The sequence below is a fragment of the Coregonus lavaretus genome (assembly GCF_964263955.1).
Source record: "Coregonus lavaretus genome assembly, chromosome: 31".
In the NCBI taxonomy this organism is placed as follows: Eukaryota; Metazoa; Chordata; class Actinopteri; order Salmoniformes; family Salmonidae; genus Coregonus; species Coregonus lavaretus.
The window spans coordinates 12,117,528-12,261,706 of record NC_140018.1 but is presented as its reverse complement, the minus strand read 5'-3'; the positions used below and the strand labels follow the sequence as shown (position 1 = coordinate 12,261,706).

The 144,179-nt window shown below is 43.7% G+C and overlaps 3 protein-coding genes across 6 annotated transcripts; 1 reads left to right on the top strand and 2 right to left on the bottom strand.

The window, feature by feature from the left end:
- The first annotated feature begins 52,852 nt into the window (after positions 1-52,852).
- On the top strand, positions 52,853-80,850 carry gzf1 (GDNF-inducible zinc finger protein 1). Its single transcript, XM_084149225.1, has 9 exons — positions 52,853-53,727; positions 53,826-54,076; positions 54,443-54,626; positions 54,879-55,143; positions 55,305-55,472; positions 55,665-55,822; positions 73,194-73,253; positions 79,424-79,662; positions 80,259-80,850. Exons 1-8 carry the CDS (start codon positions 52,921-52,923, stop codon positions 79,427-79,429), a joined length of 1,899 nt encoding a protein of 632 aa, XP_084005351.1. The 5' UTR covers positions 52,853-52,920; the 3' UTR covers positions 79,430-79,662; positions 80,259-80,850.
- LOC311106853 (beta-soluble NSF attachment protein-like) lies at positions 76,500-85,554 on the bottom strand. 3 transcript variants are annotated; one of them, XM_084149227.1, is made up of 10 exons: positions 85,370-85,554; positions 82,951-83,030; positions 82,423-82,539; positions 80,015-80,061; positions 79,406-79,483; positions 79,038-79,178; positions 78,796-78,900; positions 78,632-78,700; positions 78,051-78,101; positions 76,500-77,843 (listed from the first exon to the last, which is right to left on the bottom strand). In XM_084149227.1, exons 1-10 carry the CDS (start codon positions 85,465-85,467, stop codon positions 77,742-77,744), a joined length of 888 nt encoding a protein of 295 aa, XP_084005353.1. In that variant the 5' UTR covers positions 85,468-85,554; the 3' UTR covers positions 76,500-77,741. The 3 variants fall into 3 exon arrangements, with proteins under 3 accessions (XP_084005353.1, XP_084005352.1, XP_084005354.1); XM_084149226.1 differs by lacking the exons at positions 82,951-83,030; positions 85,370-85,554 and having other exon boundaries at positions 82,423-82,767; XM_084149228.1 differs by lacking the exons at positions 80,015-80,061; positions 82,951-83,030; positions 85,370-85,554 and having other exon boundaries at positions 82,423-82,614.
- A 10,571-nt stretch (positions 85,555-96,125) lies between these two features.
- On the bottom strand, positions 96,126-131,783 carry LOC311106970 (glycerophosphocholine phosphodiesterase GPCPD1-like). 2 transcript variants are annotated; one of them, XM_084149386.1, is made up of 21 exons: positions 131,675-131,783; positions 131,148-131,283; positions 130,747-130,839; positions 130,331-130,421; positions 130,139-130,223; positions 127,839-127,914; positions 125,592-125,633; positions 124,661-124,784; positions 120,364-120,607; positions 120,045-120,207; positions 116,698-116,830; positions 116,171-116,225; positions 115,987-116,079; positions 115,803-115,880; positions 115,567-115,606; positions 107,153-107,208; positions 106,949-107,014; positions 106,583-106,719; positions 101,634-101,769; positions 101,384-101,544; positions 96,126-98,771 (listed from the first exon to the last, which is right to left on the bottom strand). In XM_084149386.1, the coding sequence occupies exons 3-21, from the start codon at positions 130,793-130,795 to the stop codon at positions 98,537-98,539; spliced, it is 2,064 nt and encodes a 687-aa protein (XP_084005512.1). In that variant the 5' UTR covers positions 130,796-130,839; positions 131,148-131,283; positions 131,675-131,783; the 3' UTR covers positions 96,126-98,536. The 2 variants fall into 2 exon arrangements, with proteins under 2 accessions (XP_084005512.1, XP_084005513.1); XM_084149387.1 differs by having other exon boundaries at positions 130,747-130,854; positions 131,675-131,764.
- Between the last annotated feature and the right edge of the window lie 12,396 nt (positions 131,784-144,179).

Below are 144,179 nucleotides of genomic sequence, written 5' to 3'. Positions count from 1 at the left end.
AGACACGAGACGTATGTGGCAGGGTCTACAGACAATCACGGACTACAAAAAGAAATACAGCCACGTCGCCGACACCGACGTCTCGCTTCCAGACAAGCTAAACACCTTCTTCGCCCGCTTTGAGGATAACACAGTGCCATTGACGAGGCCCACTACCAAGGACTGTGGCCTCTCCTTCTCCATGGCCGACATGATTAAGACATTTAAGCATGTTAACCCCTGCAAGGCTGCCGGCCCAGACGGCATCCCTAGCCACGTCCTCAGAGCATGCGCAGACCAGCTGGCTGGTGTGTTCATGGACATATTCAATCTCTCCCTTTCCCAGTCTGCTGTTCCCAAATGCTTCAAGATGGCCACCATTGTTCCTGTACCCAAGAAAGCAAAGGTAACTGAACTAAATGACTATCGCCATGTAGCACTCACCTCTGTCATCATGAAGTGCTTTGAGAGACTAGTCAAGGATCATATCACCTCTACCTTACCTGTCACCCTAGACCCACTTCAATTTGCTTACCGCCCCAATAGATCCACAGACGATGTAATTGCCATCACACTGCACACTGCCCTATCCCATCTGGACAAGAGGAATACCTATGTAAGAATGCTGCTCATTGACTATAGCTCAGCATTCAACACCATAGTACCCTCCAAGCTCATCATTAAGCTTGAGGCCCTGGGTCTGAACCCCGCCCTGTGCAACTGGGTCCTGGACTTCCTGACGGGCCGCCCCCCTGGTGGTGAAGGTAGGAAACAACATCTCCACTTCGCTGATCCTCAACACTGGGGCCCCACAAGGGTGCGTGCTCAGCCCCCTCCTGTGCTCCCTGTTCACCCATGACTGCGTGGCCAAGCACGCCTCCAACTCAATCATCAAGTTTGCAGACGACACAACAGTAGTAGGCTTGATTACAAACAATGACGAGACCGCCTACAGGGAGGAGGTGAGGGCTCTGAGAGTGTGGTGCCAGGAAAACCTCTCACTCAACATCAACAAAACAAAGGAGATGATCGTGGACTTCAGGAAACAGCAGAGGGTGCACCCCCCTATCCACATCGACGGGACCGCAGTGGAGAAGGAAAAAAAGCTTCAAGTTCCTTGGCGTACACATCACTGACAAACTGAAATGGTCCACCCACGCAGACAGTGTGGTGAAGAAAGCGCAACAGAGCCTCTTCAACCTCAGGAGGCTGAAGAAATTTGGCTTATCACCTAAAACCCTCACAAACATTTACAGATGCACAATTGAGAGCATCCTGTCGGGCTGTATCACCGCCTGGTACGGCAACTGCACCTCCCACAACCGCAGGGCTCTCCAGAGGGTGGTGCGGTCTGCCGAACGCATTACCGGGGGCAAACTACCCGCCCTACAGGACACATACAGCACCCGATGTCACAGGAAGGCCAAATAGATCATCAAGGACATCAACCACCCGAGCCATCCAGAAGGCGAGGTCAGTACAGGTGCATCAAAGCTGGGACAGAGAGAATGAAAAACAGCTTCTATCTCGTGTAGCTCAGTTGGTAGAGCATGGCGTTTGCAACACCAGGGTTGTGGGTTCAATTCCCACGGGGGGCCGGTATGAAAAATGTAATACAAATGTATGCACTCACTAACTGTAAGTCGCTCTGGATAAGAGCGTCTACTCAATGACTAAAAATGTAAAAAATCTCAAGGTCATCAGACTGTTAAATAGCCATCATTAGCACATTAGAGGCTGCTGCTGCTTATTGAAATCACTGGCCACTTTAAGAAATGGAACACTAGTCACTTTAATAATGTTTACATATCTTGCATGTACATCTCATATGTACAGTGGGGAGAACAAGTATTTGATACACTGTCGATTTTGCAGGATTTCCTACTTACAAAGCATGTAGAGGTCTGTAATTTTTATCATAGGTACACTTCAACTGTGAGAGACGGAATCAAAAATCCAGAAGATCACATTGTATGATTTTTAAGTAATTAATTTGCATTTTATTGCATGACATAAGTATTTGATACATCAGAAAAGCAGAACTTAATATTTGGTACAGAAACCTTTGTTTGCAATTACAGAGATCATACGTTTCCTGTAGGTCTTGACCAGGTTTGCACACACTGCAGCAGGGATTTTGGCCCACTCCTCCATACAGAGCTTCTCCAGATCCTTCAGGTTTCGGGGCTGTCGCTGGGCAATACACACTTTCAGCTCCCTCCAAAGATTTTCTATTGGGTTCAGGTCTGGAGACTGGCTAGGCCACTCCAGGACCTTGCGATGCTTCTTACGGAGCCACTCCTTAGTTGCCCTGGCTGTGTGTTTCGGGTCGTTGTCATGCTGGAAGACCCAGCCACGACCCATCTTCAATGCTCTTACTGAGGGAAGGAGGTTGTTGGCCAAGATCTCGCGATACATGGCCCCATCCATCCTCCCCTCAATACGGTGCAGTCGTCCTGTCCCCTTTGCAGAAAAGCATCCCCAAAGAATGATGTTTCCACCTCCATGCTTCACGGTTGGGGTTGTACTCATCCTTCTTCTTCCTCCAAACACGGCGAGTGGAGTTTAGACCAAAAAGCTCTATTTTTGTCTCATCAGACCACATGACCTTCTCCCATTGGCAAACTTCAGACAGGCCTGGACATGCGCTGGCTTGAGCAGGGGGACCTTGTGTGCGCTGCAGGATTTTAATCCATGCCGGCGTAGTGTGTTACTAATGGTTTTCTTTGAGACTGTGGTCCCAGCTCTCTTCAGGTCATTGACCAGGTCCTGCCGTGTAGTTCTGGGCTGATCTGATCCCTCACCTTCCTCATGATCATTGATGCCCCACGAGGTGAGATCTTGCATGGAGCCCCAGACTGAGGGTGATTGACCGTCATCTTGAACTTCTTCTGTTTTCTAATAATTGCGCCAACAGTTGTTGCCTTCTCACCAAGCTGCTTGCCTATTGTCCTGTAGCCCATCCCAGCCTTGTGCAGGTCTACAATTTTATCCCTGATGTCCTTACACAGCTCTCTGGTCTTGGCCATTGTGGAGAGGTTGGAGTCTGTTTGATTGAGTGTGTGGACAGGTGTCTTTTATACAGGTAACGAGTTCAAACAGGTGCAGTTAATACAGGTAATGAGTGGAGAACAGGAGGGCTTCTTAAAGAAAAACTAACAGGTCTGTGAGAGCCGGAATTCTTACTGGTTGGTAGGTGATGAAATACTTATGTCAAGAAATAAAATGCAAATTAATTACTTAAAATCATACAATGTGATTTTCTGGATTTTTGTTTTAGACTCCGTCTCTCACAGTTGAAGTGTACCTATGATAAAAATTACAGGCCTCTACATGCTTTGTAAGTAGGAAAACCTGCAAAATCGGCAGTGTATCAAATACTTGTTCTCCCCACTGTATATACTGCATTCTATTCTATAATATTCTTCTGTATCTTAGTCCATGCCGCTCTGTCATTGCTTGTCCATATATGTATATATTCTTAAATCCCATTCCTTACTTTTTTGTGTGTATTGGGTATATGTTGTGTAATTGTTAGATATTACTGCACTGTCGGAGCTAGAAGCACAAGCATTTCGCTACACCCGCTATAACATCTGCTAAACACGTGTATGTGACAAATACAATTTGATTTGATTTGATTTGATGTAATGTCCTGTTGTTCCACAATACAGACAGCTCTTGGTGCTCCGTTTGCGTAAGCGTTCAGCAGGAGACAATTTAGCCCTGCCTAGTTGCATGGGCTCCGGAGGAGGCGAGTCGACAGCCCTCTGTGATTCCAGAGGGAACTTGGGTGACATCGGATTCTCCCGGTAATGTAGACGCCGGGGACTTCCGGGATTCCGCTGAGGCGAGGTTTGAACCATGGATGAGCGAGTGTGACCGGGAACAGACCTCTTCTCACTCCTACGTTCCTGTAGCCGCCCATCGATCCGTATGGTCAAGGCTATGAGAGAGTTGAGGTCCAGGGGCAGGTCCTGGGCTGTGAGCTCATCTTTAACCACCTCCGATAATCCATGAAGGAACATGTCGAACAGGGATTCCGGGTTCCAGGCACTTTCGGTGGCCAAAGTGCGAAAATCTACCGCGTAGTCTGCCACACTACGGGAGTCTTGACGCATTTGAAGTAGCTTCCGAGCCGCCTCTCTCCCGGACAACAGAGAATCGAACACCTTTCTTACCTCCGCCACAAACTCCTCCAGAATGAGGCAAACGGCGGATTGTTGCTCCCACACCGCCGTAGCCCAGGCAAGTGCCCTCCCGGACATCAGTGTTATCAGGTACGCTATCTTCGAGCGATCTGAAGGAAACGAAGAGGGCTGCAGCTCGAAGATGAGGGAGCACTGGGAGAGAAACGCCCAGCAGGTTCCTGGATCTACAGCGTAGCGCTCTGGAGGAGGGAAGCGGGGTTCTCGGGATGCCAGGGTAGGCTGTGGAGAAGCGTCGCTGGTAGCAGGGTTACTGAGAGTCTGGGAGGTTACCGTTGTGGCTTGCTGCCTAGTAGATAATCTGCGGAATTGCTCCAGCAATGTATTGAAAGCGTGATCATGGCGTTCCGCCAAGTTCTGGAGTCCTTCCATGAGGTTGTGAAGTAACTCCTTGTGTCTTCCAATGGCGGCTCCTTGGAAGGAGACAGCGTTGCGAAGCTGGTCTGTGTCTGCTGGGTCAGTCATGGCCAGTTTGTGCTATCCTGGCTCAGGATAAGACCCAGATGCAGACACAGGAGGCACATAGTTCGAATCTCCAATATTTATCATAACACAGGGGACAGGCAAAGGGCAGGTCGAGGGCAGGCAGAGGTTTGTAATCCAGTTCAGAGTCAGGCAGGTACAGGACGGCAGGCAGGCTCAGGGTTATAACAGGCAGAAAGGTCAGAACCGGGAAAACTAGAAACAAAACTTGAGAACAAGAAAACGGGAAACAAGCTGGTATGACCTGACAAGACAAGACAAACTGGCAACAGACAAACAGAAAACGCAGATATACAGTGGGGGAAAAAAGTATTTAGTCAGCCACCAATTGTGCAAGTTCTCCCACTTAAAAAGATGAGAGAGGCCTGTAATTTTCATCATAGGTACACGTCAACTATGACAGACAAATTGAGAGAAAAAAATCCAGAAAATCACATTGTAGGATTTTTAATGAATTTATTTGCAAATTATGGTGGAAAATAAGTATTTGGTCACCTACAAACAAGCAAGATTTCTGGCTCTCACAGACCTGTAACTTCTTCTTTAAGAGGCTCCTCTGTCCTCCACTCGTTACCTGTATTAATGGCACCAGTTTGAACTTGTTATCAGTATAAAAGACACCTGTCCACAACCTCAAACAGTCACACTCCAAACTCCACTATGGCCAAGACCAAAGAGCTGTCAAAGGACACCAGAAACAAAATTGTAGACCTGCACCAGGCTGGGAAGACTGAATCTGCAATAGGTAAGCAGCTTGGTTTGAAGAAATCAACTGTGGGAGCAATTATTAGGAAATGGAAGACATACAAGACCACTGATAATCTCCCTCGATCTGGGGCTCCACGCAAGATCTCACCCCGTGGGGTCAAAATGATCACAAGAACGGTGAGCGAAAATCCCAGAACCACACGGGGGGACCTAGTGAATGACCTGCAGAGAGCTGGGACCAAAGTAACAAAGCCTACCATCAGTAACACACTACGCCACCAGGGACTCAAATCCTGCAGTGCCAGACGTGTCCCCCTGCTTAAGCCAGTACATGTCCAGGCCCGTCTGAAGTTTGCTAGAGTGCATTTGGATGATCCAGAAGAGGATTGGGAGAATGTCATATGGTCAGATGAAACCAAAATAGAATTTTTTTGTAAAAACTCAACTCGTCGTGTTTGGAGGACAAAGAATGCTGAGTTGCATCCAAAGAACACCATACCTACTGTGAAGCATGGGGGTGGAAACATCATGCTTTGGGGCTGTTTTTCTGCAAAGGGACCAGGACGACTGATCCGTGTAAAGGAAAGAGTGAATGGGGCCATGTATCGTGAGATTTTGAGTGAAAACCTCCTTCCATCAGCAAGGGCATTGAAGATGAAACATGGCTGGGTCTTTCAGCATGACAATAATCCCAAACACACCGCCTGGGCAACGAAGGAGTGGCTTCGTAAGAAGCATTTCAAGGTCCTGGAGTGGCCTAGCCAGTCTCCAGATCTCAACCCCATAGAAAATCTTTGGAGGGAGTTGAAAGTCCGTGTTGCCCAGCGACAGCCCCAAAACATCACTGCTCTAGAGGAGATCTGCATGGAGGAATGGGCCAAAATACCAGCAACAGTGTGTGAAAACCTTGTGAAGACTTACAGAAAACGTTTGACCTGTGTCATTGCCAACAAAGGGTATATAACAAAGTATTGAGAAACTTTTGTTATTGACCAAATACTTATTTTCCACCACAATTTGGAAATAAATTCATTAAAAATCCTACAATGTGATTTTCTGGATTTTTTTTCTCTCATTGTGTCTGTCATAGTTGACGTGTACCTATGATGAAAATTACAGGCTTCTCTCATCTTTTTAAGTGGGAGAACTTGCACAATTGGTGGCTGACTAAATACTTTTTTTCCCCACTGTAAATACACAGGGGATAATGGGAAAAAATCTGAGAGACTTGGTGGGGGGTGGAGACAAGCACAAGACAGGTGAAACAGATCAGGGTGTGACAGTTACAGTTCATATAAGGAAATCAGTCAATTTAAATAAATTCATTAGGCCCTAATCTATGGATTTCACATGACTGGGAATACAGATATGCATCTGGTCACAGATAAGGTAGGGGCGTGGATCAGAAAACCAGTCAGTATCTGGTGTGACCACCATTAGCTTCATGCAGCGTGACACATCTCCTTCGCATATTTGATCAGGCTGTTGATTGTGGCATGTGGAATGTTGTCCCACTCCTCTTCAATGGCTGTGCTTAGTTGCTGGATATTGGTGGGAACTGGAACACGCTGTCGTACACATCGATCCAGAGCATCCCAAACATACTCAATGGGTGACATGTCTGGTGAGTATGCAGGCCATGGAAGAACTAGGACATTTTCAGCTTCCAGGAATTGTGTACAGATCTTTGCGACATGGCATTATTATGCTGAAACATGAGGTGATGGCGGCGGATGAATGGCAAGACAATGGGCCTCAGGATCTAGTAACGGTATCTCTGTGCATTCAAATTGCAATCTATAAAATGCAATTGTATTCGTTGTCCATAGGTTATTCCTGCCCATACCATAACCCCACCGCCACCATGGGGCACTCTGTTCATAACGTTGACATCAGCAAACCGCTCGCCCACACGATGCCATAAACGCTGTCTGCCATTTGCCTGGTACAGTTGAAATCGGGATTCATCCGTGAAGAGCACAATTTGCCAGCGTGCCAGTGGCCATCGAAGGTGAGCATTTGCCAACTGAAGTCGGTGACGACGCCGAACTGCAGTCAGGTCAAGACCCTGGTGAGGACAACGAGCACGCAGATGAGCTTCCCTGAGATGATTTCTGAAATTCTTCACTTGTGCAAACCCACAGTTTTATCAGCTGTCCGGGTGGCTGGTCTCAGACGATCCAGCAGGTGAAGAAGCCGGATATGGAGGTCCTGGGCTGGCGTAGTTACACGTAGTCTGCAGTTGTGAGGCTGGTTGGACGTACTGCCAAATTCTCTATAACGACGTTGGATGCGGCTTATGGTAGAGAAATTAACATTCAATTCTCTGGCAACAGCTCTGGTGGACATTCCTGCAGTCGGCATTTCAATTGCACGCTCCCTCACATCTGTGGCATTGTGTTGTGTGACAAAACTGCACATTTTAGAGTGGCCTTTTATTGTCCCCAGCACAAGGTGCACCTGTGTAATTTTATTTCATCTTATGAAACATGGGACCAACACTTTGCATTTATATTTTTGTTCAGTTTAGTTAAGCTCGCTAACTAGCCAGCTAGGCTAATTGAGGCTGCATGCGCTTTCTCGTCCTACAGTTACAAATAACAACAACTCCATTCAGAATATTAAGTAGCAGCCTACCTGTTGGCTCTCGGTCGTTGTAGCCTATCCTTCTCCTTTAACTTTTAATTCCATAATTTTAATTCCATCTTCCATTGATTAGATATCTCCTAACTTTTGCTCCACACGGAGGCTCTAAGACTGTAGCCTATTGCCGCTTTGATGACTTATGATTGGCCAACAACAACAAGCTACATGTGCCACTCTCGTGAAAAGCAAAGAGCAGCAGCAAAAATGATAACATTTCTCTCTCTCTAACTGCAACAGTCGCGTTTGGATCTATATGGGTCCTTCTGGACAAGTCAGTTAAAATTACACATATCCGAGACCCATGAAAATCACATCAGATCCTACCCAGACCCTTTACATTATTTTGGGTACAGGTGGATCCGTGAAGACCAATAGTTCCAACTCAGTGTGTAAGATGTATTCCCAGTGAGTGACAGCAATGAAGTGTTGCTACTATAACCAGCTAACAGAAGACAACATGTTGTACAGAACATGCCTGTGGTGGACAGTATAGGTCATGAGGTCCCAGCTGTTAGAATTCTTTCACAGCTCAAATGACTGGAACGTTAGCTACTGCAGGCAAGCCAACATGAATGGAAACCATTAAAGAAGTATGTCTGTGTGTCTCTGTCTCAGTTCTCCATGAATAGCAAATCATGGTTTATAGGAATGGAGATGGCTGTTGTGGCTATAGTGGAGAACACATATCCTGTATATGGGGTCACAGGCAATGTTCCCTCTAAACTGCGCGAGTGTGCGCGTGCGCAGCAGCCCCGAGACTGCCACGCAGCTCCCCCTGGACTTCAGCACAGAAATATCAGCCCACAGAGAGAAGCAAGAGATTGAACTTCTCAACTTTCTAGAGCAGTGGTCACCAACCGGTCGATCGAGATCCAAGGCATTCCTAGTCGATCGCCAAACCTTTCTTTAAAAAACCTAACGATAAAGCCTTGTGTTCCTAAAAAAAAAATATTCGTCTCAGGCTGTTGGTGGTAGGTGCATCCGATTCAGCTGCCCTGTGCGCCGGGTGGGCGAACTGTGGACATTTTGATCCATTTCATGTGTCTGAAGGTACAAACTCTGCCTTCCCGGCGGGCCCAGAGAGCAAATCAAGTGCACTATAGGCCTACTGCTGGCCAATCGGATGGCTCAGATTACTGTGTCTGCAGTAATGTAGCAGGCATAAAAGAAAGCTACAACAAAGTTGATACTGTGAGATTTCAAAACGTTTAAAACCATGACTGTCAACACTTTGTATTCAACACTTTTATAAGCCAGAAAATACGCATTCTTCCTATTTCCACTCAGCGCTACAACAAGCAGAGCAGCAGTAATGAATGAGTAGGAAAGTGTATCTAGACTTGCGTTGTTGTTATTATTAGCGGCTTGGATCTTTTTTAATATCGAGGAATATTGAAGTTTCTCTGTTCATAGGAGTAACAACATGAATTTGTGCATGAGGCAGAAATAATGCAGTGCGACTCGAGTTTCCCCATCAGCTGGAAGATGGTGTCCCTTTTTGGTCAGTGTCAGTGGAGGAAAGGGAGAGCGGAGGGACGTTGAGAGGCGGACCCTCAGTCTGCTGCTCTCTCCCTCCGCTGAGACTGACCATCAGATGCAGGCACCATCAGCCCAGTAAAATAAAAAGCAAATTATTTAAATGTATGCTCACTCAGCTGTGCCTCACAAGTAATACAACAACGGATCTATTACCGGTGTGATCATATAGACTACCTCAATTTTTGTTATACAACAATGCATTGACAGGGCAATTCAAGCAAAGCCAATATGCTGTGATAATGTATTGGGCCTATAGCTTACTGCACAAACCTCATTACAGTAATGTTTTTAATTGGTTAATGTTGCATAGGCTTACGTCTTTTTAAGTCATGTTAAAAACAAATCTGAGCGGTAGATCTCGGCTTGCATTTTGACTCAGAAAGTGATCTTGACTCAGAAAAGGTTGGTGACCACCGTTCTAGAGTTTTCCCTGTTAACACTATCAACGTTTCCCTTTACTGTGGCAATTGTGATCGAATCAACGCAATATTAGCCACTTTCAATGCAACATACCGAAACAAAACGAACTATGCAAGAGATTTTGTTGTAGGCAGAAAGCTTCGGAGTAGGATTCTATTGCATTGACACGCAGGAATCAGCCCATACTCTACACAGAACGGTGCGGCATAACCAATCAGAGCTGCAGTAGGCCTATATGCAAATAGACCATTGCCATATACAGATCTGTGCCATTTACTTTGAACTGGACTGTGTTCACAGCATGAGCGGTCGTGAGTTGATGCGCTTGTTTTGAGATCAAAGCGAGAGCTGCTTGTAGCTACGTGTGCACATTTTGTTCATATCCTTTGCTAGTTAGTGAGTTATTAGCCCAGTTATAGATCATTTGTAGTCAGCAATAGGGGAGTGATTGCTTCTTACAAGAGCACAAAATGTGTACATTTCTAGGTATCTTTGAAAAGCGAGTCAGGTAAAGAGCAGTGTTGTATTTTGAGACATGCTTGAATAAGCTAAGTAGCCAATAGGCAGAGGGTAGCATAATGTGTCTGATTCTCTGTAATAATGGTATGGGAATAATAATGCATTTTATTTTGTAAAGTGGTTTCTTGCATCAAACAACACAACAACATTTTCAGTCACCTTCCTGGCCGGAGGACAAGTGAATAAAAAGGTTAATGTCAAGCCCTGCATGTTTTTTTTCAAAGGTCTCATGGAATGTAGGCCTACATTGAAAACCACACATTGGCTGCTACTGTAGGCTGAACGATAGAACAGCTGTTTCCATGTTAAAATGTTATGGGATGTATTTTCTCCATTGTATTTGATGGTAGGCCACTCAAATAGCCACAGTAGCCTACATGGCCCCTGTTAAAACTGTAACTTAAAGCGGGTACAGCCTCAGTGTTGACAGTAAACGCGCGCTGGAAGTTGCACTGAATTTTCACAACTTTCAAGTTTGTGCTCAGCAGACCGGAAATTTGCTCAGTGCCAAAATGTTTTGAAGGAAACATTGGTCACAGGGCAACACAGTGGGATAATGTGTGTGTGTGTTAAAATTAACTGAGTTCAGCAGGACATGGCTGTTACTGACCCAATATCAGATAAAATGTGGCTGTAACAGTCTTTGATCTGATAGTTTATTGTTTTTGATAGGCATTATCTATGTTTTAAGTGAGAAGTAGACATTGGTCTGAAGCCTAAAATTAAAAGAAAGTCAGGATCACCACAATGCCTACTTCACCCATGCTCTACCAAGGTTTTCCAGCGCACAGCTTTGACCTACTACAGTAGCTATATTGGTCTATTGTACTTCAACTAATGTGTAGGCTGGTTGCTTAGGATTCAAACCTTCTCAAACAGCCTAATTCATCACAATAATGTGATTTGTGCTGCATACAAGGGAAATTATTGGATTCTTCACACACCACACTAAGACATTTTCCCATTCCACTACCTTTTCAAGCTTTTATTATTATATGAAAGCAAGCTTTGCTTTTATACTTACAAGACCATCAGGCTTGATTGAGTGGGTTGTCTTGTCTTGTAGTAATGTGGTGCCTGCTTGTATTTCCTTAAATCTTTATTTTAGCAATACATGTCAAAATATATATATTTTTGGTCAGTAGGTGCCCAACATAATAACAGGTGGTGGTGTGTTGGACATAGTCACTCATATAGATATAGTGATCTATAAAGCCTGTCTGCATACATGATTTCTGTAACCGTTAGCTTACCTGTGTAATTTTGACGTAAGCTCAGAACCACTTGTTTTGCAAACAATTTCCTGTTTTATCAATTGCTGTGCTGATCAATGGACAGTTCATTACCTCTGTCAAATGAATATTTAGTCTAAAGTTATGTTTGTATTTGTATTTATTTTTGCAATAATACAAATCTACACTAGGCCTATATCTAAAAATACATACAGCCTAATGATATACACTCAGTTGCCAGTTTATTAGGTACACCACCCCATTCACAGTGAGTCACGTGGCCTTGGCTTGCTATATAAAGCAGGCAGACAGGCACGAGGCATTCAGTTACTGTCCAATTGAATGTTAGAATGGGCAAAACGAGTGACCTAAGCGACTTTGAGCGTGGTCTGATTGTCGGTGCCAGGTATGCTGGTTCCGGTATCTCAGAAACATCTGGCCTCCTGGGCTTTTCATGCACGACAGTGTCTAAGGTTTACCAAGAATGGTGCGACAAACAAAAAACATCCAGTCAGCGGCAGTCCTGTGGGCGAAAACAGCTAATTGATGAGAGGTTGAAGGAGAATGGCAAGAATTGTGCAAGCAAACAGGCGGGCCACAAACAGGTAAATAACGGCGCAGCACAACAGTAGTGTGCGGAATGGCATCTCAGAACGCACAACTCGTCGGTCCTTGTCACGAATGGGCTATTGCAGAAGACGACAACACCGGGTTCCACTCCTATCAGCTAAAAACAAGAAGAAACGGCTCCAGTGGGCACAAGATCACCAACACTGGACAAATGAGGAGTGGAAAAACATCACCTGGTCCGATGAATCAGGATTTGGCATAACCAGCATGAGTCCATGGCCCCATCCTGCCTAGTATCAACGGTACAGGCTGGTGGCGGTGGTTCGATTCCCACGGGGTGCCAGTATGAAAAATGTATGCACTCACTAAACTGTAAGTCGCTCTGGATAAGAGCGTCTGCTAAATGACTAAAATGTGTAATGGTGTGGGGAATGTTTTCCTGGCACACGTTAGGTCCCTTGATACCAATTGAGAAACGTTTCCATGCCCTGAAGAATTCAGGCTGTTCTGGAGGCAAAGGAGGGTCCGATCCAGTACTAGATGGGTGTACCCAATAAACTGGCCACAGAGTGCATATATATACATTATTTTAATAGCAGGACACTGTAATGTCCATTATGCTGCTGAAGTGTATGAATTAAGCTGTTTGAGAATGTTTGAATCCTAAGCAACCTGCCTACACATTGTTTAAGTACAATAGACCAATATAGCTACTGTAGTAGGTCAAAGCTGTTAGCTGTAAAACCTTGGTAGACCATGGGTGAAGTAGGCATTGTGGTGCTCAAGTCAAAATCTTTTAATTAAAAAAATAAAAATGTCTCCATGGTTTTTATACCGGAAGGTGATTTTCTGTGGATTATACAACATTTCCACATGCAAGGTCAGATTTTTTTGAGCAACCAAAAGGCTGTCATTGGCAGTCCTATAGTAACCTGTAATGCAGCCTCTGACAAAAGGTCTGGACCTTAATGGCACAGGTTGTGTGTTTGCATAACTGCAAGCGTTGCTGGTCTGCTGGCTGTTGCCCTCAAATAGCTCAAATCTGTTTTGGACTAACTATTAAAGTACTGTATGAGTAGAATTTACCATGGATAGTCAAAAGTACTTGTCTGCAGTTTTCAGTTTTCAGATGGTGAATAGCTCAATTGATTGTGACAGTCTTACATTGTAAAATATTACTAAATTCCCATTGAAAGATAAGTAAAAGAAAACGGGTTTATGTCATTGACTTTTGAAGGTCGTATAACAGCCATAGAGACAAAACAAAGATATATCCCCATGCACACTAGAGCCACGTCTTTCTTGTGCCTTTTACAGCTTTTTTCTAGCCTAAAACGATGCAGAGTTATGCATCCTATACATTTATATCATCCTGGTTTGGGGGGGGAGAGAAATTTGAGCCGCACGACTGGAATGGCTGTGCAAGGCAGGGTTGTTGACAAATATCCACATGGCAGAGTTATTAGTTTGCCACTATTGATCAGCACACATCATTTGTAAGTCGCTCTGGATAAGAGCGTCTGCTAAATGACGTAAATGTAAATATGGGTTAAAATGTCAAGAAGACAGGAGTAGAGCGTATTGGAAGGTATTATGGATGTTAGAAACTGGTGAGTTTTTCTGACCCTAGCAAGCATGCATTTGCACACTGCAGTCAGTGCACAACTGAGGCACTGTTTACATGTAACGCTAGCTAGCTATTTGTTTTCTCAGCAGTTTGAGTTGTGTCCTGTCTGACAGTGAAATGTGGCTAGCTCTTACCGTAGCTTGGACTATGGAATAGACCCCCAGAAATTTTTTAGGGGGGGGCTCACGCCGTGGACGACGGGGCAGCAGGAGGCCGCGATAGAGCGGTCCAGCGGGTTTGCAGAGGAGGCCGCCAGGTTAAGGGGGCCACTGGTCACAGAGGGGAGGGAAAGTGTAGAGGCACGGCGAGAGGTACTGGGGTGTGTTACCAGTCCGGTCCGGCCCGTTCCTGATCCCCGCGTAGGGCCAGTGGTGTGTGTCCCCAGTACGGTCCGGCCTGTTCCTGTTCCTCGCATCGAGCCTGTGGTGCGCGTCGTCAGCCCGGTCCGGCCCGTTCCTGCTCCCCGCACCAAGCCTGTGGTGCGCGTCGTCAGCCCGGTTCGGCCCATTCCTGCTCCCCGCACCAAGTCTGTGGTGCGCGTCGCCAGCCCGGCCCGGCCTGTTCCTGCTCCCCGCACCAAGCCTGTGGTGCGAGTCGTCAGCCCAGTCCGGCCCGTCCCTGCTCCCCGCACCAAGCCTGTGGTGCGCTTCGTCAGCCCGGTCCGGCCCGTTCCTGCTCCCCGCACCAAGCCTGTGGTGCGCTTCGTCAGCCCGGTCCGGCCCGTCCCTGCTCCCCGCACCAAGCCTGTGGTGCGCTTCGTCAGCCCGGTCCGGCCCGTTCCTGCTCCCCGCACCAAGCCTGTGGTGCGCTTCGTCAGCCCGGTCCGGCCCGTTCCTGCTCCCCGCACCAAGTCAGTGGTGCGCTTCGTCAGCCCGGTCCGGCCTGTTCCTGCTCCCCACACCAAGCCAGTGGTGTGCGTCGTCAGTCCGGCACAGCCCGTGCCTGTTCCACTGGTGCCTGGTCCGGCACCGGTCAGCTGCTCCACGCCGGAGCTAGAGCAATCCGCTCCACCGGTGTTCAGTCCAGCTCCGGCCAGCAGGGCCAGACCGGACCAGGGGTACTTTGGGGGGCTAGAGAGGGAGTGGGAATCATGCCCGGAGCCGGATCCGCCGCCAAGGCGGAGTGCCCACCCGGTCCCTCCCCTGTGGTATTTGTTTGGCGCGGTCGGTGTCCGCGCCTTTGGGGGGGGGACTGTCACGCCCTGGCTCTGGGGACGCTTGTATGTTGAGCCAGGGTGTGAGTGTTCTTTGTTTATTCTAGTTCATGTATATCTATGTTGGCCAGAGTGGTTCTCAATCAGAGGCAACAAGTGTCAGCTGTTGCTGGTTGTCACTGATTGGGAACCATATTTAGACAGGCTGTTTTCCCACAGTGTTTGTGGGATCTTGTTCCTGTGTAGGTTTGTGTTTTGCACCTTTGGACGTCACGTATCGATTTGTTGTTTTGTTCGTGTAATCATTTAAATAAATAAGTATGTTCACCTTCCACGCTGCGGCTTGGTCCTCCTCTCTTCCCGACAATCGTGACAACAATAACACACCCACGAACACAGAACACAATACCGGGTCGTTACAATATATTAGCATTGTCAGAAATGCTACAAAAAGGTAGCACATAATTGGTTCTCTATTGGCACCTGAGAGTGATAAATTATAAATATAATCACTACTGATGCCCCTACAAACTTATTCAATCCGAAATGTATCAAGTCTAATGGCCACTTTATGGAAGCTGTAGTCTCCTTCTTATCCGATGCCTAGATTTTGAGCTAGGTCGGGACAATACATTTAATTTTTTCCTAATGCTAACGACCCTGTCCAAATCTGGTATGTGGTTCTCGGTAACAGGCTGACGGCTCATGACGAGAGGCAGGGAGTGTGTTGTGTACCTCCAATCAAGGTGATTCGTGAATTTTCACCGACATTGGTGTCATATTGGCTTAGATATGATGGTAGAGAGATTTGAATTTAACGTTGAGCTTCAACCAAAGCCCACTATTGGTTGGTGCGACAACAATAACTTATTTGAGGTCAGGAGAGTCTCGTTGTAGAAGATCAGAGAGAAAAAGCTAGCTGAGTGTGTATGGTACATTTGACTGTAGGTAGAGAGGTTTGTATGATCTGAGCTTTATGATAAGAAGAACTCGACTACTGTAAGTCTGCTGCATGCACGTTTCTATAAATCAGATGTTTGTAAGATCCCTGCTCTGTGATAAGAACTCAGTGATTGTGTCTTTCATGTTTTGTCCTGTGAGTAGGGCACCCCCAGAGCACTCCACAGACAGTTGTGAAGACATACAGAGATGAGACAAGGCTGAGAATACCCTGTATTGTATGTTGTTATGGTCTCAACCAACCATTTCTGCTGACTTGTACAACATCCTGTGTGGTTGGGGGACAGCTGAAGTTGTTGTCCTGTAATGCCATGACTGAGCTGTGTGTATATAGTCAACAATCCTGTCGTGTATGTGTGTGTGTGTGTGTGTGTGATTGTGTTTGCGTGCATGCGTGTGTGGGTGTGTGTGTGGGTGTGTGTGTGTGATCATGCGTGTGTGTCACCTGTCATCTGCTGTGCTGTCAGGTAATGTCACGCAGCTGGTCTCCCCTCTCTCACCTCCCCATTCCACTTCTCTCTTTTAAAATGGATGGTGCCAGGTTCAGTCCAAATTGTACCACCATGAAATGATTTCAACAGACCTTGTTCTTGTTCACTTTTGTCAACGGATTCATAGTCATTTATGAAAAACGCAAACTTCAAAAGACAAGTTCTTATTACTGATTCAACTTCTCTGGAGACACAATCCCTTTAAAAAAAAATAAAACGGCATAAATCACACCGATTATGTAATAATTTTTGCACAAAGAATAATTATGTTTCCTGGAGAGGCAGAGAAACAGCTTGTAAATGAGGTAGTTGTGATGTGATTAACACCAGTAGTTAACAGAGAGAAGCAGAGAGGAATCACATCTCCCAGGAGCTCTGAATGCGTCTAATACAGGAAGAGGAATATTTCACCTTGTGTTCTGTTCTTTTCTAATAGGCCTGGTCACGCGTATATAAATGTCTCAGGTGTGACTGATTGCCTTGTTAACTCTCCAGACATTTCATTGGTTCATTTAGTAATTGTATGTTCACCTGACTTGTATAAAACACCTGTATCGTTCTGTTTGAAATGCGGTTGCCCACAGGACGTGATGCAGGCTGGAGGCATTATGGAGTGCTTGTTCAGAGTGCTTGTGTTTGGTGAGAGCACATGGCTACTACAGGTTGTGAGATGGACTGTCTGAGAAAATGAATGCCTGCCTCCTGGGCTGTCAGTGGTATGCCAGCCAGGAAAATAAGTAGCGTGCCCTTGAGCAAGGCACTTAACCCTAATTGCTCCTGTAAGTCGCTCTGGTTAAGAGCGTCTGCTAAATGACTAAAATGTAATGTAAATGTATCTCCTTCAGTGTTCAGCAGCAGACTAAACAGACATGGCCAGTGCACATTCCACAGCCGCTACTTACCTCACCTGGCAATTGGACTACTGAAGGAACACTGCACAAAGAGACAGTAGGATTCTAACCAACGACAGTACCCTGGGTAACACTTTAACTGTAGATTCCCATGGAATCTAATAACCACTGAACCAAGTCTGGAACTTGGCTGAACAGCGCATCCCAAAGACTTAGCCTGTTTTATGACAAGGAGACACTGGGAACTGCAAAGATGTATCTTGTAATGGAATAAACCTTTAGCGTCTGCTATAGGTTAGCCATTGGTTTCCCTTGTGTGTGAGATATTTGCTGTGTACAGTAAAACACATTGGGGCTGTAGTGTGGAGGACCTATATTCTGTGTTATTACTTTGTGAAGTATTATTACTTATTATTAATTATTTTGTCTTTGATTGAAATACTAAATACCATATGCTGTATAGTAGCCTATAATTTGAGTTTCCTCACTTTTTTAAACATCCCTTTTAATACTAACGTTTTCCTGCCAACTTTATCATACCGCCAACTTTTTTCCGCCTTGTCTTTATATCTGAAAGGTATTGGCGGCATCAAAGCCGAAATGTTTAGCCTATTTCCGCCAAATGACCAAGTAATCATTTCGGTAAAGTTCTGACTACGGCTTAGTATGAAATGCAGCCTTAATGCTGAGGCAGCATTGGCACGAACTATGCTCTTAAACTAGGCAGCGCCTGTTAACCATCCTCTTGCCAGTTCTAAACTTTGCAAGGCGTGTCACTTCGCCCATCTCTTGGCATAGTCTACCACTAAGCATGCACTGTTTTCTTAACCACAACTGGATGGATCCAGAAAAAATTACTGTGGGAATAAATATCACTGAATGATGAAAATATTGGAATAAAGTACGATAATGCAATTGAAGGCATGTATCAAATTGTTGCTTACTGAAACTCCCAAAGTCATCCAATCCTAGCCTATACATTTGAAGCAATAGCCTACCCGTGTGTGGTCAACTAGATGATCATCTCAGCACCATTTTGATTGGGACAGCGCCATTGAGACAAGCTTGGGGACTCGTCTTGATAGATCAATAAATGTCAGATTTTTGTTTTTCCTGAATCTCCGTTAGGATAGCCTACAATTAGGCTGGAAAATGTTAGTGAAGTTGAAGTGAGTGCTGCTCATGATCATCTGGCCCAATCATGTTTGTACCATGTTTCGTGCTGCTACCATGTTGTGTTGCTACCATATTGTTGTCATGTCGTGTTGCTGCCATGCTATGTTGTTGTCTTAGGTCTCTCTTTATGTAGTATTGTTGTCTCTCTTGTTGTGATGTGTGTTTTGTCCTATATTTTTATGTTTAATCCCAGCCCCGTCCCCGCAGGGGGCCTTTTTGTAGGCAGTCATTGTAAATAAGAATTAGTTCTTAACTGACTTGCCTAGTTAAATAAAAAAGATTGTCTAGTTGGCTCATTTATTACACATCCATGTTATGTACAGTAGTTTAACAAGTGGATTATTCTGGTCTTCACTCAGTCACTTAGTAGCCTAGGCCTACCTTCTAAGCCTAGGCCTAGGCCTACTCCCTAAGCCTAGGCCTACTCCCGACAAATAGCATGTGACTTCACTGACTTGCATGATAATCAATCACTGAATCTGTTTTACTGGGAAAATAAGTGGATGTGGTATAGCTCATCTATTCGTTTGCTCATCAATCACTGATCAGAAAAATGTAGCATGCTATAATGTAGCCTAAATCAAGTGTAGGCCTATAATTTTGCTCAATCGCATATAGGCAACTCCAAAAGCCCACGGAGGTTGTGAAATATGAACTAGATTCACATGCTTTTGAAAATAGGATTGCTATTATTTTCTATCAGTATCATGATTAAGGTAAGACCCTACGCCTGCTCCCTAACAAACAAAGCGGAATGAGGGTAGGAAAGAGATGAAACTTGGATTTAAAAAGCATGGGCTTGGACTCTGTTTAAAAATATCACTTTTTTTATATGACAGCAGTTCCACACGTTCCCATGACACAAGTTGTGGGGAAAATATTTGTTGTATTTTATTCTGTTATATTCCATTATATTCTTACTATAAAATACAGCGCGTTCGGAAAGTATTCAGAACCCTTGACCATTTCCACATTTTATGTTACAGCCTTATTCTAAAATGGATTAAATAGTTTTTTTTTCTCCCATATCAATCTACACACAATACCTCATAATGACAAAGCAAAAATAGTTTTGTAGAAATGTTTGCAAATGTATAAAAAAACGGAACATTTTCATAAGTATTCAGACCCTTTACTCAGTACTTTGTTGACGTACCTTTGGCAGCGATTACAGCCTCAAGTCTTCTTGGGTATGACGCTACACGCTTGGCACACCTGTATTTGGGAGTTTCTCCCATTCTTCTCTGCAGATCCTCTCAAGCTCTGTCAGGTTGGATGGGGAGCGACGCTGCACAGCTATTTTCAGGTCTCTCCAGAGATGTTCAATCGGGTTCAAGTCCGGGCTCTGGCTGGGCCACTCAAGGACATTCAGAGACTTGTCCGGACGTCACTCCTGCATTGTCTTGGCTGTGTGCTTAGGGTCGTTGTCCTGTTGGAAGTTGAACTTTCGCCCCAGTCTGAGGTCCTGAGCACTCTGGAGCAGGTTTTCATCAAGGATCTCTCTCTGTACTTTGCTCCGTTCATCTTTCCCTCAATCCTGACTAGTCTCCCAGTCCCTGCCGCAGAAAAACATCCCCAGACACAGCTTGATGCTGCCACCACCATGGTTCACCATAGGGATGATGCCAGGTTTCCTCCAGACGTGACGCTTGGCATTCATGCCGAAGAGTTCAATATTGGTTTCATCAGACCAGAGAATCTTCTTTCTCATGTTCTGAGAAGCCTTTAGGTGCCTTTTGGCAAACTCCAAGCAGGCTGTCATGCGTTTTTACTGAGGAGTGGCTTCCATCTGGCCTGATTGGTGGAATGCTGCAGAGATGGTTGTCCTTCTTGAAGGTTCTCCCATCTCCACAGAGGAACTTTGGAGCTCTGTCAGTGACCATTGGGTTCTTGGTCACCTTCCTTACCAAGGCCATGCTCCCCCGAGGGAGAACCACCAAGACTCTTCCAGTTCTCGGAAGAGTCTTGGTGGTTCCAAACTTCTTCCATTTAAGAATGATGGAGGCCACTGTGTTCTTGGGGACCTTCAATGTTGCAGAAATGTTTTGGTACCCTTCCCCAGATCTGTGCCTCGACACAATCCTGTCTCTGAGCTCTACGGACAGTTCCTTCGACCTCATGGCTTGGTTTTTGCTCTGACATGCAGTGTAAACTGTGGGACCATATACAGACAGGTGTGCCTTTCCAAATCATGTCCAATCAATTGAATTTACCACAGGTGAACTACAATCAAGCTGTAGAAACATCTCAAGGATGATCAATGGAAACAGGATGCACCTGAGCTCAATTTTGAGTCTCGTAGCAAAGGGTCTGAATACTTATGTAAATAAGGTATTTCTGTTTTTATTTGTAAGAAATTTGCAAACATTTCTAAAAACGTGTTTTTTCGCTTTGTCATTATGTGGTATTGTTTTTGTAGATTGAGGATTTTTATTTTATTTAATCCATTTTAGAATAAGGCTGTAAAGTAACAAAATGTGGAAAAAGGCAAGGGGTCTCAATACTTTCCGAATGTGTGTTGACTGTGGTCAGGTAGGTGTCTCTTGTCTCTGTAATGAACAAAAGAACAAACTATTGATTTCATTGCACAGACCCGTAACATAGGCCTAATTAAAATGTAAATTAAATGAAAATACATTTTATTAGTCCTATAATGTTTCTTGGGACCTGCCTAAATTAATTAATAATGGATTTATTTTTGGTGTATATTCTCAATGGATTCATTAAAATAGAGCCCACCTACATCTGCACACCATTACTACCACTCAGCCCCAGCATGCGCGTGCACGGGAGGTATAAAAGGTGTATGCAGGCAAGAATGTGGTAAAAATGGGCCTGTTTGTAAGGGGGTCATATAAACATTGGCCCCCCAAAAATTGTACAGGCTAAATTCCTTATATCCTATGTGAAAGCAGTATTTGATTAGAGGATCTGCTGAAAACGCTTGCAGTAGCAGCAAACCGGCTATGAGGATAGCCAACAGATGACACACTCACACTGTCAAAGTAGAGATCCCCTTAATTATTTTGCCCTTTTAATATGACAGAATACTGGTGAAACAGTTTTATGATGTTTATAGTGTACACGTTGTTTTGTGCATATTGAACCTATTGCATATGATTATGCAAGAATGCTGTATGTACCATGCTACACAATGTTTCATCATGTGTCTCCATGAACAAATAAAATACATTCCAGCACTCTGATCATATTCTTAAAACCCAGCAGGTATAGCCAGTTTAATAGGCCTCCACCCCTCTCTACTATAACAGTGACTCACTCAGTTTTCCAGTCTTCTATCAGAATGAATGGCATTCTGCCTGTTATGTATAGCCTACTGAGAAAGCCTATTCACCTGGCCCTGCGCCAAGCCTCTAATTTAAACTCAGGCCTGCTGGAGGCTGCAAAGCAGGGGAGAGGGGGAGAGGAGGGGAAGCCCAACCCTGGCAAGAGGGATGTGTGTGGAGGAGAGGAGAGCTCTGGGCTGCTAGAGACTGCATGGCGGCAGAGAGGGGGAGGGGAGAGGAGAGGAGGCCCAGCCCAGTCAGAAGGGCTGTGTTGGGGAGACGAAAGCTCTGTGCTGCCTGGGTCTGGTTCCCCGAGTTTGAATGGATGGCTGTGCTGCTCATCAATGGAGGGTGAGTCATCTGAGGCAGCCAGCATCTCCATTCTAACAGTTCTGTTCTGTTAAAGTGGATGTGAGCCAAGGCACTGACTCTGGCTGGCAGGCTGGCTAGCTGCTGCTGGTTCTATTCACAATAGAGGAATTCAAAGGAAATACATTCTAGCAAACTGTTGGCGCTGTATGATATGGGTGCATTTCATAATACAGCACAATATGGATGTATTTCCTAGTTTCGTAATGGATTTCAGATATTATATATTGCAGCAATGTTAGGGCTAGATATGGCATATAATTTACTGTAGCAATAAGTGTGAATAAGCGTGCACTGGAAGTGTTTTTAAAATACAGTAGTATCCATCAAAATGTTAATGACCTAATACAAATGAATCTGTCACAGAGTGCTGTGTAGCAACCTGAGCCTTTACCCGAGCAAGCAGAGGCATGATCTCATTATTACCAGAATAATGATAATGACAATCCCAGCTTTGATATCAGTTAGAATCCCTAAAGGTCAGATGGTGTTTGTGAGAGTGCAGTAGGCTGACTGTGGTTGACTGTGCACTCATCTGACTAGTAGGGCTGGTTTCAGTCTCTCTATGTACCTCTGTCTGTCTTTCTGTCGTCCTATCTACCCCACCTGTCTGTCTGTCTCTGTCTCCCCCACCTACCTGTCTGTCTGTCTCAGACTCACTCCTACTCCTGTCAGAACAGTCACACCACATCACAAGCTAAACTTAAAATAGATATACTCTACAGAATCTGTAAAAAACGGGTAGTATGACTGTTTTCAGCCCAACCTGCCATTGGTGACTGGTGCGTACTGCTATTTTGTAAAACTCCTGCTGTTAGCATGCTGTCAAAGTCTCCCTGATAATATCTGAAGTGCCATATTACAGAGAAACACTGCCAGGACCAGAGATATATACAATATATAGAGTAATATACAGCTCCTTATCTCAACTGTCACGGTTTCGGCCGAGGCTGCTCCTCCTCCTTGTTCGGGCAGGCTTCGGCGGTCGTCGTCTCCGGAGTACTAGCTGCCACCGTTCTATGTTTCGATGTTTGTTTGGTTTTGTCTGTTTTGTTACACCTGTTCCTTGTTAGTGTTAATTATGCGTCCTATAAGTTCTCTTGGGTTTTGTCATGTGTTGTGTGTAATTGTTCGTTGTCACATTGATGTGCTAGTTCGTTTATGTTCTCTCTGTGTTGTAGAGAGTTCCGCACTTGTTGTGCCTTTGTTTTTTGCACTTTACCAAGTTGCGTAAAGTTCGCTTGCCTGCCTGGTTGCATGTAGCCGTGTTTGGCTTGTTCTTTTTGTCTTCACTAAAGACGTCAGTACGAAGCCTCTGTGTGTCCTGCGCTTGATTCCACACCACATCTACACTCAACCTTGACATCAACATGGTTTCACATTCATTTATATGTAGAGCTAGGGTACTGCTTATCACGCCATTGCAACCACACACACATCTCAACACTAGACCATTGTGTCCTGTGTGTGCATGTGCACACGTGTGTGTGTGTGTCAACACACCAGGATTGCTTGAAAGGTGTTATCTGTATGGAAAATGTGAGTCGACCAACACCAGTGACATATTCATGGAGATAAACCAAGCAGCAGGTATGTTTATCTTTTGTGAGGAATGTTTTCTGTATATCTGACAAGGTCCGTGGCACTAATTTAGTCATATACGGTGGGGGAAAAAGTATTTAGTCAGCCACCAATTGTGCAAGTTCTCCCACTTAAAAAGATGAGGAGAGGCCTGTAATTTTCATCATAGGTACACGTCAACTATGACAGACAAATTGAGAAAAAATAATCCAGAAAATCACATTGTAGGATTTTTAATGAATTGATTTGCAAATTATGGTGGATAATAAGTATTTGGTCACCTACAAACAAGCAAGATTTCTGGCTCTCACAGACCTGTAACTTCTTCTTTAAGAGGCTCCTCTGTCCTCCACTTGTTACCTGTATTAATGGCACCTGTTTGAACTTGTTATCAGTATAAAAGACACCTGTCCACAACCTCAAACAGTCACACTCCAAACTCCACTATGGCCAAGACCAAAGAGCTGTCAAAGGACACCAGAAACAAAATTGTAGACCTGCACCAGGCTGGGAAGACTGAATCTGCAATAGGTAAGCAGCTTGGTTTGAAGAAATCAACTGTGGGAGCAATTATTAGGAAATAGAAGACATACAAGACCACTGATAATCTCCCTCGATCTGGGGCTCCACGCAAGATCTCACCCCGTGGGGTCAAAATGATCACAAGTACGGTGAGCAAAAATCCCAGAACCACACGGGGGGACCTAGTGAATGACCTGCAGAGAGCTGGGACCAAAGTAACAAAGCCTACCATCAGTAACACACTACGCCGCCAGGGACTCAAATCCTGCAGTGCCAGACGTGTCCCCCTGCTTAAGCCAGTACATGTCCAGGCCCGTCTGAAGTTTGCTAGAGTGCATTTGGATGATCCAGAAGAGGATTGGGAGAATGTCATATGGTCAGATGAAACCAAAATAGAACTTTTTGGTAAAAACTCAACTCGTCGTGTTTGGAGGACAAAGAATGCTGAGTTGCATCCAAAGAACACCATACCTACTGTGAAGCATGGGGGTGGAAACATCATGCTTTGGGGCTGTTTTTCTGCAAAGGGACCAGGACGACTGATCCGTGTAAAGGAAAGAATGAATGGGGCCATGTATCGTGAGATTTTGAGTGACAACCTCCTTCCATCAGCAAGGGCATTGAAGATGAAACGTGGCTGGGTCTTTCAGCATGACAATGATCCCAAACACACCGCCCGGGCAACGAAGGAGTGGCTTCGTAAGAAGCATTTCAAGGTCCTGGAGTGGCCTAGCCAGTCTCCAGATCTCAACCCCATAGAAAATCTTTGGAGGGAGTTGAAAGTCCGTGTTGCCCAGCGACAGCCCCAAAACATCACTGCTCTAGAGGAGATCTGCATGGAGGAATGGGCCAAAATACCAGCAACAGTGTGTGAAAACCTTGTGAAGACTTACAGAAAACGTTTGACCTGTGTCATTGCCAACAAAGGGTATATAACAAAGTATTGAGAAACTTTTGTTATTGACCAAATACTTATTTTCCACCATAATATGCTAATAAATTCATAAAAAATCCTACAATGTGATTTTCTGGAGAAAAAAAATCTCATTTTGTCTGTCATAGTTGACGTGTACCTATGATGAAAATTACAGGCCTCTCTCATCTTTTTAAGTGGGAGAACTTGCACAATTGGTGGCTGACTAAATACTTTTTTCCCCCACTGTAACTGTTACAATAGTGTAACAGCAAGAGGCAGGCAGAACTACTTCCTTTTTCAAGGAACAAGAGCATTAGTGCTATAGTGGCAACATTTTGCTGCATCATTAATGAACGAGGGGTGTGTTTGCATAGAAATTAATGAAAGACAGGGTTTATTTCACCTTTAAATTAGTGAATCAAGGGGCTACCTCTGCCTCACAGTCTCTGCTGTGGCTTCTCTGTTTGAGAGAAGAAATCCCCCAAGCTTCTATTTCCAGCTTCCCTGGCTGCCCACTGCCTTAACTTTGAGACGGCCTGCTGCCCACACCTCAGACTGGGTAGTCTCATTTAACTCTTCTCTTCTCTTCATCTCATTAAGTCTTCTCTCCTCCCAGTAAGGACAGACAGAGCAAAGGGGAAGAGAGGAAAGAACAGATGAATAATCCAGCCTCCCACACGACAGTAGCAGCACTATGGGAGGGAGGGGGAGAGAGAGAGACTATGGTTTCTATTCTACCTCCTCATAGAGAGAGGATTTCCTCTCCACACTTTGCCTGCCCTATACATAACTGTGGGGTAAATGTCATGTATGACACACTGGCTGGAAGGCTGGTATGCACATATAGGTATACATCACAGGAGGCTGGTGAGAGGAGGGACGGCTCATAATAACTGCCGGAATGGAGGAAATGGAATGGAATGGTATCAAACACATGGAAACCATGTGCTTGTGTTTGATACCAGTCCATTTATTCCGTTCCAGCCATTACTATGAGCCTGTCCTCCCTAATTAAGGTGCCACCAGCCACCTGTGGTATACATGCACAAACACACGTACACACACATACAAGCATACAAACCCATCAAGCAGGTGAGCACACACATGCTCTTACTAATGGAAACATTTTGTTACAATATGCATGCACACACTTACGCAAAGGCACACGCACAAGCACACACATTCACGCGCACACAGGAAGCCCTGAGGGGACTCAGTGCTAAATGTATTTAGGTTCAGAGTGGCAGCAGAGAGCATATGACTCACAGCTTCCATTGTTACCTCGTGGCTCCCAGGCTGTGTGTGTAGTGACAGATTAACAGAGAAAGTTGTGGCTGCTGCTGTTTGGAAGACCGCAATCCATGCTCTGGGGCTTCTCCACCTCAGATGTATATAATCTCTCTCACTCTCTCTCTCTCTCTGTCTCTCTTTGTGTTTGTACGTTAGTTTCTTTGTGTGGGGCTGTGGGGTGTTTGGGTACAGACATCAGAGACAAGACAGCGTTAAAGAGGCAGGGGTAGGGCTGTGGCGGTCATTACATTTTGTCAGCTGGTGATTGTCAAGCAAATAACTGCCGGTCTCACAGTAATTCACCGTTATTAACATAAACACATTTAGCATCTCCTGGCTTCTACAAGCCACTGATAGAGACCTTTGGAACATCTACATTTTAAAAAGTCTAAAAAATCCATGTAATATAGCCTACACCATCACAATAAATCCATTATTTATTTTAGACAGGTCTAAAGAAACATGATATGAAGAAAATGTAGTCTATTTCCGAAGAACAGAATAGCATACTCTGAGTTGTCCTTATGTAAGGCCCTGATCTTGCTATGCCATATGGCTGTGGGCTACACTAGTTCATTTAGCAGACAGGATTTGCTTAGAATTCCGTGGCATTATTTTATAGTATGAAGAATACAATTGAACATAGCTGAATAGAATAGAAAGGATATTTTCTCCAAACGATTTGAGGGAGTGCGCACATGCAGCTATTCTGTGTTTAACAGATAACAAAGAAACAGGTCCTCCTATATGCTTAATTTAGAGTTATTTATGCAACTTTAGTTGTGATACAAACGTTGGGCTATATGTTTAGATTTGTAATACATTCTAAGGCTGCATGATGCGACTCTAATGATGATATGAAAAAAGTTGCATGAAAGGCATGAGCTCTGCTTAGTTTTTTGCGCAGGCTGCACACTTCATCAGTCTCTCATTCACAATTTGACAAGCATTTGATAATGCCTCGAATTTCCCGGCGGCAACCTCTTTGTGTGGCCGTAATGCCCCCTAAAAAAATCCATGCCTTTTGTGGCCGTTAATTAGAATTCCCTTCTCCCCGCTGCGTGCTCCAAAGCACCTCACTCACATGGCTCTCTCAGATAGCTCAATTCTTATTAGCCAATGCCCATCACGTGATCAAGTCTTTCTAACAGGCTACAAGTGAAGACGGACACATCGGGGACGCAACTGCGCGCATCCTTATCCAATTCCGAGGCGCATATTGAAGATATTGGAAGAACTGTCCACATTTTCTTTTCGTCAGCCAACAAGATGAGTAGGCCTCAGGGGCAGGGAAAAAAATACATGTAATCTATGCACTTAAATAGCGAACGGAGGACGCTTTTCCCGTGGTTCATTTTCATGCCAGCCAGGTAGGCTGTACTCCTGTTGTAAAGAGAAGCAATGTGCTTAATATTAGGAAAGTTGATAAATACATATAGTAGGCCTAGCCTATAGAAAGATGATGGGATCCTCCTCTTTTCTCACGCAATTACATAGCCTATAGAAATGTTGCGCAACATGAGCTCATGGGCTCTCATAACGTGTTTGATTAGATTTTCGATCACATTTGCATTGATGTCAGAGTGTTTAGAGGGACAATAGAGTGCTGAGTACCAGGCAGTTAGCAAGTTGGTAGGCTACTAATGACCATCAGCAGCATCAGAGCTTGGAGGAGCCTAATTACCGTGACTAAACGGTCATGTGGAATTTGAATGCTGTCATGACTCGTGATCGCCAGTGTGGCGGTAATACGGTCACAGTAACAGCCCTAGGCAAGGGTATGAAAGAAAACATATATCTATGCTATGAGTCCCAGGGTTTAAAGCCCAAACTGCATGAGGTTTTTATTTTTTATTTTATTTTATTTCACCATTATTTAACCAGGTAAGCCAGTTGAGAACAAGTTCTCATTTACAACTGCGACCTGGCCAAGATAAAGCAAAGCAGTGCGATAAAAACAACAACACAGAGTTACATATGGGGTAAACAAAACATATAGTCAAAAATACAACAGAAAATATATATACAGTGTGTGCGAATGTAGTAAATTATGGAGGTAAGGCAATAAATAGGCCATAGTGCAAAATAGTTACAATTTCGTATTAACACTGGAATGATAGATGTGCAAAAGATGATGTGCAAATAGAGATACTGGGGTGCAAATTAGCAAAATAAATAACAATATGGGGATGAGGTAGTTGGATGGGCTAATTACAGCTGGGCTGTGTACAGGTGCAGTGATCGGTAAACTGGTTACTGATGCATACAGTCAGATGCATACATTCTCATACTATCTGATGAATTCAAATACTGTAAAATAAATGTTTGTATGCGCGCACATGTGTGTGAGCTTGAGCGCTTGTTCGTGTGTATGTGTGTGTGTGTGTGTGTGTGAGCACGTTAGTGTCACATGGTTTCCTACCAGCCAGGTCACGCGGTATTGGCTGCTTCTTACCGGAACACAGGACGCACCAGTCTGGTCTGGGCCGGGCGTCTCACATGGCTGACCTGCCTCTGAAAATGAACATGCTTCATTCATAATGCATTAATGGACAGGGCCATGGGAAATCCTGTCCGTCTGGGGAGAGAGGATATGATAGGATAGGAGCACTCCCCTCCACCAGGCCTGGACTCTCCTCTCTCGATGTTATAATATACTTTATGTAATAATGTTATTATTATATCTTATATTGGAAGCTAAGCCATCTCAGATCTGTGATAGATTGATCCGAGGCACTTGAGCAACAAAGCAGGTTAGCACTGCAGCCACTTGTTCTTTCCTTGCTGTTGTTCTTGTTGTGATTGTTGTACTAATCAAGACATGATGCAAGTCCAGGCTCTAAATGAGAAATCGCTTTAAACAGCCTGGCTGAACTCCAAATCAATCTGTAATCACCATCACCTTCCTTCCTGTGGATATGAAAGGAATCTACCACACACCTGTGCCTGTATCCACAAAGCGTCTCACAGTAGGAGTGATGATCTAGGATCAGGTCCTGCCTGTCTATGTAATCTTATTCATTATGATCTAAAAGGGATAAACTGATCCTAGATCAGCACTCCTACTCTGAGAGGCTTTGTGGATACGGGCCCTGGTGTAGGGATTCCTCACACCTAATTCAATCACGATGGAGGTTGGCACTTGTCGGAGGGGGATGTTGTGGTTCTGCATTAACACATCAGAGTGATGATGATGGGTTTTACATCAGTTTCACATGTTGCCATTAACATTGTCTCTTGTCATCTCACAAAATCAATGACCATCATCACTGGCTTTTCCTGTAATAAAACTATGAAAGTGCACATTCATGGTAGTATGGTCAAGCCACGCTTGTGTGTGTGCCTGTATGTTTCCCTCATAAATATATACTGAACAAAAATATAAATGCAACATGTAAAGTGTTGGTCCCATGTTTCATGAGCTGAAATACACGATCCCAGAAATGTTCCATACGCACAAAAAGCTTATTTCTTTCAAATGAGCCTCAGTGTGAGGCAAAAGTTAGGAGATATCTAATCAATGGAAGATGGAATTAAAATTATGGAATTAAAAGTTAAAGGAGAAGGATAGGCTACAACGACCGAGAGCCAACAGGTAGGCTGCTACTTAATATTCTGAATGGAGTTGTTGTTGTTTGTAACTGTAGGACGAGAAAGCGCATGCAGCCTCAATTAGCCTAGCTGGCTAGTTAGCGAGCTTAACTAAACTGAACAAAAATATAAATGCAACATGTAAAGTGTTGGTCCCATGTTTCATAAGATGAAATAAAAGATCCCAGAAGTGTTCCATTCGCACAAAAGTGTATTTCTCTCAAATTTTGTGCATACATGTGTTTACATCTGTGTTAGTGAGCATTTCTCCTTTGCCAAGATAATCCATCCACCTGACAGGTGTGGCATATCAAGAAGTTGATTAAAGAGCATGATCGTTACACAGGTGCACCTTGTGCTGGGGACAAAAGGCCACTCTAAAATGTGCAGTTTTGTCACACAACACAATACCACAGATGTCTCAAGTTTTGAAGGAGATTGCAATTGGCATGCTGACTGCAGGAATGTCCACCAGAGCTGTTGCCAGAGAATTTAATGTTCATTTCTCTACCATAAGCCGCCTCCAACGTCGTTTTAGAGAATTTTGCAGTATGTCCAACCGGCCTCACAACCGCAGACCATGTGTAACCACACCAGCACCTCCACATCTGGCTTCTTCACCTGCAGGATGGTCTGAGATGAGCCACCCGGACAGCTGATGAAACTGTGGGTTTGCACAACTGAAGAATTTCTGCACAAACTGTCATAACTGTCTCAGGGAAGAGGAGTGGGAGACTATGTGAAGGAGATGTCACGCTGCATGAGGCAAATTGTGGTCACACCAGAAACTGACTGGTTTTCTGATCCACACCCCTACCTTTAAAAAAAAAAAGGTATCTGTGACTAACAGATGCATATCGTATTTCCAGTCATGTGAAATCCATAGATTAGGGCCTAATGATGACTGATTTCCTTATATGAACTGTAACTCAGTAAAATCTTTGAAATTGTTGCGTTTATATTTTTGTTCAGTTTAGTTTCAAAATGCAAACAATAACATACACTATGAATGATTAATCATTTTCCATTTGTTTGGTCATCTCTGTAAGGAACATATGAAACAGAACTCGCACAAAGGCAACCACTGTAGACCATTGACTTGCAGTGGCATGAATCTCCTTTCTAAAAACACCTGCTTTGCAAATCAGAGAAAGAGAGAGAGAGAGAGAGAGAGAGAGAGAGAGAGAGAGAGAGCGAGCTGGGTTGGACAGCTAGCGACATGCAATCTGTCCTCTCTAACGAGATAGTCGTCAACTCAACCCAGAATCCTCCTCTGTCTGAGGATGTTCTCCATTTCACCAAGCCCCAACGGAGGAATAATATAACTTTCATTACAAGGATGCCTTTATGAATATTTCATTAAAATGTCATAGAATAATTCTTAAATGTTAAGATGTTTTAGATTGATGTAGATTACATTGAGAGTCTTCTTTGTGGCTTTTCTTGTAGTACATAGACAGTAAGAGGGGCTTGATTCTTGACTCTGCCTTTTGTGTCTACAGTATGTATTACAGGATTATCCTTCAATGTCAAACGATGCAAATGTATGTTAAACTGCATGCAAACTGGTCTGAGGTGACACACACATGCCACCTGTTAATGTGTCCCTTACCTCCCCAATCCAACACGACATGTGACAGATACAGAGAGATATTCTAACCAATGCACTTTGTTATACGGTAGACATTTTGCAGATCGTGCAACTAGATTTCCTCTCTCTCTCTCTCTGTTCTCTCTGTTCCCTCTGTGATGTTCTCGGTCTCCTGATCTTAAAGATAGCAGCGTGTGTTTGTGTGGGTAATTACCCGGCCTGGGTTACCTTGGCCATGTTTTGTTCTGTCGGTGGAACACGATCTCTCTGTTGCTAAGAGAAGAGTTTAGAACACCCACTGACTCTCTCACCCACCACATCACACCACACACAGAGAAAATGCCTGTTTATTCCCTCTCTCTCTGTTCCTCTCTCTCTTTCTCTCTCTCGTCCCTTTCCCTGTCTCTCTCTCTTCGAGTGATTGTGTGTGCGTGGTGAGTTCAGGGGCAGGCAATGTTTTGTTGCATTTATGGTGTTCATGGAACTGCAGGGAACAGAACAGCCTGTATGCCTGTCTATCAAGCAGGGATGACTCATCAGACTCAGAGAGAGGGAGAGGGAGACGGAGAGAGATGGAGAGACAGGAAGGGAACGAGACAAAAGGAGACATACCATACACTGAGAGATAGAAAGCAGGAGAAAGAGTGAAGTAGAATGAGGCAATCAATCACTTGTTATTCAACATGATGATACCTACAGAGAGCCGTTGTCACCTATGGAGAGGACGAGTCGAGAGCTGCTACTACTGCTGCAGCATCATAGATCCAAGAGATGATTTATGACAAAATTAGAACATTGAAATAGACTCTCAGTATCGGCCCCATCAGCACCCTTCATCATTGCCATTATCTTATCAGCAGAACGTAAGAGCTAACATCTGAGTTTGGAGCTGGAGAGGGTATTTTACATGATGCTCTAGGAGTAAAGATCCAGATTTCAGGCTTGGAGATGGTGTTTTGCATATGGCCTGCATGTTTTGCATGTGGGCCACATTATTGTCACCTCACTGAATCACATTAAAGAGACTGAGGAGTGGAGAGAGCCAGAGAGCCTTTCACTGAATCACATTAAAGAGACTGAGGAGTGGAGAGAGCCAGAGAGTCTTTCACTGAATCACATTAAAGAGACTGAGGAGTGGAGAGAGCCAGAGAGTCTTTCACTGAATCACATTAAAGAGACTGAGGAGTGGAGAGAGCCAGAGAGTCTTTCACTGAATCACATTAAAGAGACTGAGGGGTGGAGAGAGCCAGAGAGTCTTTCACTGAATCACATTACAGAGACTGAGGAGTGGAGAGAGCCAGAGAGTCTTTCACTGAATCACATTAAAGAGACTGAGGAGTGGAGAGAGCCAGAGAGTCTTTCACTGAATCACATTAAAGAGACTGAGGAGTGAAGAGAGCCAGAGAGTCTTTCACTGAATCCCAAATCAACTCCTGGTCTCTCTGAGAGGATTGGATAGGCCTAAGCAGTATTGGTGGTAGCTGCATGGGCCAGCTGGAATTGTTGTATTATTGCTGACACCGATCCAATCCTTGTGGATCAAGGTGACACAATCTGGACGTGCACGTGAGAGATGTTTATGCACTCTGGGAGGACAATGGAAGTGGAATAGAACATGTATTTTCTTAATGATGGAAAACTACGTGTTTAGGCAGTATAGCTTTCCTCAGGATGAGGAGAACTAGGCTGAGGTTAGCTGCGTTCGCATTCCCAGCCACGTTCGCATTCCCAGCCACGTTCACATTCCCAGCCACGTTCACATTCCCAGCCACGTTCACATTCCAAGCCGAGTGCTCTATTCTCTATTTTCTAACATTAAAAAATCTAGATCCACTCCGAGTCTGGAGAATTCTCCTAAGCTGGCCCAGGTTGAAGTATTAGGGCGGCAGGTAGCTTAGTGGTTAAGAGCGTAGTGCCAGTAACCGAAAGGTCGCTGGTTCTAATCCCCGAGCCGACTAGGTGAAAAATCTGTCGATGTGCCCTTGAGCAAGGCACTTAACCCTAATTGCTCCTGTAAGTCGCTCTGGATAAGAGCGTCTGCTAAATGACAAAAAAAAAAAAAAAAAAAAAAAAAAAGTATTAAAGGTCTTTCACAACAACGACCATTTGCTGAAGAAGCCATGTTTTCCCAATGGAGGGGGAGCTGCAGAGGCACACCACAAGGCTTGGGGTACACAATGTTGCATTAGAAGTGGAATATGCTTAGAAATGTGTAATGTTCCAGTAGCATACCTCGCAGTAATGAAAGAGCGTTGCTCATAGGGTATCTGCACGAATGGGCATCAGCGTGTGTGTGTCTCTCAGGTCACGTGCCACGACTTCAGAAGGGTCCGTCGGAGCGGAAGAGGCCACATATGCTGCCGCAGATTGTCACCGTGGAAACATCTGCGAGGGTGGATATCCTGAAACTCGGCAACCATAGGCTGGTCCTGTCGCTATGGAGAGGCAGGTGTGGGTAGAGGACTAACAGAGAGTTATATAACAGGCTATAACACACTATAACAGAGAGTTATATAACAGGCTATAACACACTATAACAGAGTGTTATATAACATGCTATAACACACTATAACAGTGTGTTATATAACAGGCTATAACACACTATAACAGAGAGTTATATAACAGGCTATAACACACTATAACAGAGTGTTATATAACAGGCTGTAACACACTATAACAGTGAGTCACTGACAGATAGGTAACTATCTCACTCAGATATAAACATCTCTCTTGTCAACAAAAACACAATTTCAGAGGTCCATTTCTTTAGAAACAACACATTGTGACCCTATGATTGGAGAAAGGGCAAAAGTGTGATCGGTCCAAACCCACAAATTTCGCCAGAAATAGGACTTAAGTGCCCAAACTTACAAATTACAAATACAAATTCTATAGATACTCTGTAAAATCCATACTCCTGTACTGAAAACAACATCAGTGCAGTAGACACTGCAACCCACAAGTGACAGCCAATCGTTAGCCCCCGTGAGGGGGAAACATTGGAACAGAAGTGGCACTGGTGACATTAAATGAATGTACCCTCACACAGCCTGTACAGTAGAGAGAGTTGAAAGGGGCAGCTCCAGCTTCAAACAGACTGTGGAATACTGTGTTTGCGCACACACATGCACACACACACGTACACACACGTACACACACACACACATACACACACACATACACACTTGAGCTGCGGTAAACAGTCTCAGTTGGAGTTATTGATGTTTAATTGACTTTGGAACAGCCGCTATTCCATTTGGTGGTGATTATATACCACTAATGTGAACGTGGCAGAGAAGAGTGGAGATGCTCTGTGGACTGTGGTGGTGACATATGGAGAATATTCTACTTGCCAGTTGATGCAGCCAATATTACTTGCTGTTGTGTGCTTGTCTGTACCCAGTGTTGGAATTCAATGTGTTTGTAAGTTGGAAGTGCATATTCCAGGAGAAACTGAGCCATGTGTTGTCTTTCGGTTGAGTTAATGCAATTGGGTGCCAATAACAGTACACGTGACACAAGGTGCAAATATCTTGGTGACACAATCACTGCTTTCAGATGGGAACTATCAGGTACTATTAGGTACCAGTTGTAGTGAGTGTAAGCATCCCAAAGGGCTTGGATGAAACATATAGTTGATTTTTAAGTATACAGAATATATACAAACAAACATGTAAAAAGGAACCACTACTCATGGCCAAGGACATAGCTAGTCATAACAGCCTTGGCTCTGTGTGAAGTGTTGAATTATGAATACAGAGCACAAACAAGGCAGCAGAGATAATGTGTGGCGCTTTTTGAGCAGAGAGCACACACACACACACACACACACACACACACACACAGGGCCCCAGAGGCTAGTGTTTGCGTTTCCTGTAATCTGAGCTTCCGTTCTCTAAAGGATGATGTAACTAGATGCCATCCTTAAACGATGCACAGTTAGAGCCACTGGAACATCTATCTGTACTGTGTGTGTGTGTGTGTGCATCTGTGTGCAACTGTGTGTGTGTGTGTGTGTGTGTGTGTGTGTGTGTGTGTGTGTGTATGCACATGTGTCTGTCTCTGCGTGCGTGTGTGCAGTCCTTTCTCTCATACATCGGTGGCTATACATTTCACATGGGGCTAAATGTAATGGGGGAGTGTCTGTCTCTTTGCTAACTACGGATGTGTCTAGAATAAACATGAGCTTTTATTGTATCATGCTCCCCTGCAGATAGCTTTACAAGGTCACCAAGACATGGCATTCTACCAAGACACATAACTCCTTACCCCTAAATCTCTGACTGTTCAACATACACCAAGGACATTGTGTGAGTGAGGCAACAGACAGGTTCCAAGAATGTGCCATGCTGAATTCCTCGAGAAAGGACACAATCACCAAGATAAAGCCTGATAGTCTGACCTAAGTCTTTATTCACTTTTTGGTTTCCCTCTCCTCTCCTCTCCGCCCAACCCACCCCCCCCCCCCCCCCCCCTCCTCTCCTCCATTACAACAGCATGCTCTTGTGAAGTAGATTTGATTTGATTTTAACCTGGATAAATAAAGCTTGACCAAGATTCTGAACAGCCAGGGAAATACTATAGTGTGGTTATTGTAGGTTCTCTGTGTCTGTGAGTTACTGTAAGAAGGTTTCTTCTTACTTCCTTGGCCGTGGATCAACGGTGAACATAGCCAGACCACAGCAGGTCTATATCTTGGCCCGCCAGATGACTATCCTCCTTCCCAAGTGCCAAAACTGTTCCAGGCACTTGGAGGAATTATAAAGACAACTGCTGCGTTTGTGTGTATTTGTTCATGTGTGTGTGTGTGTTTTATGTATGTGTGTGTGTGTACCTGTGTGTGTGTGTGGATGTGTGTGCGTGCGCAAGCTTGCATGTCGTGAGTGCTTTGTGTGTGTGTGTGTGTGTGTGGGTGGGTGGGTGGGTGCGTGCGTGCATGTGTGTATCTGTGTGCTGATGACTCATTGAGAAGGGGTTATTCTGGAACAGGAGTGGAAACCCACAGGGATGTGCTCCATTAAGCAGGAAGGAACTTCACAGAGATGAATATAAACATTCTAAACGTTCTACATGTTACTCCAGACACTTAACCTTTCTCTTTGCTTCCTGGATGTATTTTCTATATTCTCTGTTCTGTTCCGGCGTCCATTTTAGATATTAATTATACATGTCTTAAAAGGGAAATTATCCAAACTTTAAATGGGGACTTCTATAAACCGAGAGAAGAGTGAGTGTCTTGTGTTCTGGCAATGGGATGTAGGTGTTCAGTGTTCCTTGTCTGGTGGATTGGTGGCCATCTGGCTTGGGACAGTAAACCAACCCTGAAGAAAGGAATTGCAAATAAGATATCATCCACAGGAAGCTGCTGAGGGGATGACGGCTCATAATAATGGCTGGAATGGATTAAATGGAAGGGTATCAAACACATGGAAACTATGTGTTTGATACCATTCCATTTACTCCATTGCAGCCATTTCTATGAGCCCATCCTCCCCAATTAAGGTGCGACCAGACGCCTGTGATATCATCATATGATTAATGTTGTTTTGGGGGATTGTACAGTTTAGTAGATTCCCATGGGATTTCCATGCTGTGCTGTCATGGTAATACTATGCTCTTACCATAGGCATTGAGTATGTATGTTGTGCTACCCTGTGTGTGTGTGTGTGTGTGTGTGTGTGTCTCCCAGATTGAGTGTGTGTGCCGTTCTCCATGTGACCTATTTGTCTATCGAACAGAGTGTTCCCTGGCTCAGCTGGAGTTTCCATGCCAACGCAGCCAGTGGCGAGTCGCTAGAAGAGTAACCAGCTCTCTCCCGAGCATTACACAAGAGACAGCAGTGTGTGTGTGTGTGTGTGTGTGTGTGTGTGTGTGTGTGTGTGTGTGTGTGTGTGTGTGTGTGTGTGTGTGTGTTTGTGTGCATGCACAGTTGCACACGTGTGCACACGTGGATGTGCATCTCTCCAACAAGCTCTATGTGACAGATGTAATCAAAGGATTCTAGGGATTGAGGAGGGAGATATTCTTGGATTGTGGTGGTAATGGCAAAATAGAGACATCATTCATTACTAATCACTGTATGCTGTTGGGTCAACTGACTGAGTGAGACAGACAGACACACTGATATACATACAGTATTCATATTGTGGTTGTGTTACAAGTGAATGTATCAAGGCAACAAAGACAAGACAGTCTGTACACCCTTACAAGAAAGGGTTCAAAAAGGGTTATGCGGCTGTCCCCATAGGAGAACCCTTTTTGATTCCAGGTAGAACTCTCTGTGTAAAGGGTTCTACATGGAACCCAAAAGGGTTCGACGTGGACCAAAAGGGGTTCTTCGAAGGGTTCTCCTATGAAGACAGCCGAAGAACCCTTTTTGGTTCTAGATATCACCTTTTTTCTAAGAGTTTAGTAGACATTTGCAGTGTATTATTACTGCAGCTGGTAGTGTACAATCAGTAATCCCTTCTATACATCCAATATAATCTCTCTTTGACTGTTATGTAGAAACCGTGTCTCACACACTCATTGAAGCAGACCATTAGACTCATTCATGGCAGTGAAAAGCTGAAGTCATCCATTCATATGAGCTGTGGGGTAAGTCATGCATTTGGGAGCAGGGAAGTATAAGAATAACTGGTGGTTAAAAGCAGAACTGGGCAGCTGTGCATGGTGATATGGTAATACAACTTTCCACTGAGAGAGAGAGAGACAGAGAGAGAGAGAGGTCGGGAGAGAGAGAGAGAGAGAGAGAGAGAGGGGGGGGAGTGGTCGGGAGAGAGAGAGAGAGGTAGAGAGAGAGAGGTAGAGAGAGAGAGAGGTAGAGGTAGAGAGAGAGAGAGAGAGCGATGGGTGAGAGAGAGAGAGGGGGAGGGTAGGGAGGGAGGTTGGAAGAGAGAGAGAGAGAAGGGGGGAGGGTAGGGAGGGAGGCAGGAAGAGAGAGAGAGAGGGGGGGAGGGAGGTTGGAAGAGAGAGAGAGGGGGAGGGTAGGGAGGGAGGTAGGAAGAGAGAGAGAGAGAGGGGGAGGGAGGTTGGGAGAGAGAGAGAGTGGGGGGATGGAGGATTGGAAGAGAGAGAGAGGGGGGAGGGTAGGGAGGGAGGTAGGGAGAGAGAGAGAGAGAGAGAGGTCGGGAGAGAGAGAGCTAGAGGGGTCGGGAGAGAGAGAGAGGGGTAGAGAGAGAGAGAGAGGTAGAGAGAGAGAGAGAGAGAGAGAGAGAGAGAGGTAGAGAGGGAGAGAGAGAGGTAGAGAGAGAGAGAGAGAGAGAGGTAGAGGTAGAGAGAGAGAGAGGGGGAGGGTAGGGAGGGAGGTTGGAAGAGAGAGAGAGAGAAGGGGGGAGGGTAGGGAGGGAGGCAGGAAGAGAGAGAGAGGGGGGAGGGAGGTTGGAAGAGAGAGAGAGAGGGGGAGGGGAGGGAGGGAGGGAGGTAGGAAGAGAGAGAGACAGGGGGAGGGAGGTTGGGAGAGAGCGAGAGTGGGGGATGGAGGATTGGAAGAGAGAGAGAGAGGGGGAGGGTAGGGAGGGAGGTAGGGAGAGAGAGAGAGAGAGGTCGGGAGAGAGAGAGCGAGAGGGGTCGGGAGAGAGAGAGAGAGGGGTCGAGAGAGAGAGAGAGAGAGAGAGAGAGAGAGAGAGAGAGAGAGAGAGAGAGAGAGAGAGAGAGAGAGAGAGAGAGAGAGAGAGAGAGAGAGAGAGAGAGAGAGAGAGAGAGAGAGAGAGAGAGAGCAAGAGATGGGTGAGGGAGGTTGGAAGAGAGAGAGAGAAAGGGAGGTTGTAGAATCCCAAACAGATGCTGTGTGTGTGTGACTAATTTGGCAGCATTGAGATTTCTATCAGACCACAACCAATTTGTGCGGCTCAATGTGACCCATGGGATCTCAGACCTGAGTGTGAGTGTGTGTATGTCTATGTCAGTGTTTGTGTGTGTGGGTGTATGAACGCGTGTGTGCATTCGTTTGTTCGTAAGTGTGTTTATGTAAGTCTCAAATCTCAGTTGCCGATATACCCAGAAGCCTGTGGGATGTGTTTAACTGGGTGGCTTTCTGCTTGGTTAAACCAATATGGAGGATGCCTATGGGGAATTTGTTTTCATCAGGTTTCAGTTGATTTGGAAAAGAGAGGAGAGAAGGAGAGGATGCTACTTTAGACTATTGAGATGCAGCTAAGGTGTATGCCTCTATCATACACAGCACGCACCACTCACTCACACACACACACACACACGTTATAATCACAGTGGTGATGAATGGCGTTCTATAGTTCTCCCCCAACACAGCGAGGTGGCACTCTGATCAATCACAAACAACAGGCTGACACACACCAGGCTGACACACATATCACACTGGTGAGGAAATAGACCCTGGCTGCTTCTATTTCACATATAGTGCACTACTTTTGAATAGAGCCAGATCCAGGGCTTGCAATGACAACTCATCAGACTCTAGGCCAGGGCAGGTTCTTACTAAGCAGAAGCTAACTTTGCTAATAAAGTGAAACCTCTGCAGAACAAAGGGCATGCAGGATTTTAATATGCTCTGTTACTCTTTTTTATCAGGCTCCAGTAGAATCTCTAATAACCTCTAACATCTTTAATATGTCTCTTCTTTCTGCTGAGGAACCTTGTACTCACCAAGTCTCCAGTCTTGCAGGGTAATCACTATGGCAATGCTAGAGGACTCTTTAGGCTCCTTTGTTACTTTTCAGAGCCCACTCCATTCATAATGGTGGTCCTCTGTAGCTCAGCTGGTAGAGCATGGCGCTTGTAACGCCAAGGTAGTGGGTTCGATCCCCGGGACCACCCATACACAAAAATGTATGCACGCATGACTGTAAGTCGCTTTGGATAAAAGCGTCTGCTAAATGGCATATTATATTATTATTATTTAATGTTGATAAGGAGCAATTTCTAATGGATTTTGATAGACATTAGGTTTAATGGTGTCAACCAATGTCCCAAGCATTCCTTTGATCCCACACATACACGTGCGCTCACGCACATGCACATGCACATGCACACACACACACACACACACACACACACACACCTATGTCTTACTATACTTGTGAGGCAGTGGAGGCTGTTGAGGGGAGGATGGCTCATAATAATGGCTGGAACAGAGCAAATGGAATGGCATCAACATGTGTTAGGTGTACAGTTTTTGATACCATTCCACCTATTCCACTCCAGCCATTACCACGAGTCCGTCCTCCCCAATTAAGTTGCCACTGACCTCCTGTGTTGAGGACTTTTTGGGGACCAACAATTGATTCCTTTCAAATTCCTATTTTCCGTAACCCTGAACTTAAATCTAAACCTAATCCTAACCTTAAACTTAACCTGAACCCTAACCCCTAAGCCTAAAATAGCCTTTTTAGAAGTAAGGACTGGCAAAATGTCCTTGCGTCTCTAATTTATGTTAGTTTACTATTCTTGTGAGGACTTCTGGTACTCACAAGTATAGTAAAACATGTACACACACACACACACACACTCTCTGCAGCAGGGTGAATCACCACCTCACCCTCCTTGGGGTCTCCTCAGGGATGAGTCATTCTCTTCAAATGGCAACACTCGAGGAACCAGCCCCAGACACACACACACAACCTTGTTCCCGCACATATGCAGACACACACACACACACACACAGTGTGTAATGAGGCTTGTCAGACAATGCTTGGCTCTCAATGTCCGACGCATGTATGGTGGGAGAAGCCCACTGCCGTGGGTGTGTGTATGTGCATGCGTGCGTGTGTGTTTGTGTGTGTGTGTGCGCATGTGCTCGTGTGAATGGAATAGACATGTGATGGGGTAGGATGACTCATAGCCAGCCCGGTCTGTCAGGGAGTGACTTTAAATATGATTATTATTAGGGCATCCAGATTCAGCCAGTATGGGGACTTCCAGGCAAGAGATGTACTGACACATCTACAATAATAAGAGTCTGTTGCAGGTGTATTGGAAAACGAATACAAATGCAAATTAGTTCAGAAAACACGTTTCAGTCTACTGACCTTCATCAGAGAAGCAGTTTATAGGAATCCTTTATGCAGTAGTCTGCTTACATTCACCTTTCTAACGTGTTAACTAATATGTTTGGCGTTCACTGTGGTGTAAAATGGCTGCCGTTCATCATCCAGACTTCTCCTGTCATGGGAGGTGTGGACGACGTCTAATCAGATATTTAACCAGCCTCTTTCACACATCACTGACTCATTTCATCACTGATTCATTCAGCAGAGTGGATGTGAGGTAGGGACTATAGGGAGAGGAGAGTGTCAGGATGGGGAGACTAGCCTTATGATTCCTTATGATTACAGATGAAGGAAATAATCACTAAAAATATCTGGTTCACTCTGGTTTCAATAAAGAAAATAGAAATGTGTGTGACCTGCATGACTTGACTCCTGGGATGAGTGTGTGTGTATGAGTGTTTGGAGCCCCAAGGGAGACAGGAGAAGAAGAGTGCTGGCTGGATGAAAGTGGGCCAATGGGTAGGGGGTCTGCCCTAAGAGAATGAAAGCCTGGAGATTATTAAAGGGATAGGGCAAGATTCCACTTATCCAGAGTCAGATTAACATTTTTATATCTCTGCGTCCAGTATGAAGGAAGTTAGAGGTAGTTTCCCTAACCAATGCTAACTAGCGTTAGCATAATGACTGGAAGTATACCAGAACAGCTAGCATGCCAACGCTAGTTAGCAATTGCTCAAGAAACAACCTCTAACTTCTTTCATACTGGACGCAGAGACATACAAATGGCATCCACAAGTTCATCTGACTCTGGGTAAGTAGAAAAGGGCCAATATCTTACACTGTCCCTTTAAAGAGCTCTGGTGGGAGGAGGTCTGAGACACTCTCATATTAAGATGATAGACCTTGAATCACTGCATGTCATTCTTGTCTGGAATGGAAACCCAGGTGGCCACTGCACTGCATGACAACAAGACAGAACATGGTGCACCTCAGGATTGCTCAATCTTTTCTCAACCTCAAGGATAATTTCTGATTGGACACGGTAAGGCAGGAATGCTGCTGAATACTGTTCTTTGTTTAGTCCAGTCCAGTGGCGGTCAGTGCCGTTTGTGATGAGGGAGGCCGATTTTGTTTTTCAAGAGCATGATCTATTTTTATTACAGCATGTTGGATGACTGTCATTCATATTCCATTCACCGTTCAATGTAACATTGATAGGTTTAGCCTACTAAATGTTCCCTATACCCATCATGAGGTTGCTACAACCTAACCTATGAAGGAAAGTTTACAACGTAGGTGCACACAGGTCGAGAGAAACATTTGAGATGACAGACAGTGACAGATTCAATACCGCCTTGCACTCTTGCCTGCATCTAGCTTATCTAGGGTGTAATCATTAGTCCAACAGTTGCAAACAAGAGTTTCTATTGGACAAATTCAGGTATTTGTATCCCCGTTTTGTTTGCTTCCGTTTAAGAAACGTTGTTCAACAGAATCGGCGGAATGAATACACCCCTGATCATGCATAAACACAGTTCACTTTCATATGTAGCAGCCACGTTGAATTCATTCCAGCCTCTATGCACTCTCCTCCTCTCACCTTTTCCCTTCGTTTGGGGACTTCAATGAACAACACATCAGCTGTATGTGACCAGGCGAAAAAAACTTTCCAAACCGTGTCATAACCGCTACACACAGTCTACATCGTTGTCCCCATATTAGTTAAAGTAACATCCTAGTCAACATAGCTAATAGAACTAATGCGTTAGTAAACCTGCTACAATCATGCAGTAATGTTACAGTGTATAGTCAGTAAGCAGTTAGACCAGCGGGCCCCCGTAGCAATAAATTAATGAAATCAAAAGCTTACCTTGACTTGGAAGAGTTCCAGTGTTGTGTTGGATAGTCATAGCCAGCTAGCTAACATAGAATCCCTCTGTTTGAGCCTGGTGTTGTCATAATTACCGGAAGTTGTCATAATTACTGTGTAAGTCTATGGAAGGGGGTGAGAACCAAGAGCCTCCTAGGTTTTGTATTGAAGTCAATGTACCAAGACGAGGACGGAAGCTAGCTGTCCTCCGGCTACACCATGGTGCTACCCTACAGAGTGCTGTTAAAGCTACTGTAGACCTTCATTGCAAAACAGTGTGTTTTAATCAATTATTTGGTGACGTGAATATATTTAGTATAGTTTTATCTAAAAAGGATAACTTTTTAAATGTTTTACTATTTTTATTTTTATGAAATTCACTGAGGAGGTTGGTTCTCCCCTTCCTCCTCTGAGGAGCCTCCACTGGTCCAGTCATTCTCTGGTCTCTGTGAGGTTTCTTACCCCCTTGGTCTGACCTTGACTGACCTTGTAACCTGGTTACCAATGTGTTTGTGTTTATTTTTGCATCCATAGCAACATCATTTTAAATTAGAAGTTGTTGTTAATTGACCTACCCAGTTAAATATTGTAAACAGTTTGACATGTCACGCCATAGCAGACACAGATGTTGACCAGTGGATGCTTTTCTTTAACCATCTGCCTCCATAAGGCTACATGTGCACACACACACACACACACACAGAGTGCTGGACATCTGGTGTGTGAGATAAGCAGGAAACAGTAGTAAAGGGTCAGAGATCTACATGAGAAGAAGAGTCATGATTAAAAAACATAATCTAGTTGACCTCTGATGACAGGGAACTACAGACACCAAAAGTCTACCTAGAGATAAAGCTCCCTTCATGTAGGCTAGACAGTACATTCAAATAAAACATAATCTATTTCCATGCTGCTGGTTACTATAGCAGCAAAGATATTCAACAGATAAGGAGTGGGCAGATGGCATCAAACACATCAAAGACAATATTATAAGGGTGCGAGTCATGTCAGTCAACCCTCCCATATACTGTAGATGTGGTTTGCAGTGACAGACAACAGTTCTGTTTCTCTGTGTGACTCTTTCCTGGGCTGTGTTTAAGAAATAAGAGGTATCTTAGCTGAATGGCAGGAGTGTGTGTCTTTGTGTGTGTGTGTGTGTGTTTGTGTGTGTGTTTAAGGTGTTTGTCTTCTCAGAGCTGCAGGGAAGTGTGTGTGTGTCATCCCTGCGTAGCATCACAATGACCTGTGTCTTTGTGCTGAAGAGAGACAGACAAACACACACACAGACGCACACAGATGCACACATACACACAAGGACGAACGTATGCACTCAAGAACACACGGAATCCCACTGAAAACAACCGTGACAATATAGAAATGTCACCATGGCAACTCGGCTCTGGCTGGAACCAGAGGGAACATAGGGCTTTTCCTTAATGAGGGAAAACAGGTTGGCTTCACCTCTGTCTCTAACAGGCTACACAAACACACATGCACGCAGACACACACACACAAACACACACTTGCACACGCTCACAGCTCAATAGTCACAACAGTACACTCTGTCCAATTCCAAAAGTCTGCACAGGGATCCAGTACTCCTGAAGCTAACGTCATGCACAGTATGATGACCTTAACATCTTTATCTGCACATCTGACCTCACCTCACCTTATTCCCTGTCGCCATTAAACACACAGTTACAATATATAATATTATATCAGCATTATCTTACATTTTATAGCTAGAGCCTGTCTCACTATTCACAAGTAGAGGGGTGGAATAGAGGAGCTACTTAGTTGGTCTATGTGTCTATATATCAATATGTGGATATATGTAATAAAGAGGTCATGTGCAGGTTTGACATCTCTGTGACCGTGATTCTGATTCCTCTTAGTGGGCTCAATTGGGATTTGGGCTGTGTTGGTCTGAGCACAGCAGCACAGTATATCTGCCAGGTTTAAAGAGGTGATTTGATATGGGGCTCAGCAAGCTAATCTGGAAAAGATTTCCATCTAACGCTACCGATGCCACATTCTCAGGGTGACCCTTCCTAATAGGACATGTATTACTGCCATTCACACACACACACACACACACACACACACACACATACACACACACCACGTACACGCATTGTAGCTCTATACTGACTGAATGTGAATTGTGTTTGCAGGCCAAGTTCCCCGTAATCTTCCAACCCAAACCCAAATGAGTGGTCCACCTACTGAATATAAAAATAATTGGACAGATCATTTCTCATACCAGATTTAAATGTCAGGTTGTAGATTGATGAAACCACTGCCTCTCTGTTCTGATGGTAATGTCTGTCTGTGTGGATTTAATCAAGTATAAATGTGGTTTGATATGTCTTCGTCACAGTGGTGGGATCCTATTTGATGCGTGTGTTCCGGTGTGTTCCTCTGTGGATCAAATGGAACGGTCCTCTTTACTGACAGTCCAATTGTCTTCCTATTTTACTGACAGTCCAATAGTCTTCCTGTTTTACTGACAGTCCAATAGTCTTCCTGTTTTACTGACAGTCCAATAGTCTTCCTATTTTACTGACAGTCCAATAGTCTTCCTGTTTTACTGACAGTCCAATAGTCTTCCTGTTTTACTGACAGTCCAATAGTCTTCCTGTTTTACTGACAGTCCAATAGTCTTCCTGTTTTACTGACAGTCCAATAGTCTTCCTGTTTTACTGACAGTCCAATAGTCTTCCTGTTTTACTGACAGTTCAATAGTCTTCCTGTTTTACTGACAGTCCAATAGTCTTCCTGTTTTACTGACAGTCCAATAGTCCTCCTGTTAGTGTGTATGTTTTAGCAGACATCCAGTAGATACACATTCTCTCTCTCTCTCTCTCTCTCTCTCTCTCTCTCTCTCTCTCTCTCTCTCTCTCTCTCTCTCTATGTCTCTCTCTCTCTCTATGTCTCTCTCTCTCTCTCTCTTTCTTTCTCTCTTTCTCTCTCTCTCTCTATGTCTCTCTCTCTCTCTTTCTTTCTCTCTTTCTCTCTCTCTCTCTCTCCATATTTGGTCAAAATCATGAGGTAATTCAAGGGATAACAGGTTTAATCGAACAGCTAATCCAAGATGGCGCCTGGGAAAACAGAGAAGGATTTAGCTGTGTTCAGCAGAGTAGAAAGGAATGTTCTGTAGGTCAGCACAATGTCCTTTAGCTGCCTCAGGGTTAAAGAACCAGGAACTGTAAATACTGGAACCTGTTAACACATATGGAGATACTTGCTTCAGCTGGGTTTCATTCCAAAACATTGTCCCCTTCCCTATGGCCTCACTCCCCTATTCAGTCAGAAAAATTCAGACAAAAGGACCCTTGGGCAATGAATCCAATAAAATGAACTTCAATCAACTATACACAGGTTGTTTGTATTTCAATGCAAAAAGGTTGTCCCCTTCCCCCTGCCTTCGTTCATTCACCTTCACAAGTCTGATTTCTCTGGATAGGTAGCAGAAATATGGCGGAATTAAATGTTTGGAACCAGTTGCGTATTTGAAAGCCACTCCATCTGAGCTGTTGTGTCAACAAGCGGAGTGGAGCGGTACGGTCGGGTGTTGCCGAAATACAATTTGGGCGGGGCGAGTCTTTTATTTTTTGTCAATAACCCAGTGAGCAGATGAAGAGATGACCAGAGAACCACTGTTAATTCACCCAGCTGGTTATACAAGAGTTGTACTGCTGCCACGTTATGCAACTTTAGGATGGGTGAACGAACAGAGCAGGGTTAACCAGGGCCTGCAACACCCCTCTGTGTGAAGCTGCCGCACAGGAGTTATGAGTTTACGAGTGTGTTTCGTTTGTGTGTGTGTGTGTGTGTGTGTGTGTGTGCCATGTATGTGTGTGTGCCGTGTGCGTGCACTGTGTGTGTTCTATGTGAAGGCGTATCCGGAGGGATCAAACCTAAACCACAGGATATTTCTGACTTTGGGGGCAGGGAAGGAGAGAGGGAAGAGGGAGGAAAAGAATGAGACAGAAAATAGGGTTAGTCTGGGGCTGCTGTGGAAAGGGAGGGAGAGAGCTAGTAAGGGAAGAAGGAAAAGAGAGATGAACGAGAAAGGTAAGGAGAGAGAAAGGGGGAGGAAGGGGGAGGAAGGGGGGAGAGGCAAGACAGAAAAGGGAGAGAGCGAGATGAAGAGGGTCAGTATGGGATGATGTGGGGAATTTAAAAGAGATGGAGAGGTAAAGAAAGGGTGAGTCTAGAGGGAAGGAGAGAGAGATGTAGAGAGATAGAGGGAGGAGGTTGAGTTGAGAGAGAGAGAGAGTCTATGTTGAGCAGCTGGCCAGCCTCCAGAATTCTGGTCTCTAACCAACCATGAAATTCCTGCTGCCGCCATGAAACCAACGCCAGGAGAAAGCCTCACGCCCAGCAATGGGGGAGGGTGTGTGTGTGTTTGACCTTAGAGTCCCAAGTGGAGGAGGCCGGGAGACAGACGAATGATGGGAGAGAGGGAGAAGACACAAGGGCGGAAGGAAGGAAGGAAGGAAGGAAGGAAGGAAGGAAGGAAGGAAGGAAGGAAGGAAGGAAGGAAGGAAGGAAGGAAGGAAGGAAGGAAGGAAGGAAGGAAGGAAGGAAGGAAGGAAGGAAGGAAGGAAGGAAGGAAGGAAGGAAGGAAGGAAGGAAGGAAGGAAGGAAGGGGGATGAACGTATGGATGTAGGTATAGGAAAGGAGAGATAGTTGTGAAGTTTCGACTCTCTAGGAATGTGCTGATGGTTGTGTCCCACTCAGATAGTAGAACTGCATGCTGGGAAAGAGTGAGGAGTTGAAACCACTTGCTGCTGTGTTTATACTAAACCAGGAAACACTTGCTATCTGTCAACAACTGCGAGAGGACTTCATGAGAAAAAGGAACATGATGGACCCAAGTGCCAATTTTTTATTGTATCCCTAGCCCCTACCTCTAGGCATCTGGATAAAACTTCAATAATTGGATAGTCCTTCAATCATTTTGACATTTCATTGGCAGTTACCTTAAAAACTATATATAGAAAGGAGTTGACATAATCCATCTACACATATCGTCAATTACAATGTCCATGTATTTCTGTCACAACATAATGTCATAACCACACAGAATGTCTCCTCTGACCTGCCACACATTCTCAATGGTTAAGGTGGTTGGTATTTCATGCACTGACAAAGGTGCTATTTCTGAGCAGCACATACACTAGGTGTCTGTCTCTCCTGAGGTGCTAAGAGCTGTATACAGTTACACTATAGAGCCACACAAGGACAGCTCAAGGAGAGAATGAGGGAGGAGAGCACTGTGACTCGGAGGCCATTCTGAAAGTAAATTCACCATTGAATGCCATTCTATCTTTTCATCAATGAAATGAAAGTTCAGTCGAGAAAAACATCGCTTTTCCGAAGGCTATAGAAACTATTTATAGAGGGATGGATAGAGATTGTGCTCCTAGCTTTATCAGTGTGTTCTTTATCAGTGTGCGGTTGTTTGTCACAAAGCACTCAGGGGAATGAAAGGCCAGATCTGGAATAACCCTGACTGTTTGTCTATTCATATTTATTAATGTCCCCCCCCCCCCCACCCCCCCTACATGTCACTCTCCAAACCAACTTTATCTGCACTCAAAGTTTGAACTAAATAGAAGTTGCAGTATATTGCAAAATCTCATTGAATGCTGTATGTCAATTGCTCCCGACTGCTTTGTGTTTCTTGCAAAAAACAAAAAGAGAAGAAGAAAAATAGAAGAAACATTCTCCTACAGTCCAACCTCTGAATCATTGGGTTTATACATCCTGATTGTAGGCCTACTTAGTGAGTTGCAGCTATATTGTGGACAGCACAGGAGACTGGAGGGAGGAGCTATAGGAGGACGGGCTCATTGTAATAGCTGGAATAGAACTTTTGGTACGGAGATATGTTTGATACCGTTCCATTGATTCCATTCCAGCCATTACAATAAGCCCATCCTCCTATAGCTCCTCCCATCAGCCTCCACTGCTGGACAGCCTGTCTGTGGTTTGGAACCCAGCCACTAAAGAAAGAAGGGAAAAAAGGGAAGGAGTGAAAGTGAGACGGTAAGAGAAGCTACCAGTGACAGGTCCGGACAGCATGTGTGTGTGTGTCTGTACGTGCGTACATGTGTCCGTGTATGTGTGTGCGTATGTGTGTGACAGATCTGGAATGGCCTGTGGGTATCCTGGCAGTGTTAAGGCGTATCAGGGAGTTAGGGCCTTAGCCTTGACAGAGCTACATAAACACAGTGTATTGTCAGTGACTCTCCTGGCTCCAGTTCCATGGCTTACATACTGTAATTATGGGTAGAGATTCATTGACAAAAACACCTACAAACCTCCCCCACATCTCCACAAGCTAAACAAAGACGGAATATCTCAAGGACAAGACAGGGGGGCTTAAATGAAGAACAACAACAGTGAATATAGCATTTATAAGTCTGCCAAGTTCCGCATTTAAAGTGTTACACAGAAATACTATTTGCACAGAATTACTGCAGGCTATTCAAGAGCATTCATTAATATGCTGTTTCAAAAAACATAGTACACTTCTCAGTGAGACAGAAGTGAGAGTCACCACAGAATGAATGCTGAGTTGGACAGAGTCGGGTCGGTCTGGCATTAGCCCCTGTGTGTGTGTGTGTGTGTGTGTGTGTGTGTGTGTGTGTGTGTGTGTGTGTGTGTGTGTGTGTGTGAGAGAGAGAGAGAGAGAGGCCAGTAGCCGCAGCTCCATGTACATTTCTGCTCTTTACCGACAGCCTTTTAGTTCATCATCTGCTTGGATTATGACTCAACGTAGGCTACCAGGCAATTATGGAGAGGTCTTACAACGACACAGTCTCACCCCCACCAAATCCAAATCAAAGTGTTTGCATGACCCCAGCTGACAAACCCTGCCTGAATTCCCTTAAGCCACTGAATATCAGAGTGTTTATGAGAATGTCCTCTAAAACCCCCAACAGAAAAAAATTATTTTCAAGGTTTGGGGGTTTGTTTTTTCCTCTCACACAGTGGATGTTTTGTCCCGTTGTTTGTGTACCACTCGACATCAGCGGTGATATTTTGTTTGCATGGAGGAGTCTCGCCCTGTGGCAGAGAAAACATGGGGCTCTGGTCAGAAGTACTGCACTACATGGGGAATAGGGAATCATTTGAGATGCAGTCGGTGTGTGTGTGTGTGCATGCTTGCTTGCCTGTGTCTGAGTGTGTGTGTCCCGGCACAGCAGACAGGCAGACGTGGTGGCTAGCCTCCAGGCCAGAGCTGAAAACCACAGCATCCTGTCCTCAGTAGTGCACTAGCAGGATGACTCACCACCACCGGAAGAGACCGAATGCTTGCAGAAGTCATTATGGGAAATGTAAGGTATATGGATTTCCTCTATCAATAAAAAACCACTGGCAGCTGCACAGGTCCCCAGTGATTCCCCCTAAAGTAGCTTAGCATACAGCCTTGGAATGACAGGCTACATTCTGGAAAACGTGGGGCTGATTTGTGTGGTGGATGGGGTTCAAGTGTAATCAACTATAAAGGCTTCTGTTTTATTGCTCCCTCAGTCAAAATGTCTAACTTTGACAAGAAATTCATAAATGCGAATATCAGGGATCTCCAACTTCAAGTCCTGGGTGTGATGGCTTTTGTTCCAGCGCAGCACTAACACCCATGATTAAAATAATCAAGGTCCAGACTGAAGAAAACTAAAAATTATAACTACAGTGTTTAGTTATCTGAGAGCTGCCTTACAGGCCTATAGTCTCTGCAGAGGCAAGGCTAGGGCTTCAGGTCTGATGGCACAATATTGAAATAAATGGCACCACCACGTGGATACTGATTTTAAAAAAGGAACGTAATCTCTGAATTCAAGGCTGGCAATGCAATAGACATGTTTCTCAATGTTTTTGTTTTTCTTCTGCACAATGAGGAATAAAATGTCTTACATTTGAAAAGATATTGAGACACCCTGGTCTGTATTATAGCCTAATAATTATTTATGTCATGTTGATGTTTGTTAATTTATATACATTTTTCAATGATACCAAGAACTGATCCAGGGTCGTTTTGTTCACTGGTGAAAATGTTATACAGGTACAAAGAACTGATCACACATCAGCTGAAGCGGACCGAATCTATCCAATATGGCCGCGGTTAAAACGCATCTCGATATCGGGTGCAGATTTGACAGAAAATACTTTCGTTATGATGGATTTGTGAAGGGCTGCCATTTTACCGAGTTTACGGTAAGAGACCTGGTTGACATGCGTACACGTTCATTGCATATATTTCACTGTTGCTTGCTGATCATAACATTGAAAAACTGCAAGAGAAAGTGTTTTAAGGAAAAACAACCATCAATCGTTTTTCTGTCTTTTACTAGTTAGATTGTTGGCGTGGCTTTTGTCTAGCTAGCTAGCTGCTAACTCGCTTGTCTGCTAGCAAATGAACTAGCTAGCTACAAGTATGTGACATTTCTCTGCGTACACTATTTTGACGGCTGGCCAGTGAAAACAATAAGCAGCTGATTGAGACAAACTCGTTTCTGATCTCACCTAACGTTGCCTTTTCCAACCGTCTAGCTAGCTAGTTAACCAGCCACCTAACTATGGTTAACTAGCTAGATAACCCAAAGCATAGGCCTAAACCATTATAGTTCGCTAGCTAACTAGCTATGTGAATATCAAGTCAGCTAGCTATACGTCATATAGTCACACTTATTGAGAAGTTATACGATGGTCACTATAAAAATAAAAAAAAGTTTTTGTAACATTTGTCTATCAACAGTATGCAGTGGTGTAAAGTACTTAAGTAAAAATACTTTAAAGTACTACATAAGTCGTTTGTTGGGGTGTCTGAACCTTACTTTACTATTTATATTTTTGACTACTTTTACTTCACTACATTCCTAAAGAAAATAATGAACTTTTTACTCCAATATTTTTCCCTGACACCAAAAAGTACTAGTTATATTTTGAATGCTTAGCAGGACTGGAAAATGGTCCAGAGAAAATCCCTGGTCATCCCTACTGCCTCTGATCTGGCGGACTCACTAAACACACATGGTTCTTTGTAAATTATGTCTGAGTGTTGGAGTGTGCCCCTGGCTATCCGTAAATTTAAAAACCATGAAAATTGTCCAGGCTGGTTTGCTTAATATGAGCAATTTGAAATGATTTATACTTTTACTTTTGATACTAAAGTATATTTTCGCGATTACATTTACTTTTGATACTTAAGTATATTTAAAACCAAACACTTTTTGACTTTTACTGAAGTAGTATTTTACTGCGTGACATTCACTTTTACTTGAGTCATTTTCTACTAGGGTATCTTTACCTTTACTCAAGTATGAAAATTGGGTACTTTTTCCACTACTGACAGTATGAAACATGAGTGACCAAGTAGTCCAGCACTCCTCAGCCTCCCACCATGAGGACATGCTTCAGTCAATGCACCAGCTGAGACTGCACAGCCACCTGTGTGATGTCACAGTCCAGGTGGCCTTCCATGGTGAGCTGGAGGAGTTTGAGGCTCACCGGTTGGTACTAGCTGCCTCCAGCGGCTACTTCAAGAACATCCTACTGGCCCCGGACCCACCCAAGAAAATATTCCTGGGGAACGTCCGAAACACTGATTTCACCAGGTTCTTGGAATATGTATACACTGGCAAACTGGAGGTGGATAAAGAGTTTGCTAAAGACAAGATTGGTGTGATCCGTGAAGTGGCGATACTGTTGGAGTGTAAGAGCCTTATCGAGGCTTGCAGCTCGGTTCTCGATGAAGGCAGCTCGAGTCCACACGGGGCTGAATCGTCCATGTCACAAGACATGGAGGCTGATTTGGATGATGTAGAAGAGGAGGAGGAGGGGTTGCTGGGGATCGGAATAAACAAAATTCCCAAAAGAGCCTCCACCAAGAGGCTGACCTATCCAACAAGACCAGAGAGGAGGGAGAGGACGTTGAAAAGGGCAAAGGTCACGGTCACAGCCAAGGAGGAGAGATCAGAGGTGAATGAAGATGCTGAGATCTCTGGGAGGAGAAGTAACAGGCTGGCAGGCCGCAGAGTCTTCGTTGACATTCCTAGGAAGAAGTACGTGAGGAAGATGAAGGACCAGACAAAGACGCAGACGGAGGATCTGCCTGACAACACTCAGACCAAGACAACCAATCAAGAGGAGAAAACTGAGAATACACAGGTAGATGCTATGGTTTGAGGTGTGTGAAGCATTTTGAACATCTAGAAAAAAGTGCTGTATAAATCCAATTGATTGTGATGATTATTGTTATGACACAGAAGGAGGCAGGAGAGGCCCTTCCAGAGCTGCTGCCTGAAAAAGAGGGGGCAGGGCTGGAGTCAACAGACGTCGATGATGAGGAAGGAGATATACCCGAGGATTGTCCTGATGACTCACTCTTCTTCCCCAGCAAGGAAGAGATGGTTGAGGAAGGTGCCCCCAACAGATCATCCAGACGTGACACCCAATACAAGTGTGACAAGTGTCAACGGACCTTCCACTATGAGAAGAGCTACCTGAAGCACATCAAGTAGGCCTCCTGTAGCTCAGTTGGTAGAGCATGGCGCTTGCAACGGCAGGGTTGTGGGTTCAATTCCCACGGGGGGCCAGTATGAAAAATGTATGCACTCACTAACTGTAAGTCGCTCTGGATAAGAGCGTCTGCTAAATGACAAAAATGTAAAAATGTAAAATGAGTTGGACATTACACGTTAGTTACACATTCGTTGGATGGATTGGTAGGTTTGCAAATGAGGGGAGCCCAATGTACTGTACAATGTAAAGTGCTTTGAGCACTTTTAAAAGGGATAGAAAACCTAAAATCTCAACTATTTTCATTGTTGTTCTGATCACATCTGTAATAACAACACTCCTCCATTGTTACCATGACCACCAGGACGAGCCACGGTGTGCAGGGGGAGGTGACGTACCGTTGTGACACCTGCCAGCAGACTTTTGCCAACCGTTGTAACCTGAAGATCCATCAGAGACACGTCCACAGTGACGAGAGACTGTTCCCCTGCGACGTCTGCACCAAGACGTTCAAACGCAAGAAGGACGTGATGCGCCACCGACGACAGGTTAGGACCGGTCTCAGTCAGGGGATTTGGGACTGCTTTTGTAGCACTTTTATGTAGGATTCTCTCGATTGACACCCTGTTCCCCTTGTAGTGCTCTTCTTTTGACCAGAGCTGTAGATGGCTAACCCATGTGGCTCTGGTCAAATGAAGTGCACTACAGTATATGAAAATGGCATTTCCTCTTCAATTTCTATTTGCTACAAGACTAATAATTTATTGAGACAATAAATATCTACTCTTGTCTACCGCTAGGTGCATGAGGGAGGTGGTGAGCGGCACACCTGTCTTGTGTGTAACAAGGCGCTGAGCTCTAAGACAGCGTTGACGCTACACGAGAGAACACACACAGGAGACAAGCCCTACTCCTGCACTGACTGTGAAGCCAAGTTCTCCCAGAGCTCAGCCCTCAAGACACACCGCAGGACTCACACAGGAGAGAAGCCTTTCGCCTGTGACCAGTGTGATGCAAGGTTCAGCCAGAACCACATGTTGTCCTATCACAAGAGGGCCCACACAGGTAAGACGTTCACCTCTTACACGGAGACACTGTACTCTACAACTTTCTAAGCGGATAGGTTGGGCTTTTGATACCATTTCTGTGTCCATTTCAGCGTCAGTATCTGTGAACCCTATCTACATAAACCAGACTTAACATATCTGTGTTGTTTTGTGTTCTAGGAGAGAAGCCTTTTATGTGTGAGAGCTGTGGGAAAAGCTTTGCCTCTAAAGAATACCTGAAACACCACTCCAGAATCCACACGGGCTCCAGGCCTTACAAGTGTGAACTCTGTGGTCGGGCCTTCGCCCAAAGAAACTCCCTCCACCAGCATATGAAGATACACACAGGTAACCACTGCAATATTGAACCTAATATTTATCCCTTTTATTTTCATGCTAAATGCGTAGAATGTTAGGGTAAGTAATCACAAGTCACACTGCTACTACCGTTGTTAGTTTGGTATCTTCCATTCATAGGGAATTATTACTGCTGACCCTTGACCTTTAACCCCTGTCTGACATCTGTATGTTCTGTCTCAGGTGAGCGTCCATACCACTGTACAGATTGTGATAAGCAGTTCACCCAGCTGAATGCCCTCCAGAGGCACCAGAGGATTCATACAGGGGAGAAGCCTTACATGTGTGGCCTCTGCAACCGTACTTTCACGGACAAGTCCACTGTACGCAGACACACAATGGTACGTTACTACACTAGTCCACTGTACGCAGACACACAATGGTACGTTACTACACTAGTCCACTGTACGCAGACACACCATGGTATGTTACTACACTAGTCCACCGTACACAGATACAGTGGGGGAAAAAAGTATTTAGTCAGCCACCAATTGTGCAAGTTCTCCCACTTAAAAAGATGAGAGAGGCCTGTAATTTTCATCATAGGTACACGTCAACTATGACAGACAAATTGACAAAAAAAATCCAGAAAATCACATTGTAGGATTTTTAATGAATTTATTTGCAAATTATGGTAGAAAATAAGTATTTGGTCACCTACAAACAAGCAAGATTTCTGGCTCTCACAGACCTGTAACTTCTTCTTTAAGAGGCTCCTCTGTCCTCCACTCGTTACCTGTATTAATGGCACCTGTTTGAACTTGTTATCAGTATAAAAGACACCTGTCCACAACCTCAAACAGTCACACTCCAAACTCCACTATGGCCAAGACCAAAGAGCTGTCAAAGGACACCAGAAACAAAATTGTAGACCTGCACCAGGCTGGGAAGACTGAATCTGCAATAGGTAAGCAGCTTGGTTTGAAGAAATCAACTTTGGGAGCAATTATTAGGAAATGGAAGACATACAAGACCACTGATAATCTCCCTCGATCTGGGGCTCCACGCAAGATCTCACCCCGTGGGGTCAAAATGATCACAAGAACGGTGAGCAAAAATCCCAGAACCACACGGGGGGACCTAGTGAATGACCTGCAGAGAGCTGGGACCAAAGTAACAAAGCCTACCATCAGTAACACACTACGCCGCCAGGGACTCAAATCCTGCAGTGCAGACGTGTCCCCCTGCTTAAGCCAGTACATGTCCAGGCCCATCTGAAGTTTGCTAGAGTGCATTTGGATGATCCAGAAGAGGATTAGGAGAATGTCAGATGAAACCAAAATAGAACTTTTTGGTAAAAACTCAACTCGTCGTGTTTGGAGGACAAAGAATGCTGAGTTGCATCCAAAGAACACCATACCTATTGTGAAGCATGGGGGTGGAAACATCATGCTTTGGGGCTGTTTTTCTGCAAAGGGACCAGGACGACTGATCCGTGTAAAGGAAAGAATGAATGGGGCCATGTATCGTGAGATTTTGAGTGAAAACCTCCTTCCATCAGCAAGGGCATTGAAGATGAAACGTGGCTGGGTCTTTCAGCATGACAATGATCCCAAACACACCGCCCGGGCAACGAAGGAGTGGCTTCGTAAGAATCATTTCAAGGTCCTGGAGTGGCCTAGCCAGTCTCCAGATTTCAACCCCATAGAAAATCTTTGGAGGGAGTTGAAAGTCCGTGTTGCCCAGCGACAGCCCCAAAACATCACTGCTCTAGAGGAGATCTGCATGGAGGAATGGGACAAAATACCAGCAACAGTGTGTGAAAACCTTGTGAAGACTTACAGAAAACGTTTGACCTGTGTCATTGCCAACAAAGGGTATATAACAAAGTATTGAGAAACTTTTGTTATTGACCAAATACTTATTTTCCACCATAATTTGCAAATAAATTCATAAAAAATCCTACAATGTGATTTTCTTTCCTCATTTTGTCTGTCATAGTTGACGTGTACCTATGATGAAAATTACAGGCCTCTCTCATCTTTTTATGTGGGAGAACTTGCACAATTGGTGGCTGACTAAATACTTTTTTTCCCCACTGTACCATGGTACGTTACTACACTAGTCCACCATACACAGACACAATGGTACGTTACTACACTAGTCCACCGTACACAGACACAATGGTACATTACTACACTAGTCCACCGTACACAGACACAATGGTACGTTACTACACTAGTCCACTCTACGCAGACACACAATGGTACGTTACTACACTAGTCCGCCGTACACAGACACAATGGTACGTTACTACACTAGTCCACTGTACGCAGACACACCATGGTACGTTACTACACTAGTCTACTGTACACAGACACCATGGTACGTTACTTCACTAGTCCACCGTACACAGACACCCCATGGTACGTTACTACACTAGTCCACCGTACACAGACACCATGGTACGTTACTTCACTAGTCCACTGTACGCAGACACACAATGGTACGTTACTACACTAGTCCACTGTACGCAGACACACCATGGTACGTTACTACACTAGTCTACTGTACACAGACACCATGGTACGTTACTTCACTAGTCCACCGTACACAGACACCCCATGGTACGTTACTACACTAGTCCACCGTACACAGACACCATGGTACGTTACTTCACTAGTCCACTGTACGCAGACACACAATGGTACGTTACTACACTAGTCCACTGTACGCAGACACCATGGTACGTTACTACACTAGTCCACCGTACACAGACACAATGGTACGTTACTACACTAGTCCACTGTACGCAGACACAATGGTATGTTACTACACTAGTCCACCGTACACAGACACACAATGGTACGTTACTACACTAGTCCACCGTACACAGACACACAATGGTACGTTACTACACTAATCCACTGTACACAGACACCATGGTACGTTACTACACTAGTCCACCGTACACAGACACTATGGTATGTTACTACACTAGTCTACCGTACACAGACACCATGGTATGTTACTACACTAGTTCACTGTACGCAGACACACAATGGTACGTTATTACACTAGTCCACCGTTACAGACACCATGGTACGTTACTACACTAGTCCACCGTACACAGACACCATGGTACGTTACTACACTAGTCCACCATACACAGACACACAATGGTACGTGACTACACTAGTCCACAGTTTACAGACACCATGGTACATTACTACACTAGTCCACCGTCTACAGACACCATGGTATGTTACTACACTAGTCTACCGTACACAGACACCATGGTACGTTACTACACTAGTTCACTGTACGCAGTCACACAATGGTACATTATTACACTAGTCCACCGTTACAGACACCATGGTACGTTACTACACTAGTCCACCGTACACAGACACAATGGTACGTTACTACACTAGTCCACTGTACGCAGACACACAATGGTAAATTACTACACTAGTCCACCGTACACATACATAATGGTACGTTACTACACTTGTCCACCGTACACAGACACAATGGTACGTTACTACACTAGTCCACTGTACGCAGACACACAATCGTACGTTACTACAGTAGTCCACCGTACACAGACACAATGGTACGTTAATACACTAGTCCACTGTAAGCAGACACACCATGGTACGTTACTGCACTAGTCCACCGTACACAGACACCATGGTACGTTACTACACTAGTCCACTGTACGCAGACACACCATGGTACGTTACTACACTAGTCTACTGTACACATACACAATGGTACGTTACTACACTAGTCCACCGTACACATACACCATGGTACGTTACTACACTAGTCCACCGTAAACAGACACACCATGGTACGTTACTAGACTAGTCCACCGTTCACAGACACAATGGTACGTTACTACACTAGTCCACCGTACACAGACACCATGGTACGTTACTACACTAGTCCACCGTAAACAGACACACCATGGTACGTTACTAGACTAGTCCACCGTACACATACACCATGGTACGTTACTACACTAGTCCACCGTACACAGACACAATGGTACGTTACTACACTAGTCCACTGTACGCAGACACACCATAGTACGTTACTACACTAGTCCACTGTACGCAGACACACCATGGTACGTTACTACACTATTTCACTGTACGCAGACACACAATGGTACGTTATTACACTAGTCCACCGTTACAGACAACATGGTACGTTACTATACTAGTCCACCGTACACAGACACCATGGTACGTTACTACACTAGTCCACCATACACAGACACACCATGGTACGTTACTACACTAGTCTACCGTACGCAGACACCATGGTACGTTACTACAGTAGTCCACTGTACGCAGACACACAATGGTACGTTACTACACTAGTCCACTGTACGCAGACACCATGGTACGTTACTACACTAGTCCACCGTACACAGACACAATGGTACATTACTACACTAGTCCACTGTACGCAGACACACAATGGTACGTTACTACACTCGTCCACCGTATACAGACACCATGGTACGTTACTACACTAGTCCACTGTACGCAGACACACCATGGTACGTTACTACACTAGTCTACTGTACACAGACACCATGGTACGTTACTTCACTAGTCCACCGTACACAGACACCCCATGGTACGTTACTACACTAGTCCACCGTATACAGACACCATGGTACGTTACTTCACTAGTCCACTGTACGCAGACACACAATGGTACGTTACTACACTAGTCCACTGTACGCAGACACCATGGTACGTTACTACACTAGTCCACCGTACACAGACACAATGGTACGTTACAACACTAGTCCACTGTACGCAGACACAATGGTATGTTACTACACTAGTCCACCGTACACAGACACACAATGGTACGTTACTACACTAGTCCACCGTACACAGACACACAATGGTACGTTACTACACTAATCCACTGTACACAGACACCATGGTACGTTACTACACTAGTCCACCGTACACAGACACCATGGTATGTTACTACACTAGTCTACCGTACACAGACACCATGGTATGTTACTACACTAGTTCACTGTACGCAGACACACAATGGTACGTTATTACACTAGTCCACCGTTACAGACACCATGGTACGTTACTACACTAGTCCACCGTACACAGACACCATGGTACGTTACTACACTAGTCCACCATACACAGACACACAATGGTACGTGACTACACTAGTCCACAGTTTACAGACACCATGGTACATTACTACACTAGTCCACCGTCTACAGACACCATGGTATGTTACTACACTAGTCTACCGTACACAGACACCATGGTACGTTACTACACTAGTTCACTGTACGCAGTCACACAATGGTACATTATTACACTAGTCCACCGTTACAGACACCATGGTACGTTACTACACTAGTCCACCGTACACAGACACCATGGTACGTTACTATACTAGTCCACCGTACACAGACACAATGGTACGTTACTACACTAGTCCACTGTACGCAGACACACAATGGTAAATTACTAAACTAGTCCACCGTACACATACACCATGGTACGTTACTACACTAGTTCACTGTACGCAGACACACAATGGTACATTATTACACTAGTCCACCGTTACAGACACCATGGTACATTACTACACTAGTCCACCGTACACAGACACCATGGTACGTTACTATACTAGTCCACCGTACACAGACACAATGGTACGTTACTACACTAGTCCACTGTACGCAGACACACAATGGTAAATTACTACACTAGTCCACCGTACACATACATAATGGTACGTTACTACAATGGTACGTTACTACACTAGTCCACTGTACGCAGACACACAATGGTACGTTACTACACTCGTCCACCGTATACAGACACCATGGTACGTTACTACACTAGTCCACTGTACGCAGACACACCATGGTACGTTACTACACTAGTCTACTGTACACAGACACCATGGTACGTTACTTCACTAGTCCACCGTACACAGACACCCCATGGTACGTTACTACACTAGTCCACCGTATACAGACACCATGGTACGTTACTTCACTAGTCCACTGTACGCAGACACACAATGGTACGTTACTACACTAGTCCACTGTACGCAGACACCATGGTACGTTACTACACTAGTCCACCGTACACAGACACAATGGTACGTTACAACACTAGTCCACTGTACGCAGACACAATGGTATGTTACTACACTAGTCCACCGTACACAGACACACAATGGTACGTTACTACACTAGTCCACCGTACACAGACACACAATGGTACGTTACTACACTAATCCACTGTACACAGACACCATGGTACGTTACTACACTAGTCCACCGTACACAGACACCATGGTATGTTACTACACTAGTCTACCGTACACAGACACCATGGTATGTTACTACACTAGTTCACTGTACGCAGACACACAATGGTACGTTATTACACTAGTCCACCGTTACAGACACCATGGTACGTTACTACACTAGTCCACCGTACACAGACACCATGGTACGTTACTACACTAGTCCACCATACACAGACACACAATGGTACGTGACTACACTAGTCCACAGTTTACAGACACCATGGTACATTACTACACTAGTCCACCGTCTACAGACACCATGGTATGTTACTACACTAGTCTACCGTACACAGACACCATGGTACGTTACTACACTAGTTCACTGTACGCAGTCACACAATGGTACATTATTACACTAGTCCACCGTTACAGACACCATGGTACGTTACTACACTAGTCCACCGTACACAGACACCATGGTACGTTACTATACTAGTCCACCGTACACAGACACAATGGTACGTTACTACACTAGTCCACTGTACGCAGACACACAATGGTAAATTACTACACTAGTCCACCGTACACATACACCATGGTACGTTACTACACTAGTTCACTGTACGCAGACACACAATGGTACATTATTACACTAGTCCACCGTTACAGACACCATGGTACATTACTACACTAGTCCACCGTACACAGACACCATGGTACGTTACTATACTAGTCCACCGTACACAGACACAATGGTACGTTACTACACTAGTCCACTGTACGCAGACACACAATGGTAAATTACTACACTAGTCCACCGTACACATACATAATGGTACGTTACTACAATGGTACGTTACTACACTAGTCCACTGTACGCAGACACACAATCGTACGTTACTACAGTAGTCCACCGTACACAGACACAATGGTACGTTAATACACTAGTCCACTGTAAGCAGACACACCATGGTACGTTACTGCACTAGTCCACCGTACACAGACACCATGGTACGTTACTACACTAGTCCACTGTACGCAGACACACCATGGTACGTTACTACACTAGTCTACTGTACACATACACAATGGTACGTTACTACACTAGTCCACCGTACACATACACCATGGTATGTTACTACACTAGTCCACCGTAAACAGACACACCATGGTACGTTACTAGACTAGTCCACCGTACACAGACACAATGGTACGTTACTACACTAGTCCACCGTACACAGACACCATGGTACGTTACTACACTAGTCCACCGTAAACAGACACACCATGGTACGTTACTAGACTAGTCCACCGTACACATACACCATGGTACGTTACTACACTAGTCCACCGTAAACAGACACACCATGGTACGTTACTACACTAGTCCACTGTACGCAGACACACAATTGTACGTTACTACAGTAGTCCACCGTACACAGACACAATGGTACGTTAATACACTAGTCCACTGTAAGCAGACACACCATGGTACGTTACTACACTAGTCCACCGTACACAGACACCATGGTACGTTACTACACTAGTCCACTGTACGCAGACACACCATGGTACGTTACTACACTAGTCTACTGTACACAGACACCATGGTACGTTACTACACTAGTCCACCGTACACAGACACCCAATGGTACGTTACTACACTAGTCCACCGTACACAGACACCATGGTACGTTACTTCACTAGTCCACTGTACGCAGACACACAATGGTACGTTACTACACTAGTCCACCGTACACAGACACCATGGTACGTTACTACACTAGTCCACCGTACACAGACACAATGGTACGTTGCTACACTAGTCCACTGTACGCAGACACACAATGGTAAGTTACTACACTAGTCCACCGTACACAGACACAATGGTACGTTACTACACTAATCCACTGTACATAGACACCATGGTACGTTACTACACTAGTCCACCGTACACAGACACTATGGTATGTTACTACACTAGTCTACCGTACACAGACACCATGGTATGTTACTACACTAGTTCACTGTACGCAGACACACAATGGTACGTTATTACACTAGTCCACCGTTACAGACACCATGGTACGTTACTACACTAGTCCACCGTACACAGACACCATGGTACGTTACTACACTAGTCCACCGTACACTGACACACAATGGTACGTTACTACACTAGTCCACCGTACACAGACACAATGGTACGTTACTACACTAGTCCACCGTACACAGACACCATGGTACGTTACTACACTAGTCCACTGTACGCAGACACACAATGGGACGTTACTACACTAGTCCACCGTACACAGACACCATGGTACGTTACTACACTAGTCCACCGTACGCAGACACCATGGTACGTTACTACACTAGTCCACCATACACAGACACACAATGGTACGTTACTACACTAGTCCACCGTACACAGACACAATGGTACGTTACTACTCTAGTCCACCGTACACAGACACCATGGTACGTTACTACACTAGTCCACCGTACACAGATACAATGGTACGTTACTACACTAGTCCACCGTACACAGACACCATGGTACGATACTACACTAGTCCACTGTACGCAGACACACAATGGTACGTTACTACACTAGTCCACTGTACGCAGACACCATGGTACGTTACTACACTAGTCCACCGTACACAGACACAATGGTACATTACTACACTAGTCCACTGTACGCAGACACACAATGGTACGTTACTACACTCGTCCACTGTACGCAGACACCATGGTACGTTACTACACTAGTCCACCGTACACAGACACCATGGTACGTTACTACACTAGTCCACTGTACGCAGACACACCATGGTACGTTACTACACTAGTCTACTGTACACAGACACCATGGTACGTTACTTCACTAGTCCACCGTACACAGACACCCCATGGTACGTTACTACACTAGTCCACCGTACACAGACACCATGGTACGTTACTTCACTAGTCCACTGTACGCAGACACACAATGGTACGTTACTACACTAGTCCACTGTACGCAGACACACCATGGTACGTTACTACACTAGTCTACTGTACACAGACACCATGGTACGTTACTTCACTAGTCCACCGTACACAGACACCCCATGGTACGTTACTACACTAGTCCACCGTACACAGACACCATGGTACGTTACTTCACTAGTCCACTGTACGCAGACACACAATGGTACGTTACTACACTAGTCCACTGTACGCAGACACCATGGTACGTTACTACACTAGTCCACCGTACACAGACACAATGGTACGTTACTACACTAGTCCACTGTACGCAGACACAATGGTATGTTACTACACTAGTCCACCGTACACAGACACACAATGGTACGTTACTACACTAGTCCACCGTACACAGACACACAATGGTACGTTACTACACTAATCCACTGTACACAGACACCATGGTACGTTACTACACTAGTCCACCGTACACAGACACTATGGTATGTTACTACACTAGTCTACCGTACACAGACACCATGGTATGTTACTACACTAGTTCACTGTACGCAGACACACAATGGTACGTTATTACACTAGTCCACCGTTACAGACACCATGGTACGTTACTACACTAGTCCACCGTACACAGACACCATGGTACGTTACTACACTAGTCCACCATACACAGACACACAATGGTACGTGACTACACTAGTCCACAGTTTACAGACACCATGGTACATTACTACACTAGTCCACCGTCTACAGACACCATGGTATGTTACTACACTAGTCTACCGTACACAGACACCATGGTACGTTACTACACTAGTTCACTGTACGCAGTCACACAATGGTACATTATTACACTAGTCCACCGTTACAGACACCATGGTACGTTACTACACTAGTCCACCGTACACAGACACAATGGTACGTTACTACACTAGTCCACTGTACGCAGACACACAATGGTAAATTACTACACTAGTCCACCGTACACATACATAATGGTACGTTACTACACTTGTCCACCGTACACAGACACAATGGTACGTTACTACACTAGTCCACTGTACGCAGACACACAATCGTACGTTACTACAGTAGTCCACCGTACACAGACACAATGGTACGTTAATACACTAGTCCACTGTAAGCAGACACACCATGGTACGTTACTGCACTAGTCCACCGTACACAGACACCATGGTACGTTACTACACTAGTCCACTGTACGCAGACACACCATGGTACGTTACTACACTAGTCTACTGTACACATACACAATGGTACGTTACTACACTAGTCCACCGTACACATACACCATGGTACGTTACTACACTAGTCCACCGTAAACAGACACACCATGGTACGTTACTAGACTAGTCCACCGTTCACAGACACAATGGTACGTTACTACACTAGTCCACCGTACACAGACACCATGGTACGTTACTACACTAGTCCACCGTAAACAGACACACCATGGTACGTTACTAGACTAGTCCACCGTACACATACACCATGGTACGTTACTACACTAGTCCACCGTACACAGACACAATGGTACGTTACTACACTAGTCCACTGTACGCAGACACACCATAGTACGTTACTACACTAGTCCACTGTACGCAGACACACCATGGTACGTTACTACACTATTTCACTGTACGCAGACACACAATGGTACGTTATTACACTAGTCCACCGTTACAGACAACATGGTACGTTACTATACTAGTCCACCGTACACAGACACCATGGTACGTTACTACACTAGTCCACCATACACAGACACACCATGGTACGTTACTACACTAGTCTACCGTACGCAGACACCATGGTACGTTACTACAGTAGTCCACTGTACGCAGACACACAATGGTACGTTACTACACTAGTCCACTGTACGCAGACACCATGGTACGTTACTACACTAGTCCACCGTACACAGACACCATGGTACGTTACTACACTAGTCCACCATACACAGACACACAATGGTACGTGACTACACTAGTCCACAGTTTACAGACACCATGGTACATTACTACACTAGTCCACCGTCTACAGACACCATGGTATGTTACTACACTAGTCTACCGTACACAGACACCATGGTACGTTACTACACTAGTTCACTGTACGCAGTCACACAATGGTACATTATTACACTAGTCCACCGTTACAGACACCATGGTACGTTACTACACTAGTCCACCGTACACAGACACCATGGTACGTTACTATACTAGTCCACCGTACACAGACACAATGGTACGTTACTACACTAGTCCACTGTACGCAGACACACAATGGTAAATTACTACACTAGTCCACCGTACACATACACCATGGTACGTTACTACACTAGTTCACTGTACGCAGACACACAATGGTACATTATTACACTAGTCCACCGTTACAGACACCATGGTACATTACTACACTAGTCCACCGTACACAGACACCATGGTACGTTACTATACTAGTCCACCGTACACAGACACAATGGTACGTTACTACACTAGTCCACTGTACGCAGACACACAATGGTAAATTACTACACTAGTCCACCGTACACATACATAATGGTACGTTACTACAATGGTACGTTACTACACTAGTCCACTGTACGCAGACACACAATCGTACGTTACTACAGTAGTCCACCGTACACAGACACAATGGTACGTTAATACACTAGTCCACTGTAAGCAGACACACCATGGTACGTTACTGCACTAGTCCACCGTACACAGACACCATGGTACGTTACTACACTAGTCCACTGTACGCAGACACACCATGGTACGTTACTACACTAGTCTACTGTACACATACACAATGGTACGTTACTACACTAGTCCACCGTACACATACACCATGGTATGTTACTACACTAGTCCACCGTAAACAGACACACCATGGTACGTTACTAGACTAGTCCACCGTACACAGACACAATGGTACGTTACTACACTAGTCCACCGTACACAGACACCATGGTACGTTACTACACTAGTCCACCGTAAACAGACACACCATGGTACGTTACTAGACTAGTCCACCGTACACATACACCATGGTACGTTACTACACTAGTCCACCGTAAACAGACACACCATGGTACGTTACTACACTAGTCCACTGTACGCAGACACACAATTGTACGTTACTACAGTAGTCCACCGTACACAGACACAATGGTACGTTAATACACTAGTCCACTGTAAGCAGACACACCATGGTACGTTACTACACTAGTCCACCGTACACAGACACCATGGTACGTTACTACACTAGTCCACTGTACGCAGACACACCATGGTACGTTACTACACTAGTCTACTGTACACAGACACCATGGTACGTTACTACACTAGTCCACCGTACACAGACACCCCATGGTACGTTACTACACTAGTCCACCGTACACAGACACCATGGTACGTTACTTCACTAGTCCACTGTACGCAGACACACAATGGTACGTTACTACACTAGTCCACCGTACACAGACACCATGGTACGTTACTACACTAGTCCACCGTACACAGACACAATGGTACGTTGCTACACTAGTCCACTGTACGCAGACACACAATGGTAAGTTACTACACTAGTCCACCGTACACAGACACAATGGTACGTTACTACACTAATCCACTGTACACAGACACCATGGTACGTTACTACACTAGTCCACCGTACACAGACACTATGGTATGTTACTACACTAGTCTACCGTACACAGACACCATGGTATGTTACTACACTAGTTCACTGTACGCAGACACACAATGGTACGTTATTACACTAGTCCACCGTTACAGACACCATGGTACGTTACTACACTAGTCCACCGTACACAGACACCATGGTACGTTACTACACTAGTCCACCATACACAGACACACAATGGTACGTGACTACACTAGTCCACAGTTTACAGACACCATGGTACATTACTACACTAGTCCACCGTCTACAGACACCATGGTATGTTACTACACTAGTCTACCGTACACAGACACCATGGTACGTTACTACACTAGTTCACTGTACGCAGTCACACAATGGTACATTATTACACTAGTCCACCGTTACAGACACCATGGTACGTTACTACACTAGTCCACCGTACACAGACACAATGGTACATTACTACACTAGTCCACTGTACGCAGACACACAATGGTAAATTACTACACTAGTCCACCGTACACATACATAATGGTACGTTACTACACTTGTCCACCGTACACAGACACAATGGTACGTTACTACACTAGTCCACTGTACGCAGACACACAATCGTACGTTACTACAGTAGTCCACCGTACACAGACACAATGGTACGTTAATACACTAGTCCACTGTAAGCAGACACACCATGGTACGTTACTGCACTAGTCCACCGTACACAGACACCATGGTACGTTACTACACTAGTCCACTGTACGCAGACACACCATGGTACGTTACTACACTAGTCTACTGTACACATACACAATGGTACGTTACTACACTAGTCCACCGTACACATACACCATGGTACGTTACTACACTAGTCCACCGTAAACAGACACACCATGGTACGTTACTAGACTAGTCCACCGTACACAGACACAATGGTACGTTACTACACTAGTCCACCGTACACAGACACCATGGTACGTTACTACACTAGTCCACCGTAAACAGACACACCATGGTACGTTACTAGACTAGTCCACCGTACACATACACCATGGTACGTTACTACACTAGTCCACCGTACACAGACACAATGGTACGTTACTACACTAGTCCACTGTACGCAGACACACCATAGTACGTTACTACACTAGTCCACTGTACGCAGACACACCATGGTACGTTACTACACTATTTCACTGTACGCAGACACACAATGGTACGTTATTACACTAGTCCACCGTTACAGACAACATGGTACGTTACTATACTAGTCCACCGTACACAGACACCATGGTACGTTACTACACTAGTCCACCATACACAGACACACCATGGTACGTTACTACACTAGTCTACCGTACGCAGACACCATGGTACGTTACTACAGTAGTCCACTGTACGCAGACACACAATGGTACGTTACTACACTAGTCCACTGTACGCAGACACCATGGTACGTTACTACACTAGTCCACCGTACACAGACACAATGGTACATTACTACACTAGTTTACTGTACGCAGACACACAATGGTACGTTACTACACTCGTCCACCGTACACAGACACCATGGTACGTTACTACACTAGTCCACTGTACGCAGACACACCATGGTACGTTACTACACTAGTCTACTGTACACAGACACCATGGTACGTTACTTCACTAGTCCACCGTACACAGACACCCCATGGTACGTTACTACACTAGTCCACCGTACACAGACACCATGGTACGTTACTTCACTAGTCCACTGTACGCAGACACACAATGGTACGTTACTACACTAGTCCACTGTACGCAGACACCATGGTACGTTACTACACTAGTCCACCGTACACAGACACAATGGTACGTTACAACACTAGTCCACTGTACGCAGACACAATGGTATGTTACTACACTAGTCCACCGTACACAGACACACAATGGTACGTTACTACACTAGTCCACCGTACACAGACACACAATGGTACGTTACTACACTAATCCACTGTACACAGACACCATGGTACGTTACTACACTAGTCCACCGTACACAGACACCATGGTATGTTACTACACTAGTCTACCGTACACAGACACCATGGTATGTTACTACACTAGTTCACTGTACGCAGACACACAATGGTACGTTATTACACTAGTCCACCGTTACAGACACCATGGTACGTTACTACACTAGTCCACCGTACACAGACACCATGGTACGTTACTACACTAGTCCACCATACACAGACACACAATGGTACGTGACTACACTAGTCCACAGTTTACAGACACCATGGTACATTACTACACTAGTCCACCGTCTACAGACACCATGGTATGTTACTACACTAGTCTACCGTACACAGACACCATGGTACGTTACTACACTAGTTCACTGTACGCAGTCACACAATGGTACATTATTACACTAGTCCACCGTTACAGACACCATGGTACGTTACTACACTAGTCCACCTTACACAGACACCATGGTACGTTACTATACTAGTCCACCGTACACAGACACAATGGTACGTTACTACACTAGTCCACTGTACGCAGACACACAATGGTAAATTACTACACTAGTCCACCGTACACATACACCATGGTACGTTACTACACTAGTTCACTGTACGCAGACACACAATGGTACATTATTACACTAGTCCACCGTTACAGACACCATGGTACGTTACTACACTAGTCCACCGTACACAGACACCATGGTACGTTACTATACTAGTCCACCGTACACAGACACAATGGTACGTTACTACACTAGTCCACTGTACGCAGACACACAATGGTAAATTACTACACTAGTCCACCGTACACATACATAATGGTACGTTACTACAATGGTACGTTACTACACTAGTCCACTGTACGCAGACACACAGTCGTACGTTACTACAGTAGTCCACCGTACACAGACACAATGGTACGTTAATACACTAGTCCACTGTAAGCAGACACACCATGGTACGTTACTGCACTAGTCCACCGTACACAGACACCATGGTACGTTACTACACTAGTCCACTGTACGCAGACACACCATGGTACGTTACTACACTAGTCTACTGTACACATACACCATGGTACGTTACTACACTAGTCCACCGTACACATACACCATGGTACGTTACTACACTAGTCCACCGTAAACAGACACACCATGGTACGTTACTAGACTAGTCCACCGTACACAGACACAATGGTACGTTACTACACTAGTCCACCGTACACAGACACCATGGTACGTTACTACACTAGTCCACCGTAAACAGACACACCATGGTACGTTACTAGACTAGTCCACCGTACACATACACCATGGTACGTTACTACACTAGTCCACCGTAAACAGACACACCATGGTACGTTACTACACTAGTCCACTGTACGCAGACACACAATTGTACGTTACTACAGTAGTCCACCGTACACAGACACAATGGTACGTTAATACACTAGTCCACTGTAAGCAGACACACCATGGTACGTTACTACACTAGTCCACCGTACACAGACACCATGGTACGTTACTACACTAGTCCACTGTACGCAGACACACCATGGTACGTTACTACACTAGTCTACTGTACACAGACACCATGGTACGTTACTACACTAGTCCACCGTACACAGACACCCCATGGTACGTTACTTCACTAGTCCACTGTACGCAGACACACAATGGTACGTTACTACACTAGTCCACCGTACACAGACACCATGGTACGTTACTACACTAGTCCACCGTACACAGACACAATGGTACGTTGCTACACTAGTCCACTGTACGCAGACACACAATGGTAAGTTACTACACTAGTCCACCGTACACAGACACAATGGTACGTTACTACACTTGACCACCGTACACAGACACACAATGGTACGTTACTACACTAGTCCACCGTACACAGACACCATGGTACGTTACTACACTAGTCCACCGTACACAGACACAATGGTACGTTGCTACACTAGTCCACTGTACTCAGACACACAATGGTAAGTTACTACACTAGTCCACCGTACACAGACACAATGGTACGTTACTACACTTGACCACCGTACACAGACACACAATGGTACGTTACTACACTAGTCTACTGTACACAGACACCATGGTACGTTACTACACTAGTCCACCGTACACAGACACAATGGTACGTTACTACACTAGTCCACTGTACGCAGACACCATGGTACGTTACTACACTTGTCCACCGTACACAGACACCATGGTACGTTACTACACTAGTCCCCTGTACACAGACACCATGGTACGTTACTACACTAGTCCACCGTACACAGACACAATGGTACGTTACTACACTAGTCCACTGTACGCAGACACACAATGGTATGTTACTACACTAGTCCACTGTACACAGACACAATGGTACGTTACTACACTAGTCCACAATGGTACGTTACAACACTAGTCCACTTTACGCAGACACACAATGGTACGTTACTACACTAGTCCACCGTACACAGACACAATGGTACGTTACTACACTAGTCCACTGTACGCAGACACACAATGGTACGTTACTACACTAGTCCACCGTACACAGACACCATGGTACGTTACTACACCTGTCCACCGTACACAGACACACCATGGTACGTTACTACACCTTCTAGTTTTCATACTAACATAATAAGTAGAATTATTATAAGTGTAATAAGTTATTTTGGAGACATTAATCTGTGCTGCAAAAGCCTGAAGACGTGCTCTTCAATCCACAGACTCACGACCAAAACACTCCATGGAAGAACTACCTGGTGGTCCTGAAGGACAACATGGAGGTAAAGACTAAGAAACCCAGATGCCCTGGTAGGAAGGTTAAAGTAGAGAATGTAGTGGTTGGAGAGGTGGAGGGGGAGAGTGGAGCTGGAGGTAGGCTCCAGGAGGGGGCCATGTTGGTACCTGGTGAGCCCATCACCCTTTCAGCCAACTGGGGCGACCCAGGGACCATCACTCTGGTCAGCCACACCACCCTGGGTGGGTTTACGGTCATCCAGACAGAGATTCCGGCAGGGACCCACCTTCCCATCGCCAATACAGACGGGGCCGGTGTCATCTCTCTGGATGGATCCACTGTCTCTGTCCCCTTCTCCGTGTCCTCTATCCCTGTCATGGTGTCTCACTCCATCCCTGTTTCCTCGTCGTCCTCCGGTCCCCTCCCTATCCAGACCGTGTCTCTCTCGTGTCTCTCTGTCCCCGGCGCCATGTTTGCCCCAGTTTCCGTTACGGAGACCTCCACTATTTCGACCCCACCTGTGCTGGAAACTGCAGTGTCACAAACCATCCTGGCTTCAGATTCGGAAGCTGGGCCTGGTTCAGAGATGACAGCCATTGCGGATCCTGAGGAGGCAGTGTGCCCCTATCTCTGAGCAGGAGTGTGTTACAGTGCAGACATCAGAACTGGAGACTGAGACACAGACAGTCTCCACTGAGGGACAACACAGTGTAACAGAGGACATTGGTACTGTGGAAGACATGGAGGTGTCCACTGAAGATACTGTGGTGTAGGTCATTGTGTGTATTTGAATGCACACTGAGTGTACAAAACATTGACACCTGCTCTTTCCATGACATAGACTGACCAGGTGAAAGCTTTGATCCTTTATTGTCACTTGTTAAATCCACTTCAATCAGTGTAGATGAAGGGGAGGAGACAGGGTAAATAAGGATTTTTAAGCCCTGAGACAATTGAGACATGGATTGTGTATGTGTGCCATTCAGAGGTTGAATGGGCAAGACAAAAGATTGAAGTGCCTTTGAACGGGGTATGGTAGTAGGTGCCAGGCGCACCAGTTTGTGTCAAGAACTGCAACGCTGCTGGGTTTTTAACGCTCAACAGTTTCCCGTTTGCATCAAGAATGGTCCAACACCCAAAGGACATCCAGCTAACTTGACAACTGTGGGAAGCATTGGAGTCAACATGGGCCAGCATTCCTGTGGAATACTTTCGACACCTTGTAGAGTCCATGCCCGATGAATTGAGGCTGTTCTGAGTGCAAAAGGGTGGGTGCAACTCAATATTAGGAAGGTGTCCTTAATGTTTTGTACACTGTGTATATCGTCTAATTATTGGGTCTGAATTCATAGTTTGTCTGTCCTCGACCCTGTTGACGAAGGGTTTTGAGGTTGTCTTTTTGAAACTACGGCGAGGATTCATTCTGAGGATTCAGGCTTTTAAAGGCAATGTTCCCACGTTTGCGGAGATCCCATTCACGGTAAACGCTGCATATGTTGGCTCAATTCGATATTGTCTTTAAAAGCCTCAACGCCTATAACCCGCGATCTCACTGAATCCCGGCCTAAGTAAGCTTCATTCATGGTTTCCAGCATGCATTTGTTTGGTTTACATTTTACACGTTGATCACCTCATCAAATTAATGTACACTACCGGTCAAAGGTTTTAGAACACCTACTCATTCAAGGGTTTTTCTTTATTTTTACTATTTTCTACATTGTAGAATAATAGTGAAGACATCAAAACTATGAAATAACACATATGCAATCATGTAGTAACCAAAAAAGTGTTAAAGAAATCAAAATATATTTTATATTTGAGGTTCACATAGCCACCCTTTGCCTTGATGACAGCTTTGCACACTCTTGGCATTCTCTCAACCAGCTTCATGAGGTAGTCACCTGGAATGCATTTCAATTAACAGGTGTGCCTTGTTAAAAGTTAATTTGTGGAATTTCTTTCCTTAATGCGTTTGAGCCAAAAAGTTGTGTTGTGACAAGGTAGGGGGGGGGGTATACATAAGATAGCCCTATTTGGTAAAAGACCCAAGTCCATATTATGGCAAGAACAGCTCAAATAAGCAAAGAGAAACGACAGTCCATCATTACTTTTTAAGACATGAAGGTCAATATGGAACGTTTCTTCAAGTGCAGTCGCAAAAACCATCAAGCGCTATGATGAAACTGGCTCTCGATGAAACTGGCTCTCATGAGGACCGCCACAGGAATGGGAGACCCAGAGTTACCTCTGCTGAAGAGGATAAGTTCATTAGAGTTACCAGACTCAGAAATTGCAGCCCAAATAAATGCTTCACAGAGTTCAAGTAACAGACACATCTCAACATCAACTGTTCAGAGGAGACTGTGTGAATCAGGCCTTCATGGTCGAATAGCTGCAAAGAAACCACTACTAAAGGACACCAATAATAAAAAGAGACATGCTTGGGCCAAGAAACACAAGCAATGGACATTAGACCGGTGGAAATGTGTCCTTTTGTCTGGAGTTCAAATTGGAGATTTTTGGTTCCAACCGCCAGGTCTTTGTGAGACGCGGTGTGGGTGAACGGATGATCTCTGCATGTGTATTTCCCACCGTGAAGCATGGAGGAGGTGTTATGGTGCTTTGCTGGTGACACTGTCTGTGATTTATTTAGAATTCAAGGCACACTTAACCAGCATGTCTACCACAGCATTCTGCAGCGATACGCCATCCCATCTGGTTTGGGCTTAGTAGGACTATCATTTGTTTTTCAAAAGGGCTATGACCCAACACACCTCCAGGCTGTCTAAGGGCTATTTTACCAATGAGAGCTGCATCAGATGACCTGGCCTCCACAATCCCCCGACCTCAACCAATTTGAGATGGTTTGGGATGAGTCGGACCGGGCCGTAGAGTGAAGGAAAAGCAGCCAACAAGTGCTCAGCATATATGGGAACTCCTTCAAGACTGTTGGAAAAGCATTCCAGGTGAAGCTGGTTGAGAGAATGCCAAGAGTGTGCAAAGCTGTCATCAAGGTGTCATCAAGAATCTCAAATATATTTTGATTTAACACTTTTTTGGTTACTACATGATTCCATGTGTTATTTCATAGTTTTGATGTCTTCACTATTATTCTACAATGTAAAAAAATTGTAAAAATAAAGAAAAACCCTTGAATGAGTAAGTGTTCTAAAACTTTTGAGCGATAGTGTACATTTCATATTCAAACTGAGTGGATTGTAGGTCTTCAGATGGGTTTTCCATTTTGTGTTTTCGACAAACAGCAATATCAGTACTGAGACTTAACAGAGAACATGATAGATATGTCTTTATTTCTGTTCATTCTCAGACCAAATAAAAAGAAGAGCACTATGCTATCTGAAAGAAGCTTGATATGCAGGCTGACTGCTATAAACTACACACACAATGACATGCAGCTCTGCTAGTGGCCAGCAGGACGGTGCACTAGTATACACCAACATGGTTACAACTTCACAACACATCGACATGAGTTACACTGAAATAACACGCTGGAGTTTAGAAGTGACACTGCTCTGACAAGAGGGCAAGGGACTTTCTTTGCTTTTTTCCTGGCTCTGCATTAAAAAATAAAATAAAATTACAAGCAGAATTAGGAAGTCACCTCACATTGGCAGATTAACCAAAACATTTGTAAAGATGATATTTGTAGAGAACACCCTCGTAAATAATACAGAATAAGAAATGATATGGGAAAAATATTTAAAAAAACAAAGCCAACTTTGGATACTGCATTTCCAATATGCTTTCTGGTCATGTCTTGATTGTCTAACTTTAATGTGTATCAATTGTCCTTGTCAAGAATAAGAATACATTTTTCCTGGGTGTTTTGGATATGAAACAATTAATTGTCATCACTCAGGCTGGAATACTTTAGTTTACAAGAACCATTTATGATATTGAAGTAATGGACATCTCCTTTTTAAATCCCTTTAAGACATTTAAGTTGGAAGCCAAGGAAAGACAATGGAAATAATCATACATTCACAAATCAAAAAAATGCTCACAAACTCATAAAAGTAATCTTTAAATATATTTAAATACTAATTTCTAGATAAGTCACATATGCTGAACCTATAGAATAATGAATTACAACTGTACAATCATGCAGTGTTTATGCTCTCAATAGTAACATCAGTGATTATGCGTTAGTAGAACGCCTCTCTGCCCTTCTCTGAGGTTACTCACCACTAAACAGGAAATGTACAGCATCTATCCTCCATTAAGAGGTATGACTGTAGATTCACATCCTAACTAGGGTTTGGCGATATTAACTTCATATAATAGAATTCAACATTATAACATTCAGAATTAACAGGGTACACATACTCATCTACAGATTCTCTATAGGCCTACAAATTGCAGCTTAAGTTAACTTGTAACTAACTCATACTGTAAATATAAGAACCTGGACAGTCATTGCACAAAAACAATATGGTATGAGGGAGTAAGGGGGGAGAGGGGGTGGCATGCCATGATGTGTGCCCCTGTGGTGATATGTTCCCCCGGTGTAGTCTCACTTCAGGTCCCCCTCGTCCCCCTGGATGGTCTTCTTGATGCGCAGCAGCATTGTGGTCTGCCATTGGTCCAGACGAGAGATGGAGTCAAACTCTTTAATCTGAGGAGGGAGGGAATAAGATGAAGTCTAAGAACCTGTTCAAATACAAAAGAAATCAATCCTTTTTTCCCCCCATTAAAATAATTACTGATCTTGCATGACTGTAATCGTGAAAAGACATGTACTGGAGACCTGGCTTTCACCAATTCAATTATAAGTAACGACAAAGCAGTTAGCCTGGTGAATCAATCCAAAATGAAGACTTACTGCTTCTGTGAAAGCTTCGCAGTTCTGTTCCTCATGAGCGTCCAGGAGTTTCTGTAAAACAACAGTGATTTAAGGTTGTCAGGTGGCTTCCGCAAAATGGCTGTCGTGCATCAGAGGTAGGTGTTTTACATTGGTAGTGGACAACATACGTCATACTATGCAAGTGCGTTGCGATCTAATGAACTGTACACATTGTACTGTAACTTCAATCCATTACCCTAACCAACACCATAAAGCGGTGCTCCTGAACTGGAAGCCCACAGGTGATTTTATTTGGCCCCCCAAGTTTTCTGAGCAAAAAATAAAACAATGTTTTCTTTTATACATTTTTTATTGCGGACATAAGACTTTCAAAACACCAGCAAATCGGAAATCTGTTCCAAAGTATTCCCACGCATATTGAGACGTGATCATATACTAATGTAAGCAAGGTTTGAAATTATGTTTTTTGTCAAATATATCTGGCCCCCGACCATCCGTTTAAGAAAAACATCTGCCCGTGGCTGAATCTAGTTGATGATCCCTGACATAAAGGGATACAATTAACAAATAGAAGGCTTTCGATGGAGTCACTGACCTACCTTCAACAGTTTGCACTCTCTTGAGTCGGAAAAGGCTGGGAACATCTCCTCGTACTTCTCCACAGCAAGCTGCAGAAATGAATGATAGATTACTGCTTCATTTAATCAGAAAAGGACTGAACCCTCTGGTCTAGTGGACATGATGCTGCTAATTGCTAACTGACCTTAGCGTTGAGTTCATCCACGATGAAGTGACATAGAGAGGCTTTAAAGAAGTACTCTTTGGCGCTGTATTTCAGCAGGGGGTTATCCATGGTGCTGGATCCCACCTGGAGAGACACGCACACAAACATTGTTGATTCACTGTGTTCATCAATTTAATTGGGAAACCACTAATATACAAATCAGTTTCTGTTCAGACACACACATGCACACACAAGCATGCATGCAGAGGTGGGACACACACCTGTTCGTAGATCTCGATGGCCTTGGCGTACTGTTCCAACTGAGCGGCGTAGGCCCCCACCTTCAGCAGACACTTGTTGGCAGAACTGTTGGACTCCTCTCCTTTGTAGTAGTCTGCTGCCTGCTCATAGTGGGCGATGGCCTAGACCAGGACCAGGGAGAATGGGAAACCAAAACAGTTTTGAGTAAAGATCAAGAAAACGCAAAGGAATTTTCATTCTAATGTACCAACATATATTTTTTTTAATCACCAATAAGGAAATGAAACTGTGAAATTGGTAAGCTATTCCATATCATGTATTTTACTCTTGCTATACACAGACTAACACCTTATTAGTCCATATACTACGACACAACATTAAAACGTACCTTCTCTATATCCACCAGTTCTGACTCGTAGATCTCTGCGATGGTGATGTGGTGTTTGGCTGCGATGGTGAACCTTCCCTGGACGAGCAAAACACAGGACAGGAATCAATACTGGAGCCGGGAGTTTTACCTTACTAATGTGGCCAGACCAGGAAATACTCTGGGTCCTGATCATTACTAAGTGGCTTTAGACAGAGAAGAGAAATCATTACTAACTGACGTTACGGAGAAGAGCCACTCCAGTCATAAATACAGCTGTAAGTATACAGACAGAAAGTCAAGTCCTTTAACTTAACCTACATGTTGCAGTTGAAATGGCCTTCGTCAGACATTGAGTGTCCACTCCATACTAACAATACAGTACATCACCCTCTTGAAACCGAGAGAGAGGAGCGTCCTCAAGGGGGCTAGGCTACACTATAGGCAGGGTGCTAGTGAGAGAATAGCATTGGAAATACAGAGGAGAACAGGCATTATCAGAACATTTTTACAACTACGGCTAAAAGGATCAATCCTGACAAGTAAAACAATCTGTGATGACGTTGACACATGACAATGCATTATATGGTTCTGGCCAAGCATGTCCCGGTCTGTGAGCGTCTGTCTTACCATGTCTGTGTATATATCAACAGCTGCGTTTAAGCACTTGATAGCCTCTATTGGCAGCATTAAAGGAAGAGGGGAGAGTTAGACTGGCAGAGGCAGTATTAGATAAAGTAGGTTAGATACATATTACAACAGAGTCAAAATGTTCACATCCAAAAGGAGGGTTCTGAAAACTGTAAAGAATGAAAGCACAATGAATGCATTACGATTATTTTGTCACCTCTGAGCATCCATTCCCCTTTCTTAGTTTAGGTCAGAATATGTGAGCGGAGCGAGGAGCAGAGCGTGCCCAATTTGACTGGAGCGCAGAGCGAGGAGCAGAGCGAGGAGCAGAGCGTGCCCAATTTGACTGGAGCGCGGAGCGAGGAGCAGAGCATGCCCAATTTGCTGGAGCGTGGAGCAGAGCATGCCCAATTTGACTGGAGCGCGGAGCGAGATGCCAGAGGCTAGAGCGTCGGCCTTCTCGCCTGTTCCAAATTCGCTCCAATAGCGTTCACTTCACGGCATGCCCGGCCCAGCATGCATTTGTAGTCTTGTGTGCTGCTATAGCCCCTTGCTTTAGCTACTGTCATGGAGTTAGCTAAATATTTTCATAAAGAAACTAATAAAACACAGCGGTGCAAAATTAAGGTGACTTACAAAGATGAGGACCAAGAGAGGGAGTGCGGTGATGTAGTGTCCACAACTAAAGAATCATTGTGGAATCTGAAAAGACACTTATCCTAAAAGCATGATGGTGTGCTTACTTTGTGCACATGCTAAAATAAAGGAACAAGGTGGGTAGCTAATTAAGTGTGTCAGTGTAGCAAAGTATTTATAAACAAAAAATCCGATCTCTTAAAAGTTTCCTTCATTTTTGTTCTATTATCTATATACAATAGGCCATAATTGATTTTGTCCCAATAGGCCCTGGCATATTCCAACTTTCAAGGAGCTTTCTGTTTTGATTGGGTTATTTTGCCTAAAGACCTTTAGGACTACCTATAAAAATAAAAATAAACTATATCCCTGTCCAGCCTGGTAAGAGTGACCAGAAGGGTGTTTAGCATCCCCAGTGGCTCTGCAAGTGTGGAGAGGATATTCAGTTCCTTCTTCGGCTCCCTGTCTGGCTCCTGACCTATTTAGAGTGTTTATTTGCTGTTTAATACGACATGTAGCCTATTTGAAATGATGAGCACTTCTTACATTCAACTTTTCATGTTTATAATAATACTTTTCATTCAAATCATATGGTTTGGTTTCAATACTTCAAAACCAAATGGTAGGTCTAGGTAAGTCACAAGCATTGATGGGTGTTGGTTAAATTGTGATTTTAATGAATGGAGCGAATTTGGAGTGGCAGTTTCTTTCCTGTGAGTGAGGAGCATTTTTTAGCGGAATGGTTGGAAAGGACTTCCGACCGCTCAACTCCGCTCACATACTCTGGTTTAGGTTATCATCTGGAAATGCCATAAATCCTATATAATAATATTAATTGTATTGTACTCCAGGGTTAGTTCAAAGTGACATAATATTCAATCGTATAATTTATCCTTGTGGCTGGCTGTGTATTTAATCTAGCTAGGAGGATATATGCTAGGCTACAGTACAGTAGGCTATAATTCAATCACCACCACTGCTGGTGGGTGGGTGGCAACCGGGGTTTATTCATAAAATCCACTTCCAGTCAGACAGCATGGTAGACTAACCTCAATAATAACCATCCCAGGGTTGGGACTCCAGCCCCACAGCTCTACAGTATTAATCATACCAAAGGTGGAGAGGAGGGAGCACTGGCGAGCTACTCAATTCTACTCCATTCAGTTCAATAGATAGTTATTGTATGGTACTCAAATACAATTGGTTTGCAATATAGTCAGAGTAATATAGCAGGGCTCTATCTCCTCTGATCTAACCCTGGGGAAGAATATGATTGGCCCACGTCAGATACAAACAGACAACCTATACAGGGTGGCCTGATTTCTGACACACTACAAGAGACGGGGACTTATCACATGTGTGTCACTAAGAAAGGACTGGAATTGTCCCTGTAGACCTGCTTCTCCGTAGAGCCCAGTCTGCTCCAGTTACAGTTCTAGAACCTCAACTCCCACTGCTGCCTGTGGATCTATCTGACTGACACATCCCACTGACTTCTATTAGCCCTGAGAAATGAACACCCAACATCAGATTCACTACGTTATTTGCTGCTTTCATAAGGGACAAAAATGTAGAAAATGGAAGTTAAAGCAGGCTGTTTGGGGAGAATTACTGCAGTCTAGTGACTGATTGTGTGGTGTATGTTCATCTCTGGTTCTTTTTACTATCTTCTGCACGGACTGTATGTATTTCATCATGTTACCCTGCTTGCTGACCACATTAGATTGATTGATTGATTGATTGATTGATTGATTGTGTGGTGTGTGTCTCACCGTTGGGGTCAGACTTTTTGAAGGCGTTTCCTGCATCGATGAAGCTGGTGGCCGAGTCGTGTTTGTTCTGGAGCTGCATGTGGATCCGGGCCGCCTGGCAGAACGCATTACCAGCAGCTGGAGAGACAGAACGACACACACGTAACCGCAACATGAAGAACATTCTTTGGGCCTTGTTCCTCGAGGCCCTCCAAGAATAGTGCTGCGCTACTACAGATGCAATCACACAGCTAAAATGACTCCAAACTGCAATGACTCCCTCCCGCCACACAGAGGGCAGCAGGCAGCACACACTGCCATGGTCTTCCATGCGTGTAGGCTACTGGAAATTACAGACATCTCGCCTATCTACAGAGTCAACTGGAAAAAGGACAACTGAGTCTTCCTAAACTGACAGCATTTAAATAACGTTTGTTTTAATTACAACCTTCGTCAAAAATGCACACAATGACACGCAATGACTAATGGGCGAATCATTCCATCAAGGTCAACCGTGTTTAGTGTGAAATAGAGCAGACAGAAGTGTACCGTTCCAGTTCTTGGCCATCTTGAACATGTTAGCTGCTCTGCAGTACATCTCACATGCCTCCTCAACTTTATGAGGTCCGCTGTAGAGAGAAAAATACATAGGATTAACAGACCACGACACAATGTGGTCGAAAATACCAGAAAATGCAGTGCAGTGCTTTCATCAACCAAGCACTTTCTATTCACCAGGCCCTTATGCTGCTTAGAGTGAAGACATCAGTCAGCTGATGTTGGACGGTGATGATATAGATTTCTCTCTGCGATCTACTACCAGACCCGACTCCCTGGGTGTTTCCTCCAGCTGTAGACGAATGATGCTCTGACCAGGATGACATCATTTGGGTGCGTTCGACATTGCAGACGACTTTTAATCTACAAATCACCTTGCATCATAAATAACTACTCAATATTATTTGTAGATCAGTCAGCTTGTCTCAATTTACCGATGATACATCACGGTTTGGATGCACTCGAAAAAAGCTATTGTCTTTATCATACAGGCACCCTGAGCATACAGTGGACAGTGGAGTAGACATGTTGTGGGTTACTTCTTAGACTTAAAGCAACAACGCACTGAGCCATAGTCCCATCTCACACACTCTCCTTAGCCTGATCAAAACAGAAATCACCGTCCACACCACAGTTCACTGATCCAATACCCAGTGTCACTGCCTACTCAAATCAATGTCCTCAATCTGACTGAATCCTGCCCAATCACTCACATAAATAGGACATATTGTACACAGCTGGTGATTAGCAACTCAGTCCAGTCCTTCTAACATCATAGGCCTAACAACCACACGGTTTAATAGAAAGCAGAGGGTTTTTAAAGCCTTCATCAGCGTTCCTCTATTGTGTGTAGATTCAAGATCAAGCAGTCTATGCCGACCCTATGTCAGGCTATGCCGACCCTATGTCAGGCTATGCCGACCCTATGTCAGGCTATGCCGACCCTATGTCGGTCCTTATTTGATGCAGCATACCAGACATCCTTATTTGATGTCTGGCGTGCTGCAAGTTTGACAGCTGTTCCTGTTGATTAGATTTCTAGCTACATGGCCTAGTTGCAGTCAAAAACAGAGTGTTAAATTATATTCAGTCATTGATCGTACCAAATTAAACACTCTCCTGACAATCCACACAGTAACAACGCATTGCTGATGCCAAATGGATATACCTAAAACTGAAAGATCCTAATGGTTTTCCACTGATATAGTACAGTAGAAAGGCTGTACCCTGAGGCCAGACATATAGGGAGGCTTTTCTCTAATGAGGGAGAGTAAGATGTGTCAGATTTAGACCTCTCCCATTACATTGCTTTGAGAGACATTTCATTTAATTAAGAAGACAATTGGATGTCTGCCAGGAACTGAATGCAGTAAGTCTTAGTGTATGTACACCAAATGTATCATATGCAACAGTATTCTTCTGTTCACTAATATTGTATGGTACCGACAGACAGGCAACAGGCAACAATAGGCTGCTAAATATAGGATCCTCCCAAGTCTGGCTGGCTAGATGCCCCAGGGACTAACCTGACTGACCTGCATTGCAGTGGCCTTAGAATTGGCAGACACCTACTCCTAGGTCCTACTATTCTATTGGAATAAATTACTGGCAAATGCATTTATAAATATGTCACACAAAGGTGGCATATAGGATTACACTTATAGATATATACACTCATAGAAAGGATTAAAAAAGACAAGACCGAATTGGTGTGCTGTATCAAATTACCCTATATCTTGTGAGTAGGCGTAAAAAAAAATGCAACTAGAACAATTAAAATGTATGTATGCAGAGTAATAGCCTGCCATTTGGGCCTTAGCCGTTTTAGCTAGCTTTCATGGCACAGCCTCAGGCCCAAGATTCGTGACCGGCTGCTAAGTTGTTTACATTCACTTGAAAAGGGATTAATTTAGCTGCTTTGTGGTAGACAGTGTCAGTAGCTAAATGTACAGGATGTCCACAAATCATCCAAAAGATGCATAGGTAACGTTAGCTAGTTAACATCAGATCCACTGCCCAAATTTGACAGATCGCCATTGTCTGCATATTTCAAGGTTTAGATTAGCTGACTAGGTAACATTAGGCAGCTTGCTAATTAGAAGCCTCAATGGCATTGCTAGCTAGCCAAATGGCTAAACTCAGACTTCATGATGATCTAGCTAGCTACTAGCGCGTTCTTTTTATGATACATGTTTACTATGGCATGCTTGGACTGAGGTATGTCCCTTAAATACCTATAGTCACAGTGACTTCTTGTAGCATTATATAGCTACATGGCCTGGTGCCAATAATTAATATCTAACGATAGCTAAACATAATACCCAGAGAGTTTGATTTAGCATGCTTACTGATGATGCGCTAGCTAACGTTAGCTGTATTGACATCGTTCTTGCTACTGCAGCGTTCTTACCCAAACATGCCTCCCAAGAACGAGCCAGAAGTTTTAACTTTCTTGTCAGCGTCAGCCATAAGCTGAATCGCTTCCTTCTCTTTCCCCGAGTTGTCCATTTTCGGATTATAACAGTGCAAATACTAGCTAGCTAACAGTCAGAGAGTACCCGCATCAGGTTCTAGTAATGAAGGATTACCGTCGATGGTTTTATTTAGCGTAGGCGTGCCCTTGCAGTAGTAGCCAAGTGAATCATGGGACTGAGTTTCCGTCTAGGCAAAAAACGTTACCTTTATGTGTAGTTAAACTACAACTCCCATCTGAAAAATGTATACGTTAAAGGCCAGACACATTTCTGATTTTAGAATATAAGAGACGTCTGAAAAATGTGTATCAGGATTTTGTGGCCATTTACACAGATGGTTCAAAAGATCCAAGGACAGGACGTACTGGGTCAGCATTTGTAGTGCAGGAATGTGGGGTGGAAGTCAGGAAACGTATTACAGATCATCTGGCTGTATATACGGCGGAGCTGATGGCTATAATGTTGGCCTTGCAGACAGAATAGTTATTTGCTCTGATTCATGTGCAGTGTTAATGAGTCTCCAGTCCTTTAGCTCACGTAGCAGACAATACCTGCTTTATGAGGTGCTACAAACCCATGGCAGGATTAAACAGATGGGTATTCAGATAAGATTTACTTGGGTTCCGGCCCATGTGGACGAGGCAGTAGATGAACAGGCTAAACAAGCACTTAGTAGTGGGGATGTTGATGTTGAAGTGTCAATGAGCAAGGCAGAGGCAAAAAGACTGATATATACAGTGATGGTGCAGAGATGGCAGGAGCAGTGGAATAGAAATAATAAGGGAAGGCATTTATTTCAAGTACAGAGGAAATTCAGGGAGGGGAGGACGGCAGGAAGGGACAGAAGAGAGGAGGCTATTTTTACAAGATTAAGGGTGGGACACAGCCAGTTGAATAATACATTAAACGTGATAGGAAAGCATCCATTAGGAAAGTGGGATTATTGTCAGGAAATAGAGAGTGTGGAGCATGTATTACTACAGTATGGGCAGTATCAGAGGGAAAGAGAGAGGATGAGATTTAGTATGAGGGAGAAGGGGATACAGGAAATTAGTTTAAAGAGTATATTGAGCAGAACGTCATTAGATATAGTCTCAAATATTTTGTTATCTTTTTAAAGAGAAACGGGGTTGGCAGGTAGGATTTAGTTTCTCCCTGTTTCTGGCCCACATTCCAGTACGGTAGGTGGCGGTAATGCACCATACCGTTGGATGCCAACCGCCGATAAACCCCACTGAAGAAGAAGAAGAAGAAGAAGAAGAAGCTTAGAATAAAGCAAATTCTTGGAAGCAAAATACACTACATGACCAAAAGTTTGTGGACACCTTCTCGTCGAACATTTTATTCCAAATTCATGGGCATTAATATGGAGTTGGTTCCCCTTTGCTGCTATAACAGCCTCCACTCTTCTGGGAAGGCTTTCCACTAGATGTTGGAACATTGCTGCGGGGACTTGCTTCCATTCAACCACAAGAGCATTAGTGAGGTCAGGCAGGGCACTGATGTTGGGCGATTAGGCCTGGCTCGCTGTCGCCGTTCCAATTCATCCCAAAGGTGTTTGATGGAGTTGAGCTCAGGGCTCTGTACAGGCCAGTCAAGTTCTTCCACACCGATCTCGACAAACCATTTCTGTGGACCTCGCTTTGTGCACAGGGGCATTGTCATGCTTAAACAGGAAAAGGCCTTCCCCAAACTGCTGCCACAAAGTTGGAAGCACAGAATCGTCTAGAATGTCACTTCACTGGAACTAAGGGGCCTAGCCCGAACCATGAAAAACAGCCTGTGAGCATTATTCCTCCTCCATAAAACTTTACAGTTGGCACTAAGCATTGAGGCAGGTAGCTTTCTCCTGGCAGCCGCCAAACCCAGATTAGTTCATAGGACTGCCAGATGGTGAAGCGTGATCCATCACTCCAGAGAACGCATTTCCACTGCTCAAGAGTCCAATGGTGGCGAGCATTACGCCACTCCAACCGACGCTTGGCATTGCGCATGGTGATCTTAGGCTTGTGTGCGGCTGCTCAGCCATGGAAACCAATTTCATGAAGCTCCTGAAGAACAGTTATTGTGCTGACGTTGCTTCCAGAGGCAGTTTGGAACTCAAAGTGAGTGTTGCAACCGAGGACAGACGATTTTTACACGCTTCACCACTAAGCGGTCCCATTCTGTGAGCTTGTGTGTACTACCACTTCGCGACTGAGCCGTTGTTGCTCCTAGACATTTCCACTTGACAATATCAGCACTTACAGTTGACCGGGGCAGCTCTAGCAGGACATACATTTGACTTACTGACTTGTTGGAAAGGTGGCATCCTATGACAGTGCCACATTGAAAGTCGCTGAGCTCTTCAGTAAGGCCATTCTACTGCCAATGTTTGTCTATGGAGATTGCATTGTTGTGTGCTCGATTTTATATACCTGTCAGCAACGGGTGTGGCTGAAATAGCCGAATCCACTCATTTGAAGGGGTGTCCACATACTTTTGTATATATAGAGTAGCTCCTATCATCATACTGAGAAATTAACAGAGAAGGTTTGAGTCTGTTTCCATCATTGAACACTAGGGAGCGATAAAACCATGGGTAAAACACTACACCACTACCACAAACCACCCGTCAAGATGAAATGGGCGTGCCGTGCATTTAACTAAAGTTAAATATTCCCCTTATCTTCTCCATCTGCATTCTGAATGAACTGGATTGATAAGTGCGAAATGCCAACGTTAGCAGTAGTGCAGATGAAGGGACGAAGCCACATTAGACACCCAGGACTTGCTCAAATGTATGTCTCTCTGTGTGTGTGTGTGTGTGTGTGTGTGTGTGTGTGTGTGTGTGTGTGTGTGTGCGTGCGTGCGTGCGTGCGTGCGTGTGTGTTACTCTGGCTGCGTTTAAACCAATGTGTATAAACCCTGGATGACTGACAGGGGGCGCTGTATTGAAGACACCGCGAAGCCATGTTGGTACATTTTGGAAGCTATAGAAATGCATTTATTAACGTCTACATTCGTTTTTGACACGTGTATTCTATTACAGACACCTTAATGCATACTTTGAAATTATATTATGTGAGTTCAACATACAAATAAAAACATTTTCCTTAAAGTATTTATTTTTAGAGTAGTGTTACTGTCCCCACTACAAAAAAAATAATACTTAAATACATGTAATTTTGTCCTTGAAACATTCAATTGAAATACTGTAGAATTCCATTAATTCCTATGGAGGTCTGCTCCTACTGGGGAGTGACAATATGGCTGACAGGTGGATTCAAGGCCTCTCAACAGCCCTAGTACATAGTCTCAGCAATCCAGGTTGTTTTTTGTTGGTATTTTATTAGGATCCCCATTAGCTTTTGCAAAAGCAGCAGCTACTCTTCCTGGGGTCCACACAAAACATGAAACATGACATAATACAGAACATTAATAGACAACAGTTCAAGACAGAAATACATATATATATATATTTTTTTTTACAAAAGGCATACGTAGCCTACATATCAATACATACACACAAACTATCTAGGTCAAATAGGGGAGAGGCATTGAGCCGTGAGGTGTTGTTTTATCTGTTTTTTGAAACCAGGTTTACTGTTCACTTGAGCAATATGAGATGGAAGTGCAATAATGGCTCTATATAATACTGTTTAAAAATAAAATAAAAAAATTCACCTTTATTTAAGGTCGATTTATCTCCCTCCATTATTTATATAATACTGTACGCTTTCTTGAATTTGTTCTGGATTTGGGGACTGTGAAAAGACCCCTGGTGGCATGTCTGGTGGGGTAAGTGTGTGTGTCAGTTGACTATTTGGGATTTTCAATACAATGTTTCTTATAGAAATAAGGAGTGATGCAGTCAGTCTCTTCTTAACTAGGTATTTCCTTGCAGCACTCGACCACACGACTGGACAATAATCAAGATAAGACAAAACTAGAGCCTGCAGGACTTGCTTTTTGGATTGTGGTGTCAAAAAACAGAGCTTCTCTTTATTACGGACTGACCTCTTCCCATCTTTACAACCATTGAATCTGGTCCTCTGTAGCTCAGCTGGTAGAGCACGGCACTTGTAATGCCAAGGTAGTGGGTTCGATCCCCGGGACCACCCATACACAAAAAAAAATGTATGCACGCATGACTGTAAGTCGCTTTGGATAAAAGCGCCTGCTAAATGGCATATTATTATTATATGTTTTGACCATGACAGTTTACAATCTAAGGTAATCCAAGTAATTTAGTCTCCTCAACTTGTTCAACAGCCACACCATTCATTACCAGATTCAGCTGAGGTCTAGAAATTAGGGAAAGATTTGTACCAAATACAATGCTCTTAGTTTTACAGATGTTCAGGACCAGTTTATTACTGGCCACCCTTTCCAAAACAGACTGCAACTCTTTGTTAAGGGTTTCAGTGACTTCATTAGCTGTGGTTGCTGATGCGTATATGGTTGAATCATCAGATACATGGACACACATGCTTTCTTTAATGCCAGTGGCAGGTCATTGGTAAAAATACAAAATAGTAGAGGGCCTAGACATGTTTGACATTAGAGCTTCCATTAAAGAAAACCCTTTGAGTTCTATTAGATACAGTGAGGGAAAAAGTATTTGCAGAATAACAACAAAAAAATCCAGAAAAACGCATGTAAAAAATTTTATGAATTGATTTGCATTTTAATGAGGGAAATAAGTATTTGACCCCTCTGCAAAACATGACTTAGTACTTGGTGGCAAAACCCTTGTTGGCAATCACAGAGGTCAGACGTTCCTTCTAGTTGGCCACCAGGTTTGCACACATCTCAGGAGGGATTTTGTCCCACTCCTCTTTGCAGATCTTCTTCAAGTCATTAAGGTTTCGAGGCTGACGTTTGGCAACTCGAACCTTCATCTCCCTCCACAGATGTTCTATGGGATTAAGGTCTGGAGACTGGCTAGGCCACTCCAGGACCTTAATGTGCTTCTTCTTGAGCCACTCCTTTGTTGCCTTGGCCGTGTGTTTTGGGTCATTGTCATGCTGGAATACCCATCCACGACCCATTTTCAATGCCCTGGCTGAGGGAAGGAGGTTCTCACCCAAGATTTGACGGTACATGGCCCTGTCCATCGTCCCTTTGATGCGGTGAAGTTGTCCTGTCCCCATAGCAGAAAAACACCCCAAAAGCATAATGTTTCCACCTCCATGTTTGATGGTGGGGATGGTGTTCTTGGGGTCATAGGCAGCATTCCTCCTCCTCCAAACACGGCGAGTTGAGTTGATGCCAAAGGTCGATTTTGGTCTCATCTGACCACAACACTTTCACCCAGTTCTCCTCTGAATCATTCAGATGTTCATTGGAAAACTTCAGACGGCCTGTATACAGTGGGGAAAAAAAGTATTTAGTCAGCCACCAATTGTGCAAGTCCTCCCACTTAAAAAGATGAGAGAGGCCTGTAATTTTCATCATAGGTACACATCAACTATGACAGACAAATTGAGAAAAAAAAATCCAGAAAATCACATTGTAGGATTTTTAATGAATTTATTTGCAAATTATGGTGGAAAATAAGTATTTGGTCACCTACAAACAAGCAAGATTTCTGGCTCTCACAGACCTGTAACTTCTTCTTTAAGAGGCTCCTCTGTCCTCCACTCGTTACCTGTATTAATGGCACCTATTTGAACTTGTTATCAGTATAAAAGACACCTGTCCACAACCTCAAACAGTCACACTCCAAACTCCACTATGGCCAAGACCAAAGAGCTGTCAAAGGACACCAGAAACAAAATTGTAGACCTGCACCAGGCTGGGAAGACTGAATCTGCAATAGGTAAGCAGCTTGGTTTGAAGAAATCAACTGTGGGAGCAATTATTAGGAAATGGAAGACATACAAGACCACTGATAATCTCCCTCGATCTGGGGTTCCACGCAAGATCTCACCCCGTGGGGTCAAAATGATCACAAGAACGGTGAGCAAAAATCCCAGAACCACACGGGGGGACCTAGTGAATGACCTGCAGAGAGCTGGGACCAAAGTAACAAAGCCTACCATCAGTAACACACTACGCCGCCAGGGACTCAAATCCTGCAGTGCCAGACGTGTCCCCCTGCTTAAGCCAGTACATGTCCAGGCCCGTCTGAAGTTTGCTAGAGTGCATTTGGATGATCCAGAAGAGGATTGGGAGAATGTCATATGGTCAGATGAAACCAAAATAGAACTTTTTGGTAAAAACTCAACTCGTCGTGTTTGGAGGACAAAGAATGCTGAGTTGCATCCAAAGAACACCATACCTACTGTGAAGCATGGGGGTGGAAACATCATGCTTTGGGGCTGTTTTTCTGCAAAGGGACCAGGACGACTGATCCGTGTAAAGGAAAGAATGAATGGGGCCATGTATCGTGAGATTTTGAGTGAAAACCTCCTTCCATCAGGTCCTCTGTAGCTCAGCTGGTAGAGCACAGCGCTTGTAACGCCAAGGTAGTGGGTTCGATCCCCGGGACCACCCATACACAAAAATGTATGCACGCATGACTGTAAGTCGCTTTGGATAAAAGCGTCTGCTAAATGGCATATTATATTATTATATTATCAGCAAGGGCATTGAAGATGAAACGTGGCTGGGTCTTTCAGCATGACAATGATCCCAAACACACCGCCCGGGCAACGAAGGAGTGGCTTCGTAAGAAGCATTTCAAGGTCCTGGAGTGGCCTAGCCAGTCTCCAGATCTCAACCCCATAGAAAATCTTTGGAGGGAGTTGAAAGTCCGTGTTGCCCAGCGACAGCCCCAAAACATCACTGCTCTAGAGGAGATCTGCATGGAGGAATGGGCCAAAATACCAGCAACAGTGTGTGAAAACCTTGTGAAGACTTACAGAAAACGTTTGACCTGTGTCATTGCCAACAAAGGGTATGTAACAAAGTATTGAGAAACTTTTGTTATTGACCAAATACTTATTTTCCACCATAATTTGCAAATAAATTCATTAAAAATCCTACAATGTGATTTTCTGGAAAAAATATTCTCATTTTGTCTGTCATAGTTGACTTGTACCTATGATGAAAATTACAGGCCACTCTCATGTTTTTAAGTGGGAGAACTTGCACAATTGGTGGCTGACTAAATACTTTTTTTCCCCACTGTACATTTTTTCAACAACAGGTTATGGTCAATAATATCAAAGGCTGCACTAAAATCTAACAGTACAGCTCCCACAATCTTCTTATTATCAATTTCTTTCAACCAATCATCAGTAATTTGTGTCAGTGCAGTACATGTTGAGTGCCCTTCTCTATAAGCATGCTGAAAGTCTGTTGTTAATTTTTTTACAGAGAAATAGCATTGTATTTGGTCAAACACAATTTTTTCCAACAGTTTGCTAAGAGCAGGCAGCAAGCTTATAGGTCTGCTGTTAGAACCAGTAAAGGCCGCTTTACCACTCTTGGGAAGCGGAATGACTTTGGCTTCCCTCCAGGCCTGAGGACAAAGACTTTCCTCTAGGCTCAGATTAAAGATATGACCGATAGGAGTGGCTATAGAGTCAGCTACCATCCTTAGTAGCTTTCAATCTAAGTTATCAATGCCAGGAGGTTTGTCATTATTGATTGATAACAATACATTTTTCCACCTCTCCCACACTAACTTTACAAAATTCAAACTTGCAGTGCTTTTCTTTCATTATTAGTTTTTTTTATGCATGAATATGATGGCTCACTGTTCGTTGTTGGCATTTCCTGCTTAAGTTTGCCCACTTTGCCAATGAAGTAATCATTAAAATAATTAGCAACATCAAATGGTTTTGTGATGAATAAGCCATCGATGAAAGATGGAGTTGAATTTGTCTTTCTGCCCATCATTTCATTTAAAGTTCTCCAAAGTTGTTTTCCATCATTCTTTATATCATTGATCTTGGCTTCATAATACAGTTTCTTCTTCTTTTTGTTAAGTTTAGTCACATAATTTCTCAATTTGCAGTAAATCAGCCAGTCAGATGTGCAGCCAGACTTATTAGCCACTCCTTTTGCCCCATCTCTTTCAACCATACAGTTCATCAATCCATGGAGGCATAACAGTTCTAACAGTCAGTTTCTTAACAGGTGCATGTTTATCAATAATTGAAAGAAGCAATTTCATAAATTCATCAAGTGCAGCATATGGATGCTCCTTATTAATCACATCAGACCAACACATATTTTAATTTGGTATTTTTACCCCTTTTTCTCCCCAATCAGTAGTTACAGTCTTATCCCATCGCTGCAACTCCCGTAGGGACTCGGGAGAGGTGAAGGTCGAGAGCCATGCGTCCTCTGAAACACGAACCCACCAAGCCACACTGCTTCTTGACACACTGCTCGCTTAACCCAGAAGCCAGCTGCACCAATGTGTCGGAGGAAACACTGTACAGCTGGTGACCGAAGTCAGCGTGCATGTGCCCGGCTGCCACAAGGAGTCGCTAGAGCGCGAATGGACAAGGACATCCCAGCCGGCCAAGCCCTCCCCTAACCCGGACGACACTGGGCCAATTGTGCGCCGCCTCATGGGTCTCCCGGTCATGGCCGGCTGCGACACAGCCCGGGATCAAACCCGGATCTGTAGTGACGCCTCTAGCACTGCGATGCAGTGCCTTAGACCGCTGTGCCACTCGGGAGGCCCCCAACAAATATTTTTAAAATATTTTGTATGATCTCTTATACACTATTCTAGGCCCAGCTTTTGGAACTTTGGCTTTCCTGGATATAGCCACTATATTGTAATCACTGCATCCAATGGGTACGGATACAGCTTTAGAACAAAGTTCTACAGTATTAGTAAAAATGTGATCGATACATGTGGATGATCTTGTTCCTGTAGTGTTTGTAAACACCCTGGTAGGTTGATTAATAATCTGAACCAGATTGCAGGCACTGGTTACAGTGAGAAGCTTCCTCTTGAGCGGACAGCTTGATGAAAACCAGTCAATATTCAGGTCCCCAAGAAAGTAGACCTTTCTGTTTACATCACATACACTATCAAGCATTTCACACATGTTATTTAGATACTGACTGTTAGCTCTTGGTGGCCTATAGCAAACCCCAAAAGAAAAGGCTTTAGATGTGCCAAGTGAACCTGCAACCACAACACTTCAATAACACTTGACATAAGATCTTCTCTAAGAATTACAGGGATATGGCTCTGAATATATACAGCAACACCTCCCCCATAAGCATATTCTATAGATGTTATATCCTTTTATTGCTACTGCTGTATCATCAAATGAATTATCTAAGCAAGTCTCAGAAATGGCTAATATATGAATGTTATCTGATGTTAGCAAGTTATTGATTTCATGAACCTTATTTCTAAGGCTACATATATTAATATGGGCTATTTTCATCCATTTCCTGGGTAGCTTATCAGAGATAGACATAATATGGAAAAGAGCTAACAAAGCAAGAGAAAAAAATCTACATTCAGCAGTCCATTAATCAATTGGTGTGTGTGCTGCGAGGTTGAAGCTACGAACCCATAGGCTTGGCTCTCTCATCCCTTCCAGGCTTCTGGGAGGGAGGGTGGACAATGAGCCTGTCATAGCGGATGTAAGCAATGTCCCCAGCTTTCATGGCTGGGATAAGTTCTTTCCTCTTCTGGCGCACAGCTTCAGGATAGTCCTTGTTGAGGAAGATACACACGTTCCTCTCAAATTCTTGTCTCTTTCCAGAACAGCTACCTTGTCCTTGAACCTCAGGAACTTGACCACTATCGGCCTGAGCCTGTCACCTGGGCAGTGGTGGGTTTTCCAGTCCTGTGGTTCATCTTCAATTTCTCAGAGATCATTTCCCTCACTTTGTCCTCAGACTCTGTCCAGGTCTCATGTGGAGATTCTGCAATTCCGTCCACAACCATGTTGTTCCACCTCGATTGTCCCTCGAGATATCGTGCATTCACACACAGAACTGATGTCCTCTCTCAATGACTTACAGATTGCTGTCATCTTGCCGTTCTCCTGTTTCAACTCATTGAGCTGACCCTGGGAGAACTGCAAGCTGTTCTTCAGGTCCTGGACCTCTCTGGTCAGGCCGTCCATTATTTTATTAGTTGAATCCACCAGTATTTGGACAAAACACTTGAAGCTATTTTCTTGTTGTTGTAACAACTGCTTGTAGTATTCTTTTGGTTCGTTTAAAAGATCCTTCACCTTTGATGGAGAGACACCACTATTGGTTTAAACAGGCAGCCCAATTCTGATATTTATTCCACTAAATTGGTCTTTTGACCAATCACATCAGATCTTTTCACATCAGATCTTTTTCAGAGCTGATCTGATTGGTCAAAAGAGCAATGTGAAAAAAAGATCAGACGTCAGCTGTGTAAAAGCAGCCTCTGCATGTCTGCATAAAGTTGACAGATAATAATAGTTCCAGCTGTGCCTGTGTGGTGACATAACTGCTAAAAAGTGACCATGTCCACTAAACTAGTACAGGTGCTGGAAACAGCACTGCAGAAAACAAACAAAAACATGGCACCTTGCCAAGGCAGAGGGAGTTAAGTACACCCAAGATAATGTCAGTTGGTGACAATGTTCAAGGCAAACTAAAGCCTCCAGTGGTTGTAAATTCATAACCAGATCTCAACATTATTTCTCTAATAAACAAATCACTCATATTGTGCTGTACGTTGTTAAATACTAGAACCTACCGGTATGTCTGTTTGTGCGATGGGTAAAAGAATGTCTTACAAAATACATTTCTAAATAATTTTATTCATTTTCATTTCAGTTAGCTAGCATTGTATTGTCCAGACAGAGTAGCAGGGGTGTGACATGAATGAGTGACTGTCGATACAATCAACTCCAGTCACCCAGTCCACCATAGCACTCTGTCTGAGGGGCATGCATTATGACTAACAGTAGCCCATACATACAGGAGTGTCAAACATTAAGATCATTTTTTTAGCCTTACTTATAGAACTCAAAACAGACAAACAAGCAGACTATACATTTCTACAACAATCTGAGCTGTGCTTGCTTCTCTGTGTTCAAGTGAAAGGTTAACATGTCATATCATCATGGTACCCCATTTTGGAAATATAGACAGTTACACATGTGCATTGAAACAAAAAAGATTGTAGAACAAAATACGGACGGTAGGAAAAATATGAGTTGCAATGTAGAAGGAAAACTGTGCAAGGTGAAAAAAACAACTTTTGTTCAGTTGAGGCAAGAAAAATATTGGTTTTATATTGCATTAAAAGATCAGAGGTATGAAGAGATTGAAACAAGTGGCAGTCAGACTAGTGAAATCATTTAAATTCCTCATTAAGGCTTTCTGATAATGTGGTCCTCTGTAGCTCAGTTGGTAGAGTACGGCGCTTGCAACGCCAAGATAGTGGGTTTGATTCCCGGGACCACCCATACATAAAATGTATGCACGCATGACTAAGTCGCTTTGGATAAATGGCATATATTATGATGTGTAGAGCAAGCACAGCTACTAAGAAAACCCTTCTCAACCAAGGAGATTGGGATTGAGTTGTGTGGACTAGATCTAGCCATTACAAAGGGCTACCTACACTCCTCTACCTACTTGGACAGTGAAGGTAAAACTTTGAATTAGTCTCTATACTCCAGCATTTGGGACCAATTATTACTATTTATTTTTTTACATGAGGCGACAGTACAGAATTTTTGTGTGAGTATTTTAATACATACATTTTACCATTTAAAAAGGAATTTATTGTCTCTAGTCCCCCCCCCCCCCCCATGTGTAACTGTTGCCTCATAAAACATTTCATCTCAAATCCAAAATGCTGGAGTACAGAGCCAAACTAAATGTTTTAGCTTCACTGTACAAATAAATACGTAGGGCAGTGTATACCCTTCCCTAATGGTGACTTTTGAGCTCACACTCAGATTCAAGGTGGTGTTGAGAGCAAAAACAAACTGTTTTTTTCTACTGGTCATTCAACAGGTCATTAAAGTGATATTATTCATCTGTTCAGATTTAGGCACCCACAACAACTCATAATCTGGTCATCCAGTAATGACACTTCATTAATGGCACAGTTCAGGGCACACCTAATACAAATCAGATTGCATGAGTTTAAGTTCAAATGTACAATTTAATTTAAAACCACCTGAGAACGTTTTGGTCACTGTCCCGAATGATCTTGTTCTATTGCAATTCTATTATGAATTCTAGTCACTTCCGGTCAAAATTATGAGTAATGTGACAAAATTAACACTGCTATTGTAAAATGTTAGCTATATCATATGCGGAAAACCATAATGCAGATGCAAATCATTATCCGCTTAAAGACTTTAAACTACAGCATATGCTTAAATTAAACCTATGCTGCTCCAATAAGAAACTCTATATCTGGAAAAGCTAATATACAGTTTATTTCAGCACTTTAATTTGATTTGTATTTAGCAAATACGCTAAATAAAAGATGCACCTGAAAATAAATTCCTTGAGTAGGCATTCATTTGTAATAATTCCATTATTATTGTGACTGAGGTGCATATCCCACAGTCATTCAACTGTGTAGAACTAAAGTCCTAATAACAAATACCAGAAGCCTTTTTTGGCAAAACACCTTCCTTTTTCCAGTTAAAACAAACAGCTGAGAGGACACTGATCTGGACACAGCTTGTGTATTGCTTCAGTGGACAGAGTGGAGGTCAGTTCAGGAAGGGTTGTCACCATCTGGTCATGCTAGACAGAACAGGAGAGCTTTTTAAACCACCATTGTGATTACCATCACGACACCTAACCCCTAGCATAGGAGCTACACCGGACGCATAACTTTAGCAGAGTGCGATACGCTCCTATTCACTTAAATGAAACCAGGCGTAAGCACGGTAGCTTTTCAAGAGGCTTGCGCTGCTCAATTGTAAAAGATTGACGCGCAGCTCACACCTGAGAACATTAGGAGAAAGTGGCTTGCACTCTGCTCACGCAGGCAAAAAATTACACTTCCAGTGCAGCAAGTTAAAAAAAAAAACTACAAAAAACTTATCCTTAGTGAAGCTCCTATGTAACACTCTCACACTTAATTAAAAACAAGTAGTGTACACTTGTTCATCAATTCTGTCTATATTTATTGCCGCTTCTGTCCTATCTAGGTGACAACCTTCGGGGCAGTGAGTTGTTCAGGAGGAGCTGAGGCCTGAGTCAGACTCTGCACTGCCGTTGTGCTCCTTGGAGGAGGTGTAGGAGGTGCAGACAGGCGCCGCCTGGCAGGGGATGGTGTAGGAGGTGCAGACAGGCGCCGCCTGGCAGGGGATGGTGTAGCAGGAGCACACAAAGCTCTTGAGCGTTTCCTGCAGCGTGTGCTGCTCCTCTACTTTGAAGATGTTCGGCTGCTCGACCGGGTCGTCACAGATCCTGGAGAGAAAGATGGAGAAAGGAGAAAACAGACATCGGTTAATGAGCCAAAGATAAAGACAGAAGAACTACCTCAGGTACACAAGGGAACAAGGAAGTGCGGTTCAAAATACTGTTTTCTGGTATCTGGTTTCTCAGTGTCTACATAACAAAGGGCTAATCAACATGATCGATAGCATGTCAACATAGGCTTAACCTTAACAATAAAAACAAACTCACATTACATGATCAGCTACTGTACAATGTTGTAGCATAAAGCAGAAGAGATGGGATTAGCTTCTAGCAGTAACATTCTTGACAACAACTACAACAATCACCGATAGGCTTTTCTCCAACCGCTCTACACTACATGCACTGATGGAAAAGACCACTACACTTACACCCATCTTTTTCATGCATCTATGCTGATTCTTAATCATTATATATTTCACCCGTCAAGCTATGAAATCCCTGAGAAGTTTAACAGACTGAAATAAATGCACTCAATACTCTGCAAAGAGAAAAAGACAAGCAAGCTGAAGTTAAGCTGCTATCGGTCATGAATTGTAATATTGTGTACACAGGACGATGTCACCAGTTTGGGAACACCCATTCTACAGCTAGCTGGAAGGTGTATTAGTGACCCTGAACTCATGATACTTCCTTGGCCCTAAATAAAGAGCATGCAAATCTGAAGGGTTAAATACTTGCAGGTGTAAACCAGAATGTGCTGTCAATATAATGTTTCCAACAGGCATTCAAAAGAACAGTGCACACACCCATTGAGCAACAACAGAATTCAGCTCAATGTAAATAGGTTCTTACAGCCACTTGCTTGTGTATCAGCCATGCTGCCTGACTACCCGACATTCCAACGAAACAGCTAGTCGCTCTAACGGTGTGCTTTGTACGCCATGCATTTACATAGGCCTGTCTGGAAATGGCCAGTGCTAAAGAAGAGCTGTAAGCAGGAGTAATAAAGCTGAAAAGAAACAGATAAAAGCATGAACATAAGGAGCAACCTTTATCCACTGGGGACGCCTCGTCTCAAAAATGATAGACAGGGCAGTTGACCAATCAATCGTTGCTTTAAACAATCAATATTAAAATTTTGCTACCTACACACTTTTTCATAAAAAGTGCAAACTCTAGGGAGACTATCTCAGGAAATGGGGAACATAGCCTAGTTCTCCACAGTTTGGCAAAATGAGAAGTCAAATGTCTTGCATCATTGTCATGGAACCCTGCTGGTCTGTTCCAGTTATTGACCAGACCAGGGGCTTTCATTCAGGCAGTAGTCACGAGGAAACAAATGATCCAAATCGGGGGTGAGTAAATGAGCACAACCAGGAACCAGAGAGACATTACTGGCATCAGGAGAACCAGTAGGGTGAGAGTCAATGACATGATTTGGCCACCAGCTTTCACATATTCTGAAAGAAAGAGGCACAGTTATCAGCTCCTGGTAAAAATTGCCATTTTAAACCACAGATCTAGAGTCAGATTATATTACTCCCAATAAGGGTTGACAGAATATCTGACTCTGCATCTGTTGTTAGGGGCAACTTTTACCAACTCCCAGTTGTCATGACAACAAGCAGGGGACTGGAGAAAATGTATCTGGTGTATTCAAGTGATAAGATACAGCTGGAAGAAATACTGGCAATCTATTTCTGACCACCAGGAATCCCACTGAATTATTTAATCCGTAAACCCCATCGCGGCCGAACATGTAGACCACAGTTCAAATGTGTAATTTACGTAAAATATGTCTATACTGCAGAGGCAGTATTATAAAACCAGTTCTTGCTGAGGTCAGGTCACATGACGTCTGTTCACGATACACTGATTGTGTTTACACTACAATTACTGAAGAGATAGTGCTGATGTGGGTGTACCAGTGAGATTTACCCTGCCCCCACCCCCCTATGGACATTTATCATTGTTACAGTTGTAAATATGGATATATTACCATTTGTATTGTCCCATTCACTTCTCTTGACCTGCACTGTTGGAGGTCGGAGCTTAAGAATTTCACTGTACCCTGCAATTACATCTTTGATCCTGTGCATGTGACTAATAAACTCTAGAACAGTGTTGACAGAAGTCAAATCAAGAACATTGAGCAACAGTCAACAGTATGAGAGAGCCAGTGTGTATTACAGCTGTTGATAGTATGATCAGGATAAATAGATACTTAGACACTGGTTTACATAACTACATGAGAACGGGGTGTACCTGCCTGAGGGACAAACTCTTAAATCCTAACAAAATATTTTATTATAGTTAACCTTTGGCTAGGCCTCTCAGGAACTAAAAACAGCACATGGATCAATGTTTGACAACACAACATGCAAAAAACTGAAATAACCTTTTGACTAGATGGCTGTTTCTGCTGTAGTTCTACAGTATGGGGTGGTCTCCATTAAGCCTAGTCCTGTAGTAAAACAGCAAGCTCAATGGAGAATCTCCGTTGAAAGTGCTTTTTAGTCTAGCACTAGGTTAAATCTGTGTCTGGTAATCCACCCCTATATGAGCCAAACGGATTTACCAGTCATAGACCATCATCATCATCATCCAGATGTTTACCTGTCATAGACCATCCTCCTCCTCATCATCATCTGGATGTTTACCTGTCGTAGATGAGTCCATCGATGCCCTGTTCCCGTAGCTTGGTCCTGTTGTCGTGGTCGTTGTTGAGGTCTCCCCAGCAGAACACCACCAGGCCTTTAGACTGGGCCTCTCGGATGTGCTCCAGGTTCTGAAGGAGCTCCTCAGTGTGGGCACTAATACCCTACAGACACACATCAGAGTTGACTGATCCCCTACATTAGCACAGAGATTAGCACAGAGGCTTAGTCAATTAACAGTTCCACCACTCACCAGGAGGTTTTCGCTCTGTGCGAAGCTCATGGCGATCTGTGTGGTGCGACAGCGGATGTCCATGAGCTCAGGGTATTTCTCAGAGATGCCCTGGGTCAAGAACAGGATGGGGTACTTGTTCTGCTTCTGACGAACCCTGGGGGAGAATACAACACTTATGGTTACACTTTACTGTAGCACCCCCTAACGTATGCATTGATAAAGCCTTCATAACACCTACATAAGACATTTGTCATAGGCAGTCATAAACATTTTATTTTTATTTTTTTTCTTCATTTTATTTCACCTTTATTTAACCAGGTAAACCAGTTGAGAACAAGTTCTCATTTACAACTGCGACCTGGCCAAGATAAAGCAAAGCAGTGCGATAAAAACAACAACACAGAGTTACATATGGGGTAAAACAAAACAAAGTCAAAAATACAACAGAAATACATATAATATACAGTGTGCAAATTTAGCAAGTTATGGAGGTAAGGCAATAAAATAGGCTATAGTGCAAAATAATTACAATTTAGTATTAACACTGGAATGATGTGCAAGAGATGATGTGCAAATAGAGATACTGGGGTACAAATGAGCAAAATAAATAACAATATAGGGATGAGGTAGTTGGGCGGGCTAATTTCAGATGGGCTGTGTACAGGTGCAGTGATCGGTAAGGTGCTCTGACAACTGATGCTTAAAGTTAGTGAGGGAGATAAGAGTCTCCAGCTTCAGAGATTTTTGCAATTTGTTCCAGTCATTGGCAGCAGAGAACTGGAAGGAATTGCGGCCAAAGGAGGTGTTGGCTTTGGGGATGACCAGTGAGATATACCCGCTGGAGCGCAGACTACGGGTGGGTGTTGCTATGGTGACCAATGAGCTAAGATAAGGCGGGGATTTGCCTAGCAGTGATTTATAGATGGCCTGGAGCCAGTGGGTTTGGCGACGAATATGTAGTGAGGACCAGCCAACAAGAGCGTACAGGTCACAGTGGTGGGTATTATATGGGGCTTTGGAGACAAAACGGATGGCACTGTGATCGACAACATCCAATTTGCTGAGTAGAGTGTTGGAGGCTATTTTGTAAATGACATCGCCGAAGTCAAGGATCGGTAGGATAGTCAGTTTTACGAGGGCATGTTTGGCAGCATGAGTGAAGGAGGCTTTGTTGCGAAATAGGAAACCGATTCTAGATTTAACTTTGGATTGGAGATTCTTAATGTGAGTCTGGAAGGAGAGTTTACAGTCTAACCAGACACCTAGATATTTGTAGTTGTCCACATACTCTAGGTCAGACCCGTCTAGAGTAGTGATTCTAGTCGGGTGGGCGGGTGCAAGCAGCGTTCGGTTGAAGAGCATGCATTTAGTTTTACTAGTGTTTAAGAGCAGTTGGAGGCTACTGAAGGAGTGTTGTATGGAATTGAAGCTCGTTTGGAGGTTTGTTAACACAGTGTCCAATGAAGGGCCAGATGTATACAAAATGGTGTCGTCTGCGTAGAGGTGGATCTGAGAGTCACCAGCAGCAAGAGCGACGTCATTGATATACACAGAGAAAAGAGTTGGCCCAAGAATTGAACCCTGTGGCACCCCCATAGAGACTGCCATAGGTCCAGACAACAGGCCCTCCGATTTGACACATTGAACTCTATCTGAGAAGTAGTTGGTGAACCAGGCGAGGCAGTCATTTGAGAAACCAAGGCTATTTAGTCTGCCAATAAGAATGCGGTGGTTGACAGAGTCGAAAGCCTTGGCCAGGTCAATGAAAACGGCTGCACAGTACTGTCTATTATCGATCGCGGTTATAATATCGTTTAGGACCTTGAGCGTGGCTGAAGTGCACCCATGACCAGCTCGGAAACCGGATTGCATAGCGGAGAAGGTACGGTGGGATTCGAAATGGTCGGTGATCTGTTTGTTGACTTGGCTTTCAAAAACTTTTGAAAGGCAGGGCAGGATGGATATGGGTCTGTAACAGTTTGTATCTAGAGTGTCACCCCCTTTGAAGAGGGGGATGACCGCGGCAGCTTTCCAATCTCTGGGGATCTCAGACGTTACGAAAGAGAGGTTGAACAGGCTAGTAATAGGGGTTGCGACAATTTCGGCGTCTAGTTTTAGAAAGAAAGGGTCCAGATTGTCTAGCCCAGATGATTTGTAGGGGTCCAGATTTTGCAGCTCTTTTAGAACATCAGCTGTCTGGATTTGTGTGAAGGAGAAGCGGGGGGGGCATGGGCAAGTTGCAGCGGAGGGTGCAGAGCTGGTGGCCGGGGTAGTGGTAGCCAGGTGGAAAGCATGGCCAGCCGTAGCAAAATGCTTGTTGAAATTCTCGATTATTGTAGATTTATCGGTGGTGATAGTGTTTCCTAGCCTCAGTGCAGTGGGCAGCTGGGAGGAAGTGCTCTTATTTTCCATGGACTTTACAGTGTCCCAAAACTTTTTGGAGTTAGTGCTACAGGATGCAAATTTCTGTTTGAAAAAGTTAGCCTTTGCTTTCCTAACTGCTTGTGTATATTGGTTCCTAACTTCCCTGAAAAGTTCCATATCGCGGGGGCTATTTGATGCTAATGCAGTACGCCACAGGATGTTTTTGTGCTGGTCAAGGGCAGTCAAGTCTGAGGAGAACCAGGGGCTATATCTGTTCTTAGTTCTGTATTTTTTGAATGGGGCATGTCTATTTAAGATTGAGAGGAAATTACTTTTAAAGAACAACCAGGCATCCTCTACTGACGGAATGAGATCTATATCCATCCAGGATACCTGGGCCAGGTCAATTAGGAAGGCCTGCTCGCTGAAGTGTTTTTGGGAGCGTTTGACAGTGATGAGGGGTGGTCGTTTGACCGCGGACCCGTTACGGACGCAGGCAATAAGGCAGTGATCGCTGAGATCCTGGTTGAAGACAGCGGAGGTGTATTTAGAGGGTAAGTTAGTCAGGATGATATCTATGAGGGTACCCATGTTTACGGATTTAGGGTTGTACCTGGTAGGTTCGTTGATAATTTGTGTGAGATTGAGGGCATCTAGTTTAGATTGTAGGATGGCCGGGGTGTTAAGCATATCCCAATTTAGGTCACCAAGCAGTACGAACTCTGAGGATAGATGGGGGGGCAATCAATTCACATATGGTGTCCAGGGCACAGCTGGGGGCTGAGGGGGGTCTGTAGCAAGCGGCAACAGTGAGAGATTTATTTCTGGAAAGGTGGATTTTTAGAAGTAGAAGCTCAAACTGTTTGGGCACAGACCTGGATAGTATGATGGAGCTCTGCAGGCTATCTCTACAGTAGATTGCAACTCCACCCCCTTTGGCAGTTCTATCTAGCCGGAAAATGTTATAGTTGGGGATGGAAATGTCAGAATTTTTGGTGGCCTTCCTAAGCCAGGATTCAGACACTGCTAGAACATCAGGGTTGGCGGAGTGTGCTAACGCAGTGAATAACTCAAACTTAGGAAGGAGGCTTCTGATATTTATGTGCAGAAAACCAAGACTTTTACGGTTACAAAAGTCAACAAATGATAGCTCCTGGGGAGTAGGAGTGATACTGGGGGCTGCAGGGCCTGGGTTAGCCTCTACATCACCAGAGGAACAGAGGAGGACTAGAATAAGGATACGACTAAAGGCTTTAAGAACTGGTCTTCTAGTGCGTTGGGTACATAGAATAAAGGGGGCAGTTCTCCGGGCGTTGTAGAAAAGATTCAGGGCATTATGTACAGAAAAGGATATGGAAGGATATGAGTACAGTTCAGGTAACCCTAAGCGTTGGGTAACAATGAAAGAGATAGCGTCATTGGAGGCATCAATTGAGCCGGTCTCGGCGTGTATGGGGGGAGGAACAAAGGAACTATATGAGGCAGTTTGAGAGGGACTAGGGGTTCTACATTGAAATTGTATAATAAGAACTAACCCAAACAGCAATAGGCAAGGCATAATTGACATGGGAGAGAGGCATAAAGCAGTCACATGTGTTATTAGAGAGAGCTAAGACACAACTGGAAATAGCGATAACGTTTGGGCTAAGACTAAACAGAATAAACAGGACAGGGTACCGTGTAAAGGAACAGACCAGCAGGCATCAGCTGTGCAGCTGAGTGATCATAAGGTCCAGTGAACAGCAATATGTGAGTCCGAGAGCAGTTCAAATTGGTGCTTCAGCACAGCTAGCAGGGAGCACAGTTGTAGTTTGCGTGTGCTAGCGGGCCGGGGCTGGCAGATGGATCTTCGTGGTCGTCGCAACGGGAAGCCTGTTGAAACCACATCAGACTATTTCGTCGGCAAACCAGTCGTGTTGGATCGGCGGGGCTCAGTGTCAACACTAGGAGGTCCCGTCCGGTTGACAGAGAGGTAGATAGCCGGGAGATGGGCCTGAGGCTAGCTCAAGGCTAACTGGTGCTTGCTATAGGGCAATGGTAATGGTAATCAGCCAACAACAGGTTGCAGCTAGCTAGCTGGTTGTGATGATCCGGCGCTAGGGTCCAGTGATTCCGGCAGAAAGTCCAATAAGCTCTGGGTCGATAGCACGCTGGGTCGATAGCACGCTGTGCAGACTGGCCGACGAATTGTCCAGGCTAGAGCTAGAGCTGGCTGGTGGATAGTGTAGGCCACGGACAATGGTGAAGACGCTAACGGTGACTAATAACAGGTAGCCACTATTTTCAGCTTACGGTTCTTGATGAAAGTTATAAAGAAATAATAGAATCCTTTCCACGTTGGGTGAGGCGGGTTGCAGAAAAGTATATTTAGTTAAAGAATGGAAGTAAAAAATTGAGAAATATAGACAAAAAAAACAAGAAACTGGATATTTACACAGGACGAAAAATAAAAGCGACCGCACTGCTACGCCATCTTGGAACAAAATGCACACATACAACATACATATTACAACTATGTAAACTAGGCTTCAGTTCAGCAGGTTAACACCGTCCTTCAGTCGCACCAACAACTGTTGGATAACTGGTCGATAAGTAGTGCTTACATGGTGCAGACATCAGGGTCGAAGCAGGAGAAGACGATGCGTCTCTTGCCGGCTCTCTGCAGCACACAGGTCAGTATGATGTCCAGGAACAGGTTCATGTTGAAGTAGGATGACAGGTTTCCTTCCCACGAACCATCCTGTTGTAGACAATACCACAACAGTCCAATGTGAGAAGAGTTGTTACTATCTGACCATGATTGGATAGTTAAAAGTACAAAGCGTTCCTATTTGACTTGAACCACAAGCCCTAACCCTAAAAGTACAAATAGGTAATGTACGTGCTCATTGGTTCAGCCACTTAGGTACTTTCTAGCATGGCCATCTAGTGACTTCCCATCTCCAGTATCACTGACTGGCTGTACCTACCTTCATCTGACAAACCCACTTCAGCTCGATGTTGAAGCCCACATTTTCAGGCACTGCTTGGAATATCTGGAACATGACATAGGGAATCAGTTATAATAGGACATAGAACCTCAAGGTTGGGATAGGCTAGTTCAAAAAGATCACCAAATATCCCCATCTTATGGTAACCTCGACAGCGATGACGACGACTAGGAGGTTATTTACCTGTGAGAATGAAGGGAAGGGCTGATGCTCGTCAACCTCTTCCTCTTCATCATCATCTAAGAAACACAGTGGGAGTAAACCATGCACTTCACAAATAGGCCGATACACAGTTCAGCAGCTGCTCTGATAGGCCGATACACAGTTCAGCAGCTGCTCTGATGGTTCACGTTCAACTGCTTTAAAACAATGATGCAAGCAGCGGACATACAGTGGGGAGAACAAGTGTTTGATACACTGCCGATTTTGCAGGTTTTCCTACTTACAAAGCATGTAGAGGTCTGTAATTTTTATCATAGGTACACTTCAACTGTGAGAGACGGAATCTAAAACAAAAATCCAGAAAAATCACATTGTATGATTTTTAAGTAATTAATTTGCATTTTATTGCATGACATAAGTATTTGATACATCAGAAAAGCAGAACTTAATATTTGGTACAGAAACCTATGTTTGCAATTACAGAGATCATACATTTCCTGTAGGTCTTGACCAGGTTTGCACACACTGCAGCAGGGATTTTGGCCCACTCCTCCATACAGACCGTCCCCAGTGGATAAAGGTTGCTCTGGCTGTGTGTTTCAGGTCGTTGTCATGCTGGAAGACCCAGCCACGACCCATCTTCAATGCTCTTACTGAGGGAAGGAGGTTGTTGGCCAAGATCTCGCGATACATGGCCCCATCCATCCTCCCCTCAATATGGTGCAGTCGTCATGTCCCCTTTGCAGAAAAGCATCCCCAAAGAATGTTGTTTCCACCTCCATGCTTCACGGTTGGGATGGTGTTCTTGGGGTTGTACTCATCCTTCTTCCTCCAAACACAGCGAGTGGAGTTTAGACCAAAAAGCTCTATTTTTGTCTCATCAGACCACATGACCTTCTCCCATTCCTCCTCTGGATCATCCAGATTGTCATTGGCAAACTTCAGACGCGCCTGGACATGCGCTGGCTTGAGCAGGGGGACCTTGCGTGCACTGCAGGATTTTAATCCATGACGGCGTAGTGTGTTACTAATGGTTTTCTTTGAGACTGTGGTCCCAGCTCTCTTCAGGTCATTGACCAGGTCCTGCCGTGTAGTTCTGGGCTGATCCCTCACCTTCCTCATGATCATTGATGCCCCACGAGATGAGATCTTGCATGGAGCCCCAGACCGAGGGTGATTGACTGTTATCTTGAACTTCTTCAATTTTCTAATAATTGCGCCAACAGTTGTTGCCTTCTCACCAAGCTGCTTGCCTATTGTCCTGTAGCCCATCCCAGCCTTGTGCCGGTCTACAATTTTATCCCTGATGTCCTTACACAGCTCTCTGGTCTTGGCCATTGTGGAGAGGTTGGAGTCTGTTTGATTGAGTGTGTGGACTCAGGTGTCTTTTATACAGGTAACGAGTTCAAACAGGTGCAGTTAATACAGGTAATGAGTGGAGAACAGTAGGGCTTCTTAAAAGAAAAACTAACAGGTCTGTGAGAGCCAGAATTCTTACTGGTTGGTAGGTGATCAAATACTTATGTCATGCAATAAAATGCAAATTAATTACTTAAAGATCATACAATGTGATTTTCTGGATTTTTAGATTCCGTCTCTCACAGTTTAAGTGTACCTATGATAAAATTACAGACCTCTACATGCTTTGTAAGTAGGAAAACCTGCAAAATCGGCAGTGTATCAAATACTTGTTCTCCCCACTGTAGGTTTGTTCTTCACAGAATGGCACCGGAGGAGATGGCGGCATTTTACGGGCTCCTAACCAATTGTGGTATTGTTTGTGTTTTTTCACGTTATTTGTAACTTATTTTGTACATAATGTTTCTGCCACCGTCTCTTATGACCGAAAAGAGCTTCTGGATATCAGGACAGCGATTACTCACCTCGTATTGAACAAAGATTTTTTCTTTAACGAGTCGGACGCAATGGATTTTCTTCAAACACCCGACAAGGCCCAAATCCCCGTCATTCGCATGAGAAAGAGACTGAGATATCGGGGACGTAGGTCGGGGTGCCTTGTAAGGATCCGACGGCGAGTGGGTAATCTGCCTCTACCATCAGTCCTATTAGCCAACGTACAATCATTGGATAACAAAATAGACTAAATACGATCATGGATATCCTACCAACGGGACATAAAAAACTGTAATGTTTTATGTTTCACAGAGTCGTGGCTGAATGACGACATGGATAACCTACACCTGGCAGGATACAGTGAGGGGAAAAACGTATTTGATCCCCTGCTGATTTTGTACGTTTGCCCACTGACAAAGAAATGATCAGTCTATAATTTTAATGGTAGGTTTATTTGAACAGTGAGAGACAGAATAACAACAACAAAATCCAGAAAAACACATGTCAAAAAATGTTATAAATTGATTTGCATTTGAATGAGGGAAATAAGTATTTGACCCCTCTGTAAAACATGACTTAATACTTGGTGGCAAAACCCTTGTTGGCAATCACAGAGGTCAGACGTTTCTTGTAGTTGGCCAGCAGGTTTGCACACATCTCAGGAGGGATTTTGTCCCACTCCTTTTTGCAGATCTTCTCCAAGTCATTAAGGTTTCGAGGCTGACGTTTGGCAACTCGAACCTTCATCTCCCTCCACAGATTTTCTATGGGATTAAGGTCTGGACACTGGCTAGGCCACTCCAGGACCTTAATGTGCTTCTTCTTGAGCCACTCCTTTGTTGCCTTGGCCGTGTGTTTTGGGTCATTGTCATGCTGGAATACCCATCCACAAACCATTTTCAATGCCCTGGCTGAGGGAAGGAGGTTCTCACCCAAGATTTGACAGTACATGGCCCCGTCCATCGTCCCTTTGATGCGGTGAAGTTGTCCTGTCCCCTTAGCAGAAAAACACCCCCAAAGCATAATGTTTCCACCTCCATGTTCTTGGGGTCATAGGCAGCATTCCTCCACCTCCAAACACGGCGAGTTGAGTTGATGCCAAAGAGCTCGATTTTGGTCTCATCTGACCACAACACTTTCACCCAGTTCTCCTCTGAATCATTCAGGTGTTCATTGGCAAACTTCAGACGGGCCTGTATATGTGCTTTCTTGAGCAGGGGGACCTTGCGGGCGCTGCAGGATTTCAGACCTTCACGGCGTAGTGTGTTACCAATTGTTTTCTTGGTGACTATGGTCCCAGCTGCCTTGAGATCATTGACAAGATCCTCCCGTGTAGTTCTGGGCTGATTCCTCACCGTTCTCATGATCATTGCAACTCCCCGAGGTGAGATCTTGCATGGAGCCCCAGGCCGAGGGAGATTGACAGTTATTTTGTGTTTCTTCCATTTGCGAATAATCGCACCAACTGTTGTCATCTTCTCACCAAGCTGCTTGGCGATGGTCTTGTAGCCCATTCCAGCCTTGTGTAGGTCTACAATCTTGTCCCTGACATCCTTGGAGAGCTCTTTGGTCTTGGCCATGGTGGAGAGTTTGGAATCTGATTGATTGCTTCTGTGGACAGGTGTCTTTTATACAGGTAACAAACTGAGATTAGGAGCACTCCCTTTAAGAGTGTGCTCCTAATCTCAGCTCGTTACCTGTATAAAAGACACCTGGGAGCCAGAAAACTTTGTGATTGAGAGGGGGTCAAATACTTATTTCCCTCATTAAAATGCAAATCAATTTATAACATTTTTGACATGCGTTTTTCTGGATTTCTTTGTTGTTATTCTGTCTCTCACTGTTCAAATAAACCTACCATTAAAATTATAGACTGATCATTTCTTTGTCAGTGGGCAAACGTACAAAATCAGCAGGGGATCAAATACTTTTTTCCCTCACTGTATATGCTGCATCGGCAAGATAGAACAGCTGCCTCCGGTAAGACAAGGGGTGGCAGTCTGTGTATATTTGTAAACAACAGCTGGTGCACGAAATCTAGTATTAAGGAAGTCTCAAGGATTTGCTCGCCTGAGGTAGAGTATCTCATGATAAGCTGTAGACCACACTATTTACCAAGAGAGTTTATCTATATTTTTCGAAGCTGTCTATTGTCTACAAACCGATGCTGGCACTAAGACCACACTCAATGAGCTGTATAAGGCCAAAAGCAAACAGGAAAACGCTCATCCAGAGGCGGCGCTCCTAGTGGCCGGGGACCTTAATGCAGGGAAACTTAAATCCATTTTACCTCATTTCTACCAGCATGTTAAATGTGCAACCAGAGAAAAAATAAAATAGACTTTACTCCACACACAGACCCGTACAAACTGTTACAGACCTATATCCATCCTGCCCTGCCTTTCGAAAGTTTTCGAAAGCCAGGTTAACAAACAGATCACCGACCATTTCGAATCCCACCGTACCTTCTCTGCTATGCAATCCGGTTTCCCAGCTGGTCATGGGTGCACCTCAGCCACGCTCAAGGTCCTAAACAATATTATAACCGGGATCGATAATAGACAGTACTGTGCAGCAGTCTTCATCGACCTGGCCAAGGCTTTCGACTCTGTCAACCACCGCATTCTTATTGGCAGACTAAATAGCCTTGGTTTCTCAAATGACTGCCTCGCCTGGTTCACCAACTACTTCTCAGAGTTCAATGTGTCAAATCGGAGGGCCTGTTGTCTGGACCTATGGCAGTCTCTATGGGGGTGCCACAGGGTTCAATTCTTGGGCCGACTCTTTTCTCTGTGTATATCAATGATGTCGCTCTTGCTGCTGGTGACTCTCAGATCCACCTCTACGCAGACAACACCATTTTGTATACATCTGGCCCTTCATTGGACACTGTGTTAACAAACCTCCAAACGAGCTGCAATGCCATACAACACTCCTTCAGTAGCCTCCAACTGCTCTTAAACACTAGTAAAACTAAATGCATGCTCTTCAACCGAACGCTGCTGGCACCCGCCCACCCGACTAGAATCACTACTCTAGACAGGTCTGACCTAGAGTACGTGGACAACTACAAATACCTAGGTGTCTGGTTAGACTGTAAATTCTCCATCAAGACTCACATTAAGAATCTCCAATCAAAAGTTAGATCTAGAATCGGCTTCCTATTTTGCAACAAAGCCTCCTTCACTCATGCTGCCAAACATGCCCTCGTAAAACGGACTATCCTACCGATCATTGACTTCGGCGATGTCATTTACAAAATAGCCTCCAACACTCTACTCAGCAAATTGGATGTAGTCTATCACAGCCAAAGCCCCATATACTACCCACCACTGTGACCTGTATGCTCTTGTTGGCTGGTCCTCACTACATATTCGTCGCCAAACCCACTGGCTCCAGGCCATCTTTAAATCACTGCTAGGCAAATCCCCGCCTTATCTTAGCTCATTGGTCACCATAGCAACACCCACCCGTAGTATGCGCTCCAGCAGGTATATCTCACTGGTCATCCCCAAAGCCAACACCTCCTTTTGCCGCCATTCCTTCCAGATCTCTGCTGCCAATGACTGGAACGAATTGCAAAAATCTCTGAAGCTGGAGACTCTTATCTCCCTCACTAACTTTAAGCATCAGTTGTCAGAGCACCTTACCGATCACTGCACCTGTACACAGGCCATCTGAAATTAGCCCACCCAACTACCTCATCCCCATATTGTTATTTATTTTGCTCATTTGCACCCCAGTATCTTTATTTGCACATCATCTCTTGCACATCTTATCTTTCCAGTGTTAATACTAATTGTAATTATTTTGCACTATAGCCTATTTATTGCCTTACCTCCATAACTTGCTACATTTGCACACACTGTATATATATATTTTCTGTTGTATTTTTTACTTTGTTTTGTTTTACCCCATATGTAACTCTGTTGTTGTTTTTAATCGCACTGCTTTGCTTTATTTGACCTTTTTTTTTCATTTATTTTTTTCATTTTTAGTCATTTAGCAGATACTCTTATCCAGAGCGACTTACATGAGCAATTAGGGTTAAGTGCCTTGCTCAAGGGCACATTGACAGATTTTTCACCTGGTCGGCTCAGGGATTGGAACCGGCGACCTCTTGGTTGCTGGCACAGCATGTAAAATAAAAATAAAGTAAAGTAAAAAAAACAAAGCTCTCCCTCGCCATTTGACAAATCTGACCATAACTCCATCCTCCTGATTCCTGCTTACAAGCAGAAACTAAAGCAGGAAGCACCAGTGACTCAGTCAATAAAGAAGTGGTCAGATGACGCAGATGCTAAGCTACAGGACTGTTTTGCTAGCCCAGACTAGAATATGTTTCAGGATTCTTCCGATGGCATTGAGGAGTACACCACATCAGTCACTGGCTTCATTGACCGTACGTACATACCCCAACCAGAAGCCATGGATTACAGGCAACATCCGAACTGAGCTAAAGGGTAGAGCTGCCGCTTTCAAGGAGCGGGACTCTAACCCGGAAGCTTATAAGAAATCCTGCTATGCCCTCCGACGAACAATCAAATAGGCAAAGCGTCAATACAGGATTAAGATTGAATCCTACAACACCGGCTCCGACGCTCGTCGGATGTGGCAGGGCTTGCAAACTATTACAGACTACAAAAAGGGAAGCACAGCCGCGAGCTGCCCAGTGACACGAGCTAAATTACTTCTATGCTCGCGTCGAGGCAAGCAACACTAAACAAAGCATGAGAGCATCAGCTTTTCCGGACGACTGTGTGATCACGCTCTCCGTAGCTGATGTGAGTAAGACTTTTAAGCAGGTCAACATTCACAAGGCCGCAGGGCCAGACGGATTACCAGGACTCCGAGCATGCGCTGATCAACTGGCAAGTGTTTTCAACCTGTCCCTGACTGAGTCTATAATACCAACATGTTTCAAGCAGACCACCATAGTCCCCGTGCCCAAGAACACATCTGTAGCCATGAAGTGCTTTGAAAGGCTGGTCATGGCTCACATCAACAGCATTATCCCAGAAACCCTAGACCCACTACAATTTGCATACTGCCCCAACAGATCCACAGATGATGCAATCTCTATTGCCCTCCACACTGCCCTTTCCCACATGGACAAAAGGAACACCTACGTGAGAATGCTCTTCATTGACTATAGCTCAGCGTTCAACACCATAGTGCCCTCAAAGCTCATCACTAAGCTAAGGATCCTGGGACTAAACACCTCCCTCCGCCACTGGATCCTGGACCTCCTGACGTGGTAAGGGTAGGTAACAACACATCTGCCACGCTGATCCTCAACACGGGGGCCCCTCAGGAGTGCATGCTCAGTCCCCTCCTGTACTCTCTGTTCACCCATGACTGCATGGCCAGGCACGACTCAAAACACCATCATTAAGTTTGCCGACGACACAACAGTGGTAGGCCTGATCACCGACAACGATGAGACAGCCTATAGGGAGAAGGTCAGAGACCTGGCCGTGTGGTGCCAGGATAACAACCTCTCCCTCAACGTGATCAAGACAAAGGAGATGATTGTGGACTACAGGAAAAAGAGGACCGAGCACACCCCATTCTCATCGACAGGGCTGTAGTGGAGCAGTTTGAGAGCTTCAAGTTCCTTGGTGTCCACATCACCAACAAACTATCATGGTCCAAAGACACAAAGACAGTCCTGAAGAGGGCACGACAAAGCCTATTCCCCCCTCAGGAGACTGAAAAGATTTGGCATGGGTCCTCAGATCCTCAAAAGGTTCTACAGCTGCACCATCGAGAGCATCCTGACTGGTTGCATCACTGCCTTGTATGGCAACGGCTCTGCATTTGACCGCAAGGCACTACAGAGGGTAGCGCGTACGGCCCAGTACATCTCTGGGGCCAAGCTTCCTGCCATCCAGGACCTCTATACCAGACGGTGTCAGAGGAAGACCCTACAAATTATCAAAGACTCCAGCCACCCTAGTCATAGACTGTTCTCTCTGCTACCGCACGGCAAGCGGTACCGGAGCACCAAGTCTAGGTCCAAGAGGCTTCTAAACAGCTTCTACCCCCAAGCCATAAAACTCCTGAACAGCTAATCAAATGGCTACCCGGACTATTTGCATTGTTCCCCCACCCCCTCTTTTACGCTGCTGCTACTCTCTGTTTATTATCTATGCATAGTCACTTTAACTACCTACATGTACATATTACCTCAATTACCTTGACTAACCGGTGCCCACCCCCACATTGACTCTGTACCGGTACCCCTGTATATAGCCTCGCTACTGTTATTTTACTGCTTCTCTTTAATTATTTGATATTTTAAATTGTTTTGTTATCTATTTTTTTACTGTACTTATTTTTCTTAAAACTGCATTGTTGGTTAAGGGCTTGTAAGTAAGCATTTCACTGCAAGGTCTACACCTGTTGTATTCAGCGCATGTGACAAATAAAATGTGATTTGATTATTGCCAGTCTTTTAATCTATAACTTATACAAAAACTATTGCTTTGCAAGGAGGATGAGAGCACTGTTTGCAATAAGGATAAATAATATATGTGGTGGGTATTGTAGTGAATGAAATAGAAGAAAATACACTATACCTTTGTGGTCGTTCACCTTCAAGGAAGAAGCATGGCCCAACTGTTCAAACACAAAACCAAGTCATCTTTCACATCATCTCATATAGGCCTACTCCTAAATAGTATGGGATAAACCACAGTCTACATGACTAAAAATACATATTAACATATTTCAAGGACTGGCTGGCGTCTGAGTTTATTAACTAGTCTGAGTTTATTAACTAGTAAAGGCTAGCTGTAGTTAGAATAGCTTTTACCTTGAGCTGTTGTAGCTGGTTGTATGTGAGGTCTTTGACTGGAACTTCAAACAGCTCCAGAGAGTGCTTGTCTCCTTTCTGACAGGAGGAAGAGAGGAAAATAAAATCCAAAAGTAAGGATGCTGTACAGGGTGCACCCGATAGTATTGTTAAAACAGACAGGATTTATGTTGTTGTCTTTTACCTTCTTAGTGGAGATGCAGCAAGTGAGATCGTGGTACACGATGGGGACACAGTCCTTGGAGAGATGGACGTCAAACTCTACATAGGCAGCCCCCTGCAGAAACATAACACACATGCAGTCAACTCTGATGTGAAACCAGATCAGATACATTTTCAGGTGTTTTACATTTTGTAGGAATACTCACATGATTGGCAGCACTTTTAAACGAGGCAATGGTGTTCTCCCTAACTTTGGTATGTCTGAAAATCAAAGAGAACCAATGACAAAGGCATCCAATGTACAGTATAACACAGATACCAAACCAATCTTGACAAGCATGAAGTGTATGGTCAGACTACTAGTTAATGATTTGCATTATGACACACAGCTTCTGGCTGAGATTCAGAGGCACTGTTTTCCCAGTACAGTGACATGGCAAGAAACCAGAAAGAACAATGTCTTTGTTGTTGTTGTCCGTTGACCTCGACTTCCTCTGTTGATGTCTGACTGAGCATGTCCTAACTTGCACTGAAACTTTGAAGCCATACAGGACAGAACAGGACAATTGCATTCAAGCATTCAATAAACAGAGTATGAAAGGGACTTTGTGTTGTTATTGAGTAGAGTCCTGCTTCAACGCACACACAGACCATCATTTAAGAATTCCTCTTAGGTACATCAACACCTAATAATCAATTATGTTGTGTGTGTGTGTGTGTGTGTGTCTCTCACTTGGCTGCGTGTGTGCTGCCAGCCCCTCTGTGGCCTACGTCCAGGGGGGCACTCCTCTTCCTCCAGTACTTTGTGAAGGAGGAGCTCATGTCACACTGCAGTCCCTCGATAGGACGGATCACCAGGTAGTCCACTGGAATAGAAAAATACATGATTTTACATTATTATAAGATGTTTTAAAAGGTGAATTGTACTCCTTAATTTACTTTAATCTGACTTGTATTTTTACCAGGGAAACATCTTAGCTAACCCCAGGGGCGGTGTGTTCATTAGGGCGATATGGGCGACGCACTGCCAAACGGGAAAAGGAAGGGATTTTTTTTCTAATCAATTATATCACGGCAACAGTAGTTATCAGTGTTCTAATCTAGACGTCTGATCTGCCACTAAATGTCCAATCAGGCTAAAGTCGTGCTTCAAATGGCCCCGCCCCTTTTGGGGCGATTTCAGTCAGGTTGAAAATCGCCCAGAAGTCTCTCATAGCCTGTCATGTAAAATCTTTTTTTTTCAAATATCAGAGCTTTCAATACAATCTCTATGGGTTTCTGAGGGCTTGCACTTACGCGCTTTCGTCATACGTAACATAACCATGAACGTAACTAAGAAAAGAGCGGGTAGCAGCGTCAATCAATTCACGTACTACTATCAAGATGGCTAGCCTTCAGTGCAACTCGATTGTCTCTTTGAAAGAAGTTCACATCAAAGACCATTCAAAACGAGCTACTGGAGTGTATGCTAGCGGTCATGAGGGAACATATTGTGGAGGAGGTGAAGTCGGCGAACTTCGTAGCTATCCAAGCTGACGAGACCACGGACGTTTCTACACAGACACAGCTGGTGCTTGTGCTGAGGTACATAGATAGCAACCACAAAGTGCAGGAGCGCTTTTTTGAGTTCCTTCCCATCTCGGAATCAACCTCAGTCTCAATCGCCAGTGTGCTTTTGGAGAGACTGAACGGTCTTTTTGCCGACGACGAGAAAGTCAAACTGTGGTGCACTGGCACTGTACCAGGTTCTCATGAGCTACAACCTCCAGGAGACGTTCTCTGAGACTGTGACTCTGTTGAACATCCTCATAACTACTCCCATGACAACAGCTGAAGCTGAGAGATGTTTCTCAACTTTGACACGAGTTAAGACATTCCTGCGAAATTCAATGGGCCAGGAACGTCTGAATGCACTGGCCATGCTTTCTATGGAGAGTGAACTAGTCCTCAGCATGCCTGATTTCAATGAGAAAGCCATTGACCGCTTTGCTGCATTGAAAGAGAGAAGAGAACAGTTTCAGTACAAGTAATGTAGCCTCTCTCTCTCTTTGTTCCTCCCTGTCTGTCTCTTTAACACACACACACGCCCAAATCAGTTCACAGTTGATGTTGTTTAAAATAGTTATTTTTCATTTTAAAAAAAGTAAAAAAATAATAATAATAATAATCTGTTCATGTTCATTTTTACAAATCTATACAATTGGCCAGAATATGGTTGTTCATATTTACAAATCTATACAATTGGCCAGAATATGGTTGTTCATTTTTACAAAGCCATACAGATAGCTGTGTTTACCTTTTCTATAAATTATTTTCAAATTCTGTTTTCAGGCAAAATGTCTATCACTGTTCATTTTCACAAATCTATACAAGAGGGCAGAATATGGAAGTCTATAAAAATTTCTTATTACCAATAACTTGCATCAATGTTTTCAGTAGCCTCTATCAAAAGCTCCTGCTTGCTTGTTGTGAATTATGCTCAGGTGCACATATTTCCAATTCAACCATGAGGCAAAAAATGTGGTAAAAGCTCTTGTTGATCCTGCAATCTGAACAAATACCAAGATGCTGTATTTTCAGCTGATATTTCATTTGTTTATGGAAATGCATATTGTTTATGCAGTGTTGAGGAATGTGAAAGAACACCCTTGATTATTTTTACTGTGATAACTTATTTTGCTTTTGTAAGCCAACACTTTGGAGATCAGTCAATAAATGCTTCTGGCATTGACTTATATGCTGCCCCTGTCTTCATGTTGTTGCTGGACATATCTTTTTTTAAATGTGTGTAGGTCACCTAAATCATCAGAAAAATTGCCACCCCTGAGAATTTTTTCAGGAGCCGCCACTGGCTAACCCTCTGGCCCCAAGTCATCTAATCCTGCATTTACATTCTAGTTCCTGTTTTGACCCATTTCCCATCCTGTTTGACAGTTACAGCGCCTTCGGAAAGTATTCAGACCCCTTGACTTTTTCCATATTTTGTTACGTTACACCCTTATTCAAAAATTGAATTGTTTTTCCCCCCCCCCCTCAGCAATCTACACACAATACCCCATAATGACAAATCAAAAACAGGTTATAATATTTTGCTATTTTGAAACCTGAAATATCACCTTTACATAAGTATTCAGTACTTTGTTGAAGCACCTTTGGCAGCGATTACAGCATCGAGTCTTCTTGGGTATGACGCTACAAGCTTGGCACACCTGTACATGGGGAGTTTCTCCCATTCTTCTCTGCAGATCCTCTCAAGTTCTGTCAGGTTGGATGGGGAGCGTTGCTGCACAGCTATTTTCGGTTCAAGTCCGGGCTCTGGCTGGGTCACTCAAGGACATTCAGAGACTTGTCCCGAAGCCACTCCTGCATTGTCTTGGCTGTGTGCTTAAGGTGGTTGTCCTGTTGGAAGGTGAACCTTCACCCCAGTCTGAGGTCCTGAGCACTCTGGAGCAGGTTTTCATCAAGGATCTATCTGTACTTGCTCCGTTCATCTTTGCCTCAATCATGACTAGTCTCCCAGTCCCTGACGCTGAAAAACATCCCCACAGCATGATGCTGCCACCACCATGCTTCACCACGTATGGATGGTGCCAGGTTTCCTCCAGACGTGGCGATTGGCATTCAGGCCAAAGAGTTCCATCTTGGTTTCATCAGACCAGAGTATCTTGTTTCTCATGGTCTGAGAGTCTTTAGGTGCCTTTTGGCAAACTCCAAGGGGCTGTCATGTGCCTTTTACTGAGGAGTGGCTTCCGTCTTGGTTTATGCTCTGACATACACTGTCAAATGTGGGACCTTACATTGACAGGTGTGTGCCTTTCCAAATCATGTCCAATCAATTGAATTTACCACAGGTGGACTCCAATCAAGTTGTAGAAACATCTCAAGGATTATCAGGATGCACCTGAGCTCAATTTCAATAAGTCCTGCTGTATCCGAACCAGGTTTTCTGCAAATCTCCCATTGATATCAATACTTGATTTACAAAGAGTTTACATGGGTGTCAAGCAACTGAGTTTTTATTATAAAAAAATAAAAAAACATTACAAGACCATTTGTTGTCTGAGGGGTAGGGTTGCTCACCTCTGACTTTGCCCAGGGTCTGTCTGGAGTTGCGTTTCATGATGGGCAGAGTGACCACACCCGTGTCCTTGCCACTTTCCACAAAGAATGAGGAGAGAAGGCAGGCCGTACCCACGGTCCCCGGGTGGGCATCCCCTGGCACCACATGCTCACCCATGTCCTCCTGTTGATGAGGGGTGGAAAGGGTTAATACACTCACTCTGTACTGTATACACATACAGGGTCTGATAGACTCTGGTAAAACACTGATTTGGGAGTACAGTTACAACACGAAAACCAGTTTCTCTAGTTCATAATAGTCAACTGGGGTGAACTGTACCTCAAAGAAGTCGAAGGTGAGTTCTAGGTTGTCAGGGTCCATGGTGTGGATGATGTACTCTGTCCACTGTGAGGCCTCCAGGGCGTAGCCACACTCAGGCTGGGAGTGGCGGGACTTGTATCCATCTCCACTGATCATACTGGTCTCCAGCGTGGTGGTCATCTTGTGCCATGCCACCGCGCTCTGCTCCTGCTCTTCATCCTCCTCCTCCTCCTCTTCTACACCTTCCAGTGTCAGCTTGATCCTGGGGTTAGGGGGGAAAGGTCACAGGTCAAAGTAGGAAAGGTTTGAAACCTTACAAGCCTGACTAGTAAGTCATGAATTTGAACAGATGGACTACAGTTGTGGTCAAAAGTTGAGAATGACACAAATATTAATTTTCACAAAGTCTGCTGCCTCAGTTTTTACATTTATGATGGCAATTTGCATATACTCCAGAATGTTATGAAGAGTGATCAGATGAATTGCAATTAATTGCAAAGTCCCTCTTTGCCATGAAAATGAACTTAATCCCAAAAAAACATTTCCACTGCATTTCAGCACTGCCACAAAAGGACCAGCTGACATCATGTCACTGATTCTCTCGTTAACAGAGGTGAGAGTGTTGACGAGGACAAGGCTGGAGATCACTCTGTCATGCTGATTGATTTAGAATAACAGACTGGAAGCTTTAAAAGGAGGGTGGTGCTTGAAATCATTGTTCTTCCTCTGTTAACCATGGTTACCTGCAAGGAAACACGTGCCGTCATCATTGCTTTGCACAAAAAGGGCATCACAGGCAAGGATATTGCTGCTAGTAAGATTGCACCTAAATCAACCATTTATCGGATCATCATGAACTTCAAGGAGAGAGGTTCAATTGTTGTGAAGAAGGCTTCAGGGCGCCCAAGAAAGTCCAGCAAACGCCAGGACAGTCTCCTAAAGTTGATTCAGCTGCGGGATCAGGCACCACCAGTGCAGAGCTTGCTCAGGAATGGCAGCAGGCAGGTGTGAGTGCATCTGCACGCACAGTGAGGCGAAGACTTTGAGGATGGCTTGGTGTCAAGAAGGGCGGCAAAGAAGCCACTTCTCTCCAGGAAAAACATCAGGGACAGACTGATATTCTGCAAAAGGTACAGGGATTGGACTGCTGAGGACTGGGGTGAAGTCATTTTCTCTGATGAATCCCCTTTCCGATTGTTTAGGGCAGGGGTGTCAAACGTACGGCCCGCGGGCCGGATCAGGCCCGCAAACGGGTTTAATCCGGCCCGCGAGATGATAAAAAAAAAAAAAAAAAAAACAAACAAACAAACAATTTAAGTATAAAAATGCGCTGCAATTTTTCTATAAAATAAACTGCTGTTCCAATTGCGTCCACTGGATGGCGCAATAGCAATTGTGTTAAGCAAGCAAACTGTTTATACCGGGGCAGAGCAAGTAGGTCAAGCACGTGCAGCCAATGAGCTACTTTGTTTTGCCCGCGATATTTATTACGGCTTCTACTTTTAACATTATGTGCTTTGGCACCCTCATTGCCCCAATATGTCTCTGTCAAAAAAGAGAAAAGTGGACGCAGAGTGCAGAGTGTTCCAAGAAAAATGGTCATCCTATTTAATCACGGAATTGAATGGGAAAGCTGTATGTTTGGTGTGTTCAGAGCATGTTGCAGTGCTGAAAGAATATAACCTTCGTCGCCACTATGTGAGTTTTCATGCCGACAAATATGACAACTTTCAAGGACAGCGGAAATGAGAGAAGGTGAATGAACTGTTGGCGGGTCTGAAGAAACAGCAGTCTGTGTTTACTCACAGCCGAGACATCAGTGACGCTGCAGTGAAAGCTAGCTACCTCATTGCTAATGAAATCGCAGTGGCTTCAAAACCATTTAGTGAGGGTGAATTTGTAAAAACATGCATGATGAAGGCAGCGGAGATTGTGTGCCCTGAAAAGCGGCAGGCTTTTGCAAATATCAGCCTGACAAGAAACACAGTTGCAGACAGGATTTCCGATCTTTCAGTGGATTTGGACAGCCAGTTGAAGCAAAAAGTAAAGTCATTTATTGCGTTTTCGGTTGCAATTGATGAAAGCACGGACATTACAGATGTTGCACAACTGGCCATTTTTTCATCCGCGGAGTTGATGACACATTGACCGTCACCGAGGAGTTAGTGGAGTTGGTGCCGATGACAGATACAACGACAGCAGCTGATATTTTTACCGCACTCGTCGGCGCGCTGGACAGGGTCGGAGTGGACTGGTCCCGCGCTGTCAGCCTGGCTACAGATGGTGCGCCCTCAATGATCGGGAAAAAAGCAGGCGTTGTGACAAAGTTCAGAGAGAAAGTGCAATCTGCAAATGGAGGACGTGATTTTTTGACTTTTCACTGTATTTTGCACCAGGAGGCTTTGTGTTGCAAGTCATTAAAGATGGATAACGTCATGAAGGTGGTCATCCAAACTGTTAATTTCATCCGATCCAGAAGCCTGAATCACCGTCAGTTTGACAGCCTTCTCAGAGAGAAAGACCACATCTATGGCCTGCCATACCACACTGAGGTAAGATGGTTAAGCAGAGGTGCTGTGCTGAGGCGTTTCTTTGATTTACGAGAATAAATTGAACAGTTCATGGAAGAAAAGGGCAAACCAGTGTTAGAATTTCATTCCGCAGAATGGATGCCGGACCTTGCATTTATGGTGGATGTTACAGAGCACCTGAATAACTTGAACAAACAGCTGCAAGGGCGCAACAAAGTTGTCACGCAGTATTATGACAGCATACGTTCTTTCAAGTTGAAGCTGTCATTGTGGGAGACGCAACTTGCCGGTGGTGATGCAGCTCCCTTCCCCTGTCTGAAAAATGTGTGCGTGACCCAACATGTGGCAGACATGAAGCGGTTCAAAGATAAAATAACTGGACTGTTACGGGAGTTTGAGCAACGCTTTCAGATTTATGTTTATATGTTTTTATGTTGATGTGCTATTGTTTTTAATTGATTTTATTTGTATATTTAACCTATTCTTGACTCTGTGGTTCTTGCACTTGTTTGGGGAACAGGATTTCATTATTTTTATCTACATTTCTGCCTGAGAAATGACACCCTGATATAGTTCTGTGATCTGTGAAACAGTTCTGTTAATCACTGAGGCATTGTGTGTTTGTGTGTTCTTTTTCTTTAGAATTTTCAAATAAACTTGACGTGTTTTATGATTAATAGTGATGTTGTGCTTGTACTATTTTGGACACACTGTCCTCAGGCTCCAGCTTTATGTTGATCGTATTAAAACAAAGAAAACAATCTGAAGTTGTTGTTTTTAAGTTATATATACCATGATTTTTCCGGTCCGGCCCACTTGGGAATAGATTTTCCTCCATGTGGCCCCTGAGCTAAAATGAGTTTGACACCCCTGGTTTAGGGCATCCGGAAAAAAGCTTGTCCGGAGAAGACAAGGTGAGCTCTACCATCAGTCCTGTGTCATGCCAACAGTAAAGTATCCTGAGACCATTCATGTGTGGGGTTGCTTCTCAGCCAAGGGAGTGGTCTCACTCACAATTTTGCCTAAGAACACAGTCATGAATAAAGAATGGTACCAACACATCCAAGAACAGTTTGGTGACGAACAATGCCTTTTCCAGCATGATGGAGCACCTTGCCATAAGGCAAAAGTGATAACTAAGTGGCTCGGGGAACAAAATATTGACATTTTGGGTCCATGGCCAGGAAACTCCCCAGACCTTAATCCCATTGAGAACTTGTGGTCAATCCTCAAGAGGCGGGTGGACAAACAAAACCCCACAAATTTTGACAAACTCCAAGCATTGATTACGCAAGAATGGGCTGCCATCAGTCAGAATGCCAGGGCGGATTGCAGAGGTCTTGAAAAAGAAGGGTCAACACTGCAAATATTGATCTTTGCATAAACTTAACGTAATTGTCAATAAAAGCCTTTGACACTTATGGAATGCTTGTAATTATACTTCTGTATACCATAGTAACATCTGACAAAAATATCTAAACACTGAAGCAGCAAACTTTGTTAAGACCAATACTTGTGTCATTCTCAAAACGTTTGAACACGACTGTAGTGTTCTTATCAATACCTTTACAGGCATTGTCTGCATATTTAAATCAATAAAGATGTAGGTATTTGTTTTAGTGCGATATTTGGTTTGATTCAGTAAGTTATTTTGGGTTAATTTCTATATGCATTTTAGTAAATTCTGCCCCCACAGATTCTCTCTGACCCAAGCCACAGCCTCTTAGATAAGCACTCAGGCAGGAAACAGTGTTGAATATGAGTCGCGTCTCTCTTAGCCTCACCTGAAACGAGACTTCTTATATTTCTTCTTGGTAATGGATACAGGAGACGTCTTTGAGTAGTGCAGACGCAAACGGATTTCTGTCTGGCACGTCAGCCACCCAGAGTCCACACACTGTAAGCCATCTGCAGAAAGGTGTCGCAGGGAAACATGTTGTGGTGAGCGTTCTGGCACAAAATGGCTCCTGTTGTATAACCCAGGTGAGTGTAACAGTACATATTTGTGGTGGATGAGGTTAGCTATCTGCAAACAACACAAAGCACTTTGAGAAAATTGCTATGGAAATTAAAGCCATTGTTTGAACACAATGTGTAGGATGGGAAAACGCAGTCAAATTCATGTCAGATAGTATGTTTTACCAGATAACTGTAACCTCAAATCTTAGCAGTCTCTAAATGGGGAAGTGCTTTACATGTAATCTGTGAAGAGTTCAGTTCCACCAGAGGTTTGAGTCATTCCTCAGGTACTTAGTAGCAGGTTGACGTTTATTGTCATGAATCTTGCCCTGGAGCCAGAACTGAGCAATTTCCACTACATGGGCCAGCTGCAAAGTCAAAATTGGCTGTATAGTAAACATTTTAAAACTTAATTTAAGGTAATGGTTAGGCATAAGGTTAGGAGTGTGGTTAAGGTAAGGGTTAGGTTAACCTAGCAGTTAAGAGCGTTGGGCCAGTAACCGAAATTTGACGAACTGACTTGTTGGAAAGTTGGCCTCCTATGACAGTGCCACGTTGAAAGTCACTGAGCTCTTCAGTACGGGCCATTCTACTGCCAATGTTTGTCTATGGAGATTGCATAGCTGTGTGCTCAATTTTATACACCTGTCAGTAACGGGTGTGGCTGAACTAGCCAAATCCACTCATTTGAATGGGTGTCAAAGATAATTTCCCAAAATTGATTAAATCAAGATGTGATATATTTAGTTGACTTACTGTTGAATCCAAATTGGCCACTGTCAATATCAAGGTGTGATTCTGCAAGAGAATAAACAGGCATGAGGTCTTATAGAAAACAAACCATATTCATCTAATTTCAAGCATGGGACATAACAGGCTAAACTTCCGTACTTCTAAAAGCAACACAAAATAATAATAATTACAATAATAAATAATATAGATTTGATGTTTTAAACCTTGTCCAAAAAGTGTTCGGCTGTAGGTTGAGTGTGAAACTACGGTATATTATACAGTGGGGAAAAAAAGTATTTAGTCAGCCACCAATTGTGCAAGTTCTCCCACTTAAAAAGATGAGAGAGGCCTGTAATTTTCATCATAGGTACATGTCAACTATGACAGACAAAATTAGAAAACAAAATCCAGAAAATCACATTGTAGGATTTTTTATGAATTTATTTGCAAATTATGGTGGAAAATAAGTATTTGGTCACCTACAAACAAGCAAGATTTCTGGCTCTCACAGACCTGTAACTTATTCTTTAAGAGGCTCCTCTGTCCTCCACTCGTTACCTGTATTAATGGCACCTGTTTGAACTTGTTATCAGTATAAAAGACACCTGTCCACAACCTCAAACAGTCACACTCCAAACTCCACTATGGCCAAGACCAAAGAGCTGTCAAAGAACACCAGAAACAAAATTGTAGACCTGCACCAGGCTGGGAAGACTGAATCTGCAATAGGTAAGCAGCTTGGTTTGAAGAAATCAACTGTGGGAGCAATTATTAGGAAATGGAAGACATACAAGACCACTGATAATCTCCCTCGATCTGGGGCTCCACGCAAGATCTCACCCCGTGGGGTCAAAATGATCACAAGAACGGTGAGCAAAAATCCCAGAACCACACGGGGGAACCTAGTGAATGACCTGCAGAGAGCTGGGACCAAAGTAACAAAGCCTACCATCAGTAACACACTACGCCGCCAGGGACTCAAATCCCCCTGCTTAAGCCAGTACATGTCCAGGCCCGTCTGAAGTTTGCGAGAGTGCATTTGGATGATCCAGAAGAGGATTGGGAGAATGTCATATGGTCAGATGAAACCAAAATAGAACTTTTTGGTAAAAACTCAACTCGTCGTGTTTGGAGGACAAAGAATGCTGAGTTGCATCCAAAGAACACCATACCTACTGTGAAGCATGGGGGTGGAAACATCATGCTTTGGGGCTGTTTTTCTGCAAAGGGACCAGGACGACTGATCCGTGTAAAGGAAAGAATGAATGGGGCCATGATTCGTGAGATTTTGAGTGAAAACCTCCTTCCATCAGCAAGGGCATTGAAGATTAAATGTGGCTGGGTCTTTCAGCATGACAATGATCCCAAACACACCGCCCGGGCAACGAAGGAGTGGCTTCATAAGAAGCATTTCAAGGTCCTGGAGTGGCCTAGCCAGTCTCCAGATCTCAACCCCATAGAAAATCTTTGGAGGGAGTTGAAAGTCCGTGTTGCCCAGCGACAGCCCCAAAACATCACTGCTCTAGAGGAGATCTGCATGGAGGAATGGGCCAAAGTACCAGCAACAGTGTGTGAAAACCTTGTGAAGACTTACAGAAAACATTTGACCTGTGTCATTGCCAACAAAGGGTATATAACAAAGTATTGAGAAACTTTTGTTATTGACCAAATACTTATTTTCCACCATAATTTGCAAATAAATTCATTAAAAAACCTACAATGTGATTTTCTGGAAAAAAAATTCTCATTTTGTCTGTCATAGTTGACGTGTACCTATGATGAAAATTACAGGCCTCTCTCATCTTTTTAAGTGGGAGAACTTGCACAATTGGTGGCTGACTAAATACTTTTTTCCCCCACTGTATTTGTTCCCATCAAGCTGATTTTGAATGAGCTTTGTCTGTTCTGACACAATGGTGTTTGAGTGGCCACATCCACTACAATGTTCCCTCCACTCTAGGACATTCTAGCTACAACAGCACAACGTGGACTCAAATCACATTTTATTTGTCACATGCGCCGAACACAACAGGTGCGGAACTAACGGTGAAATGCTTACTTACAAGCCCTTAACCAACAATGCAGTTCAAGAAATAGAGTTAAGAAAATATTTACTAAATAATCTAAAGTAAAAAATAAAATAAAAAGTAACAGTGTCAATGTAAATAGTCTGGGTGGTCATTTGATTAATTGTTCAGCAGTCTTATGGCTGCTGAACACCCTTGCCTCAGCTAAGCATAGAAACATTTCCCAAAGCAAGCCGGACTATACCTGTGGGGCTCATCAGGCGTGGCTGCTGATGGGTCTCCCACTTAGTGACTATCACCTGACAGGGACCACCTGCACTCTGCAATGGCAATGGTTAGTACAGCGTTAAGACAGATACAGTCAACGGTCACTTTGGTCTCCAAAGGTATAGTCACCAATCAGCAAGCCAGTCAGCCACCATTGGTTGATATCTGCAAAGGGGTTCTATTAGTTGGCAGGTGGCAGAACTTTAGCGTAATCTCTTCTACTACACGAACATATTTTGCCATCTTCTCAGAAAGATTCTGAATACTTACTTTAAAACGTTTAAGAATTGATGTTTTTTTCTCCGGTCCAACAAAGTTGGTCTACTACAATATTTAAGCAATAAGGCATGAAAACCTGTAGATTATCGTGTGAATAACTCCTGACTAAGGGTTGTTCGAAGGCCCAACGTGGAATGGAGGGTCAGGGAAACAGCCCATAGGAGGGAGTTATTCACGATTTTCAAAACCTAAATAATTTTCTAAAAAGTTATTTTAATTAGTATATTTGTTTTTTTTCATCCTTCCACCAGACGATATAGTCCAAATATATCCAAACGAGCTGGTCGTCCATTCCAAACGTTCTAAGAAAAAAAGGTTGCCATGCAGGCTAGTTACTTCTCCTAGCCAACTAAAGCGAACACACAATCACATCAAGCAGCTGAAATGACAGCAAACGATGTGCATTTTGTTTGTTTTACCTTCGCTTCTTTTGCCATTTCTTTTGATATATCAATTATAATGTTCCGAAAATGAATTTGGCTGGCTCAGAGAAGCTATCAGTCTCGTCACGCTCATTCTCTCTATGGCACAGTGTAGAAACCTGCAACGTTGTTGCACAGATCGGAGAGGCAGGCAGCAAGGTTTAGACAAACCAAATGCTAGCCTAGTGGCATGGGGAAATAATGTCTAGTCACTTTTTTCCAGGGAAGATTAAGTTTATAAATTGCCTGGCTGGGCTGTGGGACAGTGGATGCGCATTGATCATTCTAATGAAACTGTAACAGGCATTACCTGGGGATTGTGGTGAATAACTCCCTGCTATCAACCAATCAGCATCCAGGATCCAAACAACTGGTTTTATAATTGGGATTAAAAACAGCTTAAATCCCAATAAGAACTGAATGTGGTCCTGGTTTTAGGTTTCTGGCCACAGAGACATATTCTGCCCTACCAAGCAAAAAGGCAGTAACTGCTAATTTTGGGCAGTATAGTAAAACGTGTTGTCATTACAGCTGGCCTATCTGAATGTGTGGGCTGAGCTCCACCCATGAGTCAACAAATTATGTTTTCTGACAAGTTAGTAATGCTGCTTGTCCACTGACAGTAGTTCAGACCAGGAAGGTCTCACGGGTGTGATAGTGTTACTTCATATCCTACTGTCTGTAGGACACAACAGCCAGACACGGTCTCTCTAGCCGTCTCTCTCTGAAAGAGGAAGAGCTTTAAAAAGGGTGTAATTTGAGCCTCCAAGCTGGCCATGTAGAGAACATTACTGAGTACTGACATTAATAATTGGAATGGTAAAGAACATACTGTGCTTGTGTGTGTGAGTGTGTCCCAACTTCCAAGTCTAGCATAGCGCAGCATTAAATAACATGGGAGAGGCTCACGTCACGTGCCTAGAGCAGAGCTTAGCTGTGGCCAGCTGGCAGAGCTCCAGGCATGCTCTCCTATCTAACAGTTATGCAGCAACTGCACAGAGGACAGCTAGAGGGGATCAACACAGATGTGGGGAAAGCGAGCTATATAACCCTTGAATGATCTTAGATCTGCTGTAGCGTAGCTAATTTAATGCTTTCTAATGTTCACTCAAAACATAGACTTACTCATTGACTAATTCGGTCTCACTTGGATTACAGTGGCTCCATAGAAGACAAACTGTGTGTGAATTAAAACATCCTCTAAACAGTTTAGTGTGAAGTACATTACATTTAAATGATATTCAATTTCATAAAACAGATTAGCTGTGAAAATCTAAGCAGCCTCCAGATCTGGAAAGGGGATATAACATGTTGATCACACTGTATATAGGCTATTTATCATCATCAAAAGGAAGGCTTAAGAGCACAACACAATGACTCCTAGTCTGGCTCTAACCTGCTGTTAACGCAATACTGTCAATCATTTGTCAACTGTCACTCAACGGCCAACATGAGATTACCACTAAAGCAACTACTTACGTAACTGGATTATGGTAGAATAATTTTTATAGACCAAACACAATGTATTTTGTTTAATATTACATCATGTTGACAGCACATAAGATGAGGAGCTCACCTTTGACTCCAGGAAGTGTCCTTTGAAATAGCGATAGGTTGACACAGCACCTCTGGGCACACTGATGATCCTCTTCCACAATGTGCTGGGGAAGGAACATAATATGTTTAATTCCTTAAACACCCTGTAGCTATAAACACACACAGAAATAATTCAGATCATAGCATATTCAAAGAGAAAAGTGATATGTACCCATCGTGTTCAGCAGGTTGTAGGATCACCGCTCTCTGATGGCACCAGCCTCCTAAAGCTTCACAGCTACCAACCACAGCTATCACCTCACCTAGTCATACACCATATTATTACGTTCCATTAATGCGCCACACACACCTTGCACGCATAGTCACAAACACCCCCCCCCTCTCATTAGGTTCAAAAGATCAAGGACTTTTTAGCCAAAAGCAAAACTCTCATGGACAGTCTTGTAATCGAGCATCTGACCAAATTAAGCAGGATTTTAGTTCTGAGTTAACTGAGATTAGCTAAAAGATGACATTCCTGACTGACTGTCTGGTTAGTTGTCAATTTTTCTGTCTAAAGTTGTCTTGAATTGAATAGTCTTCTTGTTTCAGATTAGTCTGTTGCCCTGCAGTAGGGGTTGGTCTTACCTGGGGATGTGTCTCCCCTAACTGTCAAAGTCACTTGAGTTGTCTCCATAGTTGACACAGGCACAAACAAGGCCAATTGGAGGTGCACTCAAGCTGGAAAACCAGGAACTTAATGGTAAAACAGGCATAGATTTAGTGGATCAACAAATGTCCAACAAAGCTGTGCTGGGTACTAGCTAGTCATAGCTATGACTATAAAGAGAAGTTCATTGTCATCTCTTCTTCAGATTACATAACATTGTCAAACACTGGAGTTAAATTCTTACTAGCTAGGTCTTCAGAGAACACATTTTACAATTGGAGAACAACAATTACAATTGTTATGTTGAAAATCATCTCTCTTTGCTAGGAACTAACGTTAGTTAAGTTACCTCTTTTAGACTAAATGCATATCTACATACCTTGCTTTTGAGTTATTTGCCAGGGGGTAGACAGCTAACATTAACGTTAGATGGTAGATTCAAGAGAAGCAGTGCTGGCTATTCCATGCTGAAGTATCAGACTGGAATGAACACCGTTCGGTCCAGCTGCGTTGTGCTGTATAAGAAAAAAAATTACCATATCAACCCAACCACTCCGGCACTTTCAACAAGCTAACTACCTAACTAGTTAAGTTACCAGGATAACTAGTATTCGACCGTCCTCATGTTTGAGGTAGCTAACGTTTTTGTCTTTGGCACGATGTAGTTAAATTCAGACCGCCCAATTCCGGAATTCTGGATTTGTCAACAAAACTGACGCTAGTTAGCCATGCTAACAGGCTAACCAGCTGTTTACAGTTAGTTCGCTAGCTTGCCCTTTACAACTAACGTTGGCTAGCTAGCTAATGTAGCCACAAAAGCGTTTTTACTTTCTCTAGCTACAAAACTTAAATAACCATTGTAACTAAACAATATCGTCGCATAAAGCACAGATGGTATCCATTTACCTTTCTCCATCAGCAGGCAGATCTTGTTCGATGTTGTGTATTTGGCATAATTATTAACAATGTCTGTGATGCGTAGCAGTCGTGTTGTCACCAGTGTGAAATTAGCAGCATTAATGATCAGCAACAATAGTGAAATCAGCGTTTAACCTTCAAAATAAAAGTTCCGCATTAAAACTGATGCAACCTGATACAAATAGTGGAATCACCATGCCATAATTGGACTAGATAATGCTAAACAAAAATCAGTACCAGAATTTCTCCTGAGTAGAATAGTCCCCACTTTAATGCAACACAATGTACAGAAAATTGTCAACAGTGTAATATGTAGGCCTATGTTCAATACCCATATCAGATCATCTGGCCGATTGTCCACTCTTTAAGGACCACAATAAGGGCAGCGACGAACCTGGGTGTGTAAACATTGTGGATTTGGATACTGGAGGTGCTGCAGTTGAATGGAGCTCACTTTCACTGCGACATATAGCCTACTGTACAGAAAATTGTCTTACAGTGCATGTTCTACAAGCATATCAGAGTCAAAATCGGACCGATTTCACAGTCAAAGTTTTGCAATAAGAGCTACGATTGTGTTCTGTGGGTGTCACTGAGTAGGCTGATACCCCATTTCATGAACCCAAGATTCATAGGTAAACCTACAGTGCATACTGTATGTTCCCGGTGCAATTATGCAGTCCAAAACATACATAGTGCGATTTCAACTAATTTTTACCGTTTATTTTGGTAAAATTAATTAATGATTGTATTTTATAGAATTTATTTAACAACATTCCAAACTTGTTTAGCATGATCTAATCCAATTATGGTATGATTCGTCTACTTGTAACTGCTTGCATCAGTTTCAATGTGGGACTTGTATTTTAAAAAGGCGAACCGCTGATTCCACTATTGTTGCTCATCACTATTGTTGCTCATTTCACACTGGTCTCCTCACCCGCTTGTTTTGCCAGGTTACGTCAGGGGGCCATAACCGGTTCTATTGCTGTGTTCAAAACAAGTGGGAACTCGGAACTGGGAACTCGGAAACTCCGACTTCCGAACTCAGTGCGTTCAAAATAACTGGCAGCTCGGGGAAAAATGATCTCCGACAGGAAAAAAATAGTTTTGAACGGTCATCCAACTCGGAATTCCAAGTCGGGAAATCGGGTTTCTTTCTTGAGCTTCGGCTTTCCGACCTTAAGATCACTGACCTCGTTTTTTTCCAGAGTTCCCAGTTGTCTTGAAAGCACTACTAGTCTGGTTGATGGTCCTGTCAAGACAACTGGGAACTAGGAAAAAAACGAGGTCAAATCATGACGTCAGTGATCTTAAGGTCGGAAAGTCGGAGCTCAAGAAAGATGGCCATTCTCGAATTGGAATTCCGAGTTTGATGACCTTTCAAAATATTTTTCCCAGTCGGAGCTCGTTTGTTTTTCGAGGACCCAGTCAGAGATTTCCGAGTTCCCACTTGTTTTGAATGCGGTATACACCTCTCGAAGGCCTCACAGCTCTCACGTGGGCCGCGTCACGAAGGCTAAACCCCATCATCCAGGATAAACCCGTTCACCCCGGTTCAGCCAAAATTCAACTCCGTTTGATATGCTTGCTTTGCTTCAGCTTCCGTTTGATTTCAGCTATCACTCTCAAATGCAAAAGAAGGAAATTATAAATAAAGATTAAATGAAGACACTGCTTAATAGGCCACTCAATATATTACTGATAGGCCTATCAGCAGCTCTGAAACATCAACATCCCACTACAGCTACGAGGCAGACTATTTACAGTCCCACCAGTGAAGTGTGCCTGTCTCTGCCTGAAGGAGAGCGGGATCAGGTGCTTTTAGGCCAAGCTCAAGTGTCTGTTCCTCAGATGGGATTATTACAGGATCACTGAGAAAAACAAGCTTCTCATGTTCCCTAAATTGTGCAGTATTGCCACAATTTAAACACTTGCCCCCAATCCCCCCTTCCCTAAAACACGTGTAAATATTGGACTATAAATTTAAACTAACACCTCCTGTACTGTGCTACCTGTTATTGTGTTTGTCCATTTAGATTCTAAGTGGGTAAATGACTGTACAGCAATAGTCCCTATGTCATGACGAAAAAATGATGTACCAGCCAAATGAGTTCAGATAATGCTTGCTTAAGGAAAAGACCAGCATGTTTTTCTGAAGTACAGCCTAAGGATGTTATGGAAACCCGTCTTGATTTAGCCTATTGTACAGAGCATTAGTGTTTCTCAGTTGGTAGAGCATGGCGCTTGCAACGCCAGGGTTGTGGGTTCGTTTCCCACGGGGGGCCAGTATGAAAAATGTATGCACTCACTAACTGTAAGTCGCCCTGGATAAGAGCGTCTGCTAAATGACTAAAATGTAAATGTAAATGTTTCTGTCCCTGCATTGCTGGAATACAAAACAGCTATTTATGGTTCATAGGCAAGATATGTATAGGCTACGGATATGTATACTGTGTAGGTCAGCACACCTTCTAACCATCCATCAATTGCCTGTGTTTCTGACCTCATAAGGTCTCTGTTTATGAGGTTGAACCAGGATCCTGGTTTACAGCCACACATGGACACGCAGAATATGGCTGCAGACAATGACCTTGCAGAGTGACATTAGCCCTGACCCTCTTTCGCAACAGAATCGACCGAGAAACAGACTGAACCTAAATACCACAGTAGACGACAGGCATCATGCGTCCCAGGCTACTGGGGTTCCTACTTGCACAACCATGGCTGACTATGTGTGTGTGGGGTTAGGGAGTAATAGAGAGTGTAACCATAACCCTTAACCTGTTTTGAATTCTTGGCAAGGAGCAGCACGCCCAAGTTAAGTATATTGTAGTAACCACATGTTATCATGCTGTCACTACATTCATTAGTTGGTGTTGTCATGGCAACATGTGCATTCACCAGACCAGGCCAGAGAGGTATTGATTGCATGATGAAGACATAAAGATTTCATGTGACTTCAGCTCCCTCCAGTGTTCCAAAAGGGTATTGCATATTGCAAAGCAGGAGGTATCCCTCCTCTCTCCAGAGAGGAGAAAAGAGGAGAGGAGAAGATTTAAAAGACAGTTTCTAAGCCTATCAGTAATTCCCCACCCAACACTCCAAAGCACTTTTTCAAACACCCTTCAAACACTGATAAACCTAAAGTACGGTAATGTACCAGGTACTTTATATTCATAGATTTAGAATCTGATCTCTATCTCTCACTTTATGACGTTGAGTCTGGGGGGGAATCAATTCTGAAAGCTGCAGCACAGTGGAAGTGTATGATGAATGGTGAGCCATAGAAAACCACAGTGTGATATTTATTTGGACCAGGCAGAGGGTTCAGAACATTATTGAATTCTTCTGTGGACTGTGTTCCTCTTGTAATGAGGTCCAGTGGGACACCAGTGAGCCATGGTACGGTCCTGGGGAGAGAGAGGCAGATTCATTTTTCGGGAATCTGCTGTGCCTGTGGCATTATGTCGCAATTACAATTGTTCTTGTTTGTGTTCTGTGTAAAGAATATGCTGAAGACTTCAGGGAGAGAGAAAGACAGAGAAAGGGGATAGGTTGTGTCTTCACAGCGAGGTCTTGCTAGACAACACTGGATCGATGTCTGGCAGTGGCTGCTACTGCAGGGGGTGAGAGAGAGGGAGAGAGAAAGAGAGCGAGAGGGTGAGAGAGAGAGAGGGTGATAGAGAGAGAGAGAGAGAGAGAGGGTGTGATAGAGAGAGAGAGGGTGTGATAGAGAGAGAGAGGGGGGGTGAGAGAGAGAGGGTGAGAGAGAGAGAGAGAGAGAGAGAGAGGGTGAGAGAGAGAGGGGGTGTGAGAGAGAGAGAGAGGGGGTGAGAGAGAGAGGGTGAGAGAGAGAGAGAGAGAGAGAGAGGGTGAGAGAGAGAGGGTGTGAAAGAGAGAGAGGGGGTGAGAGAGAGAGGGTGAGAGAGAGAGAGAGAGAGAGAGAGAGAGAGAGAGAGAGAGAGAGAAAGAGAGAGAGAGAAAACGATGATGGGAGAAACTGCAGCATTCTAAATATTTAACACTCCCAGAGCAGAGAGTGTTTCTCTCCTCTCCTCAACTTTACTGCGTTTCTCTCCTCCTCTCTCAGAGATAACTCATTGCCACAGACTCAAACAATAAAACACTACTGATGCTGATGTGATGAAGAGTGCTTGTATTTATAAGTACACAGCAATATGACAATCATGGTATCTGACAAATTATTTGTGGGGCATATGTGTATGAACACTTCAAATCCAGTTTGAGTATCAAGTAAACTTCTGGGGAAGTTTGAGTATCAAGTATTTCTGGGGAATGTACGTATATGCACATTGTGTACATACTGTAGGCTATGTGTGACCAGATATGTTGGCAATAGAGTGATGCTGTTGTATAATAGGGTAGTTTGTAGCCCAGACTAAATTAGCAGTGCTGAGGTTCTCAATGACCACTGTATATCAGGGCTCGCCTCGAAGGTAATCATTACCATAAACTATCATAATGAATGACACACTGTATGGATTATGACTGATATGCATTCATAACAGCATATTATGGTTGGCTAATATGCATTCCCATTCGAATAGCATATTATGGCCAGGCTAATATGCATTCCCATTCGTAATAGTAGGTCTTCATTGTCTGTGTCACATTTAAAAGTAATTAAAAACATTATTTTTAACAGAGAACATTAGTTAATCATTTGCTTCTCTGTTGATATTGAATCAGCCTGAAATCATTTGTAATTTCATGTGCTGTTCTGATGTATTTCTTGGATGATGAGCTGGTTTATGTAAGGAAGGAACAAATCCTATAACATCTCCAAAATTGCTTGTTCCTGATTTAAGGCCAAATTGTAGTCTATTAAAAACTTTATGAGAGCAGCTGTATATGTAACAGTTAGGAAACAACTTGAATGAGTTTCCTTTAAACTAACAGAAACATGTTGCTAATAAGGTTTGCTAACTAGTCATTTCTTTAGGCCTATTCTGTGAGTGGGTCTATAAAATACTAGGTAAACACCAGATAAAATAGAACTGTAAAATGAAGTTATAACCACTTTCTGCGGGTTCTCAAGTCAAAGAGAAATTAAAAATGCAGTGACCAATTCCTGTGAGGAGAATCTAAGTTGACATGCATAAAATCAGAATGAATAAATTATTTTTAAAGAACCTTCAAACTGTAGATTGAGAAACCTTCCCCTTTAGGGTGTTAATTAAAGCAGAGTTCTGAGTTTTACTCCTCCAGATCTAATCTTCTCTTGTGTGCTGATCTTCTGCTAGTCTACAGCGGTTTATGAAGGAGATCCAGGCCTGCAGGCAGAAAAGGCAGATTATCTAATATGGATCTGGTTCATGATTACATCACAAAAGAGGGCAGCGAAATTAATTACTGCTTGGAGCAATAAGTCAAGAGAATGGCTTCAAAAGAAATGTGAATGTATACAGGTTTTCTTAACCAATTTGATGGATTGTTGAACACATCATTGCATTACTGTGAAGAGGTCTCCTGTGGTTCTACACTCTTAGAAAAAAATTAGAACCTAAAAGGGCTCTTTGGTTGTCCCCATAGGAGAACCATTTGATGAACCCTTTTTGGTTCCAGTTAGAACCCTTTTGGGTTCCATGTAGAACCCTTTCCATACAGGTTCTAACTGGAACCAAAAAGGGTTCATCAAAGGGTTCTCCTATGGGGACAGCCCAAGAGCCATTTTTTTTTCTAAGAGTGTATGTGTTCTACATGGAACCCAAAATGGTTCTACCTTGAACCAAAAAGAGTTCTACCTGGAACCAAAAAGGGTTCTATCTGGAACGTCTCCTATGGGGACAGCCAAATAACCTTTTTGGAACCCTTTTTTCTAAGAGTGTGTGCCTGCAGCCACAACCCCGTCTAGTGGCCTGGGATACACACGCACTCATCAGAGAGGGCAGCCACCCTCTAATGGAAAACTGAATGGCAGGTATTTGAGCAGGCAGTACAGAGGGTAGATATCCCCCAGGTCTCTACTGACCGATTGTCGGATCTGATGGTGACCTGACTGGCTTGCCTGGGGACCTCCACTGACCAGAGAATCATGTAATATCCAAACTGCCTGTCACAGCTGGTTACAGACAGGACATGTTAGGGAGGGAGGGGATGAAGAAAAGAGAGGGAGGGGGGATGAAAGAGAGCATTTAGGAGGGAGAATGAAATAAATAAGGGGAGGCGGTGAAGAAAGAGGGGAGGATGGAGGAAGATGGAAAGAGGAAGAGAGGTAGTAGAGGAGGGAGAGGAAAGACGGCCATTACTATTCTACCAGGCAGAAATGGCTCTACTGCAAACACACACACACACACGCACACGCACACACACACACACACACACACACACACACACACACACACACGCACACGCACACGCACACGCACACGCACACGCACACGCACACACACACACACACCATCCAACTGTGACGGTAGGTAAAAGGCCAACAAGAACCCCTGCAGTTGCGATAAGTGTACACCACTGCTTCAGAGCTTCAGAGCAGGTTTTTTGATCAGCACTGTAATAGTGCCGTGTGATGATTAATTCAACAATAAGCCCTCTTCAATTTCCTTTGAAAGCAGAGCGGAGACAGACAGACAGACAGCGTGACTGATTCCTGCCTCCCATCTCCTCCCAGCCCCTGACGGTTCCACTGGACCAAGCGTTTGATCTAACACAATCTTTCCACCTTCCAATCCCCTAAACCTCAACAAGACATGACAAGGAGGATGGGTAGAAGAGATAAAGAGATAAAAACCCTCTAAAGTGATCCACTTTTCCTGTCTGACTGAGAGATCACGCAGGCAGGGTTATTGAAGGTTCCCGTTATGTACAGTGCATTCGGAAAGTATTCAGACCCGTTTACTTTTTCCACATTTTGTTACGTTACAGCCTTATTCTAAAATTGATAGTTTTTTTATTTACCCTCATCAATCTACACCTGTCATGTAAATAAGGAAGGGATTGCATTTAAATTGTAAATAGGGGTTTACAACATTGTTTGTCTATGAAATATCTGATTATTTTCACTGAAATACATTATAATGAATTAAAATGGTCACAATTGAATAAACAAATAGTTTGATTTAAATAGAAATGTATAATTGTAACATCACTTTCTCTCTGTTTTAGTTTTAGCTTTCTTGGACAGTATCCCCACTTCCACCATGTGTGTTCTCTTCTTTTTCCTTACAGCTTAGACTACAGGGAGCACAGAAAACACACACACACACACACACACACACACACACACACACACACACACACACACACACACACACACACACACACACACACACACACACACACACACACACACACACACACACACACACACACACACACACACACACACACACACACAGACACAGACACACACGCACGCACGCACACACACACACACACACACACACACACACACACACACACACACACACACACACACACACACACACACACACACACACACACACACACACACACACACACCTAGCACTTCACTGTAATCCTTGTATTTCTAACAGTTTAGCAAAAGGCCACCACACCACATTAGAGTTGGTAAGTGCATGAGAAAACAATACATTTACTAATTAATCTGTTTATGATTCTTTTTCTCATCTGTAGCTCCATCAGTCCAGTAGTCTACTAGTTAAAGGTGAATAGGTTTCCTTTACTACTACAGTATATCATTTGCACTATTTTGTCGCTGTTTTTCATGTAACACAAACACAGGGATGTTCTGCACTTATATTCGGAACTCAGCCCCTCTCATCTCTCTCTTCTCCTCCCCAGTTAAGACAGAGCATGTAAACAACAGTGAGACTGACTACCACAGAAAGCAGCACTGGACAGCCATGCAGGCGAAGGGAACACCACACACAGTTGCAGCCTCTCATTTCTCCCATTAAAATGGAGCCTAACACACACACAGAGCAGTACTCACAGATGTTGTTGATGTACCAGCCATGTTAAAACCAACTATCACCAAGTTTACCATTGGAGACATCCGTTTCCCTTCACACCAATACACATAAGCTGTTTATGTGATGTCACCATTACTCTCACTCTTGTTACAAATTATGCTTTTACCATATTTATTCAAAATCTCATCTTTTCTTTCTCCTAGGAATCATATTTTATGCTGTGCTGGTGAAATGGACAATCAAACACGTCCGCTGTTGCTGCATTGAATTTAAAAAATGACATGCAATCTGATATCTTGTGCTTTCTGTCCATTGTTTTAAAGGAATGTGGATTGTCCTACAGGAAGTTCTCTGAAGATTGAGGAAGGGATCCAGCAGGTTGTCCTACAGGAAAATGGCCCTGGAAATCTTGTGGCATTACCTACAGGACTCTTACCTACAGGATTTTGCTGTAGGACAATTCCTGCAGGTAGTCCTGCATGATTTATTTGAGGACTATCTGCAGGAACTGTCCTACAGGAAAATGGCCCTGAAAGTCCTGTGGAATGTCCTACAGGATTACTTATTCATGCAGGATATATATTCTGCAGGACTCCTGTATCTATGCTGCAATAGTCTATTTTGAAATTTCAATAATAAGCTGATTGGATAATAAGATTGATTGAAATTTGGATATTAAGCTGATTGAAATTTGGATAACAAGATTGAAATATGGATGATAAGCTGATTGAAAATGGGATAATAAGATATTTAAATGTAGCTATACATTTTTGAGTGAATGAGAGCTGTCAGGGGACTAGCTCACGTGTGAAAGAGGTGAATGAATACCCCAACCAGTTCTGTGTGAGCTGAGGTTTTCGATCTGTAACGTTATCTAGGGTTCTGTCCTCCACCGCCCCTTGGATCTACAGGTAGAGGATAACATGTCTCAGAGGATAACATATCTCGATTAGTAATGAGGATAACATGATAACATGTCTCATTAGAGGATAACATGATTACATGTCTCATTAGTAACGAGGATAACATGTCTCTGAGGGTAACATGACTTTAGATTACATGAGGATAACATGACTTATCAGTGGAGTTTGATGGTATAACGTTATTATGTATGTGGAGATATGAAAGGAGAAAGTACTATTCCCAAATATGCTGTTAAATAGAACACTAGAGTGAATATTCAAACCCCTGTATGAATAGAACACCGGTGTAGAGGAGGAATTTGTGATGTAACACAAATGTATAATGGGTTACTAGAGATAAAGTAACATTATATTGAGTGTAATGTGATACTAGAGATAAAGTAACATTATATTAAGTATAATGTGTTACTAGAGATAAAGTAACGTACTATTGAGTATAATGTGTTACTAGAGATAAAGTAACGTACTATTGAGTATAATGTGTTACTAGAGATAAAGTAACATTATATTGAGTATAATGTGTTACTAGAGATAAAGTAACATAATATTGAGTATAATGGTTTAGTAAAGATAAAGTAACATAATATTGAGTATAATGGTTTAGTAAAGATAAAGTAACATAATATTGAGTTTATTGGGTTAATAGAGATAAAGTAACATACAATTAAGTATAATGTGTTACTAGGGATATGATGAAGTACCAACAGAAATAATAATAATAATAATATACAACTTGCACACCCACACGTAGGCGTACGTAAGTGGTGTAAAAAGTATTCTGAGAAATGTTCAGAGTGGTCCCTTTTGTTCTCCCGAGTGGCGCAGTGGTCTAAGGCACTGCATCGCAGTGCTAGCTGTGCCACTAGAGATCCTGGTTCGAATCCAGGCTCTGTCATAGCCGGCCGCGACCGGGAGACCCATGGGGCGGCGCGCAATTGGCCCAGCGTCGTCCAGGGTAGGGGAGGAAATGGCCGGCAGGGCGTTTGCAACGCCAGGGTTGTGGGTTCGATTCCCACAGGGGGTATGAAAAAATTAATAATGTATGCACTAACTAACTGTAAGTCGCTCTGGATAAGAGCGTCTGCTAAATGACTCAAATGTCAAAAATGTCAATAAAGATAAGGTTAAAGCATTGTACAGGACTTGACTTACCCCTAACCAATAAAACTATATTTCCTCCACCCTGATAATACATTTTGAAATAAACCCCATACTCTGTTAAATAGACCCAATGATTTTCTGTGTTCACCTACTCAACCATTTAACTTGCTAGGTAGAGACTTATTATGGACAGATCACCATGCCATCTACAGGGTACTGATAGACAGTGCAAGCCCAGTTAATACATACTGATCCCTCCAAAGCATTACATGTTAATCTTAAAATAATATACATGTAATAAGTGTGAAGCAGAAAGTGAATATCCAACAGACATTGGTAATAAATATATTAGAGTAACATTGTTAGGGTAGACTAAAATTAAAACAATCCCTTCCAATAAGGAGAACGTTATCATGTTTGTTCTGTTTTGTTTTAAACCTTGCAATAGGGGTAAAAGCAGAACGTTGTTTGAGAGTGATCTGTGTGTATTAGTAGTAGTAGATTGAGAAGATCTTCCTATTGGGAAAAAGAGAGTCCTAGTTGAAGGAAACAGATATGGAGACTAGTGAAAGTAACAAAGTGAATGGTAATTGGCTTTCAGATAGCATATTTTAGTAATTTGAAGAAGTAAGACAGAGGGATTGAGCATTGGGACTGATATTAAATTAGAGGCCGCTCACTTTTCAAGGCCTGGTCCACTGCTCTCGTGTTTAAGTCATGTGTTGTTTGGATTAGAGATAAGCTTCCTGTGGAACAATAGATAGCCGCCAGTACACATTGAACTCAAATAGGCTGTAAGAGAGACAGTGGTGAAATTTGGGACAGAGGTATGAATAATTGAATAAGACACGTTTTTGACAATTTATTTGTTTGGGTAGCACCAGTGATTTAAGAAGGTAAGGTAATGTAATCTGCTTCCATTACGTGGGACTGTGTCCAGTGATTTAAGTAAGTAATGTCATCTAAAACAATAATATTTTTCCATTGTGTCCAGAATTGAAGTAGATCCAAGTAAATGTTTTAGTACCGAATATTGAGCTGATAAGCCAGCACCAACTTTTTGAAGGTCCTAGCAACTTTGTTAAACAACAGGTTTCGTATTTTGACTAGTTTATGTCCCAGGGACAGTTTGTACAGGACAATGCAACAGGTCAAAATGACAATGATTACAAGAGAGGGGCTCTGGGATTGTTTACTTAAGAAGGTACCCAGATCCAGCTGTTAAGGGAGCTCCCAAATGAAGTAAGGCCTGGCCATTTTGTTTGTTTTTGCCCTACGATTTTTACTATATACACGCCAGCACCCACACACAACCCACCTGTTAATAAATATTTGTTAGTGGTTAATACTCTGTTCGATTTATTGTGTGGGGTCTATTATTTTGATTTAAGTGGGTTTTTCACGGGTTAGAAAGGATGCTGTACACAAATTACATTTTCAGAAGTTTCTATTGTCAGAGTTTTGGTTGCACACATGTAAATTCTCTTGATAAGAAATGTACTGAAAAACCCAATGTAAACCTGATACACAAAATGTTTGAAATATCTTTAAATAATGTCTGAGGTACAGGGAAACAAACACTCACTTAATGGGGTTAAATTACCTCTGACCTCCTGGTGAGGCCTGATTACCCTCACTAGAAAGACTGGAGACATTGGGTGAGATTTAAATGGGCTATATAAACACTAATAATTAGAAGAAGTTTATGATTTATCAATAGTCCTATGTGTGATTCGGACCACGAGAAGGACAGAGAGAGAGAGAGCTGCCCCTGAATGAGGGACACCTGTCTCTAGTCTATTTTACCATTACCTCATAGGATACAATTATTTCCTTATGGAGTTATCAAGAGTTGTAATTCTAATTTGATTTGTTATTCTAATTTGTTTATTTTTTATTTAACAGGCAGTGTTGTTGTTTTTTGGACGCATGTGTCATGTGTCCAAAGGGGGAATCACCAGTCCCCTGGGGCCCTGGCCCTTTGGTAAATATGCAATTAGATTTTTTTCACATGCCTGCCAGTAAAAGGAAAAAGATGTTGGTAAAGGTTGACAGTTACTCTAAATGGATTGAAGTTTTCCCCACCTCGAGTGATATATTTGTATTGCTGTTGTTGTTTTGTTTTCTTTGTTTTTGTCTTGCTTCAATAACAAATCTCACCAGATTGGGTCTGCTGGATGGCCGGCATTTCTCCCTAAGGATTAACCCTCAAACTCCCTGACCTGTAACTCTGCGGTGAGATCGCCAAGAAAAATATAATGTATGCACTCACTAACTGTAAGTCGCTCTGGATAAGAGCGTCTGCTAAATGACTAAAATGTAAATGTAAATGTAAATGATAGGGGAGTATAAGCCAATTTGGGGGGAAAAATGGTTTAAACTGTGTGTTGTTATTCCTTTGACATTTGTTTAATAAATCTGTATTAAGAATATTGGTAGCAGCAATACTTTGTCATACAGTAAATAATTTGTCTGGATTTCCTGATTCAGAAATGCCCTAAACTAAACTATTGTTCTGGTCTGTCCTCTCTTGAGGTT

Excerpts from the sequence above, each read along its gene's own strand:
- gzf1 (XM_084149225.1), top strand. The coding sequence starts at position 52,921 with ATGAGTGACCAAGTAGTCCAGCACTCCTCAGCCTCCCACCATGAGGAC. Across the intron at positions 54,627-54,878 it reads TGATGCGCCACCGACGACAG|GTGCATGAGGGAGGTGGTGA; the intron begins GTTAGGACCGGT and ends GTCTACCGCTAG. Across the intron at positions 55,473-55,664 it reads GCATATGAAGATACACACAG|GTGAGCGTCCATACCACTGT; the intron begins GTAACCACTGCA and ends GTTCTGTCTCAG.
- LOC311106853 (XM_084149226.1), bottom strand. The coding sequence starts at position 82,732 with ATGGAAGACCATGGCAGTGTGTGCTGCCTGCTGCCCTCTGTGTGGCGG. Across the intron at positions 78,901-79,037 it reads CCATCGAGATCTACGAACAG|GTGGGATCCAGCACCATGGA; the intron begins GTGTGTGTCCCA and ends GTGTCTCTCCAG. Across the intron at positions 78,701-78,795 it reads TGGATGAACTCAACGCTAAG|CTTGCTGTGGAGAAGTACGA; the intron begins GTCAGTTAGCAA and ends TCATTTCTGCAG.
- LOC311106970 (XM_084149386.1), bottom strand. The coding sequence starts at position 130,795 with ATGGAGACAACTCAAGTGACTTTGACAGTTAGGGGAGACACATCCCCA. Across the intron at positions 125,634-127,838 it reads ACGCCTGATGAGCCCCACAG|AATCACACCTTGATATTGAC; the intron begins GTATAGTCCGGC and ends ATTCTCTTGCAG. Across the intron at positions 107,209-115,566 it reads GAAGGTGAACGACCACAAAG|ATGATGATGAAGAGGAAGAG; the intron begins GTATAGTGTATT and ends TGTGTTTCTTAG.